The sequence below is a fragment of the Pogona vitticeps genome, chromosome 6, assembly GCF_051106095.1.
Source record: "Pogona vitticeps strain Pit_001003342236 chromosome 6, PviZW2.1, whole genome shotgun sequence".
NCBI lineage: Eukaryota > Metazoa > Chordata > Lepidosauria > Squamata > Agamidae > Pogona > Pogona vitticeps.
The window spans coordinates 102,680,710-102,824,888 of record NC_135788.1 but is presented as its reverse complement, the minus strand read 5'-3'; the positions used below and the strand labels follow the sequence as shown (position 1 = coordinate 102,824,888).

Below are 144,179 nucleotides of genomic sequence, written 5' to 3'. Positions count from 1 at the left end.
TGTCTCTTCATAGTCAACAGGAACAGGAGGAAGGGCTGTCACTAGAGACATTTTGCCACTATAGCTTATTCCTCTACACTGGTAGTAGTCAAGCCAGGAAAGGGGTAAGGAGACAATAACTTATTACGCCCTTACAAATGCTGTTGTTTGTCTTTAGCTTGCTGCATAGCATAACATTATAACTAGATCTACTTATCTGCTGTATACTGTATGCTCCTTTTGCAGTGTTGGACTCTTTTATTCCCAGACCATACAGAAGGCCACATATGAAGAGCTAACAAAAATCACACATGGAGTCACAGACCTTGCACAGAAATGTGCTGTTGATAAAGAAGCAGATTCAGAATGTGCAAAGCCTTTGGTAAGTCTTTAGAGCAAAATGTTGTGAAACCTCTTGGGATTGATAATATAATGTATTGTTTGGTGTCTAGGTTCACCACACACTTGAGGTCCATCACTTGATGTTTTGCTGATTTGATATGCTCCATGCTTAGAATCATCATCATTGTGTGCTGTCAAGTCAATTCCAACTTATGGCAACCCAATACAGAGTTTTCTAAGTAAAATGGTTAATTGGTTGTTGTGGGTTTTTCGGGCTCTTTGGCCGTGTTCTGAAGGTTGTTCTTCCTAATGTTTCGGCAGTCTCTGTGGCCAGCATCTTCAGAGGACAGCACTCTGTGCTCTGGTGTAGTTGGCTTGGGAACAACCTTCAGAAGATGGCCAAAGAGCCTGAACAACCCACAACCACCATTAGATCCCGGGCATGAAAGCCTTCATGAATAAAATGGTTTATCATTCCCTTCTACCAAGGGTGCTCTGGGACTGTGCAGCTTGCCCAAGACCAAATAGGCTGGCTCATCTCCCAAGAGACACAGTGGAGAATCAAACTCTCAACCTCTGGCTCCACTGCCAGATACCTAAATCATTGAGCTACCCAGCCATAGAATAGCATCAGGCAAAATGTAAGGAGAAGGCAAACCATTGATATTATTTTTTTATTTTGAGCAAAATGGAAAGCTTCTGCACAAAGGCACTGCTAGAACTTAAAAGAAAAAAAATCCTGTATTATTTTTGTGCAGATGTCCTCCATTTTGCACTAAGTACAAAACAGTGGTTCCTTTAGATCCTCTAAAAGCCTTTTCTTGCACACAATATAAGCTTTTAAAACAAAATATGAGACTTTTGCAGAATTTTCCACTTTAATACTGCTGCTGATGGAAAACAACCAGTGGACTTTAAGCTACTGTACAGGAGCAGAGAATCTTGCAGTGATTGACTGCATTCTCAACAGGGTGTTTTATTGTGTCAATACACTCTTCTCCATGAAGGTTAAGACTACGTATGAGTGTTCGTTGCATCCCTTTTAAAATCTGCCTTTCTAGATCATACCAAGGTCAAGGAGAAGCATGAGATTGCAAACATAGAAATTTTAGCATATGAATTTTACAGGTCATGGGGAAATATGCACAATGAGGTAAGCTTTGAAATGTCTTTTATTTGACAATACCAGGAATGTCATTCCAGAGATATCAGCACAGTCTACAGCTCCCAGATTATAGGGAAAGTCAGCCAAGAAAAGTCGTTTCCAGGCAGTGCATGATTCAATTGAGAAACCTAACCTCTACTATTGACCTCGAAACTGGACAGATTAGATTGAGGTTGGTGTTCTCCGTTGAGCTGAGGGCCATTTTCCAGATGTGCTGACAATCACTAGTTGCACTCCCAGGGGGTGGGGCTAAAAGTGGAGGGGTACGGACAAAGAAGCTGATTTGCATTTCATTCAGAAGCAAAAGCCTGTGTGAACAAACTATGCTAACACATCATTACACTGCTTCGCCCGCCCCCAATTTGGAAAATGATCTGTGGAGACTCCATTCTGTAGAAGCATCAGCACCAAAGTGCAAGTAAAACAAAAAACATGCATTCTAAAGAAGATAAGTTTTCTTGCCTTTGGTTTGAGGGGTCCTAAGTTCCGCAAGATAATGAATGCTGTTGGCTATTCTTCAGGAGAATAAATTACAAACGACAAGTAAACTTCACCCTGTTTAGCGCTTCCTCCACTGTCAGTGACACCATCCTAGTTATATTGAACAGCGGCAGTTGGGTTGTGATTGTAACTCCTCTTCCCTCATTTTGTTCATTGGAAAACCTGATTCTTTTCAGGATGTGTTGTCAAACCCTGGATGCTCTTTCCAATTTGTATGAACATCCTGGTGATTCCTAGTGCATTCTTATATATGACCGCCTTGTGTAGCCCTTGAGATGTTGGGATTATCAACGTTAAAGCAATATTAAAGCACTTTTTCTCTCTTCTCCATTAGGAAACTCTTCTCTTTGATCAGTGTTGTCGTGAAGAAGGGCTAGCTGAGAAATACGGGTTTACAGAGTGCTGTGGTAAAGCCAATGTGGAAAGAAAGGAATGTTTCCTATCCCTTAAAAATACAAGCCAAAATTTCCTTCCACCTTTTGAAGAGTCACCTGTAGAAGAGCGCTGCAAAGCCCTTCATGAAGATGCAGCTGCGACTCTTGGCCTGTACGTAAATACTATATTTTCTCATGTATAAGATGCCCCTATGTATAAAATGACCCCCCCTTTTCTAACCCCAAATTAGAAAATTTGCAGCCCTTTGATCAAAGTGAAGCCCTTTGATCGCTGCTTTTCCCCTCCTTTTGCTAAGCTCCATGGAGGCTTAGCAAGCGGAGGGCGAAAGCAGCAATCAAAGCATGACAAGATCGCTTTGATGCCTTACCCCTCCACTTCTTTTTGTTCTCTCCTCAGCTTACTTCCATGTATAAGACAACTCACAATTTTTAGTCTAAGGATTTTAGACAAAAGTATCATCTTATATACAGAAAAAATATGGTAGATCCAGTGCTCTCTAAGTCCTAAGTGGTATCTCCTCGTGGGGCCACAGAAGGTTCCTATAAATGTGTCATTTTGCCCCTCAACAAAAGATAAAGATGTAAAATGCAGTGATGGGTTTTCACTAGGACCACAGTTCTATTTCACTGTATTTAACAGATTTCCCTTAATGGAGATGGAAGAGTAGAATCTGCCTGACCTCCTCTTCTGTTTGGTAAGGGTCAGGTTCTCACCTCAATGCTTGCTCTACACCAACAGCCCAGCACTGGTCATCCATCATCTGTGAGACATTCCAGATTCCTTTTCCTTCCCAAGCCTCATGTCTTTAACAAAGTTGCTGCTTATGCTGGCCTCAGAGAAGGGTATCCCAGGTCAGTCCCTGGATCCCAACATCTCAAGTGCTACGTGTTGACCCATCTCATGGTAGAATAGTGCCTTTACAGCTCGCCATTGCTCTTCTCACCTTTTCTACATTACCCATACTATTTAAATGACTCACCCTCCCAGTCCACCCCGATTGAAAAAATAGGGGAAGCTCTTTCATGTCTCCCAATTTCTGCCCCTTATGCTGACAGCACAGCAATGCTACTAGTGTCACCAGGCCTCAGCTTGCCTCTTCCTGAGGTAGGGACAAATATGCCCTGCTGTCAACGCTGTAAATTCAATTAGGATGGCAGGAGATCCCCTATTTATGTTTATATCATCTACCGGATCTCAAATAGTAAGTATTGTGGCATGTCAGCTGCCTCCTATTATCAATGCAGAACCTGCAACAAAATATTTCAATACAAAGGGCAGCCAAGGTCAGGGTTCCCGCCAATCATGCCATCCTCCAAGATCTTGGCTGAAACCCAATAGCTTGAATCAATGTAACTTGACTCTCCAAATCCACACTGATTCAGTTGGCCTGCTCTAGTTGCACTTAGTACTGGATTTCAACCATGACTTTCTATTCCCACCCACCCCGGATTTCACTTCTCATTGTTTCTTGCAATTGCAAATTATTATCTGTCTTAGAAACCTTCCTGTCTCATGACCAGTTGCATGACCAGCCTTGCGCCCTTTACAAGAGTGAGCACAAATGTTGCAGTGGAGGATACACTTAACACAGTTTCACAACCATTCCACCTTCCGACCATACAACACACAACCTTGGAATAAACTGCAAGAAAGATTAATGCAAGAAACATATTTTTAATAGTTACATCTATGAAGTCGGCAGAAGATTCCCGGTCTCCCGTATATCCATGCTCCTTGATTTTATCCATATATATGAGAAAGTGATGACAAACTGCTGCCAGAAAGATGACGGGAATGTGTGCTTCGATGAAAAGGTACTGTTAAGTTCTATAAAAGTGTTGCTCAAAAGGCTCTCTTCTTCTTTCTACAATGTGTGTGTTGGGGGTGGGCACTTTCACCGCATTTTGTCTCCCTCAGCTAGTTTAGGAAAAATTATCCTGCATCCAGTAGAGAGTCCCAGGTAGCTTTTTTCTGCTCAACCACACAGGCACACAAACATGAACACATACACTTTTTAAGTCAAATATTTTGGGTCGGGAGGCATAGAAGCCAGTGTAATCCTCCAAAGTTCTGGGATGGGCATATGTGGGCTCTAGAATTCTACTGAGTCTCAATCTACTCTTGTACAGACATATGATGACTGCAAACCCTATACAATATCTTTCTTTTCTAAAGGGCAAAGGAAAAAAAGTCAGTGCCCATTAATATTTGCTGTACTTAGCTTAGCTTTTGCTGTAGACAGCCTCTTCATTCGTTGTACTAATAATAACACATCCTGTCTATGTGCCACATGTTCCCTTCCCCCACTCCCTGGCCGGCTGGCCCACTCACTACCCAGCACACACCACATGGGTCCTTTTTCTCCAGTGGCTGTCCAGTCTAGGCAGGAGTTCAGACTTTCCTTCCCTGCCTCCACCAGCAGCTGACCACTCAATGGCTGCACAGTGCGGATCCCTGCCCTGCCTCCTAATCTGAATGGTCAGCTGCTGGAGAGGGCAGAGAAGGGAAGCTCAGACTCCTGCCTGGACTGGACAGCCACCAGAGAAGGAGGACCCGGATGGTGTGTGCCATATAATGAGTGTGCCAGCCAGCTAGGGGTGGGAATGGGAGGATCTGTGTGGCACCAAAGGTGCCACCCATATGTATTGGAATGAAGAACGATGAAGTGCTTTGTGCCCATGTCTATTAATAAGTAAGATCTATTATAGTAAGTGAGATCTATTATAGTTGCAACTTAAGAGGTGATAGCATTATTCTGCAGTGCAGCAGGAATATTTAGTCACTTCTACAGTTAACTGCATCTCAAAATGATATGTGCAACTCGCAGTGTTTTTAATATGCCTGTTTTTGTTTTTATTTTTCTTAAACAGACACCACCAGTTGCACAGAGTTTCACAGAAGTATATCAAGAGGAGAAGCATATTTGTTCTATCCTAGAGAGCTTTGGAAAAAGAGGCATCCATGCTTTGTAAGTCTCATTGTTTGAGTTTAAGCTATGCAGGTAATCATGAAAGAGTCTCCATTTTCTGTAATATCTGTTCTTTTGTCAATTCCCCCCAAAAAAGAGCCTCTTATACACAAATGATTTATATTTACAAAACAGGAATTTAAAAATATGTTGTGTTTCTTTCATGTTCCCTCCTTCATGGAGTGTTTATTTCACCCTTTCTCATAGTGCCAGAGAAATTTTTCATTGTGTATCTTTCAGCAGCTAATCAGAATGGAGGCATTTTGAATCTATAAAAGAGCCTGGATGCCACGGAAAATCAATGACCCCAGGGTTGTTCCCTTTTGCTTATGTACTATAGGACTGGTACACAAAATGTAGAAAAACTAATCAAAAAGGCACACTTAGAAATAACTTAAAACAGAAGAAATAATGGAGCAAGGAATGTCACCCAGTCATAGGAAGCTGTTATACTTTGGACATATCTTGAAAATACAAGACTAACCAGAAAAAATGTTAATGCTAAGATATGTGAAAGTCAATAATAATAATAATAATAATAATAATAATAATAAGAAGAAGAAGAAGAAGAAGAAGAAGAAGAAGAAGAAGAAGAAGAAGAAGAAGAAGAAGAAGAAGAAGAAGAAGAAGAAGAAGAAGAAGAAGAAGAAGAAGAAGAAGAAGAAGACTGCACATGTGTTGACCTTGGCTTGCAGGACCTAAGCAGGCTGCTAATGATAAGAATTTTTGGATGTTATTACTCCATAGGAAGCAACTTGATTATATGAAAGTGATTTAAGCACATGTAACATCAATTGAGCAGAAAGGAAATACAGAAATATATAATTGTATACAAAGTAGTGCGGTAATTCTGCTGACACCAATCAGTATTATTCTGAACCTGTCTTAAAACAATTCTGATATTCTATTTCTTTCCTTTCCAGAAAATTTGCTGAATTGAGCCAGCAGTTCCCCAAAGCCAATGTTGCTACTATTGACAAGCTTGCTATGGACATTACACAGGCCCAAGAACACTGCTGCAAAGGTCACACCCTTGAATGCTATCTTCAGGAGGTAAGACTTGTTCATATAAACAAACAACATTCTCCAAAACAGAAAGCCCCCCTCCCCCAAATCTGGTCTCCTTTGAGCCTTAAATAACCAATTCTGGACAATCCTCTTTTCTTACAGGTCAACTTGACAACCTATGTCTGTAGCCACCAAGCTGATATATCTTCCAAAATTAAGGCTTGCTGTGGAAAGTCCGTGCTTGAGCAAGCTACATGTTTTCCAGCTGTGGAAAATGATGACAAGCCTGCCAATCTATCTCCAACCCTCAGGGAATTTATGGACAATGAACAGTTATGTCCACGCTATGCTGAAGATCGAAACCCTCTTCTGGCAGAGTATGGCACTATTTTTTTCTTCTTTTTCTTATTACATGTCCTGAACTCTCAGATATTCAAGTGAAATCTGGTTTCCTGTAACTTGAGCTCGTTGTTGAATGTCCTGTACTGAGGGATGACTGATAACAGATCCTGCCCTTCGTCTGTATGACTACCTTTCCAGTGCTATCATATCACCCCTCAGTCTTCTTTTCTCAAGGCTAAACGTGCCCAGTTCTTTCAGTCTTTTCTCATAGGGCTTGGTTTCCAATCCATCCTCATTGTTCTCCTCTGAATTTGCATCCTCCTTAAAATGTGGTGTCTAGAACAGGACATAGTACTCTAGATGAGGCCTAACCAGTGCCAAATAGAAAGGAACTAGTACCTCATCGGATCTGAAGACTATACTTCTGTTAATCCAACCTAAAATGTCATTTGTCGTTTTTGCAGCCACGTCACACAGTTGCCTCATATTCAGCTTGTGATCTACAACAATTTCATGATCCTTTTCACTTTCGTAGTATCCCCCATCTTGTAGCTTTGCATTTGGATTTTTCCCCCTAGGTTTAGAACTTTGCACTCATTGCTAGTTAATTTCATTCTGTTGTTTTCAGCCCAATACTCAAGCCTATCAAAATTTTCTTTGAATTTTATTCCTGTCTTAGAAGATAGTGGAGAAAATTGCAGATTAGGGCTCAAGAGACTGGATTCCAATTCCCTCTAGTTTATGAAAACTCAGTGGGTTAACTTTGTTTATCCCACCCACCTTGAAAAGTCCTCCTAAGGTTGCCTTAACACAAGAGCGACCTGCTGCCACATAACAATAGCGATCTGGTTGCATCTGTTTTTATGCCATGATTAGAAATATCTCAGTCCCAATCAATCTAAATCTAAATAAGTAAAAACTGAAATATGTTTAAACTATTCCACTTCTTTTAAATCAGTATGACTTAAAGCGCAACCACATTGCTTTCAAAATGGCTTGTCTTACTTGGATGAAACCTAAATGTATTTTTTTCAAATGGGATGCAGAGAGGGGAGTTTTAAGCTCACACACCCCCTTTCAAGAAATCTGCTCCCGTAGGATTGTTTAAAAGAATATTGTGATTCAGCTGATGGATGGGGTAGAACTAACAATCTGTACATGATAATTGGGATTTGGATTTTACACCAGCATAACACAAACAGTACAACTTTGGGAAGTGAGTTTGCTCAGGTTAAGAAATCATTATACTGTACACATTATCTGTTGTGTACCAAGTCAGACATCTCAATACAAATAGATTAATGTCTATGATGATTTCTTGAGGCACCTTGCCTCCAAAAGCTACACCAGCTTCATTATGCCTATGTGTATAAATATCAGAATTTTGTATTGAAAGAGCCCTAAATAGTTTCTATGTTTGTTATTGTCATGATTTATTGTTATAGCTATTGCTGATGAACCCTTTCCTCCATTGCAGATTTGTCTATGAGTATGGAAGGCGACATAGTGAGTATTCTCCACAAATGCTTTTGAGACTTGGTGAAGAATATGAGGATTGGCTGGAGAAGTGCTGCAAAGCTGAGAATCGCCAAGAGTGTCTAGTTCAAGCGGTAGGTTCCATGAAACAAGTGGGTGAATGTTGTTGTTTCACCATAATCTTGAACCAGATTGTAAATGATTTGTAGCAGAATTGAATTAAATAAGATGCAAAAGCAAAACATATATAGATGCTCCATATCGGGGAGACCTCTACAGTGGGGTCTTGACTTAAGAACGGCTCGAGTTAAGAACATTTTGACTTAAGAACCACTCTCAAAGGAAAATATTGACTTGACTTAAGTACTTAGATTTGAGTTAAGAACTGAAAAAAACCCACGTGGGAGGCAGGGAACGTGCAAAATTTGAACTTTCAGTTATCTGTTGGCCAGTGAAAAGGGTGCCTGTCTGCTTCCTCACTCCTCCCAGCGTTTAGAGAGCGGATTAGGAGACAGTCTTCAGACTGCTTGGTACTGTACTGCCTGGACTGTATTTTCCCTGCCTTCCCTGAACCTTTCTTGACCTAAGAAAAAAAGAAACAAAATATCCCCTTCTAGTGGTCGAAGGCAGAATAGCAGCTTCCCATTAGTTTCTATGGACGGAAAAGAGCAGATACGGATCAAATGGTTTTCAATGCATTCCTATGGGAAATGCAGATTTGACCTGAGAACTTTTTGACTTGAGAACCGCCTTCCAATACGGATTAAGTTCTCAAGTCAAGACCCCACTGTATAATGTTGTTTTATCTTTCTCTGGGAGGAGGATGTCAAGCTTATCTTGATCAATAAATGTCATGATCACACCATCTGCAAAGTGCTTACATATCCTTTATGTTTTTTATCCTTTATTTTTCTTTCCACCTAGTGACAGCATTGGGTTCCTATTAAGTATTGGCTAAAGTCCTGTTGTTTTATTATGCATATGGAAAGCCAATGGCATAACATCCGATCACTTCTAGCTGGCAATTAATAAGTGCCCACTCAGATTCTTCAGTACACACAAAGCCCGGTGTATGGGCCTCTAAGAATTCCAGCAGTGACTCATTAATTGCTGGCTAACAGTGATTGAAGTTTAACACCATTTGCCTAATAGTTAAGCAACAGAATTTCAGTGCTTCTCTCTTCAGTTAAATCTCAGCAGGCCACATTATTCCCTCGCTCTCAGCAAATTCTTTGTCTTTATGTGATGAATTTTGTCAAGGAATCTTTCTGTTTGCCTCCTGTGTTGCAGAATTACTTAAACCATCTATGTGCCAGTAAGTTGTATAACTACTATGCAAGGGATTACAGGGGTGCTATTTGTCCTCCTCCCCATTCATAAGTGTGTGAGTGTGAGTGTGGGTAAATAGTGTTTCAGTTTGTTCCCCTACTACACATCACCTTTAGCAAAGGCACCCATGGGCCTCCATTCAGAGTTCAAGGACATTTCAGGCCTCTTCCCAAAGTGATAGACATCTCTTCCTGCTGAGTGCATTTCCTGCAGACTTTTGAATGGATTTTCATTTGTTTTTATTTTTCTCTTCCCCCAGGAAGAACATCTTAAAAAGTATATAGCAGACACCTACAATGTGACGAAGGAAAGTTGCAATCTCTATAAGCGCCTAGGAGATGATGCCTTCCAAAATTAGTATGTTTTCCCTTGAAATTCTGACTTACAGATAAAGCCATGTGATAAATGAGCAGGGCCATTTTAGCTGGGTATGTGGCTAGCTCTGTTGATACATTTGGCAGAGGAAACCAAAAGTTACACTAATTTTCTGTTGCTTTGGTCACTCATGGATTGTTGGAAGAATTTCAGTATGTCCCTTCTCAAAGCATTATTCAGCTAAATTTCCTCCCAAATTTCACCATCTTTCAATAGGGTAGATAATTTTCAGTGGAACTGCATATCCAATTTTAAGGTAGCTTAACATTATTAAGATATTTAAATATTATTTGACTCATGTTCCTTCAAAACAAGTGGCCTAATTGCTTCCACTTCTCCTCTCCTAATGTGTTGCTTCCTATAACCACTTTGATGATCTAACCATTGATTTTCATTCATCGCTCGATGAATCAAAATTTTCCCAAAGGCAGTTTTGCGAGAAAAGCTATTGGAAAAATTGACCTCTTCACAAAAGATATTTGTGGAATCATCCTTCCATTTCAACCCTCACCAATATTATGAAGAAGTTTGGATTTTATTCCATTTACATTCAGCTTAATTGTATTAGGACCAACTAAAATGTTATAAAATAGAGAAGATTGTTTTGAGTTGTCCAGGACATTGTCCCCTTACCCTGGAATAAGACACAAGACAACTCTTATAGAATAAAAATGGGCCACACTTTATTGAATATTCAAAGTTATCATGGAAAAAGGGGGGGGGGTCCTGCTGTAGTACAGAATCAGGTTCTGCCGAGGGGTCTCAACGGACCCCTACCAAACTATGGGCAAGTCCCAAGCCCCAAGATCTCACAGTCATGAAGACAGCGAGAACCCAGCTGGCCCAAATTTGACCACCCCCAGACCTCAAGTCCCCTTCTTGTTGACTGTTGGTCTGGGAGCAGCTCCAGTGAATCTTCTTCCTCAAGCACTGTAATCACATGATCCACAGTGCTGGGAGATCAGAGGAGCTATACCTTACCTGCGTTTGTGAGGGGACTCACCAAAACCTGTTATATCCTCACTACCCACCACGGCAAGGGGCAAGCTATGCTTAAGGCCCATGCCCACCATCAAACCTCTTGAGCTCCAAAAGCAGTTCCTCCTTGATGTCAGCCAAAAATATTTCCAAACCTCTATCGGAGAGATGTACTCCATCCTGATGGAAGAGCTCAGGCCTGTCAGCACAGATCTCCTGGTGACCAATCATTGATCCCACGCCATCACATACAGCTCTACACACCTCTGTGTTAACCCGCCTCCTTGTGGTATTAACACACTGAACCTGGAGCCTATCACGCCGAAAAAGTCGAGGAAAGATCGAGGACCAGAGAATACTCATCTTGGAGTTGGTTGCCCTCAGCCATCTGAGGTCTCAAACAATATTCAAAACCAAGGCCTTGCCACCTTGTTCTGCCAGGTCGTTACCTCCCAGATATATAATCAAGACATCTGGGGGTTGCATGCTGAATGCAGACGCTCTGCATAACTGGCTCCATAACAGTCCACGGATCCAAATTATACCAAATGCTGCTATTTATACTATGCTCTATCTCTATACTTGAGACTTGTAGTCCATGTACTTCACCTGCAGTCCCAGTATGAACAAATCCTGCACTGAACCCCCCCTAGTGGCAGAAACCTAACTTAACAATTGCCTGGTGGAAAGCCAGTCAAGTCCAATTGCCCAGTCCAGCTACCCCAGTATAACAGCAGATAATAAATCTAGAACTAATCAACAGCTAGATATTAATTATAATAAAGAACCTACTCTACAATGAATTATCTATATTGAGAATGAATTATCTATAGCTGAATATTAGTCCAGCAAGTCAACTCTACTTGTACCAATCTTGTAAATATATAATTATAATTAAGAGACTACACTATAATGAATTATGTAGATCAGACTATTATTTCAACAAGTCTATACTCAAGCGACTAATATAATGAACTCACCAGTGCATTAATATTAGCAATATATCCAAAACCCCCAACAAACCCTATCAACCAAGTAACGAAGTCTGTCCTGATAATAAAGCCTAATTACTGATCCACTTGAAGTCACTTATCCACTGAATCAAAACTAACCCTAATGTATTAAGAGCTTATGAAAAACCGCAGAACACTCCCTCCCCAAACATCAACAAACCAGAAAGGAATAAATTAAAACCATGATAATATTAACCTCAATAAGCGAATGCTACCTAAGTTAATTAACTCTCAATGTATATTAAAATTGGAAAAGCAGGGGGAGGCGGAGGGGGGAGTTGTACACGGCCCACAAACATCCGCTTTAAAAAAAGAGAAATGCCTCAATGCCTCGCTTCCTATCCCTCTTTTTGTTTCCTCTCAAGTTATTAATTAATTATTGATTAATTCACAATGTTTCAGGCACTCCTTACAAGCTACATTTGACATGCAAGCCCGGCCTAACAGCCATACATACCGCGCCACACTCCATCTTCTGCTCCTTTTGAGTGCTTTTATTCATGTGAATTCCTGTGTGTCTGACCATATTAACTTTGGATTTCCAGGCCTTTTACCTCATTTTTAACACTTGAAGGGCAGGCAGATATACCGTGGACTTCAACACGCTGGAACCAACTGCACATATTTAATCTGGACAGTGAGAATGGAGGAGAATTTTGTATCAAATTGAATTTGTTAAAATGTGACTCTTGGAATTTAAGGAACTTCAAATGTGTGTTTTTAAAAACAGAATTCATAGAAGTAGGTGTCCATAACTGTGGGAAATCAGAACCTTTAAACTGAAGAAACAGGGATCTTGTTTCCAGCTCAGTCCTTGTTTGCGAAGTCCATGCATTTGACGTCTTGCACAATAACTCAAATCTATGCCTGCTGAGTGTCCCATACTCTCTCTGAATTGTATCCTCTGGGCCATTGATCTTTCAGCTTCATTCTGCAATACCTTCCAAAATTACCCCAGATAAGCTTTGAGGAAATGTCCCGATTGGCAAAGACCGTCTCAGCTGCCACTGCAAAATGCTGCAAGATGGATGATGCCCACCTACTAATATGTGCAGAGGAATATGTGAGTATTTTCTCTTCCATATAAACTTTTCCCTCTCTTTCCTCCTTTAGGTAAATGTCATTTTTTTAAACACAGGTTTTAATATTTCATGCAGACTTTCAGGCAGATAATCTTCAAATCAACTGATGCAAAAGGAAGCAAAGAGACTTACAATAAAAGAATGAAATTTAATCAGAAACCAATAACATATGGGGAGGAGGAAGAGCAAGACTTTAAAAATGTTGTAGAAACAGGGATTAGCCTTGTTAATCAGTCTATATGGGGAAAAGTAATACAAAGCCAGCTGAAGAAGTAAGCCTGCTCTTCATAAGATCACTCAGAATGTAAAGAGAAGGTTCTATATAGGCTACTTGAAAGAGAGTTTTTTCCCATGTACAACCCAGCCTGACTTCACATTGGGGAGGTAGACTCTAGCAAGCAGGAAAAATCCATTAGATAGCTTGGGACTCTATCAGTTCACATTTCATGTGCTTTTAGTTGAATTTTGAAACAAAATGAGACCAAATATAGATTGATTAATTCTGGAGCAATACATTCTGTATAATGAGATATCATTGGCCATCCTTTGTAAAGTAGATTGTTGTGGTCTTACCTACATGGAACCAAAGTACAATTGACAGTGGCAAGATCTGTCTTCTTCAAGCCATGACACAAGTCCAACACTACCAGCAGTCATCGTTACAAATACAAGTTGACCAACAATGCTATACCCAGCAGTATTAAGGAAATGTTAATCTATTTATTTCCTTTCCACAAAGGAAGTGCTGCTCCACCCACAACAGGACAGAACTCATTCCTACATAGATGGCCACTTTTCCAATGAAACGGAATTTAAGATGTGCACAGTTCATTCAATTTGGATTTATCGGTGTCCAGTAGAGTTGAATTAGAATTCTTCCAATGTGATTTATCTTAATTTTAGTTTTTAAATATTTATCTTGCTTTGTGTTGTATTCCTCTGCATTTGGCATTACAGTTTTGTACCACAGAAAACATACCTGATCACATTGTGTTATCAGTAGCATCATATAAAAATAACAAAACGTTACATGACTTACATGTATGCTTTTGAAATCACAAATAATATTACCAGTTTGTGTTTTTCATTATTTTGCAACACATAATCCAGCACAATATCTTCTCCTTCTCTTTCTTTCTTTCTTTCTTTCTTTCTTTCTTTCTTTCTTTCTTGCTTGCTTGCTTGCTTGCTTGCTTGCTTGATTGATTGATTGATTGATTGATTGATTGATTGATTGATTGATTGATTGATTGATTGATTGATTGATTGATTGATTTTTTGCTTGCTTGCTTTTTCTTTCTTTCTTTCACTTTAAATAAAACCTAAATTTCAAAATTAAAAATTCACAGAAGCAGGGGATATTGTTCTTTATAATATCCTGTCTTTAATGATTTCCTAAAAGTCAGGAGGGATGGAGCCTGGAGCACTTCAGATTGACATTTATTCCATAAAGTAGGGGCCACAACTGAGAAGGTCTAATTTCTTGTTATCATCTTTTTGGCTTCTTGGTGTGGCCACCCTTAACACTGCAGTTTGGGAGAAGCATGTAAAACAGGCAGCTGTTTTCTTGGGAAGACATTTCTCTTTCTGTTTTCCTATCTCTTTCTCTTTAGGGAGATCTAGTTATTGGAATGATATGTCAACAGCACAAAGGACACCCCATAAACAAACAAGTTGAAAAATGCTGTGAAGATTCCTACGTTTACCGTATTCCATGCTTTGATGGTTTAGGAGTAGATCCAGAATACGTTCCTCTGCCATACGATCCAAAATTGTTCACTTTGCATGCAGATTTCTGCTCAGCTAAACCTGAAGATCAACAAAAACAGAAGCAAAGGTACTACAAACCCAGAAGCCTCCGAACCAAGATTTGACAGGCTATTTGTAGGCAAAGTGTTGTCCACAGGCTCACCTATGGACCTTAGTTGATACAGTGAGCCTCCAAAGCCTTCCCTGATTTTTAAGCCTTACAATCCTGGCAGATGGGTGAGAAGTGATTGTAAGCATAATATGCTTTTGGCCTTACTCAATAAACAAGGCAAAGCAAGCACACAAACCAACAAATCCTGCTGCTGTGAGATGATGAAAGTTCTTTGGCTAAACTCGGAGAGTTGCTCCACATTTTTAGGCCAATTTCTGGCACATGTATGTAAAGTGCATGACACTTAACATTGAAATAACTGTAACGTCATCATGTGGGCTAGCAAAAGCAGTAGCACTGGATGGGTTGCTTCTGTCTTTGTGACACGTCAACTCATCCTTTTCTACTCAAAGTATGTCTCTGTGCTTTAAGGAAGTCATACTACAAAGCAAGAGTCAAGGCTCAAATATACATTTTTCAGACTTGTGTCTTCATTAGAGAAATAATAAGTGTATAGGAGTATAGTTTGTAAAATCTTCACCATACAGACACCATCAAAATGTGGTGTCCTTGATTTCAATCATATTAGAGGGATGTCCAATGATTTAAATTACAGCTACATGTCATTCTTGTTGCAGGTTCTTGTATAACCTAGTTAAGCAGAAGCCCACCATCACATATGGACAACTTACACCTACAATTATGGATCTCACTGATGTGCTGACAAAATGTTGTGGAGCTGATAATCATGAGGAATGCTTTACAATGGAGGTATTGCTTTAAGGGACAAACATCCAGTGCACAATCAAGACCACTGGAATAATCATGACTAAATATTTCACCTCAATGGATTTTGGTGAGAAACTGTTGCCTACTCTTTTCTCAGAGCAAATGTCTTTCTTTTCAGGGTCCAAAACTGACTGAACGGACTCAAGCTGCTCTTGGAGATAACTAACCATCTCGGGTAAGCTGACATAGTCCTGCCAGTCCCCTCTCCTGCAGCATTGTTAGGGCCAAGTCCTCCAGCAATAACTCTATGGCAGGGTTGGGCAAATGCAGCCCTCCAGATGTTGCTGAACTGCAACTCCCATAATTCCTAGCCCACACAGCCAATAGTGTGGGGAGAGTTGGGCCTAGCCCACACAGCCAATAGTGTGAGGAGAGTTGGGCCTAGCCCACACAGTGAGGAATGTTGGGATTTGCAGTTCAGGAACATCTGGACGGCCGCACTTTGCCCAGGTCTGTTCTATGGGCTGCAGCTCAGCTTCTTGGCTCAGAACACCTTTTATTAGTGGTCCAATGTCACTTCCCTCTGTCTCTCTCCCCGCCCCCCAAATCTCCTAGGGCCAAATTATCATCTTTAAAGACTGATGCACTACTTGCCAGCTTGGGGACTCAGCTTCACTGGAGTCCCCCAGAGTACAATTTCTAGAAATCAGGAAGAAGAGTCCAGGAAGCATCCTTTTTAGAGAAGGCTTGTATAGATAAGCAAAAGAGGTCAGGTTCCACAGCTCATCTCTACCTGTCCCCTCCCTCACTTGCCTCTCCAAGGCTGTGGCAGTGTCCAGACTAATGCCCAAGTACATGTCTGATGCCTGTTACAAACAAACTGAGCGAGAGTACACAGCTTCCAGCACATTCTTAATCAGCCAATCAATCTCTTCAGATTTACTTAAGGCCTCCGTTACTATGAGATATGTGACTTAGCAATTAGAGGTGTACGAGTGAGAGATAAACTTTGCTCCTTAATCTTTATACATAGGTTGCTGGCTAACTTGTACGCTTGTCCCTGTTTAATGCTGTAAATAATGCTTGGATCCTATTTTCTTCTAGGCAAGAACACTGGAAACAAAGTCCCAATCAGCCCGAGCATCCTTGGCTGCTCAGTTTCTTCTTACATGTTAGCTATCCCTAAGTGGAAGAAAAGAAGTATTTGACTCATATTTAATGTTAATTGGAGCCTTTAAGCTAAATCAGAGTCCAATAATTCAGTTAATTCATTCTAAATGACTTGATTTATGTTCATCTAAATTTAGGAGGGAGCAACTATTTGTCTTCACTTTCTCAAATTTCCAGAGTTCCATCTCGTTTTGACACCAGTCTTTGAATATCCTTTGTTTAAAACATGAAAATTCATCAGGAAATATGTACACTTCGTGTTTCATTTCTCCTCTTTTACAGGAAGAGGAACTGATTATGTACATAAGAAATTCTGGGAGTGTTGGGCCAAAAATTATACATTTTTCAAATTCTGACTATAGGACTATTAAATCTGATGGAAACAAAGACTGCAAAAGTCTTTAAAATGGAGTTACATGGACCACAGTGGCCTAAAAGTCTAATGATACAGAGGTTTCTTTGCCCTGTTGCTTATAATAAGGTTGTGACCATCACTGCTGCCACCCAAGGTGAGGGTAGCTGGGAGGGTCGTCTCAACATTGGGCTCCATGATCTCCAGACTTATATTGCTGCTAAAACTAGTTTTTATTAGGATAAGGTCAGTGAGGCCCTTTGCCCTTCCCACCTCAATGGCCCACAGGGCAACCTAGTTATCTCTAGCCCCCTGTTGCTCTCAGTGGGGCCCAAGTTCAATTCACTGGGCACCATATTTCTCCCATCTGGGGCTGAGGATTAGTTCATGACACTAGCCCCAGCCATTTAACACTACAGTCGTGCCCCGCTTTACGATTACCCCGTTTAACGACGAATCCGCTTGATGGTGAGTTTTTTGCACTTGCAAAATGATGGTTTGAATGGGGTTTTCCCGCTTTGCAATGATCAGCTCCCTGCTTCGGGAACCGATTTTCGCTTTACGACGATCAAAACAACTGATCGTTGGATTTTCAAAATGGCCGACGGGTGTACAAAATGGCTCCCTGCTGTGTTTAGGAGCCATTTTTCGCTTTACAGGCACCCGAAAATGCTCGCCCCCATGGAGGATCTTCGCAGGACGGTGAGTTTTCAGCCCATTGGAACGCATTGAGGGGTTTTCAATGCATTTCAATGGGTTTTTTAGTTTCGTTTGATGATGTCTTCGCTCTACAGAGATTTCTCTGGAAAGAATTAATGTCATCAAGTGAGGCACCACTGTATTAAGAGAGAACTGGTAATGCTGGGATGATGTCCAGTTTCCAAATCCCATGAGGAGCTAGTTCCCTTCTATTCAGCACTGGTTAGGCTTCAGCTTGAGCATTATGTCCAGTTCTGGACACCACACTTCAAGAAAGATGCTCATAAATTGGACAAAGTTCAAAGGAGGGTGACAAAAGATGACCAGGGGGCTGCAAACCAAGCCCTAAGAGGAGAGACTGAAAGAACTGGGCATGTTTAGCCTTGAGAAAAGAAAACAGAGGGGTGATATGATAACACTTCTCAAATACTTGAAAGGCTGTCCTACAGAGGATGGGCAGGATCTGTTTTTGATCATCCCAGAATGCAGGACATGCAACAATGGGCTGAAGTTACAGGAAGTCAGATTTCAATTGAATATCAGGAAAAAAAACATCCAAACTGTTAAAGCAGCATTGCAATAGAACTAATTACTTCGAGAGGTGGTCGGTGCTCCAATTCTGGAGGCATTCAAGAGAAACTTAGACAACCACCTGGTAGATATCCTTTTATTTGTATTCCTGCATCGAGCAGGGGGTTGGACTTCATAGCCTCGTAGGCCTGTTCCAACTTCACTATTCTGTGATTCTATGGTTCTATGCCCTCCCACAAAACCCCAGCCATTCATCCTGTCTTTGAAGGATCTGCCACAGCCTCTTGTTCCATTGCTTCCTTTACCAGTACATTTTCTGAGTCAGGAGGGGCTGGTGGACTGAGGCTCAGCTGGGTTCCCATGCCTTTCCTGAGAGGGCACCAGTGGAGTGACTACTAGTACTGCTCCCTTATTTCTTTTACTCATAGTGAAGTGGATCCATTTTCTCACCCACGGGTCCTGAAACACCAGCGCCTGGTCCTCACTGAGAGTGAAGAAAATGGAAGGGGGAATCCTCCAAGGTCTCAACCCACTTTTCTATCTCTTAGTCTTTTGGGAATGATGAATCCTCTGAATCTTTATCTTCCTCCATCTTTAAACCTAACTCTCACCATTCTATCCTGGCTCCAACCCCACCCTCCAGGTGCATCTCCTCTGCCTCTTCACTCCCCCACCCTGGGACCCTGCTCCTTGCTTCTGTGCCCTGCCCCTGGGATCCTTGAGAAGTTTCCTCTCAGAAAGGCTTGTTTTCTTTTGCATCTCAGTTTGGGAAAAGTGGAAACTTGAGGAAACTACTGCTATGAAACACCTATCTATACACCTATAACTCAGATACCTATTAAGTTGGAGTCATTCCTACCACCACCACACACAGAGACCGCATTTTCTGAAGTGCTTAGATGTACACTACCACCCACCCCATATCTAATTCCAGTGCAAAATTTTAGACAATGTTGCAAAAAAGCAAATGTTTGCTTACCAATAATCTCAAAAACTGGGGGTCACAAACCTTTACTTTGAATGTGTGCCCTTTCACTGCTGGCCCCATTCCATCAATTCTACTCACCTTTACCCAAAGATTTGAGATCAGAGAGAACTTGTTGAAAACTACAGAGCAATGAGGGAGGCGGACAGTCCTGCTTGGTTTGCACTATGATAAGATAATTTACCAATATCTGTAAGTCTAACTTCAGAAAAGAGAAATGATTTACACAGCGATACAGGAACAAATGAATCTTAACTGTTTGCCATCTATTTTGCCCTTGCGTAGATTTCTCTTCTTTAACATATTAATGGTACCAGAGAGAATGAGAAGGAAGGGGCAACATTATGACATGGAGGATAGGATGTCAACATGTTTAACCCCTCACATTCACAGTCAGTAGCATCTCCATGACATAGTGCTGTGTTCAGTCAGTGGAAGTCACTAGAGCCTTGTTTAGTCATTAAGCCTGGACATGAGTGAAAGAATATGAGCATAGTCGTGAGGTGGGAATGAAGCTAAGTTCTACCTCCATATCCCTAGTAAAGGTAAAGGTTCCCTTTGACTCTAGGGCATGGTGCTCATCCCTGTCTCCAAGCCATAGAGCCAGCATTTGTCCGTAGACAGTTTCTGTGGTCATGTGGCTAGCGCGACTAGACATGGAATGCCTTCCCACCGAGGTGGTACCTATTTATCTACTCGCATTTATATGCTTTCAAACTGCTAGGTTGGCAGGAGCTGGGACAAGCGATGGGAGCTCACTCCATCACATGGATTCAATCTTATGACTGCTTGGTCTTCTGACCTTGCAGCACACAGGCTTCTGCAGTTTAACCTGCAGCGCCACCATATCCCTAACTGGAAGTAAAGTAGATCTTTTAATGTTATTCATGAAGGCCTGCAGAGGCACCTGTAAGTATGTTCAGCAGGACATGCTTAAAACATTTCTACAGTCAAGAGCTCTGTTAAGGCAAGTTTCCTGAATATGGAAACACTGTTAAATAGATCCAGCTTCAGAGTTATGTAAATCTGCCTGCAGAGTTTCCTGGCAAACATGTACACCTGAACACCTAAATGGGGCTTCATTGAGATGGGCAGAGTGGGACAGTATCAAGGAAGCACCCAATCTCCATGTTAAGACAAATGAAGGTTTGGCATCAGAATCGGAGAAGAGTATGAAGGTTACTCAGGAAGTTTTGCCTAAAATGGCAGTCTCTTAGCATTCAGGTGGAGCAACATACTGGCCCCTTCCTAATGAAAGAAGTGTGTGCTCCCTTCCCAAAAAAGGGCAAAGAGACCGATTTGGAATGGACTGGTACTATGTTATGCAACTCTGTCTCCATTTCACCCCATTGCCATGGGAAAGAAGCATCTAACCCACTCACTCATACAGCTGCATAGGATGTCAAGTCACTGTACCCACGGCTAAGCAGGAATCTCTGTTGTATACTTCAGTTAGCCAGGCCTTTCTCATCTACTACTTACTTCAGACAGAAATTTAGGCTGTTTGGTTGTGCTTTTTCTAAGACCAAATATATATACAGTGTAAGAAGGGAGAGGGTTAACAGTAGGTTAAACTGGGGAACATTCAGGATGGAAATGATTTTTGGTGGTTTCAAGAATCTCCTTTAAGCTGCTTTTTCACACCTTCCAAGACTGACTGTGACATGCACAATACTTTACCTCAGAAATCTGCACATTTCTGAGGTGCATGATACATTTTATATAGGCTAAATCATACATACTTTAAGAAAAAAGAAAAGTGTTAAAATGCATAGAGTGGGAAATACACACTGAGCAACCCACTCACATGGATGTACTTTAGACCAGTGGTACCCAACCTTGGGCCTTCAGATGTTCTTGGTCTACAACTCCCAGAAGCCTACACCACCACCTCTTCTGGCCAGGATTTCTGGGAGCTGAAGTCCAAGAACATCTGGAGGCCCAAGGTTGAGGACCACTGCTTTAGACAATGGGTAAAATGTGTACAAAAATCCATGAGGCTGGAGATGTTTGTAAAGGGGAAGTATCCATTGAAAATAAGGGCAAAAGAATTCTATGCAGTAAGAAATCAGACCCCAAAACCTCAGAAACTGATACAAACAAAGGATGAGATGAGGATCTGAGTAGGATTTAGGGCAGCGGTTCCCAGATGTTCTTAGACTACAATTCTCAGAAATCTTGGTCAGCAAAGCCAGAGGAAACACTGATCTAGAGAAATGCAACACAGTTAAAGCACAGAGGTTTGGTTTTTTGTGTGGGAGGGTGGTTTGCATCTCTTGTGACCACTAAAGGACATCTTCTTCATGGAAGAAATCTGACTTTTCTCAAGTGGCAGCCTGAGGGAATATACTGTAGAAGGGCAGCCTTCACCCTCTGGGGACTAGCAGCTGTCCTTGATAGAAACAGGAAGTCCAGCAATCACCTGAAGAAACAGGGGTCTGCACCAGTTGTTATTAGCCAGAAAGCTTATTTTTCTTTCTTGCATGATTTTTTATTGTCATATTGGCATATATGTTCTTATTTGGAGGTCTGTAGGATTTTTAAATTTTAACTTGTAAACTGCCCAAAGTAGTTTATTAATGGGGCAGTATATCATACATACATACATACATACATACATACATACATACATACATACATACATACATACATACATACATACATACATACATACATACATACATACATACATACATACATACATACATACATACATACATACATACATACATACATGTCTGTTATCTGTATCTCTTCCAGAGCCCTTGTAAAGGGAAACAGAAGTTAAAGAAACTTATAGTCCATAGAGCAGCAGGTTTAAACAATATGTAAAATTGTATGTGCAATATGACCAATTAGTGGCATTTTTTGGACAGAAAATATAATCTTCACAAAGCTGAAAGTAAGATCTCTCTCACCAATATTGACAAAAATGCATTAGAAATAGAATTTAGCTTTTAAGTGTCATTTATTTTATTTCAAAAAGATTTAGGAAAGATTAGTTCATTCCACAGCAAGACACTGTATTTTTAGAGTGTAATCCAAAGTCCATACTTTTCTATTAACTTCTTCATGGAGTTCTTAATTTCTTTGTTCCTCATTGTGTAGATAACTGGGTTTAATAAAGGAAAAATTACAGTAAGGAAAACAGCCACCACCTTGTCTATGAATAAGGGCACCAAAGGACGTGTATAGAGGAAGATGGCTGGAGTAAACATCACAAAGATTAAAATAATGTGGGTGACACAGGTGGATGTAGCTTTGCCCCTTCCAAGTGTTGTACTAGTTTTTAGTTTCATCAGAAGGATTCCATATGATATTAGCAAAAGAATGAAGGAGGACAATATTACAAGCCCATTGTTGATGAAAGTCAGAGTTTCCACCCTGTGTGTATCAGCGCAGGCCAGTCTGATCACTTGGTGAACATCACAGAAGAAATTGTCTAAGATGTTTGGTCCGCAAAAATGGAGTTGATGGGTCAACATTACAAGGATGATAGCATGAATAAATCCTCCTATCCAGGATGCCCCCACCAGCATGCAACACACACTTCCATTCACAAGATGAAAATACTGCAGTGGTTTACATATAGCTACGTACCTATCATAGGCCATGGCGATCAACAGAAATATCTCAGCTGCTCCCAAAAAATGCAAGAAAAAGAGCTGGCACATGCATCCACCATAGGAAATAATTTTTTGCTGCCTTAAAAAATCACCTAGCATCTTAGGCAATGTGACAGAGCAGTAGCAAATGTCAAGGAAGGATAGATTAGCTAGGAAAAAGTACATTGGGGAAGCCAGATGGTAATCCAGGTAGATGGTAAGGATGATAAAGATGTTGCCCAACAAGATGAAGCAGTAGAAGTGTATAAACAAGATGAAGAGGGCAAGCTGGACTTCTTTAACTGGAAACAGTCCTAGGAGAATAAACTCAGACACTTCTGAAACATTATTCTGATTCATACTTCCAATCTACAAAAAAAAAAAAAAAAAGGATAGGAGTTTAAAGGGACTCATACAAACAACAGAGCTATTTTTCTAAACGCATATACCGCTACACTTTGTATAAAATAGCATTACTTACTCATTGTTAAGCTGGAAATATAAATTTACCTCCCTTCCCTTCGGTCAGAAAGAAGAAAAATTAAGGACACCTGCACAAAGTAAATCAACCCATCAAGAACATATGAAAGATGAGATACAGAGCCCATTCTACAACTAGATTGTTGAGCAATTTCTCATGCTGTTTCTCTATAAGCATGATTTTACCCTAACTTGAACCATTCATCTTAAAAAAAACCCTTTTCAGACAAACCAAATAAAAGTATCTTGGGCAAATACTTGGTTATAGTTTGTGTGTAGAGGAGTGGGAACTACCATATTTTCTGTGTATAAGACACCCCCATATATAAGACACCCCCCAGTTTCCTAACCCAAAATATCTTTCTTAGCAAGAAAGTGGAGGAGGAAGACAAGGATCAAAGTGCTTTGATTCCTCCCCCCCCCCTTACTTCCGTGTATAAAACAACCCTCAATTTTTCCTCTCATTATTTTAGGAAAATTGTCATTTTATACACAGAAAAATACAGTACTCAAATTCTAGTTGAGGCAGAAATATTATATTTCTCAAACTCTAGTTGTAGCGTGAAAAATCAACTTTCCTCCCTGCTTTCAAAAAAGGCAGGCAGAAAGGCAGGCAGGCAAGCAGGGAGGGAGAGAGGGAGGGAGGGAAGCTGGTTTGTTCATTCAGTAGAGCTGGATCCAGAATCTTCATTCTATGGATGGATGTATTCTATGGATGGAAGAAGTACCCACTTAGAGGAGGGATTGCCATCAACAATGAGACATTGAAATCTGCTATTTCAAGCCCTGTTGTATCTGCTTAAACCTGAATCCAACTCTAATCTGAATGTGATCATATCAATAAATGAAGTGACACCCATAAGCACTTGAATGTGTGTATCTGTTGTAGAAATATAATTGCTTTGCTGATATAGCGCAAGACGTTTTGAACACTGATTGAACAAAAACTTACCTTGTCCTCTCTATGATGTCCTTGAAAAATATAATCTGATGGTTCCAGTGATTATGCCTAGACAGCCCACTGAATCTTTATTAACCTGGGGAATCAGCAGCAAGATGGAACAGCAAACAGTTCTGTCTAATGTGGGTTAACTGCTGAGCAAGCCCGGTGCTTCAAAAATATTGTCACAAGCATCGGCAAACAAACACCACTTATATGAATTTAGTTTTCTGAAGCTCTCTTAACAAGTCTTTCTTGCTTTCAGTGACTAAACTTCTTGAACTTCAGTTCATCTCCAAAGAGTAAGCACTCAGGTGGTTCATGTTCTCTGTGGCATTGGCATACCCAATGCTTTATTCCCAAAGCTCTCAGTATTTCAATACAGTGGTGCCTTGCTTAATGAGTGCTCCGGTTAATGATGAATCCGCATAGCTATGTGGATTCTGTGATTGCAAAAGCAATTGCATTGTGATGTTTTGAATGGGAAATAAGCAGGGGTACAATATACAGCCTTGTCGTACTCCTTTCCCAATTTTGAACCAATCACTTATTCCATATCCAGTTCTAACTGTTGTTTCCTGTCCCACGTATAGGTTTCTCAGGAAATAGATAAGGTGGTCAGGCACTCCGATGTCTTTAAGAATTTGCCATAGTTTGTTATGGTCCACACAGTCAAAGGCTTTTGTGTGGTCAATGAAGCAGATGTTTTTCTGGAACTCTCTGGCTTTCTCCATTATCAAGGTCAGCAACCACACTATCTGGGTTGTCCAGAACATCCAGATCTTTCTGTTATAGTTCCTCTGTGTATTCTTGCCACGTCTTCTTGATGACTTCTGCTTCTGTTAGGTCCCTACCATTTTTGCCCTTTATCATGTCCATCTTTGCACAAAAAGTTCCTTTAATATTTCCAATTTTGTGGTGTGTTAGCTCAAGCCTTGACTGATAGAGAGTTCAGGAACCAGATAAAAATTAGAACTGAACAACAAGCATCTTTTGCACATGCGCAGAATTTAGTTCCCTAGTATCAGATATAGCAAAATCTCTATGGAAAATCACAAGGCTTATAAATATATTGTTATCACAGTGAGCTACAGAACTTTATATTTCAAAGTAGTTTACTGTAATATTTGGCAACATTTCTGCTAAGAAGACAGTAGGTGGTCTTTTCCAGTGATACCAAAAGAAATGTCCCATTTCTTCAATCTTCACAATACTGACTTTTTTCTTCACAATCTTGAAGGGTAGATGATTTTTCTCCATTTCTGCACAGGGCTGAAGGAACAGTTGCAACAATGAATGTAGGAGAAATACGCTTGAGTAGACTTCTGCTCTATATTTCCCAGATGGTCTGGAAATAATTTGCACTCACAAATATGCATATTGATGAAAGGCTATCGATGCACCCATAAAGCACATGCATATTTTAAGTGTGCCTAGTATAATCCACACATTTCAAATGTATGCAAAACTTTGTCCAGATGTACTTGAGTCAAAGGATAGAATGCATTCGAAATAACGGTTTAGCTCAGTGAGACAGACCACCTACCTGATGAATCAGAGCAGGGAGTTCCATCTCTATTCTGTCTCCTGGGAAAGGACCCAGCCAAAGTCATCCAGAGTAGGTGTGGCTGGCGACATGTGTCATGTGTCACCACCTGTGTAGATCTGGGTGAGCTACACGGCTTCATAGCACCACAAGACCCTTTCTGTATACTCTATGCCTAGAAAACCCTGATAGGGTCAACAAGTAAGAATCAACTTGAAGACACATGTTTGTTATTTCAAAGCAAAGCAAAAGCAAAGCATGCTGCTTATATACTGCCCCCATAGTGCTTCAAGCACTCTCTGGGCGGTTTACAAGTTAATTATGCAGGCTACACATCCCCCCCCCCAGCAAGCTGGGTACGACGTCCGAAGGACAGAAGGCTGAGTCAACCTTGAGCCAGCTACCTGGGATTGAACCCCAGGTCGTGAGCAGTTTTGGCTGCAGTACAGCAGTTTCACCACTGTGCCACAAGGCTCAGTATATAATTCAAGTATATAAGAACATAAGAATATATCGCATACTGATTCAGACTATTGATTTCTCTAATCCAGTACTACCAACTTTGACTGGCCATGGGTCTCCAAGTTTTCAGGCAAAATTCTTTCTCACCTGCCCTGGAGATCCTTATAATTAAATGGGTATTATCTCTCATATAAGTATTAAGCAAATCAGAGCCTGTTTAATTTTAAAATCAGATGAGATCAGTTGTGTTCAATATAGTACAATGCATACAATTGAGGCATACAGACAAACACGCATGCATGAAGGGGATGGATCCTGACCTTTAAACAGTGAAGCAACAAAAACAGTCATGGACTGGATTTGGAAGTAGGAAAAGAGGAAGTCTACTGATGCAAGCTGTACAAACTGCAACTTATATTGCACATTATTTGAACTTTTAGTAACAGCTGAACATCATCAGAGGCAAACCTGTTAGCCTGAAGCTATGTCCCCCACCTCCCTTTCTTTCTCAGCTGATTTTCCCCCTGAAGGCAAATGGTAGGCATGCCTCCTACCCGAAGGTTTTGTACCTGGAACAGAGAGTTAAGATTAGAGGACTAACATGCAATGTGTACCAAGTATCTGAACTATCCCAGGAACATGGTGAAAACTTTCTTTGGCTTATTCTTCACCAGGCCTATTCTCCACCCACCAGGTGGATAAAACATAGCACATAATCAAAGGGCATATAAATATTGAATCCTCCAGTTAGGATTTTTGCACAAGCATGAAAAGAAACTTTGTATATACACTACTGGAACCAGGGACAGCATCTAGAGTTATCATCCCTGCCTAAGGTAATTCTCCTAGTGGAAGACTTGACAAGTTCTCATTGGTGTTTCAGCTACATTTTAAAAAGCTTGAAATCTGTTCAGTATAAACTGTGTCTACCTTTATGCAATTCAACAACCTGCCCCAATACTCAAAGTAACAGACAAAATATCTGTGGCATGCTAACATCCTTCTACTTCATAATTTTAAGACAGCAAATATTAGATTCTCTGAGTTACATTTTGGATGAGAGCCTAAGAGTATAGTCCTAAGGACATTTACCTGGGAATAACTGAACTAAGCTGTTTAAATTTCCAGTACAGTGGACCCTTGACTTACAGATGGCTTGACTTACAGACTTTTTGAGTTACAGACTTCTCTGGCCGCAAAATTTAGATTTGATTTGCAGACTGAGATTTGACTTACAGACCAGAAAAAAACCAAAATGGAACAAAAACGGCCTGTTACGGGATTAATCGGTTTTCAATGCACTGTAGGTCAATGGAGACTTGACTTACAGACTTTTTGACTTGAGAACCGCCTTCCAATACGGATTAAGTTCTCAAGTCAAGACCCCACTGTACTCCCATACAGGAGTGTGCTGCTATTTTGCACATTCTCAAAATAACTTGGCAATTGTATATATTACTTGCTGAAGAACCAGGAGTCATTAAAGACACCCAGAGGTCTCCTTTTCATATTATTTCCCTACAAACCTCTAAATTAATTTTTTTAATGCTATTAATTTTTATATGTTCTTATCAAATGTTAAAAAAGAAATAAACAAAGGTATTTCTTTTTTAACATTTGATAAGAACATGTTCAGGACTTGTTCCAAATTTACTAAGATCTATGCTTTAACCAAGGAGCTAGTATTGTTCAACAAGATTTGGTGTGCCACAGCTTATCTATCTTTGATCTTAATTTGTTGGGTGACACCTAACCCATCTTGGAAAGTTGGGTCCTGAATATGGTAGGTCAAACTAGAATGGTCTTAACCGACCAGATAGGCGGGATATAAATAAAATAAATAAATAAATAAAATAAATAAATACAATTTTTGCTTGTAGACCAGGGATGGAAACCTCAGTTGGTTTCACTTTCTCTTGCATTCAGAGATGAACTGAAATAAACATCTTCTCCCTTTTTACCAGGAAAATTCAATTGCTGCAGCTGTTCCCAGTGTGGGCAGTATTATGTTGTACCCGCCCGCCATATAGACACAAAAATTTAAAAAGGAATATGATAAGAAATATCTAATCAGCACCACTGATATAAACCATTATTTAATTACCTAAACACATAAACCTGGCACCCACTTCTTAACCTTGAAGACAGGAGACAAGATCCAGACTTGATCATGATCTGAAGATCAGATGGATTTATAGTACTTCACAGGCTCTACTCTGGATTCAACCATATTTTATAGCAAATTTGAAAACTAATGATTTGTTGCTGATTTGCTGAGAACCAGCTCTCTGATACAACCACCTCACTATGCCTAACAGTAGAGCTAGAGCTGATACTAAATCTCCTTGTTAGAGTTCTTACAGTGCTTAAAACAATCATTGCTTTATAGGAGCCAGAATCCTCTTAGTTTGTCACACCAGCATTAAATACAATGGCACAAAACAGTTAGTCAATAAGTTGCTGCTTGTATCCCGCATCATGCACCAATATATTTACTGACACATGACAGGGAATTCATACAATGACTCATTAACTAGCAGCTATTACTTATGCATTGCACTTAGGCTAGCACAACTAACTCATAGAATTCTTTCCAGTGAATTCCTAAAGAGAAGGATAAACTTACTGGCTACACAGACAAATTGTCAGGCCTTTTTTGCTGTTGCTGTAACACAGTTTTCAGAACATCTTACCCAGAGTAGTTTCCCTCAAATCTCTCCAAATGCCAATTTTTTTAAAAAATCCAGAATTTTTCTCACTGCTCTTTGTTTGCTTGCTTTATATGATTTTTATTGGGTATGGATTTTTATGCTATGGCTGTAATTTGCTCCAGAAGACACAACTGCCAATTAGTGTGTTTTTTTAAGGCAGTAAAATAAAATCAAATACATGAGTCTGGGAATCCTTTGTGTCTTTGTTTTCAATCCACAGGAGGAAGTGAAGAAATAACATATTCCAGTTAAACAACCATGAGGACAGATGTTGTGTTGCTGTATCTCACCCTCATACACTTTGGGGCTAGTATTCCAAAAGATCCTCCTGCAATAAATGTTGTATCTCTTAACTGTAAGTATGAACTGCAGGGAAGCATCAGTAAGATTTCTTCAATACACCCACCCCAAACCCAAATTCAAGTCACAAGCCCTGTGAAAACGAAAGGAACTAGGCACTCATTTTTGTGGGAAGCTAGGAAATCTTCCTGGTACAGGGAGAAGTCTCATTGAATCTTGGCATGAAGAGACTTAGAAGACTGACAAGAACCAAAATTTTTCCAGTTATTCTCCATACTCTTATTCTGAAGATGCCTAGATCCATGCCACCCTCTGTTGTTTCTTCGATGTTTTCAGCATGCACTGGCTCTTCAGGGGAGGAAAGTCTGATTTTCTAGGATTCTTGCTCACATAGAGAACCTACACACATAAGTAACACTGGAAGTGTAAAAATGGCCATGGTGGAAGGAGAGAAGGGTTAAGTGTTCCCACTAAGTGTTCTTAGAATGCTAGATTCTATAATGCCTAACTGTTCAATAAAGCTACAGTTTCCTGATCAGCAAAACACATACCAGACCCACTGTAATGTCAGTATATGTATTGAACTACCTGTTTGATCTATTCTTTTTCTAAAAAATACTACCAAATAAGAGACATTCATTAATGTTTTCTGCAGGAATAGTGATCATTAAAAAATCTGATGAGCAAAAAGGCCTTAATAAGAACAAATACCACAATCCTGTGGAGAGTGCACCACCCAGCACTGAAATTGTTAACAAAAATTGTTGTAGCTTTAATATGACCCTGCTGGCTTGATAGCTCAGTGATTTATGTATCTGGCTGCAGAGCCAGAGGTTGGAAGTTCAATTCCCCTCTGTGCCTCCAGGGAGAAAAGCCAGCCTGTGTAGCCTTGGGCAAGCTGTATAGTCTGAGAGTGCCCCCAGAAGACTGGAATAGTAAACCACTTCTGAGTATTCTCTATGTAGAAAACCTTGAATAGGGTCACCATAACTGACTTGATAGCATATGACTGTTATAATTATTACTATGGCCACTTCTCACTATTTAATTTCTTTCAACTTTACATTGGCAGGAAAACCCAAAGCAAATGAGATTAGAGATGTGTGGAAAAGCTATTCTGTCCGTATATGTGTGCATGTCGATTGCTTGAGCCATACCTAGGAACAGCTGTGGGTCAGTTGTTCAAACACTTCCACACTCCTACTCCTACTCCTGAGCATGTGCAGAGTGCCCTTTCTTACCAGATAAGAAGACAGTGGAAATAGGGCTCCCAGTGCCCACAGATGGGGCAGGTCCTTATGAGCGGTAGGACCAGAGGCTGGCGTGGCCGGAGGCAGTCCTGCAGGTGGGGCCAGCAGACCATTGGGGGTGGTGAGGGCTCATCGGTCGCTGAGGCCACCACGGAGAGGGCCATGCCGCACGGCCCCAGCCCGGCCACCACGGCCGAGAGTAGGAGTGTCCCAGCCAAGCTCCTTCTCTGTGACGAAAGGCAGAAGCCTTTAGTATAATCTGCACACCTGGAAATGATGCAAAGAAAAACATGTCCCTTTCAAAAATGAAAAGATGTTTTAACCAATAGACCTGTGCATGAAATTAGTATATGGTTTGGGGTGAGAGTGAGGACATAAAATGAACATATTTTACAAAAAAAATGAACAATGTTTTCTATTTTTAAAAATTCAAATGGAGGCACCACCATGAACTGACGTGGAGGAAACAATAGCAGGAACTCTGTTGAAAGAGACTTGACAGTTCCACTTACCGACTAAAATTTCATTATATTAAGAGGCTTTCATGAAAACTCTCTACTTATTTTCTTGGAATGTCTTCTCTTTCCTCAGATACAAGAAATTATCCAGCATTTATGGGCAATAAGGCTGACCATGGTCACCTAAAAAAAAACAAGATGGACATTCAACTGCTCTTGATATCGGACAGAACCCTGTATATTGGTGCCAGGTCAGATGTTTATTCTTTGACTCTGTTCTCATTCTTCTTAACAAAACCAGTCTCTCTAAGTTGGCTTTGACAGATTATTTTCTGTATCCTTTTGTTACTTTTCATACTTCAAAGCAAGACTGCCACTTAGGAGGAGCAGAAGGGCCATAGACCTCATAGAACTAAGCATTTTTGTTGTTTAGTCATTAAGTTGTGTTCAACTCTTCATGACCCCATGGACCAGAGCACGCCAGGCCTTCCTATCTTCCACTGCCTCTCAGAGTTGGGTCAAATTCATGTTGGTTGCTTCGATGACACTGTCCAACCATCTCATCCTCTGTCGTCCCCTTGTCCTCTTGTCTTCACTCTTTCCCAACATCAGGGTCTTTTCCAGGGAGATTTCTCTTCTCATGAGATGGCCAGAGTATTGAAGCCTCAGCTTCAAGATCTGTCCTTCCAGGGAGCACTGAGGGTTGATTTCTTTCAGCCTGGATAGGTTTGATTTCCTTGCAGTCCAGGGGACTCTCAAAAGTCTCCTCCAGCAACACAATTCAAAAGCATCCATTCTTCAGCGGTCAGCCTTCTTTATGGTCCAGCTCTCACTTCCATACATCGCTATTAGAAAAACCATAGCTTTGACTACTCGGACCTTTGTCAGCAAGGTGATGTCTCTGCTTTTTAAGATGCTGTCTACATTTGTCATCGCTTTCCTCCCAAGAAGCAGGCGTCTTTTGATTTTGTGGCTGCTGTCACCATCTGCAGTGATCATGGAGCCCAAGAAAGTAAAATCTGTCACTGCCTCCATATCTTCCCCTTCTATTTCCCAGGAGGTGACGGGACCAGTGGCCATGATTTTAGTTTTTTTGATCTTGAGATTCATATCATTTTTTTTTTTTTTTGCATTCTCCTCTTTCACCCTCATTAAGAGGTTCTTTAATTCTTCCTCACTTTCTGCCATCAGAGTGGTATCATCTGCATATAGGAAGTTGTTGATATTTCTTCTGGCAAACTTAATTCCGGTTTGGGATTCCTCCAGTCCAGCCTTTCACATGATGTATTCTGCGTATAACTTAAATAAGCAGGGGGACAATATACAGCCCTGTCGTACTCCTTTCCCAATTTTGAACCAATCAGTTATTCCATATCCAGTTCTAACTATTGCTTTCTGACCCACATACAGATTTCTCAGGAGATAGATAAAGTGGTCAGACACTCCTATTTATTTAAGAACTTGCCATAGTTTGCTGTGGTCTGCACAGTCAAAGGCTTTGTATTATCCCTTCTTAAATGCCATATGTCAAATATGGAAGCTTATCCTTATCCCAGGATAGGTAAACATACATTGCCTTCACATTTCAGCTGTTTTACCAGTTTATATTCCCCCAACTTCACTCAAGACTATGACATGTGTCATTGCTTCCCAAATGGAATTCACTGCATCTCATATTACTGGATTCATCCATTCTTATCAATGATTTTAAACAGTAGTTCCCAACCTTGGGTGACTCAAGTGTTCTCGGACTGCAATTCCCAGAAGCCTTCACCACCAGCTGTGCTGGCCCAGATTTCTGGGAGTTGCAGTCCATAAATACCAGGATTATCCAAGTTTGAGAACCTCTGACGTAGAGGAATCAACACCAGATATCCCTTCACAGTAGCACTGTTTGCTTGGGTGCTTTATCCCACTCAAAACTGATAGATTTGTCATCTTCAGTTCTCATATAACCCATTTCATATGATTTCGGAAAGACATGAGTTTCACCTAGTACTTGGATGGGAGAACAGGAGAATTCTCCATGTATGACTAGAAAAGTATTCAGCAACCCTCACGAGCTGCTGCCAATCACTATAGAATATACCACACTAGAGGATCCAGTGATCTAAGTCTCTATAAGGGATTTCCTACATTTCTTTGTTTCCTATTTTACTCATTTTCCCAGAGCCTTGGTTTTGTATTAGCATGTGATTTTTAAAAAATCAAAACCCCTGTTATAGGGGATGTCCACCCACTAAGTAAGAGATAATTTATTTGATCACAGAGAACTTTCTAATAATAATTAAAAAAACAGCTGGTCTAACTCTGTTGTACATTGGAACATATTTTTACTTTCTTTATAGAAACCATGTCTATTCTTTGAATCTGGATGAATCACATACGGATGAAATTTATTATAGTGGTGTGAGTATTATTCTGCCAATTTTAACGAAGAACAGGAAGGAAATAAAAAGAAGAAGCCATATTCAATCCACTTAGTTATCCAACATTCCTGTATCTGCTACAATATTATAGCTTTTACATTATTATTATTATTATTATTATTATTATTATTATTATTATTATTATTATTATTAGTAGTAGTAGTAGTAGTAGTAGTAGTAGTAGTAGTAGTAGTAGTAGTAGTAGTAGTAGTAGTATTTAGACACATAGATGAATAGTAATTGTACAAATGGCCAGAATACTTTTAGCTACACTTACTGGCATACCACTAGCAGTGTGAGTTTCACCTACAAATTTCCACAAGAAATCAATTTAGGCATATCTAAATACCCACTGTACTTACTGTGATTTCTTAACTTGTGGCAATATGCCATTGAAGTTTTACACTGCTAGGATTACACTGGAAGAAATCTAATTTAAGATTCTGGACCAGTCATTATTTTATAATTATTATAATAACATTTTACTAATTTTACTAAGGTCAAGGCTCTCTAGATTTTTTTTAATCCTCCAGAAATCAACAACATGATCTACAGCTGAAAATTGCCTTCACATTGACAACATCATGCTCAGCTTACCTTTATAAGGCTATGATGCCTTGATGGCTAAATGGTCCTTAGCCACTGAAACACATAAAAAGGAATAACCAACAGTCATTAATGAACATGGAAAGAAGTGCTATTCCAAGAAGTAAATATAATGATTGAAAACCTCCTCAAATATCTAAGACATTTAATACGCATAAGAAAAAGCAATATTAAATTTTTTTAAAAATGAGTAATGCTTATTTACAGAATAAAGTAAGATCAACTGAGCACTACACTGCTAATGTGAAAGCAGGAAAGAATTGGGAAACTGAAGTGGATCAGGCTGCCAATTTGAGGGATGCTTTAGCTTAGTCAGTTGGGTATTTAGTTATGGAGTGAGAGTTTGAGAGTTCCTCAGTGCACCTCTGAGATGCACAGCCCCAAAGCAGCTTCCAAAGAAAGCAACAGCAAACTACTTCTGAGTAATCTATACTGAGTAAACCCTGGAATGGGTCATCATAAGGCAGAATAAGCTTGACAACACATTATTAATGGTATTATTAAATAAATATTTCTTCACAGTTGGGGCAGAAGAAAGTCTTCTGGGGGTCTAAGGCAATGTTGCCCAACCCCTCTTAGAACCTGACACATCCAGGAAGTTCTGTCCTATAGGGGCAGTCGATCTTGCAGGGTTAGTTTTAGACCCAGATATATATTCTCAATGGCAGGTATTCATTACAACAATCATACACTCTATGCCTGGCATTGTATGCCCAGTTTGCCTGTAAGACTAGGCCAGCTCCATAGTATATAGGTGATGGTATAGGGTATGCCATAACTTGTACCAAAATGGGTCCAAGTAATGTTTAGAAATTATGGAAGTTTTATGGACGTTGACTTTGAAAGCTTCTGCCCTCCAACTAGGATTGCTTCCTCACAAAAATGAATCATGAGCTGGGGATGGTGAGGTTTGCCAGAGTATTCAGTAGAACATTTGTCCTACTTGGAAAAGTGCAGTAACTGGTAGGAGAACATATTCAGCATGCTGGTGAAACTTAGGGGGAAGATACCTCTCGTGATATTTTCCCCCCTCAGAATGAGGATGGGTCAGAATTTCAGTTCAATTCATTTTTAGTCAGAATGCATTCAAACTGGAAAATTTAAATGTGGAAGAAAGTGGAACTTGACAAAACTGCACATTCAAATATATACATTTACCTAAGCAGTCTGTTTCTGGATCCTTGTAGAGCTTGGTATGGAATCCAAGTGAGGATGCTGAAGAAAAATGCAGGATTTATGGACAACAAGAGGTGGGGAATTTTCTTTCTTTCTTTTCCTGCAGCTGCCAGTCTTGTTTAGTTTTTTGGCTTTTAATCTCTAAAATATAAAAGAGATCATGGCATTCACTCCATTGCAATTAGCCAGTAATCTATGGGCCTTTACTAGAGAAAGCATTAGTTTTGTGTATGGAGGATGATTTAGTTAGTAATTTAGGAGTTTTCTGCATTAAGATCACTCTCCTAGTAAATGCCATGTTCTCAGTATATAGCAGCCAGGCTAATTCAGTAAAACTAATAGAACGAAACTTGTCTTGCTGTTGTTGTTTCATGTTATTATTCAAAGCACAAAGCAAATTGTTTATAATGGGAAATTTCACTTTAATCCCAGCAGTGAAATCTCCTTGAACATTTGCCATGCAACCATAAATAAGACCATTTTAATGTATTTGCTGAAATTATATTTGTTAGTACTGATGGCTGATGTTGTTTCCCCCCTCCCAGGAGGAATGCAATAATTTTATCAAGGTGCTCCTCAGAAGAAATGAGGATACATTATTTATTTGTGGCACAAACGCTTTCAGTCCCTCCTGTGGACATTATCAGGTAAGAATGACTATCTCTTCCTAAAAACAAATTGCTATAAATTGTCATTATAGACTGAAATCCAAATAGCACTAATCGCAGCAAGGTCTCATTCACTGAACCGAAGAAGACTGAGGGGAGCTATGATAGCACTTTTCAAATACTTCAAAGGTAGTCATTTAGAGGAGGGGCAGGATCTGTATTCGATCATCCCAGAATTCAGGACATGTAATAATGGACTCAAGCTACAGGAAGCCAGATTTAGACTGAATATCAGGAAATAAACTTCTCAACTGTTAGAGCAGTACAACAATGGAACCAATTACCTTGGGCAGTGGTGAGCACTCCAGTGCTGGAGATATTCAAGAGAAAATTGAACCACCATCTGTCAGATCTGCTTTGATTTGGATTCCTGCACTAAGCAGGGGGTTGGATTCATTAGCCTTATTGTCCCCTCCCAACTCCATTATTTTATAATTCTATGAAAATTCCTCCAACACTATTTGTTGTATAGATAAGGGAAGTTGGTTCCCAACAACATCAGTTGCCTGCTTATGCTCTAACACAGTGTTTCCCAACCTTGGGTCCCCAGATGTTCTTGGACTGCAACTTCCAAAAGCCCTTGCCAGCACAGATAGTGGTGAAGGCTTCTGGGAGCTGAAGTCCAGAAATATCTGGTGAACCCAAGATTGGGAATCACTGCTCTAACAAGACCTCGACTTCTACTCAAATCAAAAATGCTTTCTATAGTTGGATTTCAACATGTCCCTTGTTGTTTTAGGTGGATTCTCTGGAGCTTAAAGGAGATTACATCAGTGGAGCTGGCAGGTGCCCACATGATAGAAAAGATGGAAATATTGCTTTGTTTGCAGGTAATAAGAGGCGAGGAGATAGATGATTGGATTTGGCAGGGAGGCAAATAAATAGTACAGAAAAAAATAAATGTTCCACTAACTGTAGTTCAGCTACTTTCACCTTGAGAAAATAGTGTAGCACAGAAAAAGCTGCTGCTGTAAAACTGTTGTGGAACAGTGAAAATATTTCCCAGTGCTCCTCTTTTTTATTATTACTTGAGAGAGAGAGAGAGGCCACTGATGGATGTCCTTCAGAGAGATGCAACAAGTTCCAACACAGACTGTTTTCCTTCCAGTAAGAACACAAGAAACTGCCTCATCATCCAACCACTGTTTCACCTATGCCAGTGTTGTTGACACAGCAATTACCCAGAGTTTGTGGTTACAGCTTTTCCTAGCCCTATCAAGAAATTGAGGGGATTGTGTCATATCAGGAAATATAACCACACTCCTCTCTTTCCCCCTTTCCACCCTCCTGCCGCAAAGATGACAATCTGTATTCTGGGACAGTGACAGATTTCCAAGGGTCAGATCCGATCATTTACCGAAGCCTTGGAGACCTCCCAAACCTTCGGACAGTCAAATATGACTCAAGGTGGTTGAAAGGTGGGTAAATTGAAGGAGATAGAGATGGTCACCACTGCTGATCAGCATCCAGCATTTCTGATGGGCCTTGTGGCATTCATTGGCTTAGTTCTACTACAGTGGTGCCTCGTTTAATGTGTGCCCCGTTTAACGACAAAATCGCATACCGACAAACTTTTTGCGATCGCTTTTGCGATCGCATCGCAATGTTTTAAATGGGGAAAAATCGCTTTGCAATCATTGGTACCCTGTTTCGCTTACCGATTATCGCAAAGCGATGATTTTCTAATAGCTGATTGGCGGTTCCAAAATGGCCACCGGGTAAAAAAAATGGCTGCCTGCTATGTTTTCGCACGGATTCCTCGCTTACCGGGCAGCAAAAATGGCCGCCATATGGAGGATTTTTGCTTTAAGGTGAGTTTTAAGCCCATAGGAACACATTGAAGGGGTTTCAGTGCATTCCTATGGGCTTTTTAAAATCACATAGCGACGAAATCGCTTTGCAGTGATTTTTGCTGCACCAATTAACGTCGCCGTGCGAGGCACCACTGTATTCTGTTTTACAGTCTGGTTCTCTCTAACTTACTTTAGTAATTTACAACAAATATGCAACCATGCATATTTCAGTGCTCCCTTTTGTTTTGCAGACAGGTCTTAATTATCTTCTTTAGTTATACATTTTTGCCATTGTTCTTCAATCAGCTAGATATTAAATAAAGAAGAAAACAAACAATATCCACCAGAACAGAAGAGAAACAGTTGCTTCTGTTAACATTACTAGTGCTAACACAGACTGCTGTGTCTGTAGCCAAAATGAGACGTTTGTTTGAGCATCAGGCTAAAACTGGGAATGGAGACATGAATCTACATTTAAGCTGTGCCTCCAAATGCAACAGAGTACCTCAGAATTCGTTCGTCGTTTAGTCGTTTAGTTGTGTCCGACTCTTCATGACCCCATGGACCAGAGCATGCCAGGCCCTCCTATCTTCTACTGCCTCCCGGAGTTGTGTCAAATTCATGTTGGTTGCTTTGCAGACACTGTCCAGCCATCTCATCCTCGGTTGTCCCCTTCTCCTCTTGCCATCACACTTTCCCAACATCAGGGTCTTTTCCAGGGAGTCTTTTCTTCTCATTAGATGGTCAAAGTACTGGAGCCTCAGCTTCAGGATCTGTCCTTCCAGTGAGCACTCAGGATTGATTTCCTTTAGAATTGATAGGTTTGTTCTCCTTGCAGTCCAGGGGATTCTCAAGAGTCTCCTCCAGCACCACAATTCAAAGGCATCAATTCTTTGGCGGTCTGCTTTCTTTATGGTCCAGCTCTCACTTCCATACATCACGACAGGAAAAACCATAGTTTCCGCGTCAGCCTCAAAGGTAGCCCCACGTAGAGTGCGTTACAATGATCTAATCTTGAGATTACGAGCGCGTGGACTACAGTAGCGAGAGCCCCCCCCATCAAGATAGGGTCACAGCTGGGCAATCCGCCATAGATGAAAATAGATGAAAATAAGCGGAGCGGACCACGGACACCGCCTGGGTTTCCATGGTAAGCGCCAGGTCCAGATGTACCCCCAAGCTGGGGACCTCACTCTTTGTGGCAACGGTTATCCCCCCAAAAGAAACTGAGTTACCCATACCGCTGATGGAAGGACCACCCACCCTCAAGACCTCCATAAGGATGGAGGCAGCAGGAAAAGAAGATCTAATACTAGATGAATTGGCTCTCTAAAAGAATCCACAGGTTTGAGTTAGCAAGAGCTGGGGACTGTTGAGGACAGGACATTGGAGACTGCTCATTTATAGGTTCACCAAAAATTGGAGGCGACTTGATGCCACATAACAAAATATTGTATCATACTCAGCTGTACTGCTTTACTTACTTTTCATGCTTATTTGTTCATGATCAAAATATTTAAACTTGCTTCCAGAGCCTCACTTTGTCCATGCAGTGGATTATGGTGACTATATATACTTCTTCTTTGGAGAAATATCGGTAGAATACTATGGCGTGGAAAAGGTAAAGAATTTTTTTTCATAAACCAATGAAAGTTAAGAATAAACATGAAATGAGAGTCATACATGATAACTGTATACTCATTAGAAGTGGTGTTCCTGATGCTCACTGCAAAAATTGTTTAGAATGTAACACAAGTACTCCTGCCTTAGTTGTGGAATTCTACTCCTTCCTCATTAATTTGGAAAGCAAATTATAAACTGATTTAATGTACCATTCAAATATCCATTAGATGTCTTATGTGCCAGTGGGGAAGTACAGAGACAAGTAGGAAAACAATCTTAGCTAGCCAAGACAGCTGACTGAAACAAGGCCAGCTGTAGCTATGCTGAATTGATTCAAAATCTCTCCCAGGCTAGGACTTCAGACTTGATTCTGGTTTAATTTTCCACTAGCATAGTGGTTGTGCATCTGAGCAGAGCGGGGACTGAATTTGCCATACATTAGGCCAGGGCCAGGATAGTCCTAAGTAATTTCTAACATTCTGATCTTGGAAGAGGTTTGGATTCAGCACAGTTGTGCTGAATTTTACTTTGCAAGCATGTTCTCTCCTGCTAGGTTATTTTACCCAGAGTAGCTCGAATTTGCAAGGATGACAGGGGTGGAAACCAAGAATTCCTGGAAAAAGAGTGGACTTCCTTCCTCAAGGCCCGCCTGGTGTGTGCATTTCCTGCAGACCCACCCCTTTTCTTTAACCACCTGGAATCAGTTACAGATGTTGTTAATGTCAATGGCCAGGACATGGTCTTTGCCGTCTTCACTACTCCTAAACACAGGTAATTCGCACAAGAGGTCTTCCTCTCATAGTTTACCAAGAGAAATATGGGTGGCATTTTCTTTGCTCTCCTTTCATATGATAAAAGTTCAGTAAGCGAAAGAAAAACTACAATTAATTGGTCTTAATCTGGAAGAGATGGACAAGTACAGTGGTGCCCCGCATAGCAACAATAATCCATTCCAGAAAAATTGTTGCTATGTGGTTTCGTCACTATGCGAAACAAAGAAGCCCATAGGAATGCATTAAAACACATTTGCGATCGCAAAAACTTAATCGCTATGCAGATTCGTCGTTAAACAGGGCGCCCGTTAAGAGAGGCACCACTGTATTGTACAATTTATGAATGGGAAAATAATGAGTAATCTCTTAGTCATGTCTACAATTTCTGATTTGTTTTCCTTTCCCATTTCTGAAGAAATCCGTGCATTTTGGTACTTTCTTATCAAAAACAAAAAGCACAACATTCTCCTTACTCCCTATTTTTTTTCCTTCTAAAATGTCATTGTGTAGCATTCCTACCTCTGCTTGTTGTGCTTTTGCCCTTGATGACATTGACAAGGTCTTTACTGGGAGGTTTAAACAACAGAGGACTCCGGTTTCACTGTGGACACCAGTTCCTGACAATGAAGTGCCCACACCCAGGTATGTTCATGTCCTAAATATGTTCCATTATGGAAACATTTTGCCACACTAGACTTTTTAGTACACAACATAAAAGCAACTAAGATAATTAAAGGCCTAGTCACACAGTCAAAAAAAACCCTCTGATTTGACCTGTGTTAAAAACTGTGCTGGGTTTCACATTCACACAATGAATTCCAAAGTGTGTATTTATTTTCCCCTGACTTATTTCATTTTCTTAGGAAGCAAATGAAAATAAATGGCCACCAGAGGGTCATTTATTTTAGGACACTTTTCTTATTGTGAACCTTATAGCCAGTTTCAAAGTGAGCCTCTCTATGTGTAGCCGGTATAAGAACACGAGCTGAAAATACATAGCTTCTCAAATCGGTACATTAGCGGAAGAAGATTACACATTTCCATTACTCAGTAGAAATGCAGGAAATGACAAAAACCATGTGACTTGAGTTGGCTAAAATTAAAATGCCACATATTGTGTGTTGTTTTTTTTTGTTTGAGAAGTGTAGACAAGTCCTAAAACAATGAGGCAGATACATAACCTATGGAAGAGCTTCTATAGCTGTTCTAGTTCCATCCATACACCTGAGATCCCCAGTAAACCACAGTATGTGAATTTGAGGGTTGAAGCTATGGAGTCACCTGATTTGTCATATTTGGACAGATGTTTGTGCCTTTTTGGTTGGCTTAATAAAGATATTACCACAATATAGATTTTGGACCATGCCATTTTAAAATGGTTGGTGTTTGTTTGTGTGGTGTTTTTTGTTTTTTGTTTGTTTGTTTGTTTGTTTTTGCTTTATTCAGATCGGAGATAAAAATTACATTAGACATTGTTCAACAATTCTATTATGTGGTGGTAAAGGAGAGGCAGAAGCAGACATAAACAATGAAGTAAATGGAAGGGGAAGAAATCGTTTATCAAATGTGGTCCTCAGCTTCAGCTGACAGCAATCTACATAATTCAGTTTTCCCACATGGCCTCCGGCATATTTTTACTTATTACTGGGTAATTTTTAGAATGTTTTGAGTATATTTACATAAAAGTACTAAACAATTTCGTTGTCTCCATTTTGTTCGCTATCTAGGCCAGGTTCCTGTGCTGGTTCAGGATCACTTGAAGGATACGCATCATCCACTAGTATTCCAAGTGAGACTCTAGCATTTTCCAGAACACATACTCTCATGGATGAATCAGTAAAAGCAGTTTCTCGCCATCCCTTGTTTTTACGCACACCTTTCATGGCTGAGTATGCATGTTTTCTTTTTCTTACCCACTCATCCCAAATTTGTTTGCATTTCTAGATGAACACGTCTTCATCAGCAGTCACAAATCTAGCCCTGACATGGATGGTAAAATCAGTAGGAAAGCTGGGAAAGGAAATCATGAGACAATTAGAAAATTGCTTTAAGGGGGAGAGTTTCTTGGGTTTGTCATGATCTGTGTTACAGAAGTGGACAAACACTTGAATATAACTTACTGGCAGATCATGAGATTGTTTGCAATAGATTAGCAAGGGTCTTTCAGTAGATTACCCAACTGTCTAACAATAGGTTGGCCATTTATCTAACAATGAGAATAACAAAAACCTCCTTCCCATGAGAGACCAAAACTATTCCCACTCTTTTTTCAGAAATGCCTCTGAACAAAGCAAATATCTAGATATGAATAGCTGCAGGATTCTACTTGAGGTTGCACAACCAAGACTATTGACTGATCTGTCTGAATGTCTTTCTCTTACACAGTGGCTCCCAATCTTGGGAACCCATGTGCTCTTGGTCTGCAACTCCTGGAAACAATTGGTGGTGAAGACTTCTGGGAACTGCAGTACAGTGGTGCCTTGCTTAACGAGTGCCTCGCAGAGCGATGAAATCGCTTAACGAGGTGCTCTGGGCCATCGCTGGAGCATTCGCTCAGCGATGGCCCCTATGGCGATTTTTCACTTTGCGATATTCGCTAAGCGATTCGCTTAGCGAATATCGCATAACGAAGCAGGGGAGAACAGCTGATCGGCTGTTCCAAAATGGCCACCGGAAGGTCCGCGCCGCATTTTCGCGTCCTGCCCTCGCTTACCGAGGGCGCGAAAATGGCGGCGCTATGGAGGAACATCGCTTAACGGTGAGTTTTAAAGCCATATGGCTTTTTAAATTCCATTTAGCGATGTTTCGCTATAGCGAAGGTTAATCCGGAATGGATTAACCTTGCTATGCGAGGCACCACTGTACAAGAATAACTGGATTACCCAAGGTTACAAACTATTGTCTTGGAGCATCTTGCTTGTGCAAGAAACTTCCTTTCTAATGCTGTGGTTAAAACTCTGTTACTTAGCTTAGTAAATCACACTAGAGTAGGCCCGTTGAATGGGAATTTGGTGAGTCACCTCTGTAGATTCCATTGGTTCATATGGGCCTAATCTAACTAAAAAAAATTATGCTAAAGTTAGTGTAGTTGGAGTAGGCCCATTTTAATAAATGGAACTTACAGGAGTCAACTCACTGAATCCCCATTGATTCAGTGGGCCTACGCTAGTGCATTTTACTAAGCTAAGTAACACGATGTTGGGAATGTCCCTTCCCCAGCAAGGATGTTTTCTGTTATCAGAGATTTTAATATATGTTATATATTTAATATATGTTATATATTTAATACATATATGTTATTTCAAGAGAGATTTGTATACTTTCAAGGAGTTAGAGTGTGCCATTACATTTTAATGATTGGTATTGTCACTGCTTTATTGATTGCAGTCCAGGGCTGATTTGATGCATATAAGCAGATCCTTGCATTCAACCTTATCCCAGACAAGAGATTATCTTCCCATAGGGATTAAGGAGTAGAGCAGTGATCCACAACCTTGGGCCTCCAGATGTTCTTGGACTTCAACTCCCAGAAATCCTAGCCAGTAGAGATGGTGGTGAAGGCTTCTGGGAGTTGTAGTCCAAGAACATCTGGAGGCCCAAGATTGGGGACCACTGGAGCAGAGGACTGATGGGTGTGCCTGGCTCCAGGGAGCCACTATATTTCCTTACAGCTGGCTCCAGTGGGTCTTCCCCTTGCACTAGGGAGTTCAGATCCACCTCTGGTTGCTAGTCCTTGGCTGCCCAGCAACAGGCTAGAAAGGTGGATAGTGGATGGGTGAATGGCCTGATGCAGAGATCTGCTCCTTCTGCAATGCTGATATTTTTCTGCGGCAACCAATTTGAGCTGTGGCCTTTTTACGGCCATCAAATTCAAATTATCCTTCAAAAACAGTCAAGCTATGGACAGCGATGTGTTTTCTTAGTGGGCAGAGTAGTGTTCTGGGTCTTCTTGCCTGGATTCACAAGGGTGTTGTGACTCCTTGTCCTCACCTGGAGGAAAAATTGAGTTTTACCTCCATAGTTTGTTTATATGTAGATGCAAAGCACTAATGAGGTTATAAAATGCTTGTGTGCCAAGTAGAAGAACTGATAAAAGACAAGCTGAAATAGTGGAGAAGTGAATGGAAATGTGATGTTATCATTCCAGGGAAGCCGTGGTCAAAATTGCTGTCGATACTGCTGCTGGGCCAAATGAAGATCACACTGTTCTTTTTATTGGATCAGAACGTGGACGACTTTCAAAGGTCTTGCTCAGGAAAGAAGGCAGTGTGTTGCTGGAGGAGATGTACATTTACAATTACCAAACGTGTGTATCATTATTCCCGATTCTATACTTATTAAATCAATAAGTGATGTGAATTCTGAATTCTCAAGCATACTGCTTCCATACGGAAATCTGTTTAGTTAATCTGCTAAAATTTAATTCTAAATATATTTATTTGTAAGATGTGTTGGATCCAAACTGTGCAATCATATACCATATTTGCCGGTGTATAAGGTGACTGGGCGTATAAGACGACCCCCCAACATTTTCACTCAAAATGTAGAGTTTGTTATATACTTGCTGTATAAGACTACCCCCTCTTCCGCATGCGTGATTCTGCTTTGGCTGCATCATGGGGAGAGTTCATTTTGCTGCTTTTGGTTCCTTTCGCTGGGAGAGAGTGAGGGTTTGCTGGAAGAAGGACAGCATCGGCGCTGAACAGCTGACTGTCGGGAAGCAGCAGAGAGGCGGCAGCCATTTTGAGAGGCAGCACCCATCTGGTTGCATTTCAAAATGGCTGCCTCCTCTCTGCTGCTTCCCAACAGTCAGCTGTTCGGTACTAGAGTCAGGCTGTTCCCATGCTACCAAGGAGGAGCAGGGCTCTACTCGGTCTTACTACCAGGTAAGTGACTTCGCTGGGAGAGAGGGAGGGTTTGCTGGCTGTGCACCCAGTGTACAAGACGATCCCCCCACTTAGAGGCATGTTTTTCAGGTCAAAAAAGTCATCTTGTACACTGGCAAATACGATACATGTCTATTCAGAAACAAGCTCCAGTGAATTCAATGGGCTTACTGTGCTTCTGTGAAAGACACTTATATGGGTTGCACTTAGGCTGCATTGAAATCACTCATTTGTTTTGTTCATCGCTGGATGGCTCAGTGAGTTGGAAAGTCAGGAGTTTGATTCTCCACTATGCCTCCTAGGAAAAGAGCCAGTTTGTTGGATCCAACACGTGGTATTTGTGTTCCTATCACCAAATAAAGAATTAACTGCCTCAATTGCTTTTACCACAGACTGCAATTATGTATCGCTGAAAGTTGATAACACACCAAAGTATTTGAACGAAACATATCAAGGTGGTCAAAAATCAGAAGACGACACCAAAAGACCTAAAAGATAACAATATCACAGTATGGATTTTAGGAGTTGTTTGAGGCTAGAATGGCAACCCCTCTTTATGTTCATGGCACATAAGATGACTGGAATAGATTGAGTTGTAGAAGGGATAGCTGTGTTGGCCTGTGCAAACATTATAGCTAAAGGAAAATAGAAGTTTAAAAAAGACAAAACATGGTGGCATCTTGAATACTAACTTTTATGTTTTTTTAATGTGAGCTTTCATGGACAAGTCCACTTCACCAGACATAAGACCTAAACTAGTTTGAGGAAGAGTCTGACTTCAGTCTGAGGTCTTCCTTATGGGCTGACCTGGGTCTATATTTCCTGGATTGCCTGTTTGCCAAAGGCAGTTTATATCCTGGAATCCTCAAAAGGGCAGAAGCATCTAGAAGGAAAAATAAACTAATAGAAGAATAAAAGGATTTTGTTTCATGGTCCATGCAAAAAGTAATTATTGATTTTTCTCCTCCTTCAAATCAGGTGTCCACATAGTGAAGCAACAAGAAACAGAATAATAGACATGAAGGTGGACAAGCCAAATAAAGTTCTTTATGTTGCCTTCGCACACTGTGTAATAAAAGTTCCATTGGGAGGCTGCGAGCGTCATGGTCCATGCAAAAAGTAAGCATTCTTGCCATCTTTTCTCATTAGTTTTTTTTCCAAGGCTATATCAAGTATTAAGACTATTAGTAAGCAATTTTCAACTCATCCGTGTTTGTCTCCCCTGTGCAGGGCTTGTATACGCTCCAGAGACCCCTACTGTGGATGGGCAAATGAAGCATGCATGCATCTCATTCCTGGAACTCCGTAAGTCATAATCAATTTTGGTAGATCCTGTGTTTGATTGACAGAGTTGCTCTCGTAGCCTTTCTGATGACACTCTAGTGAAAACCGACAGGCAGTAAAGGGCTTATTGAAGGTGACAGATGATAAATGTGTTTTCATGGTTGTTTGCTCTGCTAGCACAGTATTGTTTTACTTCCTTTCTTTCTGGATGCAACTTTAGGTGCAACGTACAATTAGTTAAAATAACATACCTCTTCTAGCTCTGTTTTTCTGCCCTGTAAGAGAATTTACCACACCAGGGATACTTTATCTCTTGGTATAATCCACTCTTCTTCTTTTTTCTACAACTGATCAACATCACTGGCAGCAGCAAGAAAGAAACACAGAAAATAATGACATCCAACCTAAGCAAGGCAACTAAGCCTAGATATTCAAGCCACACAGGGGTCTCCAATTTCATCAGGAGGCCAGTTCATGGCTTCCAAATACAGTGGTGCCTCGCTTAACAGGCGCCCTGTTTAACAACGAAATCACATAGCGATGAAGTTTTGCGATCACAAAAGCGATCGCATTGCGATGTTCCCTATGGGAAAAAATTGCTTTGCGATGATCGGTACCCTGTTTCGCTTACCGATCATCACAAAGCAATGATTTTCTAACAGCTGATCGACGGTTCCAAAATGGCCACCGGATAAACAAAATGGCTGCCCGCTGTGTTTTCGCGCCGATTCCTCGCTTACCAGGCAGTGAAAATGGCGGCCATATGAAGGATTTTCGCTTAAATGTGAGTTTTCAGCTCATAGGAACGCATTGAAGGGGTTTCAATGCATTCCTATGGGCGTTTTAAAATCGCATAGCGACGAAATCGCTTTGCAGCCATTTTTGCTGCACGGATTATCGTCGCTATGCGAGGCACCACTGTAGATCCTAATTCTGTCTGGAGTGATTGATACTCTGTATTAGGGAGGGGCATGAACAGAACCTCGAACAACACACTTAGCTGGCTCTCAGAGCCAGAATATTACCATAATCTCCAGTTTTATTTTTTGTTAATTATCATCATTAGAGATGGATATGAACTGCTAAATCTGTGGTAGTTCATTTTTCAGTCGAACTACCCCAGATTTAGTAGTTCAGCACTTCCCAGCTGCACCTCCTCTGGCGGGTGCTCACTCAGAGAAAGTGAAGTGGGGGCATCATCATCATCTTAGAACTTCTGAGGTGGAAGGCCGGATTGACTTCTGCTTTTTCATACAACCAAAATAACATGCCAATGGGAAAGGCCTGAAATATGTAGTGAAAATTCCAGGTGACTTTCAAATTTTCGTCATAGAGCCAAGTGGCTCTGATCACTTCTGTATGTAAAGATGATTTTGGGTAGAGCTAGTGGCTTTCCCCAAAGAAATCTAAAAACAATATGACATGTTTTCTTATATTTACACCATCTGAGTGATGTAAGAAAAGCATCACATGGAGAGAGCTGTATGCACAGTTATTCATTTCACACCATTACACTTGTCTTGTTTAGGGTCGACTATGAGCAGGACATTGAGCATGGCAACACTGATGGTCTGGATGATTGCTGAAGCGAGCAACAGCGGACGTTTTTCTTTCATTCACTCTAACATGGAAAGATCCTCTGTCAATGCTTGAATTCTGTGAGCTCAAGAGCACGGTATCCACAAAAGATGTACAATTCTTGATCAGCTTTTGTTCAAAACTGTTTCCAATGTCTGAACCGAAACAGAAACAGAACCGTGTTTGGAAAACAATGGGGCACAGATCTTTATTGGAATAGATGACAGTGAAAGCATTTTTAAAGAACTTAATTGTTTGATGGATTTAATTGGCTGGATTAAACTGAAGTACTTCATTGTATTAATAGATTTTTGGGTCCTTGATTTCTTTTTTCACTGCTCTAGACCTTTGAAAGGCAGACATGGCACCAAAATGACTATAGTGTGAATTGGAGTGTGGAATAAAGTTATGAAATACAGCAATTTAGATTAAACTAGTGCAGTGGTTCCCAACTCAAAGTGCTGGTTCTAATCTATAAAGCCCTAAATGGCTTGGGTCCAAGCTGTCTCAAAGACGACATCTCCCTTTCTGAGCCTACTCAGATCATCAGGAGAGGCCTTTCTTTTGGTCCCACCACCATCACAGGTAGGTTTGATGGGGATATGGGAGAGGATGTTGCTCCTCCCAGACTCTGGAACTCCCTCCCACTAGAGGCCAGGTAGGCCTCATCTTTGTTGTGCTTCCACAAGCAGACAAAGATCTTTCTCTTCAAGCAAGCTTTCCCTCAGTGACTTTCTGCCCGAGTGGGGTGTTAAGTGGATTGTTGTGCCTTACTGCTTTTGAATGTGTTTTTAGTGTTGTTCTTGGTCACTATGTTGTAGTGTGATATTTGACCCTTTCTGTGACTGTTTTTAACTTTAACTTTGTCTTTCAATGACATAAGCTGCTTTGGACCCTTTTAAAGGCAGGGTAAAAGTATGTTAAATAAATCAATGAACCTTGTGTCCCCGTATGTTCTTGGACTACAACTCACAGAAATTCCGGCCAGCACAGCTAAAGGGGAAGGGCGTCCAAGAAAACCTGACCTAGCTAACCTGGTGTCAGGTCAAAAATTCTTCTCACTGCTGAAGTGACCAGCAGAGTGCCTTCTGACACCTAGGGAGCATTGGTGATGATCCATGAGGAGAAAGTGGGAAAGGCAAAACTTGGACAGGTATCATCACACCAAGACCCACACATCTCAACATAGCATGCAGATAGAGCATAAGGGTCCTGTGTTTTCCATGATCCTTGCAACCTCATTGGCACTCTCGATAGAGTCAGAGATCCATGTACCAATTACACAATCATGAGGAAGGTATTCCCAAAGCTGGGCACTCAACAGAGAATGTTCTTCCTCTTGTTTCTTATGAGCAACTAAAGAAATCTGGAAAAGACCCTTCCTGAGGATGAAACAAGGACAAGGTGGTACAAGCAGAGGTGATTCTTTTTGCTGGTCAATGACCGTAATAGAACATTTATTTATTTATAGAGGTGATCCTTGATGTTCCATTTTTTCTTTACATGTTTACAATGGAATAGATGGTATTTCCGAATAATGTCCCATCTAATCATTGTCCTGACTTAGACCTGTCTAGCTACTGAGAGAAAACCATATTAGGTCTTTTGCAGTACCTTGAAAAGAAAAATTCAGTGCACTCAGAGGAAGATTGCACATTTGTTGATTGCTCTCCTCAGGGCTTCCTTCACCTCTTTGTTCCTTAGGCTGTATATAAGGGGATTGAGCAAAGGCATTACAATAGTATAAAAGACAGAGAAGGCTCTTTTCAGTTCTCCTAGCTGATTGCTGTCTTGCAAAAGATAAACAGTGATAAGGCTGCCATAAAAATGGTCACCACAATGAGGTGAGAAGAGCAGGTTGAGAAAGCTTTTTTCTTCCCTGTGATGGATGGGATCCCAACTATGGCAGTAATGATGTATGCATATGAGGAGAGGGTTAAAAAAAATGGTGGAAAGGTGGAAATGGACGTTAGAATGGCTGATACAAGCTTCACCAGATGTACATCACTGCAGGCCAGATTCATCATTGGCATGAAATCGCAGAAAAAATGTTCAATGACATTATGGCCACAGAAGGTTAATTGCAATATAAATATTAACAATATTGTATCTATCGCAAAGCTGCCAATCCAAGACCCTGACACCAGCTGAATGCAAAGCCTGGAATTCATGAGTGTAGAGTAATGCAGTGGTCTACATATTGCTACATAACGATCGTAAGACATTGCTGCCAGGAGATAGCACTCCGCTACAGCTAAGAAAACAAACGCCCAGAGCTGAGCAGTACAGCCGTGAACAGAAACACTTTGGTTTTCATTTAATAAACCAGCGAGTATTCTAGGGAGGATAGTGGAACTGTAGCAGGTCTCCAAGCAAGACAAATTCCCAGGGAAGAAATTCATGGGGCAGTTGCAACTAAAATAACAATGAGAAATAACAAAGATCAGTTGCAACTAAAATAACAATGAGAAGGTTCCCAGCCATAGTCATGAGGTAGATCATGAGAAACACCACAAACAGAAGAAGCTGGAGGTGCTGGAGGTCTCCAAAACCATGTAGAACGAATTCACTAATAATTGTTTCATTTCTCATCTCCAGCTTCTGTATGATGTTTGTCTAGTGGGAAAAATAATGGTATTGTATAATTAGTATATGACAATTTTGTACTAAGAACAACGAATAGAATTTAATACTGTATTTACGGTGCCAAGATTTCTCAGAATGGAATTTCCTGAATTTTCTGGAAATATTGTTCTTGGAGCTATTTGAGAAATATTTTCCTCCCAGAAAATATTTGGAACAATACACACACACACACACACACACACACACACACACACACACACACACACACACACACACACACACGCACACGCACACGCACACGCACACACACGCGCACACACACACACACACACACACACACACACACACACACACACACATTCTTTACATTATGCTGGACGTAGAGTAAATAAATAACCATTTAGACTTCTTGTCATTTTTATAAACTTAGAGAATTACACAATACAATAAAGAGGAAGGTCCCTTTAAGGAATTTGCGTTGCCACCAAGGAGTATAAATGACCTTGATTTTTGGGAATGATTTACAGCAGAGAACTAACAAACAGATAAGAGGATGCTAGCCCGTTGAATTGAAATATATTATAAGTAAAGAGACTTTCAGTATTACCTAATAGTGGGGCAAACACAATTAACAAAATGAGGTATTTTATTATTTGATAACTATTCTAGGTTCATGAATGTTCCTGTTCAAGGGCTATCTTCTGAAGAAGTGAAGTTAAATTACCATGAAACAAGCTTAGTGGACAATATTTCATGCTCAGAGCCCCTCAACATTACCCCAAGGATCCAAGACCTTGACTACACCATTGAAGGGACTTTTTACTCAACATTTCCAGACACTAAATTTTGATTTTCTGTGACTAGATACCTGCACTGCATACATTTGCATTGGATAATTTTATCATATTATTTACTTGCTTGGCATAAGACAGAACATCATTTGCAAGTATTGTTTGATATCAGTTGGTGATACATTTTTATTGACACTTTTGTATATAATATACTAATGTTCTAATTTTTGTCCAGCTACAATATGGAGTTTTCATGTGTTTGTTTATCTTTTATTCCATACTCCCTAGATTTTGATAAGGAAGTGGAGTTGTGGAAATAGGACTTCTTTCTTTTTGGTTGAAAGATTTCGCTACTCAAGTAGCTTCGTAAATCTGAGGAGAGCTGCACATACCCATGCACTTCAAACCTACAAAAACACTAAGGCAGAGACTTATCCATCAAAAAGATTGGATTGCAAAACACAACAGGAGCAATATACAGTGGTACCTCGACTTACGAGCTTAATCCATATTAGAACGTATGTCGAAAAGTTCATAAGCTGAGGCAAGATTTCCCATAGGAATGCATTGAAAACCATTTAATCCATTCTGGCTGTTTTTCGTTCGTATGTCGAGGTGCTGTTTGTAAGTAGAGGCATTAGTTCCCATAGGTTAATCCATACTCTACCACTAGGGGGAGATTTTTTCTTCTTCTTTTGACCTAAGATGAACTTAGGTCAAAAGGGCAGGAAAGGTTTTTTCCATTCGTAAGTCAAAGCTCTGTTCGCAAGTCGAAGCAACATTTTGCGAATGGAACTGTTCATAACTCAAAACGTTTGCAAGTAGAGACGTTCGTAAGTCAAGGTACCACTGTAGTACGTGTGCTCCAATACACATAGGAGTGTTCGGAGCTCTACATTGGAGAAACCAAAGAGGCACTAAACAGGAGATCAGACCAGCACATGAGGGACAATGGCTCAGACCCATAATCCACAGTGTTCCTTCATTTTTAACTGATTTTTTAAATAAACAAATACAACTACAACAAAATATATACTGTAGAATTTAGTGTTCCTTCATTTGAATGACAAAGGACACTCATTTGATGACCAAGATGTATTCATTTTAGACCGAGAAGATAGGTGGTTTGAGAGAGGGGTAAGGGAAGCCATACATGTGCATATAGAAAATTCCTCACTTAACAGGGGTGGAGGCCTCAGATACAATCTATCCCATCATGTTTCCCTTTTCTCCATCCCCAGAAAGATTAGGACCACACACACCAGAAAGACCACTGTTAACTACAGTCAACGACCCATGACAATGGGTGAAGAAGGACTGTAGTAGTGAGACCATCCCTCAACTCCAGTCCGTTGTCCTTCTAATGAGCCTATTCAGGAGCAAGTGAAACCAAAGTGGAGGATATATAAAGGATTTCCCATAATCTCTCCTCAATCTGAAGAAGCTGTTTGGATGAGTAGCAAAATGTTTCAGCCTACCAAGAAAGAAGTCCAGTTGCCATGACTCTACTTCCAGATAGACTCACCTGGATGACTGAGAAGCTTCACAGGTATGTTTACATTATATTGATCTCAAATAAGGTGGAGAGAATTTGGGGGGGGGGGGCTATAATTCATTATGAATATTGAATTGTAAAAAGTCCATTTTTTCCCATCCTGCTGAGTGAAGACATGCAGAGAGACTGAAAAGGTGAAAGTAATGGGTGCATCATCCCAGGCTTCTTATACCAAATGGCAATGTCTAACTTTTCCCAGGATAGCTACACTAGCAAAGAACCCATCACCCCAAATGGGACTCAGATGTGAAAGAACATTTAAAGGAGGTCCCCTGAAGATTCCTTTCCAGGCTGTCCTCCCAAATCCTGGAGCCTATCCAGCACTGTCCTGCTTAGGAGTCAAATATCTCCTCAGCAAGACTGAAGTGGCCATAAGGTGATTGCCCAAAAACAGACCTGGGCAAAGTGCGGCCTGAGGGCCACATACAGCCCTCGAGCCACTCCTGTCCGGCTCGCAGACAGTTTTGAACATCAAAACCATTTATAGCTTTTTGTCTAAAGTTAATCAGTTGCTTATCTTTAGCATACCACAAAAAACCTCTTTAGTATTTGTGAAGATTAACAAATTTAAAATAAAAACAATCATAACATCACTGTGTCATTTTATTTGTAAGTAAAGTTGGTTCGGCCCCGAACACAGTTCAGATTTTTCATGTGGCCCCCCCATAGAAATTAATTGCCCACCACTGCCCAAAAAGAGTATAACAGCACACTTTTAGCATTGCGAAAATAAGTACATCTGACTCTCCATGAAGACAGGTATGCACTCCCAACAGTGTAATCATAACTAGCAGGGGGTGGGAGTCGCTGAGTCATTATTATTGAAGCTTTGTTCAGGAACATTACTCTTAAATAGTTGCATTTTTTTTCATGTTCCAGGCATTGTCTAGTTGATTTTTTAAAACCCCATAAAGCACCTAGTAAACTCTTCCAAGAAGAGGTGCAGGGAGAAAATCCAGAAATAACTATTGCTCTGATCATGATCCAACCCTTTTCTTTTCCCAGCAAGCACTTTATTTGTACATTTTAACTAATAAAGACAAATTCTTATGTTGAGTACAATCTTCATTAATGCTAAGAAAAATTGGAGGTAACAGGCAGAGAAAGATCTAACACAAGATGAATTAATTACATAAACGGAAGCCAGAAGCTTTGATTTTCAAGAGTTCAGCAACACTGTTAATGGTTGTTGTGGGTTTTTCAGGCTCTTTGGCCGTGTTCTGAAGGTTGTTCTTCCTAACGTTTCGCCAGTCTCTGTGGCCGACATCTTCAGAGGACAGCACTCTGTGCTCTGGTGTAGTTGGCTTGGGAGTGCAGTATTTATGGCTGTGAAACAGGCTTTTGTCTTTTTCTGTAGATGGGTGATTAGTGTGTCTTGTTGTGGGTGTATTGTTGTGCTAAGGAGAAGGGATTATCTGTCACTGTGGTTGATGGGTGTCATTAGCTGGTCTTTTGTGTGTAGTGATCCCCTGTCCTTGTAGGGGTTGTGAAGAACAACCTTCAGAACACAGCCAAAGAGCCCAAAAAACCCACAACAACCACTAGATCCTGGCCGTGAAAGCCTTCACAAAAACACTGTTAATGCCCGGGCCTTTTGGAGGTCATTGGATGAATGGTCTATTAAGTTGTGAGCCGATGAATTATTTCAGAATTCATACAGGAATAGACAGCACATAATAACAACTATAATTCTCCTTTCTCAATGACCCTGTATTATTAGTAGGATGTAGGGGCTAGCCTTGATCCTTTGCTTGCTCATTTGTACTACCTGCTCACTTTTGTGGCCTGAAAGGAGCCATACATTGTTGAATCCTTCTCTATTCCAACACCTGAAAAAGTGCAACTTTCCACAAGATACAGAAAGAAGTTAATCTCTCCACTAATAGGTATCTCTCTGCATGAAAACTCCTATATGGAATATAAGAATATATAATATTTTGCTGGTCTGTGACCATAATAAAGAATGATGATGAACTTTCCACAAGGTGCCATCAAAGTGCCATCACTTCGTTGGTTTTAGCAGATTATTTCTAGCTGCTTCAGAATGAAAGCTCATTAATTTATTAGTGAAAGAGACATTTCAAAGTAATCTGTAGATTTCAGACTGAGCAAAAAGGCCAAAAATTCATTACTTGGAACTGAATTCAGCTCCAGATCTCATATCCACATCAACATTCAGTTATACTTTCCTCCTGTTCTCATTAATCAGGAGATGCGCACTGCAGAAACAACTCTGAAACATGCAGTGATAAACCATGACATTTTAGAAGTTCTTAAAGTAGTCTTGAATTTTAAAACCTTACACTGAGAATTTATTTCCCCAAATAGTATCAACAAAACCAACAGCATTCTTACTCACCTTCCGGAGATAGAGTAAATGTTTTACCCTGTATCCATATTTTTAAAAAGAAAACCATAAAATAAAAGCCAAGAAACAACTTCTTACTATCCTCAAAATACGTAGCTAAGAAAAAAAGAATACATTTCTTGTACCTTTGATGTTCTATACATCATATATATATGAAATAAATTGTACCATATGTATTAGAATAATATATAAAAATTAGAAAGGAAAGAAACCCTGTCTACATTTGAATCTAGTCACTGCAGTCCACAGCAATAGCAAAGTAAGGCAAATCACTGTGCACAGGTAATTCTCACCTAGAATTGAAGCAAGTAGAAAACTTGGGATGGCTGCATCTGGTTTCCAGCCAACTCAGGAACCTTCTAGGATTACAAACTAATAGTTTGACAGTCACTTTCAAGAGTTAGCTGTCTTGGCAGTGGCTGGTTTTCTGGTTTGTGCTTAGAGCTTCTGCTTTTGGCTTTAACTAGTTGAGAAGGTTGTGGGAAGCAGAAGGTATTTACATTCTAATTAACCTTCTGGGAATTGTTTAAGGGTAGTTAAAAGACAACAACAGAATTTATTTATTTTTAATGAAATCTGTAAGGAACTAGAAGGTCTAATATCACAAGTTTCAGAAAGCTAAGCAGATTGGCGACTGTTGATCTGTGTCTGCCGAAAATTAGGAACTGTCTTCAGCTACCCTAAGAAAATTAAGATTAAATGAAATTCAGCATTTTAAACTTTACACACTTGGACAAGACATTTTAGTTTAGTGTAAACAGTCTGAGCTACTCACCGTACTACTCTTTTAAGCAACCAAATAAAATATGTCAAAGACAAAACACAACAAGCCTCAAAATTATGGGAGATATGTTGGAAATCTGGTTCCAAAGTTGCAGGCATATTTTTCCAGCATTTACTTGGGTAATTAAATAAGACAGTAGGTGCAAAGCCAATGCCTATCATTCAGAGTATCTGCACCCTTAATCCGATGTCCAGGAAACAAAAATCAGCCAATGGGTGATTGCAGGGGATTCAAGATAACTGTGTCACAATGCCAAGGGTTACATGGACTCTGAGGTCAGAAGTTGCTCCAGGAGTCAGTTGGGTTCAGGGTCAGAGAGGATTCTCTAGCCTCAACCGATTCAGTGAAAGTAAGAAGCTGGGAGTATTGTGAGGAGATGGGAAGAGATAAATGAAAAGTATGAGGAAGTAATGATAGGGAAGGGTCTAAATGGTTATTCTATGAAAAGAAGACCCCATCCCACCCCTAAGTATCTGCAGAATCCAGTTTAGGGAGACAGAACTTCTCACTAATCAACTAAGATCATATGAAAAATATTTCTCTGCCTTCCCTCCTTCACGCACACCCTGCCCCAGCATTTTATCTACATCTAGGATAGTAAAGCAAAACTATGGGGGAGAGGAGTCTGACCAAGCTTGCGGGAACTGCCCTGTTACATAACAGCACTGATGTTACCTGTCTGTCATGGGTTTGGAGGGAAAGTTCCATCCTATGGGGAGTGGAAGGCGGGACATCAGGAGGAGGGGCTGTACTGTATAAATATGTGATGCGTGTGTGGAGATGCTGAGACAGACTGTGAGACACTGGGTTGGGACGAAGCAGCAGCTGGGGAAGAAGAAGCTGTTGTGGGAGTCTGGGTGTCTGACAGGGTACTACTGTGTGTCAGAGTACCAACCTGAAAGGTTCAGGGGTCTGTGGGTTAGCCAGAACTGATGGGTTCAGGGTCTGTGCTTTAAGTTAAAGGTTCTAGGTGAACCAAACTGTATGCTTGTGTGTGTGAGAATAAGCCACGTTACTTTATTTTATTCACCTGATTGTTTTATTTACCCTGTTTGTATTTAAAATAAACCTTATTCTTTTATTGTTTAAAAAATCCATCCCTGGTCTGTGTGACTTATTATAGGGAATGGTTGGTGGCAGCTTAGTAACTGTGTGATAGATCCCAGTAGGTCTGGGTTTGTCACATTGATTGGTGTCCAGCGTGTGGGATACGACTGGTCCAGTTGTCCAGCGGTCCAGCAAAGCCTTGGCAAGTGTGCCCAGAGCAAGGGGGGTCTAGTCAGGGACAGTCTGAGGCGCGTAGGTAATCTTCTAGGTGTACCTCACGGGGAGGTGCACTAGTAGAAGAACGTGCCAACTGGGGAGACTTAGATTAAGGTGCTCTGAGGCAGCCTGATTTTGGCGGGAAAACGCTGAGGCAAAACTGCGTAGCAACAGTGAGCTAGCTTGCCAGCTGAGAGGCCCAGCAGAGGGGGGTAGGCTCTGACTCGATACTGTTGCAAGTTTAGTGCTGAAGAACAGCAGCAATCTCTAGGGAGAGCTGGTTCTGAGGCAAAAAGGAAAAAAGTGGTCGTTTTATTCTGAGGCTTGACTTTTTAAAGCAGCCTGTTCTGAGGGGGGGGTATGCCCTTGACTCGAAGCCAAGTAGCAGACATGAGTGAAGTGAAAGACCCCCAGATTGACCAAGGTTCTGAGGATGAATTTGGCTCAGTGCAAGGTGACAGCACAGGAGAGCAAGACCCAGAACTCAGAAAAATACTCATAGCCCAACAGCATGAACTGAGGGTGAGGGAAATGGAGGAAAGGGAAAGAGAGAAACAGCGGCAATTTGAATTAGAGAGAGAGAGAGAAAGAATGGAAATGGAGAGGGAGAGAGAGAGAATTGCTCTGGAAAAAGAAAGAATGGCGTTTGAATTAAGAAAACTGGAAATGATGAACCAGAACAATAATAATAATAGGGATTCTGAGGGAGGCCAACTGTCTAAGGCTGACCTGAAGAAATTCCCTGTGTACCACAAGGGAGATTGTCCTGAGGTGTTCTTTTCCTTAGTGGAAAGAGCGTTTGTGGACTTCTCAGTGAGGGAAACTGAGAAGATGACCATCATGCGATCTTTAATCAGTGGTAGCCTGGCTGAGGTTTATGCCGAGATGCCTGAGGAACGGATGAAAGATTTCGCAGAGTTTAAAAAACTGGTGTTTGCAAGACATGGGATAAATGCAGAGCAGCTGAGACAAAGGTTCAGGTCCCTCACCAAGAAGCCAGAACAGACTTTTACCCAAGTGGGGGCCCAATTGGTGAGGCTGCTTGAGAAATGGCTATCGCAGGAGGGGACAGAGACCTATGAACAGCTTAAAGACTTGATAGCCCTGGAACAGTTCTATTCAGTTCTGCATGGGGAATTGAAATTCCAGGTGAGGGAAAGGAAACCGAAATCTGTGGCAGCAGCCGCAGAAATCGCGGATTTTATCTCCCAAATAAGAAAGCCCTTGGGTGAGGGGAAATCTGTAGGTAAACCCAAAGAAACCTACAGCAAGTACTCTCAGGGACCAGGGAAAAGCCAGCAAGGGGGAGGGGCCCATGGTGAAGGGAAGCCCTCAGGCATGAAACCAAGCCCTCAGAATTTGGAGGGAAAACCGAAACAAGAGGAGAGAGAATCCAAATACACTAGAAAATGCTATTTCTGTCAGGGAAAGGGTCATCTGATCTCAGAGTGTGAGAAATTAAAGCAGCTAAAAGGAATGGTGCCTCAGAATTCTAGTGGGACCAAGCCAAAAGCTGTGTTCTGTGTCCAGAAAGAGCAAGGCTCAGTGTCACAGAGGGAGCCTGTTGCCATGGCTACTCAGTCTGGGACAGCTGCCTCTGCTGATCAGGCTGAGGAAAATGGTCCTCTTCTGGAGGTAAAGCGCTGCTTGCTGGTAAAAACAGATTCTCAGTTGTTTGAGACAGCCGGGGTGGACGTAGGAATACTTGACCGTCAGTATAGGGGGCTGCGGGACACTTGTTCCCAGGTAACCCTGTGCCATCCAGATATTATTCCTAGGGAGTTTATAATCCCAAATGAGAGCATGAAGGTGGCAGGGATTGAGGGGCAGATAATCTCTCTGCCAGTAGCAGAGGTACCTGTCAACTTTCAAGGCTGGAGGGGAGATTGGCGGATAGCGATTTCATCGACTCTGCCAGCAGCCGTGCTCGTGGGAAATGACCTGGCTGAACATGTGAAACGGGTGCTAGTGATTACACGCTCACAAGCCACCACGGAGACAGTTCAGGGGGGTAATGATGAGCCAGAGACGGAAGCAGAGGGGAGTTCAGAAGCTGTGGTGGAAACCTTAACCACAGACAGCAGATTTGGACAGGAGCAAAAGGCAGACGCCACTCTCCAAAAGTGTTTTGAACAGGTGACTGACGCCCAGCTAACACCTGAAACCCCAGTGAGATTTCTGGAGGAAAAGGGGATTTTATATAGAGAAACCCTGAGGAATATCTCAAAAGGGGGAGATGGGATCAGAAGTCAGCAGGTGGTACCTGAAAAGTATCGCCCCATGATCTTACAAAGGGGTCACTCTGACATGTCTGCTGCACACTTAGGGGTGAAAGGGCCCCTTGATTTGATCAAACAAAATTGGGAGCAGATCACCCAGGATGACCCACAAGACGTTGTGACATACATAGACACCTTGATGAATGACCTAAGGAGAAATCTAGAGCTGGCAGCAGAAAACCTGCAAGCTCAGAAGGTCAGACAGAAAACATGGTATGACCACAAAGCTAGAGAAAGGCACTTTGACCCAGGGGAGGAAGTGCTTTGGCTTAGGCCCTGCAGAGAGAATAAACTGCAGCTCAAATGGGCAGGACCATATAGGGTCATTTCCAAGATGTCAGACCTGAACTACCTAATAGAGCAGGAGGAGAACCAAGCAAGGAGGGTGGTTCATGTGAATGCCCTAAAACCCTACTACAGAGGGGAACAGAGGGTTTTATTCGCGATAAAAGCAGCTGAGAGCGAGGAAGCTGAATTACCCTTCTGGGAGGGTAGAGGGGAAGTAAAATACAACCCAGAGGAGATAAAGATCAGTCCTGCACTCACCCAAGACCAGCAGCAAGAACTAAAAATGCTGCTTAGTAAATATCAACAGGTGTTTTCCAACAAGCCGGGGATAGTGAAGGGAGTGATGCATCGGATCCACACAGGGGATGCAGGCAGTATCCCCATACCGAGTAACGGGACCCTATAGGGACAAGGTGCGGAAGGAGCTGGACGAAATGCTGAGGGAGAACATAATCGTCCCCTCTTCTAGTCCTTGGTCCTCTCCGATAGTCCTTGTGGACAAGCCTGATGGGAGCATTAGGTTTTGTGTTGATTACAGGAAATTAAACCGTGTAACCACTCCTGATGCCTACCCAATGCCCAGGCTAGACAACCTGATTGAAACCATAGGGGGTTGTCGGTTCATCTCATCATTGGACCTGGTAAAGGGATATTGGCAATTAAGAATTGATCCCAGGGATCAAGAAAAGACTGCCTTTTGCAGCCCTTTTGGTCTCTATGAGTTTCAAGTCCTGAGCTTTGGTCTCAGAAATGCACCAGCCACATTCCAAAGGCTGATGGACCAGACCTTGGCAGGGCTCAGTGACTTTACAGTGGCCTACATTGACGACATAGGGATCTTCAGTAATACCTGGGAAGATCACCTGATACACCTGGAGTTAGTGCTGCAGAGGTTAAGTGCAGCAGGGCTAACAGTAAAGGCCAGCAAGTGTCAGCGGGGTAGCCCAGAAATAAAATACTTGGGTCACATGGTAGGGGGAGGAGTGATAAAACCCCTGGAGGCCAAAATAGAAGCTGTTCGTGATTGGCCTAGACCCAACACCAAGAAAAAAGTCAAATCATTTCTTGGGTTGGTGGGCTACTACAGGAAGTTCATCCCGAGGTTTAGCGAGATTGCGGCTCCGCTGACCGATCTGACGAGGAAGACGGCTGATGACCGCATCCCGTGGACCAGCGACTGTGAGGCGGCGTTCCAGAGGTTGAAGGAGGCGTTAATCAACTATCCAGTCCTGCGTGCTCCAGACTTCGACCGGGAGTTCATCATCTACACCGATGCGTCTAACAGCGGGGTAGGAGCAGTTCTGTGCCAGGAGGATGAGAATGGTGACCAACATCCGGTGTCCTACCTGAGTAGGAAACTTCAAAAAGGTGAGAGACATTTGGCAACCGTGGAGAAGGAGTGTTTGGCCATAGTCTACGCGATCCAGAAGGCCAAGCCTTACATCTGGGGAAGACATTTTATTCTGTGTACTGACCATTCACCATTGCAATGGTTAAAGACGATGAAAACCCACAATAGCAAACTTATGAGGTGGGCTTTGAACTTACAGGACTATGACTTTGAAGTGAAGGTGGTCAGAGGGTCAGTGAACTGTGTTGCTGACGCCTTATCAAGAAGACCTGAAGACTGAAGACGGCGAAAGAACATGGACTATATGTATATAATGAAAACAAAAAGTTAAAATGTACCTGGTTTTGAATTTGGTTGGTATTAATAAAGGTAAATTGATGTACTGTATATGGTAAAATGTTTAAATGCATATTTGCTATGGTTAACTTGGAGTGTAAGTATATGTAAGTATTATAGGGTATGTATAACTGTTGTTGTATGTTTTATACAGGTTGTTTTTTTGGTGAAAAGCACCTTAGCTTTCCCCCTACAAAACAACTTATAAAGAGGGGAGGTGTTACATAACAGCACTGATGTTACCTGTCTGTCATGGGTTTGGAGGGAAAGTTCCATCCTATGGGGAGTGGAAGGCGGGACATCAGGAGGAGGGGCTGTACTGTATAAATATGTGATGCGTGTGTGGAGATGCTGAGACAGACTGTGAGACACTGGGTTGGGACGAAGCAGCAGCTGGGGAAGAAGAAGCTGTTGTGGGAGTCTGGGTGTCTGACAGGGTACTACTGTGTGTCAGAGTACCAACCTGAAAGGTTCAGGGGTCTGTGGGTTAGCCAGAACTGATGGGTTCAGGGTCTGTGCTTTAAGTTAAAGGTTCTAGGTGAACCAAACTGTATGCTTGTGTGTGTGAGAATAAGCCACGTTACTTTATTTTATTCACCTGATTGTTTTATTTACCCTGTTTGTATTTAAAATAAACCTTATTCTTTTATTGTTTAAAAAATCCATCCCTGGTCTGTGTGACTTATTATAGGGAATGGTTGGTGGCAGCTTAGTAACTGTGTGATAGATCCCAGTAGGTCTGGGTTTGTCACATGCCCCTCTCTCACACACAAAGGAGGTGATACCAAAGCAGAGATCCTTCACATGCTCCCTTTAAGCATCTTACAAGTTATGTAACTGAAGGCCAAGCAGAGATTTAAACTCACCCTGAGCCCTTATCTGACATCATTATCTGCTACATCATAATAGGTCTAGCGGTATTTGGGGAGATTTTAAAAAGGTGAAGAGTTAGGAGATTTTGAAATATGAAGGAATATGAAATCCCTTGGCATCAGTGATAGTGTTAAGGGTATATCCAAAGAAATCCAAGGATAAGTATGTGACTGTATCATTCACCCTTATTATGTTAAGTTGTCATGAATATTCATGTTGCAGGCTAATATTGCTGAGAGGTGGAGCCAAGAGATATGTAATAAAGAGGCTGAGTCAGAAAGTGAAACAATCAGTCAGAGTCAGAGTAAAGGGTACCTTTTCTTGAGTCAAAGGTACCTTTTAGACAGAGGTCTGTGGCAAAGAGGTTTAGTTGCTCACTAGAGCTTTTGGGAAAAGCTTAGTGGTGGGGGCTTCTGAACCCAGATCTGGGGGGGGGGGGTCTAAGATAAGAAATGACTCTCTAATTCCTGTATTTTTACCTTAAGATTTGAAGACCCGGTGGGCTAGCTAAAGTTCAAGGCTCTAAGAGTTTGGGGAGCGCTTGTGGGAAAAGTGGAACCAGGAGTCAGAGCAGATCTGAGGGAAGAGGGGAAAAAAAGCTTTTGCTTGAAATAGAAATCATTTCAGTGACTGGAAATAAAAGAAGAAAGACAGGTCCATTATAAAATCAGTAGAAACACACTCTAGAATAAATAACTCAGATAAATATGCCTCCCAAAGAAACTAAAAGACCAGTAACAGTGGAAATTTAGTCTCAAGAGGCACAAAGTTTAGTACCTCAGGAAATGGAAGAAAATGGAAACCCTTTAACTCGAGGAGAACAGTTAGAGACTGAGGAAAATACCTCAGAAAGACTAGGTGTCCTAAGCTCTCAAGAGTTTCAAAAATGGAAATTACAACAGGAATTTAAATTGAAAGAATTGGAGATCAGAAAGTGAACCAGGGAATTAGAAATTAGAGAAAAAGCCAGATCTGAGGCTCAAGGCTGAGCAAGAGGCCAGACAAAGGGCATTTGAGCAAGAGGCCAGACAAATGGAATTAAGACAAAAAGAGATGGATTTTCAAATACAAATGAGACAATTAGAAGTAACCTCTCAAAATAACAATGAGAACAGCTCCAATGAAGGAATTCTGGCTAAAATTGATTTTAAGAAATTTCCCCAATATAAGAATGGGGACTGTCCTGAATCTTTTCTTATTGCTTTTGAGTGTGTGTGCTGGGACTTTAATATTCGTGATAGTGAAAGGATGATTGTTTTGAGGTCACAAATCAGCGGAGAATTGCTTGAAGTTTATTCTCACATTCCCCTAGAATAGGCTAGAGATTTTGAAGCCTATAGAAAAAGGTATTTTCCAGATATTGCATAAATGCAGAACATCTCAGGTGAAAATTTCATGCCCTTACTAAAAGACCTGAAGAATCATATGTTCAGTTGGTGTCTAAGTTACACCAGTATCTGGACAAATGGATGGCACGTGAAAAAGAAACTTCTCTAGAAGAGATGAAAATTGTGATAGGCTTAGAACAATTTTACTCTATTTTACCTGGGGAATTTATTTATTTATTTATTTATTTATTTATTTATTTATTTATTTATTTATTTATTTATTTATTTAATTTTATTTTATTTTATTTTATTTTATTTTATTTTATTTAACTTACATGCCGCCCACTCTACCCAAAGGTCTCTGGGCGGCTGACAACAATTAAAATTCAATTAAAATACAATAAAAGATAAAATGATTAATATACAATTAAAATTGCCATCAGGACCCACAGTTGATGTTATTTCAATTAAAAGCCTTCTGGAACAAGAAGGTTTTGACCTGGCGCAAAAATGTCATCAATGTCGGCGCCAGACGAATTTCAGTTGGAAGGGCATTCCATAGTCTGGGGGCAGCTGCCGAAATGCCCTTTGTCTTCAAGCCTAGTTAGGGACAAAAATCCTAAAACTCTAATAGAAGCTGGTGAACAGGCAGATCATATTAGAGAGTACAAAGACCACAGATTTCTGACATAAAAGTTACAAGCCAACCTGGGATAACCATAAGAAATCCTTCAACCAACCTTTTAACAAACAGTACCATAGTAAAACAAAAGGGAATGAAGGCCAGAGTGGTGCCTCAGCTAAATTAGTATAGCCTAGTCCTCAGAACCCTACAGGCAAATAGCTACTCCAAAAATGAAATCAAAAGAGCCATCAAACCAAGAAAACAACACCAAACTGAAGAGGAAAAACAGCCACCCACAAATAAAGTATTTCTGCTATACATCAAAGGGGTCACGGACCACATGGGGAAACTTTTGAAAAAACACAGCATGTTTCAGGGCATGTTCAGCTACTGCAGATTTTTCTGGTTGTTTTAGTCTGCAGTGTCTCTCATGTTCTTTGATTCTGGTGTGGATGCTTCGTTTCGTATATTTGGGTGCTTTGAAAAACTTGCCCTGGCTTCGGCACCCCTAGCATCCACAGTCTGGTTCTGATATGTGAAGAAAAATTGGAAGAATTTCTCAACCTTCTCAACAGCATCCACCCAAATATACAATTCGCCATGGAAAAAGAAATAGAGGGCCAACTCCCATTCTTAGATGTCATGGTCCTATGCAAAACTGACCTCCGACTGTGACACAAGGTCTACAGAAAACCCACACACATAGACTGGTACCTACACAAAAACCCCAACCACCACCCACAGCAAAAAAGAGGCATAATCAAAACACTGGTAGACCGTGCAAATCAGAACTGTGAAGCTCAGTTTCTCAGCACTGAACTTAACCATCTGAATTGGGCCCTACAGGCAAATGGCTACTCCAAAAATGAAATCACAAGAGCCATCAAACGAAGAAAACAACACCGAACTGAAGAAAAAAACAGCCACCCACAAATAAAATATTTCTGCCATACATCAAAGGGGTCACGGACCGCATGGGGAAACTATAGGAGCCTCGTGGCGCAGTGGTTAAACCGCTGTACTGAAGCTGAAACTGTGCTCACGACCTGGGGTTCAAATCCCATGTAGCCGGCTCAAGGTTGACTCAGCCTTCTATCCTTCCGAGGTCGGTAAAATGAGTACCCAGCTCACTGGGGGGGGCAATGTGTAGCCTGCATAATTAAATTGTAAACCACCCAGAGAGTGCTTGAAGCACTATGGGGCAGTATATAAGCAGCACACTTTGCTTTGCTTTGCTTTTGAAAAAACACAACCTACAAACAGTATTTACACCCACCACAAAAATCCAACAAATGTTACAGTCAGCAAAGGACAAAAGGGACCCCCTCACCACTTCAGGAGTATACCGGAGACCTTGCAGTTGTGCCCAGGTATACATTGGGACCACAAAACAAAGCATCCACACCAGAATCAAAGAACATGAGAGACACTGCAGAATAAAACAACCAGAAAAATCGGCAGTAGCTGAACATGCCCTAAAACAAACTGGACATGAAATTCTATTTCAAAATACTGAAATACTGGACAACACCAGCAATCATTACGTCAGACTGCACAGGGAAGCCATTGAAATCCACAAGCACCAGCAGAACTTCAACAAAAAAGAGAAAAGTGTGAAGCTCAACAAAACCTGGCTCCCAGCTCTCAAAAATAGAGTGTGCAAAAGGTCAACGAACTCTATCCAGCCACAAGGGCAGGGGATCACTACACACAAAAGACCAGCTAATGACACCCACCAACCACAGTGACAGATAATCTCTTCTCCTTAGCACAACAATACACCCACAACAAGACACACTAATCACCCATCTACAGAAAAAGACAAAAGCCTATCTCACAGCCATAAATACTGCACTCCCAAGCCAACTACACCAGAGCACAGAGTGCTGTCCTCTGAAGATGCCAGCCACAGAGACTGGCGAAATGTTAGGAAGAACAACCTTCAGAACATGGCCAAAGAGCCCGAGAAACCCACAACAACCATTAAATCAAATATTATTTAATACTACAGACAAGTGATGGTTTCACTTTGGTTTTTAGCAAACTTTTCAAAATTCACAAAATCTAAATACAAGAGCAAAATTTGCCTTTTTCTGTTTGTGGCCAGGGCAGACTGAGACCTTTTGCTACCTGAGATGAAAGAAAGGAGGGCCTTCCCCACTCCATGTACAAAAAGGATACTAAACTTTGACATCAGTGAAGAGCCAGTAGCCTTTGCTAAACCTAAGCCCCATGGGGCTGCTAAAGGGGTGCAAAACAGGCCACCTAGCACATGAAACTTTGTCTTAGTATATTTCACTGACTCTTCCTTCCTTCCCATTATGTACTGCCTGATGTCAGGTGAAGCCCTGACTGGCATCAACAGTGTTTTTTCCCACTTCACCTCATAACTTTTGCCCTTCTGCTTAGCCATTTTCCCTCAGATTTGGGCTTTATTTATTCTTCTCACGAACAACCAGAATAGAATTAATGGGGTGGGGGATTTCGACATTGGGGAGAGGACTGTCATTCAAGCTATTATTAAATTAGTCAAGCTAATACTGTATTCAATTAATACATCACTCTCATCTGTGCCAATCTTCTAGCACTGACATCTTGTGGTTAATCTTGGATTTGCATCTCAAAACCACGCAGGACCTGTGCCTCAGGAACTGTAATTGTTCATAATTTTCTTACACAGCAATACAAAAACTACAGCAGGACTCAAAGTTCTGACATTTTTCAGTTCTCTTGTCTAAGCCAAGCATACTAGAACACTATCATTTCTGAAATACAGTATCTTCTCATGCTAAACTGTGAAATCATTTCAGTTCAACCTCTTCCCCCATACAAACATTGGCTGTACTAAAACTATATTTATATAAAGGTGTAGAAAAGGGTTTAATCATCAAGGTGATTTCCATACAGAGTCAGATTCAGTCTCTAACATCTTCAGTTAAGGGTGAAAAATGCTCCTGAAACTCAAATGAACAGTTGCTAGTTGAGTTGGTCATGGCCATAGAAGCAACTTTTGCATTTGGAAAATTATTATTGCAGTTAACACCTACCTGAAGAATTTGTAGATGATTGATCTATTGCTGTTTATTGGATTCAACACATCACAATAAAGTACACATTTTCAGCAAGACCAAGCGGATCATGTGAATTTCAGTTTGTATCCCTGTACTACTATGATGGTGCAAGTGTAGTTATTACTCTTAATTAGTGCATTTATTTAATACTGCGTTAATAGTATAATTGATTTGGATTTTTTAAGCTCTATTGCTTTTTAAATGTACATTCCAAGCCACCGTGAGACACACAGGGGAAAAAGGCTAGATGCAGTATATATAAACAACCAAAATAAAGGAGCAGCAGACACAGTTTTGCTATGAAATGGTTTATTGATTAAAAACAGTAGAAAATTAACACTTGTTATGCACTGAAGAAACTATCAGGTAGCATCAGGCACAGAAGTAAAGGTAAAATTGTTGATACGGCATAAATGTAACACTGACAAAGCAACTAAAGCTTTATAAATTCAAGCAAGCTGTGGGAGCCGCAGTAAAAAAGAAAGTATTTAATTACTTAAAATCTCCACCACCACTACTGGCAGGCACAGATTTTCATTAAACATGCATTTTCTCCTTCCATGTTGGGATCGTGTGGCTTGCATGCAAAGAAACTGATTATACATAAGTTGGGCAGGCCAATGGCCAAAGAATGAAGTATTATTCAAAATATCCCCCATCATCTCCCCTGAGCACCATCATCCTTCTATAGGTGTAACTTACACAGCAAGATTTTTTTTAAACTACATCTGTTACCGATATCTGGGGATGAATTAATATTTACATTAAAACTGAGTTAACATGTGTCTATAATTAATTGATATCTAGATAATAGCTACATATTATCTAAATATCAACTGACACCTAGATAATGAAATGTAGTCAATCAATTCTGTTAAAGATCTAGTGAACGTTTTGTATAGGTTGAATATGATATAATCAAAATGTTTAAAATCAGATTTGAGAATGTGTACCGCACAATGCTTATGTATACTTCGCTCAACAACATTGCATGTCGTGTACTTGGGAGCTGGGGGGGGACTACTTTAAATTGCAGGAGCTTTTTGGTATAAATGTAATCATATCAGGCACTCATAGCTACCTCTCATGCATAGCTACATTTTACATACAGTCATATCTAACCAATATAAAGGAACAAAACTGACAAGCTGGAGAGAGAAAGAGAAGAATTAGTAAGTAAAATAGGCTAATGGGATGAACTGAAGCCCCTCTAGATGTGATCCTCAATACTCTTTTATAATGAACATAGATACAATTTTTAAAATAAGCTAACTATAAGAATAGCTTTATATTCTGGCATAAGCGGAGGGGAAGATGGAACCACTATCCCCAAAAAATATTAAAATAGAGAGTATTTTCCTAAGCTTTCTCTGAAGAAGAACCCACAATACGCTTGATCTCCTCCAGAATTTTTTGCTGAACATCTGCTACATTCTTCTTTGCTGCAATGAGCAGCTTCCCAATTTCTTCATCTGTGTACTTAAGCTTAAAGGTACTAAATGTGTCTCTGTATTCAGCAATTTTATCTGAAAAAGAGGCACATTGATGGGTTAACACAGAACATATGCAATCATTACTGTTACTAGAATGCACAAGTTTCTTATATATAGCCACATGCTTGCTCAGAAATATTTTGGAATGTGGTGGGCGGATTTGTTGAAATTAGGAAAAGAGCCCTCTGGCAGTAGCTATTCAATACAAAACTGGATTTCAAATATGTCTCTGTTATCATATGTTTGGTATGCAGCACATCATGATCAAACAAGGTTTAATGAAGATTCAAGTGGCCACAGGTTATTCAGGTCTGAATAGCAAAAATAAGGCATATTGAAGGAACCGTTTCCCATTCTGGAAACATATAGTCAGAAAGAGGGTATGTGCTCATGAGTGTAAAGTACAGAGAGCCTAATTAAAGTTAAATCTGAAGATGAAAGTCAGATTAGAAGTCTGCAGTGGTCACAGCAAGATGATCCTCTATATTCCTCCAACCTAATCATTCTGGTTCTAATACCCCATCAACTGGAAAATGCCCAAATGAACCCTATTCCTTTCTTACCTTGACAGTTGACTTTGTTAAACAACGGGAAATGCATGACCGTTATGTTGTCTCCTCTGAAGACATAGCAGTTGGATGGGTTGTCTTTGTCCTGCAGTTCACTCTCATTTATAACAGGAAATTTAATTCCACGGACTTTACAGTACTCAGCAGCCTTTTTGACAGTCTTTGTGAAAAAGAAAGAGACCTCAATGTAGTGATTATCAAATTATCACACTTTGAAAAATAATGGCCCTCTCATTGGTTACTTGGTTGGCGGAGAAGAGCATTTGTTTTCTGTATTGCCTTCAGGGACTTTTCAACTACATGAGTAGCTTGCGATGTGATATAAAGTGGTTCTCTTCCAGTCTTGTATATGACTTACAAATCTTGAAGTCATATGTGATTTTTTTTTTATCATAAGAACATAAGAAGAACCCTGCTGGATCAGGGCAAGGGCCTATCCAGCTTCCTGTATTTCACAGTGGCCCCACCAGATGCCTCTGAGAGCACATGAGACAACTAGATACCTGTCTCCTGATACCCCTCCCCTGTATCTGGCATTTTGAGGTACCTTGCTTTTAAGTCTGGTGATTTTACATCTACATCATGTAACCTGTGATGGTCCAATCCCCTTTTAAACACGTCCAACCCCCTTTTAAAGGGATCTAGGGCTGATGCCATCACCACATCCTCTGGCAAGGAGTTCCACAGATTAACAACACGCTGCATAAAGAAATATTTTCTTTTGTCTGTTTTCACTCTCAATTTGAGTGGATGTCCCCTGGTTCTGGTATTGCATGAGAGGGAAAAGAGCTTCCCTCTATCTACTTTATCTATCCGCTGTATAATTTTATACATCCCAGTCATGTCACCCCTCAGGATCCTTTCCTCTAGACTAAAGAGCTGTAGCCTTTCCTCATCAGGGAGGTGCCCTAGCCCAGTCATCATTTAGTCACAGTCTTCTGCACCTTATCCACTATGTCTTTTTTTTTAGGTGTGGCGACCAAAACTGTACACAATACTCCAGGTGTGGCCTTACCAGCATTTTGTACAATGGCATTATAATGTTGGCTGAAGAATACTAATATCTGAAGATATTCCTCACACAGCCTGATGTTTCTTCCTTGAGTAGGTAAATGAGCAAAAGAGTTTATACACAGCTGCTATTGCTCCCACTACCACTTCTAAATTCCTGTTGCAAGATAGGCCACGAAGGTCATAAGATCTAATTTTTTAGACCTACACCTTTAAATTCAATGAATTACCTCAAAAGGGTCCCCAGCACTGTAGTCAAAGGACAGGATCAGCTTCACATTTCTCTCAGGATCAAGAACAAGAGGGTAACCACTGTTTATGGCCAGCCCAGCATCAATCAGAGAAACAACTTCTTTCCTTTTCAAATTAGGGACTTTGACATCCGCTAGCAATATGAAATGAAACAGAACTTTAATGGATGATGAAAATTTTATAGGGTTTTGTGGCAAATTGCCATTTATTAACCGGTTGTAGTTGTGCTCCCAGACACATGCTTAATTGTGCAAACAGCGCATATCACAACCAGCACTTCTTCGGTGAGAACGATATCCTTCCAAGTCTTTCATGATTTTCCATATGCACCCTGAACTCATCAACAGAAGTCTGGACATTTTTTAAAAAATGTGCACATTTGTATGGAGTTATTTTCTCCTCAGTTGAGAGGATAAGCAAGCATCTGGTGAAGGGCTGGAACTCTAAGCCGCCACCATCTTGTTTGTGTTCATGTCTAATGAAGTACAGATAGAAAGCACAGACAAATAACTGAGAATCCCTTCTTTTGATTCTCATCCTGTCCCTGTTTTGCAGTGTCTTCATGGCATAAGAATGGGTAATTCCAGCCCACAGCAGATTACACTATTGAAAAAGTAGTGTAATTCCATTACAGTGGTGCCTCGCATAGCGATCGCTCCGTATAGCGACAAAATCGATTTGTGACGGACTTTTTGCCATCGCAAAAGCAATCGCTTTGTGATGGTCCCTATGGGTGAATTTCGCTTTGCGATGATTGCAGGGCAGCAATCGCAAAGCCCCCATTTTTGGCCAGCTGATCGGCAGTTTCAAAATGGCTGCCGGGTGAACAAAATGGCCACCCGCTGTGTTTCCTCACTTAAGAGACACCAGAAATGGCCACCCCTATGGAGGATCTTCGCTTAAAGGTGAGTTTTTAGCCCATAGGAACACATTAATTGCGTTTTAATGCATTTCTATAGGCTTTTTAATATCGCTTAGCATGGATTAACATCACTAAGCAAGGCACCACTGTATATACTTACGCATGTTGTATACGAAATTACTAGTAGTTCCCCATGTCCATGTCAGAATGCATGAATTAGTCTTGTGGATGTGTCTGATCCAGTCTAAAATATATAAGATTGAGAAAGAAAAATCTGAAAATCATAACCTGAAATTCTACAGAAGCCCTCTCAGATTCAACTGATTTTCTCCTTCTGAAAATCTCAGATTTTATAAGAATTCTGGATAGTTCCGTGGGTTAGGTCTCTAGCTGTGGTGCCAGAGATTGGGAGTATGATTCCTCACTGTGACTCCTCCACAGGGGCTGCAGTTCTAAGATTATTATTAATCTGAAAGGATTTTCAGGAGCTTTAAAATACCTAAAATTAACTCCCATTTGTTCTTTGACAAAGTTTTTCCATTTACTTTGCACCTGTCTACTTTGTGTCATCAACATGCAAATGAAAACACACAAAATCATAGGAAAAAAATCAGACAGTGTCAAGATTCTTTTCTGCATTTTTCTACCACTATGTATATAGACACACACAGTAGCACACAGTAAATTTATTTACCATATGCTACTGATGTTGGGAAAGTGTGAGGGCAAGAGGAGAAGGTGACGACAGAGGATGAGATGGTTAGACAGTGTCACCGAAGCTACCAACATGAATTTGACCGAACTCTGGGAGGCAGTGGAAGAAAGGAGGGCCTGGTGTGCTCTGGTCCATGGGGTCATGAAGAGTCGGACATGACTTAATGACTAAACAACAAGAGCTGTGTGCATAGATATGTATACTGGTCCTAAATGGATCAGTATGCATATACATACTGTCCTAAGTGGGATCTATTCAAATTTGCTTTTCTGTATGTTTACTTTATTTTTACTTATTTATTTACTGAAGAGACTATTACATCAATAATAAAGGTCCTCAGGGCAACTCACAATGATTTTTTAAATATCAAAGGAAAAATAATGCAGTAAAGGGCAACACATAAAAACAATAGATTGACATTCAAAACAGAAAAGAGAAGGGAAGACCCTCAGCATTAAATCAATGCAAACCAGTAAATGATGCAGTAAATTTTGGCATATATGCTGAAGTTGGAATAACATTCCACCAGCCATTTCCAGAAAAGTAGCTGCATTAGTCAGTCTTAGTATTTTGACTGAATTATAAGGTGAAAAGAAAATTGGAGGTGGCAAAATATAAGCTGAAATCCTGTTGCTTAGTATATTAAGTCATAACTGGGGTGGCCCATTGAATCAGAGGGATTTGATGAACCAACTTGTCTGTAAATTCCATTGATTTAATGGGCCGAGTCTAGTTGCAGCTTTATTTTGAAGAACAAAATCCACTTCTTCAGACACAAGAATGGCAAATATACCATATTTTTCGCTCCATAAGACACACCTCATTTTTAGGGGAGGAAAACAGGAAAAAATATTCTGGCAATTTTGGCCTGATGGGCCCATGGGGGTGGAGGTGGGGGGAGCCTCGGAAGGGTCTCAGAGTGCCTTCCAGGACCCTTCAGAGGCTCTCCCCCCCCCCTCCGTGGGGCCAGCAGGAGCAAAATCGCCAGCTTCCAGGACCCTTCCAGGACCCTTTCCAAGCCTCAGAAGGGTCCTGGAAGGTCACAATTTCGGGGTGGGTGGGTGGAGGGAGCCTCTGAAAGGTCCTGGAAGGCACTATCAGACCCTTCTGAGGCTCTCCCACCATCCCCCCGCTGGGCCCTGGGGAGCACTGTTTTACAGTATTCGCTCCATAAGATGCAGACACTTCCCCCCCCCAGCTTTTTTGGGGGGAAGTGTGTCTTATAGAGCGAAAAATACGGTATGTAGTGCATATTTATATATGAGTGATGAGAGACTGTAGACAAAATTACCATGGTCCATTAATCCAGGACGATGATGATCAAACTCTTAATTGCTTGACGTAGATGACCCTAGAAAGGCTGTTCCTGGACAGAGTCTGACCTCTGCCCCTGAAACAATTCTTATGATTTCTGTGACAACCAAATATTCCCAGCAGATACCATATCAACACACTCTCTTCATTGCATTTGCCTGTATAGAATTGTGGGTGCAGAGAAGGGAGTCCAGAGAGGACAGGTGAGCAATGTTAGAGTAAAACTTAGTTATAAGCCTATAATTCCTTGACAAGGTTTGGCTCTGCTGGCAGGACATTCTGCACTGGTGGGGGCTTTTGGCCCGCACTTCTTGGTGAGAGACAAGCTGGTGGGATTGCCTATTGGCATTACCCACACGGTTTGGCTAGGGGTGGGTGGGACAAGTATGCCTTTAAAAGGCTGCCCTGCCCCCAGCCAGCCTTCTTTGTGTATCTGCATTTTCTGTGACAACCAAATGTTCTTGACACATATATGATCAACACATTCCCCTCACTGCATTTGTACTTATGGATTCATGGGTGAGGAAAAGAGGGACCAGAAAAAGAGAGACAGAAAAGCCGAGCAGTGTCAGAGTAAAACTCAGTTACATGCCTTTAATTCCTTGCAAAGGACCCGCTGGCACCAGATTCTCTACTGGCTCTAAGAGAAAGAAGAAATAGCAATGAAAAATGGGCAAAGGATCAAAGAATTCAAGCAACTTCTGAATGAAGGAAAGTTACAACTTTTGAACCTTTTTAGCTTAGGGGAAAGAGGTGAATAAGAGGGAACATGATAGAGCTGTATGAAATTATGCACGCTATGGATAAAATACTGGATTTAACACCTGCCAAATTTGAAAGAAGGGAAATTCAAGGTAGAGGAAGAGTATTTTTCTTCACACTATGTATATTTAATCTGTGGAATTCACTGTCACAAGATATAGTGACATTTTTAACTTAAAATATTGGATATTAGAAGGGGGAGAAAAAACATTTATTTATTTATTTATTTATTTATTTATTTATTTATTTATTTATTTATTTATTTATTTATTTATTAGATTTTTATCCCGCCCATTTAGACAACATCTGCTCTGGGCGGCTTACAGTAAAATATCATAAAAGCAATTAAAACAACAATTTAAATCAATAATATTAGTATTATTCAAGGTGGGAACGTATAAACAGAAAATTAAAATAAAAAGTAAAGTAAGGTATTAACAGGAGGGAAGACCTGCCTAAAGAGCCAGGTTTTTAATCGGCTCTTAAAACACCCAGCATACGGATGGCACGAAGCCCCACACCACCTGATGACCCCACCCAGTGACCTCATGTAGATATTAAAGAGCATTGGGGAGATGATCCTACGGAACCCCACAGCTGAGACCCCACATTTAATTACTTACTTGTAATTCTTTGTAGAGGGTTGAAAGAGAGAGGTATGAGCTTTTCTACTGGTCCTGGGCAGGGGAGAACACAATGAAAAAGACACAGTTCATAGATGCCAGAGGGAAACAAGGCTTGTAATAGCAAGCAAGCATTTGCTTTTTTCATGCTTTGCAATTTGCACAAAAATGTCCATAACTTTGTCCCCCCTCTTTGTGTGTGTGCGTGTGCGTGTGAGTGAAGCATTATTTCAACTTAGTATATTTTGGTGCAGAGTAAGGAATCGCAAAGTGTGTTTTTTTTCTCAGACTGAAATTAGGAAGAAAAACTCTATTTTCTCTCTCTTCTTCAAATTTGTCTATGAGAGATGCTCTCCCCCCAAAGAAAACATAGGGCCCTTGTGGAATTTCTCACAGGCTTCATGATCATTTACCCCATCCACCCCAGAGAAGAAATACAGTGGTGCCTCGCTTAACGAGCGCACCGTTTAACGACGAATCGGCATAGCGATCTATTTTTTTTTAGATCGCTAATGCAATCGCATTGCGATGTTTTCATGGGCAAAACATCGCATTGCGATGATCGGTAAGCGTTTCGCTTACCGATCTTCACATTGCGATGTTTCTAAAACAGCTGATCAGCGGTTCCAACATGGCCGTGGGGTGCCCAAAATGGCCGCCGCAAGTGTTTTTGCGCCGATTCCTCGCTTACCAAGGCGGCGAAAATGGCGGCGCAATGGAGGATCTCCGCATAGCGGTGAGTTTGGGCCCCATAGGAATGCATTAAACGAAGTTTAATGCGTTCCTATGGGTTTTTTAATTCCGTTTAGCGATGCTTCCGGATAGCGACGATTAATCCGGAATGGATTATCATTGCTATCCGGGGCACCACAGTACCAATGCTGTAGAATTATTACACTTTCTCAGCATAATGATGTCTTTCCTGTTCAAAATTGCTAGAAAGGATATTGATCTGCATAGAACTTGGTAGTTTCTTGTGCTGGGCATTTACCTCCAAAATCCTTATTCAGAGCTTCCCACAGTTTCATGCATGCCTTCTCTCTTGTGTCTGAATCTGAAGTTGACCAGTTCTGACGCATCTCACGGAGCAATTGATAGCTTTTGCAGGTTTTGTTGACTTAAAAAAAACATAAAGTGATGGCAGATTAAGGCAAGGTGCAAGCAAGGCAATGACGATAAAGTGGTCAAAGGCAAAATTAAATAGAAAGGAAGAGGACAATAAACACATTTCTCTCTTGGAAGTGAAATTAGTTTTGGTTTTTCTGTTTCAGTAGTCAGCAGAAAAATACTGGAAGAGAAGCAATTCTGCTGGACAGCCTTAACCGCCTTAAATAGATTAATTTTTCACAGACCTTTTATCCGATTTACTGGTAGAAACAAAATTTAGGATCTTAGCAGAGCCTTAATAAATGTTGCCAAAAGGGATACAAATGGAGTGCAGCAAAAATGAGACAGAATGTTATGCCTTACAAATGTTTTCTGTACATTTGCTGATGTAAAACTTTGGCCACTTTCTCATGTTTTTCACATAACAGTTTCTCAAATCAGCCATATTTCTTTGGTTTTGCTGAAGGCAACTTTGCATAAGTGGCCTGGAAAAAAAACAAGGCAGGTGGTAATCACGGATCAATAAGATTTCTTTAATTGGGTGGCATCCCTTGGTTGCTTCATAATTGCTGAGCAAAATGTCAGATTACTGATGAGCAGAATCAGTCCAAGGCATGATTAGGAAAGACGCAGAATTCTCCATCTCATTATTTCCAGTGAGTGAAATATTCCAAAATCAGACATGGGAAAGCTATCACATGGCGACAGCCTTGGTATTCTATAAAGCCTACAAAAAGGATTTATAGAAAGAAAGAAATCTGTTTCCTAAAAGTCACTTACATTTCAATATGTTTTCCAGGAGATCAAAAAATTCTTCTGCTCTTGATGATCCGACATCTGACACACATAGCTGCAACTCCAGAATATGCTGGTATGCCTTGCTGAGTATGTTAAGGTTCTGGAAATCTTGAGAATGAATCACAGTGGAAGGGTTTACATATTCTGGTGTATTTGTATCTTATTCTAAATCTATTGTGGCTACTTTGTTCTAGTTCTTAGACATTGTACCTTATACACACATACACAAGGAAATCTTGGGGTGGATGAAAGACCTCATTTCATTCTTTGCAGTGTAAATTCTACTAACATAGTTTACTGTTAAGACTAGAAGCCCCTGAATATGCCACTGCTGAGCCACGGCTTCAGCAGCGTGGCGTACCTTTGCCCAGCTTCCCCGGAGGACACGAGACCACGAGGCTGTCTCATGAGATCAGCCTCGGAGGAGGGGGAAACGGTATGGGTATATAAGGGATGTTTCCCCCTCATTGTTTCCTCTTTCTTGCTGGCATTCCACCTGCCCACCCTATATTTTAGTCTGAGTTTAGCTGGTTGCCTTCGGGGCTGGATAGGAATTTTTGACCCATCTCCTGATTGGCTCTTGGAGGCGGGGATTTTTTGCCTATCCCACACTGGATTAGGAGCATTGGCCATTTGAAGGGTGGAAATTTGGTCACATTGCAGTTAGTGCACATTAAACAGATATTTGAAGAGGGAAGCTAAATTGTAATAGCAGGTAATTATAGCTCATCTGAACTCACAGCATTGCGGATCGTGCGATTACAGTGCTTGGGGGGGGATGCACTGGGGGGACACCCGGACCATCAGCCAGCATAGAGAGAGTGGCACGAGGTCCAGGGTGGTCAAATTGGGGCTGGATGTTTTCCCATTGTCTTCAAGAATGGGAGAACTAAGGCCAGGGCTTAGCACGTTGGTTGTTTAGAAGGGTCATTTTAGACCCAAGTTGGAAACCTGAATCCGCGCTATGGCAGAACCCCCCTTTGCCAAACAATTGGCAACAGTGATGATATTTGAATCAGCATCATTCTCTGCCTCCCCCACAGCTCCTGCACCTGTGATGGCTTCACACCAAGCAGAAATCCATCCATGCTCCCCACCTGTGCTAGCAAATCTTTACCTGCTGAATTTCTGCCAGACACATGACTGACCAAAGTGTACAAACTGGCTATAAACATCACAACCAGTTACCACATGCTCAACCGTGTCTCTGCAGACTGAACATGGAAGACGTAGTGTCTTGTTTGGAAATTGTAAACACATGGAATGGCTTCCCCTCTCTTCGGAAACTAGTAGTTTTAAGAGGGACTGTCAGGTGCAGTGTAAAGAAAACATATTTCATGGTTAGAATGGACACCTCCCTGCACACTTGTGGTGCTGTCAGTTAATACTGGTGTGTCAGCAGAGAACCGCGAGGGATAATTACCAGGTCTGAGGATAAGTGCCTATAAAACAGCAAAATCCACCCTTCCTCTTTCAAACTACCATGTCTGGGTGGTGGAACCTGCTCTATACCATGAGACTCTCTGCATCTCTGATCATCATCCTCCAGGCTATTCTGCCTCTTATAGCGGAACAAGAAAGAAGGCTGCGCTTCGTTATACTGGTACATGGAAGGGGGTGATGCTGATGGCCCATGTTTAACCCACATACTTGGTGTCTCGTATTTATTCCGGGGTAAGAGGGCAATGTGTTTGTATGCCTTTCTTTCTTAAGCACAACCAAATTAGAAAAGAATCATGATGATCTGTTACATAAGCAAGACATTGAACATGCGTTAGGTTTTAACTATAATTCCTGAAGGGGAAAACATGTAGCCTTGGACATTAGTTGTTGCTCTTCTGAAGTGGTAATATACATGGGTTACCCTAAAATCACTATTTTTACTACTGGGATGGGAAGCGATGCCTACTAGCTAACAAGAGGCAAATTCCCAAATTATTGGGAATAGAAGAGTTACATGGTAGAAAAGCAAGACCTCTCTTGGCCATTTCCTCAACTTTGTCTCATGCAATATGCAGTGCCCACCCAAAGCATATAAAGAAGCATGGATGATAATGGTACATCTTAACAGCTTCCTCACTGATCTTCCCCAAATGGAGAACATTTTATAGACAATTCTGTCATAACACCAATCTTGAGATTCACACCATGCACAAACACCATGCAGTTGTAGCTTATGAAGAAAGGGGAAAAGAGTCTGTAACTCATACAACATCTATGTGCATTCGGTTACTGAAGTCTAGGGAGTTTCTAGAGATATAAAATATCTGTAGGTACTGTTTGTCAGGATAACCAGTGTACATAGCAAAAATGACAGAAAATAGGAGGAGAGAAGGGATATGTTAAAATATCATATTCCTATGATTTACCTGAATCCTTTGAAGAAGAGGGAAAGTATGCATCTCGGTCTTGTTTTAGAAAATCCAATAAAGCCTCTTTAAAGAAAAATGCTTACAATTATTATGCGGTTAATGCAAAACAGATTAGAAGATGTGAAATCTTTTAATGAATGGTAACAATGTCATTCCCAGGATGATACAGTACCAGAAAGAAGTATCATTACTCTGTAATGTGGCAGCAAAGCACTTATTGTTTTAAAATAAAAATAAAGGAAAAACATTGGTCAGCTCATATTTAAGGTAAGGCATATTTTTTTTTCTTTAAGTACCTGCAGTATCACCTAATTATCAGAGGAAATAAATATTTCTACAAATGTGGGGGAAGGATTCTATATATTTTTATTCTATCTGCATTAACACTGATGGTGGAGGGATGTTGAGGCAAAAAAAGTAAGTTAAGGGCCCAGTAAGTGCAGGGTGAAGCAACTGGCACTAAGAGTTTCCCAGTTTCTGGCTCATTCTCTTAATCATGACAGCAACCTGTCTTTCGTAAGATACAAATGTCATTCAGTTTCATCAACAAAAGATAGTGCTCCCTGAAAGATCTCTGGAACCAAGAGCCGCAGGTAAAGTTACAAAGGCCAATGGAGCAATTCTTTGTGATGTGCATTTCATGCGCATATGGGTAAGGTGCCTTGAGAGATAAGCTCTGAGGATTCCTTCTGCTCCACATTTCCTTCTTTGTTGTGAACTGCCCAGAGTATTGGCTTGCCACTAGATGGGTAGTAAACAAACAGACTCATACCAATTATAGCCTTCTTGATTTCTTTTTCACTTGCAAGGGCACTTCCCCATAAGCCTGAAAATAAGGAAGAAATTACATTAATAGTTTTCTGCTTCATTTTGTGACAATAAAATCAAACATTGACATTTTGTTTTTGTGTCCCATCATTCCACAATAGTTCAGATGGTCTTCAACATCAAGGAAGGAAGTATAAAAATAATCATATACACCTTTATTTTGTCATATCTCTCTCTCTCTCTCTCTCTCTCTCTCAGCCTTGGAAATCTATGTTATGCAAAGTTTGGGATGTGATTCCAAGGGGAAAATGCTTGCGTACATTTGGTTAAAATACACAACTAAAAAGGCATACATTTTCAGAAGGAACATGGAGATGCTTAACTAATAGGGGATATATAAAAATGTGCATTCCATTTTGAAAGAATATATACAAAATATGCAAATGTTTGTCTGCAGCAAAAAAAAAAAAAATCTTGTAATCCAGTGTGGAAGCAGGACTTAAATAAAACATCAGTGCAAAGTTGAGAAACATGATGAGAATGAAGTGCATTCACACCCCTAATCTGATTTTTTGTAAGGCTGCTTCCCCAGAACACATAAATTCTACCTATCTTGTTCTGCTGACATTTGGCATTTAAACACGCAAAATTTGTAGGGCATACCTTGAAGATAGCAAATCGTTTTCTCTGTTCTCTTTTCATTCAGTTGTCCTTCTCTAAACACGCTTCCAAGTTCTTGCATGTCTACATATGCTCCTGTGCTATGACTGCCATCTATTCCAGGAACTCCTGTGTTATGGGGTGTAAATTCAAACCAACTGCCTGAAGGGGGAAAAACAGGGCAGGGGAATGATATGGAATGAAAGACTGAAATGCTCAAGAAGTACAAATTTGTGTCCTGGATTAAAATGAGCAAGTGGGCATTCAAAGAGCATAGAATAGCTCTGATGTGGTTGTCCTGCACAGGAAAAAAACTCATAAGGTACCCACCTGCCTCATGACGACTGTATGTGTGCTTGTCTACAGCAGCGTAAATGGGATAAGGATTTTTTCCATTTTCACAAGACTTCCTTTGATCAGACAATTTGCTTTCATCAAGCTGAAAAATCACAGAATGCTTTCATGTGGTTTAATCACATACTCTCTTTTCAGGAATCTAATAGGGCATGAATGGCTGAGCCATAAGCCAAAGCATTTCTCCTTAATCCCAGCAGTTTTACTTCATTTTAATTATTTGTTTATTTACTTACTGACTTATTTTTATACTGTACTTCCCTTAGTGGCCAAAGGCTGAGAGACCTGTCAGAAAAACCCTGCTGGAGTAGATCAAGAACCCAACCTCTTCAGGATGTGAAAACACCTGCCCAGGGGTCAGCAATCTCCTCCAGATGGACCCGTGGGCTTGCGGTGGACGGTACCTCATTGCCAAGATGCAACAGACTCTATACATTCCTTTCTTGGCCACTTCTTGCCCAATCCATCAAGATGGCCCTTCGCTCACAGGCCTCATTGATAAAAAATAAGCTCTTTCTGATGAATTGAGAAAGCAATTAGATAAATACTTGCACCCTGCACAGAAATTCCAGTGTTTTCTGGACAAATGAGGGACTACATTTGCAGTGGTCTTCCTCTTGCTTTCTGCAGTACAATTGTTGGCCCGGCATAACCTGAGGAGGTTGTTGCTGTTCCATTCATTTCCCATAAAAAAACACTCCAAAATCTATGTTTCGTTTCAACTCTTCCAGACCACTAGTGATGTACTATATAGGAAGGGGAGTTGGCAAAGGGAATTACAGTGGTGCCCCGCATAGCGAGTGCCCCGTTTAATGACGAATCCACATAGCGATGTGGATTTTGCAATCACAAAAGCGATCGCATTGCGATGGTTTTAATGGCTAAAAATCACATTGCGATGATCGGTAAACATTTCGATTACTGATTATTGCATTGCAATGTTTAGAAAACAGCTGATCGGTGGTTCCAAAATGGCCCGCAGCGTTTTCACATGGTTTCCTCACATACCGGGCGGCGAAAATGGCGGATGGAGGATTTCCGCATAGCGGTGAGTTTCCCCCTCATAGGAATGCATTAAATGGGGTTTAATGCGTTCCTATGGGGTTTTTCATTCCGTATAGCGACGATTCCAAATAGTGACGATTTTCCTGGAACAGATTATTGTCGCTATGTGGGACACCACTGTATGTAGTTAATTTAACTTCAGGTAGAAGTTAAGATGGAAGAGATGTACATTAATCTGCTCAACCTTTGAGGAAGAAGGGATGTGCTTTTTGTCCGTGATCTGAATTTGCTTGCTTTTTAAACTGTAGCTTTTCTCTTAACTTTTTACTTTAAACTGAAAGAGATTTCGGTGTTCAGAATACACAGTATCACAGAAGTTAAATCAGACAGTAATTCTCGACTCTGCACCTACCTCCTTCAGCATTTTATATACAATAAAATAGGCCCAGAAATCAGTCAGAGAGTAATGGTCGTCCCTTGCCGCCACCAGCAGAGTCTTTTTTGCCTTTATAAAGTCCCATTTGCCTTTGACAAGTTTTTCACGCTGAAGCTTTTCCAATGTCTCCATTTTTTCTGACCAGTCTTCATTTTTGTAGAGGGACGACATACACCTTTATTGAAACAGGAGAAATATGACTGATTTTTAGAAAAGAATAATGGTTTTTAGCTGTGATCCTAAATTTGTATTTTTTTTTTCCAAAGTGCTCTTGACTAGGAAATAAGAACTCCCAAAGCTGGTGAAAAGGCCTCATGCTTCTTTCCTTTTTAATCTCTGGACTATGGAGACCAGATTTTTCAACAAGAAGTTACCCAACCATGGCGGAACAGCTTACTGTATTTTTCTGTATATAAGATGACCCCCACTTTTCTAACCCCAAATTAGAAATTTTGATCCCTTTTTTTCCCTCCACTTCCTAAGCCCGAGGCTTAGCAAAAGGAGGGGGGAAGCAGGGATCAAAGGGCTGCAGGATCCCTTTGATTGTTGCTTTTCCCACCACTTCCTAAGCCCCATGGAGCTTAGCAAAAGGAGGGGGGAAGCAGGGATCAAAGGGCTGCAGGATCCCTTTGATTGTTGCTTTTCCCACCACTTCCTAAGCCCCATGGAGCTTAGCAAAAGGAGGGGGAAAGCAGCGATCAAAGCGCTTTGATTCTTGCTTTCCCCCTCCACTTTCTTTGGAGAAGAAAGTGGAGCGGGAAAGCACTTTCCTTACGAGAAAGTGGAGGGGGAAAGCAGGAATCAAAGTGCTTTGATCCCACCCCCTTGCTTCCATGTATAAGACGGACCTCAATTTTTAGTCTAAATATTGTAGAGACAAGTATTGTCTTATACACGGAACAAGATAGTAAATTCTTTCTCACACACACACACACACTCACTCTCCCTTTCACACTCACACATATGGTATGACTAACAATGTTAGCTAAGAAAGACCAAGACCTCTGTAGGTCTTGCCAATATGGTGGGCATTTGGTGCCATTGCTTGTGGAAAAGGAGTGAAGAACCTAGAGCAAAACAGGACTCAATATATATCAATGAAGCAGAAATCCTTTTCAAAACACATCCCAGAATGTGGTGTTGGTGGCAAAACTGCAGTTTCTCTCCAGTGGAGGGCGCTGTAGGGTAAAATAGGTTCCTAAAATAAAAAGACAAGTTCTCTCAAAAGAAGACATCTGGTAACACTCACCTTGATTTTTTTTTTTTTTTTTAGGGAAAGAGACATTGGAGGGACATTGTAAATGGTCATTTGTGATTGTGAAACTACAGTTCAATAAGATGACAATGAGAAAAGCTAACTGAACTCACCTGGAGAACATTTGGCCGATGAGGTTACCTACCCCACCACCTCTACAGCCTTAGGCAAGCTCCATGGCCTCATAGCGACAGGAGAAGGAGGAACTTATAATAAACCACTTTTGCGCACTTTATACTAGAAAATTCTAGGAGGGTTGTCTTAAGTCAGAAATCACTTAGTGCATAATAATTGGCATGGCCATTCAAATTAACAGTTCATAGCCACTTACCAGGTAGAACCTGACACTCCACACAAGTACATGACACAGTCCAAGAGCTTAGATTTCTTCAGCTCTGTTAGAGTGCCGTAAAGGGCAATCATGGCCCGCAGACCTCCTCCTGATCCCAAGACAGCTATGTTGGGGATTTTGTCCTAAGAGAAGAGAAAGAGGACATACCGAGAAATCTCTATTCTGAAGTGCATCATCATCTCAGTATTAACGATAAACATACAAAGGTGTTATGTTTTGGATGACAGAGTCATCCTTAGATGAAGAAGGCCAGGATAACATGACTCATCTGGAGCGATCAGCATCAGACAAGGGACATGAGACCCAGCTGGCGGCCCCTCCCCAGAGTCTCTAAAGGCAAAGTGAGGCCTTTCCACAGAAGACCCCCTCCAGTCTAGATGAAGTGGAAACCACCAAAATAAGAAGTTCCCAAAGTGCCAGAGAATGACAAGGTATTTCAGGGACAAGCCTGGATCAAGCAGGCAAATAGCTATAGCTGTGGAACAGAATCACTTATGCTGCAGCTAAATAAAAACATAGCGGGAGCAAGTGAAAAAAGCAAGCCCACTTGTCTCCATTGCTTCTTGTTCCCTGTTCGATACTCAGTGGCTGAAATCCTGTTGCTTAGCATGGCATGCCACAACTAGAGCAAGCTCAGCTTCTGGAGGAGTACACTCGTCAAATCCCTCCCCCCTTATTCAATAGGCCTACTCTAGTTATTATTTATGACACAAAGCAACGGGATTTCAGCTGACTTCTTGCTGGATTAATCTTCCACTGACCTGATCCTGACTGTTCCCTTCTTAGATTGGCAGCCTGGTACAAGTGCGATAAATGAGATATTCTCTTGCCTGTACCCTGAACTCTTGTTATGCCTCTTCTGTGTAGTGATTCAGCCAGCCTTTGAGCTCCCCTTATCAAGCCTATTTCTCACCTTATGAAGTACTTGCAGCCTCAATCTAGGTCAAGAACAATTGGGTTCCAAATAAAATGTATACGAATTTCCGGTGTAGATGAGATCGCTAACATCTCTCAAGATGGGACACAGGCAACAGATATGGCAACACACACACATGGGAAAGTAACTAAGTGGTGGGACACAAGTTCAACTCCAGGCATCTCCAGATAGATATTGGGGAAAATTCTTGGCTGAATTGCTGAAGTCAGTGTACATAATATGTTCCAACAGTAGGAACACTTCTGTTACTATGAATATCTTTACAGGATAAATCACTTCCCAGAAAGAATTAAAGCAAGTTTATGTTATCATTTGTAGCAGAACTGAACAAAGAAACTCATGCAAACGTTATGCATTGAAACATCTGCTAAAGCTTTGTTAATTGCTGTTTTTGTTGGTGGTGTGTTATGTTGTTATTGTTGTTGTTGGAAGTAATGCTCTAAATGGATAAATGAAATCTTACCAGACTGCATTCAATGCCGAACTTGGCAAGACCATTTTTCACCACTTCCTTTCGAGTGGCAATAGCTGATTGTTCACCCTTTGTGAGAGTTTTAGAGACCTCGACTTCAGATTTTGCCTGGAAATAAAACATTCAGCTTCAATAAAGGAAAAAAAATCCATTCTCTTAGGGACACAGTTGAGAGCAGGGCATGTGACACAAAGCTGTGGCCAAATCACCACTTGGGGAAGTTGCTTCATTGGCACCTGTTTCCCAAGGATGTTTAGTAGCAACCTAATTGAATTACTTCACCTGTCTAGTAGTAATTTGTAAGTCTCAGTCTTGCAAACCACTCCCCTCATTTCCACAATAAACCACTGTCTATTGTTCCACCTGAATTGAGAAAAATATGGGTTGCATCAGCCATAGTCTATATTTGACAGAGAACTAGAGCTTGTTCTGAAAGTGGGAAAGAATTAGAGAATTCCAGACTATGTCTTAGTATTATGTACATGGTCACTGGCTATGTAGTAAGAAATCCAATAATAAGTTGCAACTGGGGTAAGTCCATTTAATCAATGAAATTTACATGGGAGATAACTCAACAAATCCCCACTGATTCAATGAGCCAATTCCAGTTGTAGATTGCTACCAGATTTCAGCCAATGTTTCCAACTTTGGAGCTAAGAGGTGCCTTTATCATTACCACTACTTGGGCCAAATACACCACTCCTCCTTTACAAAAAATCAGTTCTCTGTTCAATTTGTAACTTCTGAAATACTCATGGGAACAAAACTCCATCACATGCTGGGAAGCCTTCAAAGAAATTCATGAAGCTTTGAGTGGATGGAAGTTTCCAACAATATGAAAGAAAGGAAGGTGTGAGAAAATGAAGGTGCAAATGTAGGAAACCCTCATAAATGTAAGTCAAGTAAGCCGGCAGTTAACCTGTATGTCTCCTCACCAGGCAGCAAATTCTCCCTGAATATCTCTCTCTTCTCCCTCCCCATTTTTAGAGGTGGATAAATGAGCCAATGAAAGTTTGGGAAGGCAGCTCTCTGAATAGTGGTCTGAATTTGGGCTAAGTATTTGATGAAGGGGCCAGCAAGAGCCATAAGACCACAGGTAGTTGAAGCAAAGCTGTCAGTAATCAAGCTGTGCTGGGTCCCAGAAATCTGCCTTAATGAGTCCAGAAAAAGGGATGGTAATATGGTCCAGGAATATTTTTCAGTGGAACCTGTGTCCCCTGTCCCCTCAGAGCTTGCAGTGTTAATATTCACCTTATCAAATACCCAAACCCAATGTCACTTTATCAATGTTAACAATGATCCCATGGAAACCTCTCAAAAAGTAGGTGTGATAGCTGTTGAAGCTCTCTTTGAAAGGCTTTCTTCCCTCAAGGAAGTTAACAGAAGCTAACAGTTAACAGCATTGAGAGCTGCGACCTAGAACTAGAGAAATTTAGACCTTCAGTCTCTTGGGACTTTGCCAAAGGAAACAATGACTTTGCTCACCATCAACTCCCTTGGGCGCTGCCTTGCCCTGTGGCAGGGCTAAGCCCTCTGAGTGTTTGAGGGCTCAGATTCCCAGCAGGCCTAGCCAATAGAGTGAATGGTGAGGGATCAAGAGAGCTACAGCCAAAAACATCTCAACTTCCGTAGTTGACTATCCCTACCCTAAAGTCTCCTCATAACATGGATACAGAATAGAAGCAGGTCAGGAATAGATCCAGCTTTAGTCACAATTCCATGTTGAGGAACAATTTTTATTGATTATTACTAAACTTGATTGACTGAAAGAGAATAACGTTACCTTCCGAGCTCCAAATAGGTCCATATCGTCTTCCTGTTTCTTCACAAACAGTTCAGTGAATTCACACTCAGAATAAATGAATTAGTATTCCAGAATTCTTGAGATACTGGGAATCGATTCTTTTCTTTAGCAGTGGATTTCCTGTGGTCTCGTTTACAGCTGGAAAAGGAATACTAACTATAAGACAAGCAAATACATTCAATTAATTCCGCTCCTGAAAGCACAGAATGCCACAAGCAGGAAGGAACCACTGGATGTAAGACCTGCGGTTTGTTTCTGTTGTTTATAGCTTTTAAAGCTGGATGGCTCAATCCACTTTTCAAAAGCTTCCGATGGTGCAGAACTCCTAGGTGTCCTTGTGGTGCAACATTATAAGGTAAGACAAATCTTCTAAGATGAAATATAAGATGAATCCACATAAGTGGAGGAATGAATTGGAGCAAAGTTTAATATGCACAATTCTTATCCCAGACATTATCTCATTGTCGTTACGGTCCTGCCCTAGACTTTGTAAGACCATTCAAAGTCTCAGTGCACATGTCTCTCAGTGAGACACATTTCTTGCATCAAACTGGTGGAGGTGGATTTAAGACCTACACAACAGACTGCAAGCTTAGGGAGATAAGAACATAAAACATCTTCTTTTAAACATAATGCACTGCATTGCAGAGATGTGGAAAAGTGGAAGAGAAATGGGAAAAGCAATTATAGGATAGTTAATACTGACTGATGGTATATAACATAAATATAAGAAAACATCATAAGGGTAATCTATCTTACCACTTTATACTGTTTTAATTGTCTTGAAATTTTTTAACTGCCTCCACTTATTTTAAATATTACGTGTATGTATTTTAATGGGTCAGAGACCGCAAATAAAGATTGTATTGTATTGATAGTTAATACTGGGATGAGATGAAGAATGTAACTAATCCATTCAGTGACCAGCCACAGTCATCTTCTGCAGCCCACACAAAATGGCGTTGCTAGCATAGCCTGGAGCAGTTAAAATCAGGAATCTTTCAGATAGGGTAGAGAACCAGCAGTGGGCAAGGTAAAGGTCCTAACCATTGTCAGCCACAAGATATTTCATAGACTAAGTGCCACAGTATGTTGATCAGAATCCTGTTGGCATGGCTCTGCATTTGTAAGGTTGCTAATGTCATCAACTGCAACCTATAATCTCTAATGAAAATATTCTTATTTCCACCTCCCCTGCTTCCAGGTTCTGATGCTCCATAGGGATCACTTTTGACCTAGAAGTTGTGCGGGCCTTGGAACATGAGGGGGATTCTTTAATGTCTGGAAATTACCACTGCCACAGGACCAGCACAGACAGGATTCCAGTCATAGAGTTAGGGTATCTGCTGTTGAGATAAGCCTGTACATGCATATATTTGTTCCAAGAAAGAATATGTTACAGTCTGATTTGCTTCAAATGCACCAACAAAATTTCTCCCCAAAATAAAACCATTCTTCCTGCTTGGTATGAAATCAACCTTTCCAGCAACTGGACCAGAGGGGGCATCTGTAAGGATACAGAATGTTTCTGTTTGAGCTGCAATTTTTTTCACACATAAGTGAGACCTTCAATGTGTATATTTTAAAGATATAAACAATTAACAATGAATAGAACTAAAAACATACACAAAATTATCTTAATTGAGGAAAGGCAACTTTAGCTGGCCAAGAAGCCAATGTGATACCTACAGGTATAACATTGTTCTCTCATGAGATGCATTCTCCCTCCAATGCAGCCAAACCTTGGCATTGCTGCAGCCATCAGAAGTAGGAAAACCCCACTTCCTTTTAATTAAAATGCATTTTTGCACTACAGCAAGGCACTCTGAGAGCAAGGCTGTTGTTTAGAAAAGACTCTTGACTCCGGAGTCCTCTTAAACAACTCTGGAGTCTTCTTGTTCAAGTTCTTGCTCCTAAACAACTTGTTTTAGTGAGGAAGCATGCTGCTCTGATCCAGTTTGCTTTGCTTTGCTTTGGTAAAACATCTTCAGTCTTGTGGAAAAACAACAACTTCCAGGACAGGAGCCACAAAAAAAGTGTGGAGGTATCTGGTGGCCAGCAGGCTATGGCTTGCCCAACCCTTCTTTAGTCAAAGAGGAATGTGTATACAGAAACAAATGAGCTGGAATATATGCACATGAAAAATCTTTATGAATTTCATCTGGGAAGGAAAACTGAAATAAATTTCAAATTGATGGAACCAGAAGAAAGGCCACAAAATTAAGACTGAGGCCAAAATCCAGTCGATGTTTTCCATACATGTAAAGTCAATCATACATTGGTTTTTCCAACCCAGCAAGGTGCTGGTGGTATATTAATTGCCTGAAGCCCAACTTTGCAACTAGATTTGACCATGAAAGGGAAGCTTATGGAGGCACAGAGAACACTTACATTATTGCCTTATATGCTTATTTAATGGATATAAGTCATCTCATCCTCAGGTATTTTGTGGATGATTTTGTTTTGGGATGGATTATCACTTAATAAACCAATAGCAAAAGAGCCCATTTTGTGGATGACACCAATTGATTCAGGGTGACAAAAAAAGAACAATTTTGGAATGGATGGGGAAAAAAGCAGCAAGTGAGGGTCAATGTAAACAAGTAAAAACCACTTGGAGTACATAGTCTACATACGTAGTGAGTGAGGGTATTTTAACTGTCGTTTATAAAACCAGACTGGCCAATTTTTTTAAAAAAAGCTTTCACAAAGCATCTCCTGGGATTTTTTCTGATCTGAGCGGAATCTGAACGAATTGAAGATGAGGGAAAGGGGAGGGAACATTCAGCAGGCATTTTAATATTTTGTTTTTTGTGTGGTTTTTTAGCATTTTCTCCCATTATGAACGGTTGAAATTCCCCCTCCTGAAGCCTACTTATTGGCAGGAGTAGTTTTCATCTCAAGTCCACTGACATTTTTTTTATTCTTAGCTGTGTAGTTCAGGCCTCACCCACCACTGGACTTTTTCTGAAACTGAAGATCTCTTAAATCGAATTTGGCTGCCAGAGGTTCCCTGTGCTTGGTTTAAAGTGAGGATGGTTTGTTTACAGAGCTTGCAGAATAGATAACCTTTGCTAACTCTCTGGCTTTGTTGATTAATTGACCTTAATTGCTGTACAATGTAACTCTGCATAAACTTAGAGCTGGAAGGGGCCCTCTGGAGTCTGGATCTTTGAGGCCAACGCCCATCAAGGAAGCACAATGGTGAATTGAACTCCCAACCTCTGGTTCCACAGCCAGATACCTAAACTATTGAGCCCTCTAGCGGTTCAATTCTTTAATTTGGCTTCTTCTCCTTGTTAGCAGTTTGCCAAAGTATTAAAAAAAAAAAAAAAGGAAAGTTAATTTGTTTTTAAATACTGATCTGTAAGCGGATGGTGAAAAATTATGTTGCCTCAAGGAGGTCTTGACAAACTCTGTCACATGCTGAATGTATGACTTACTGGATGATGAATGGTATATTTGTTTGCAGTCTTTAACCTTAGTGTTAAGGGCAGCCTGACTTGATGGTTCAGGAAACTGTTGGCCAGTTGTTAAGCAAAGTAATGTTATCTTTCACAGAGAACATTCAAGCCCAGACACAGTTCAGTCTTATTTGTCAGTCACACCCATCTGAACCCTGTACAAGAAGCTTTCTTGATCTTGATATCCATTCTATGTGTGTGTAATACAATCTTTTTTCTAGGCACATCAGGAATCAAAGCACACATTTCAACAATGTTTAATGCCGTATCTTGATGGAAATGCAATATGGAAGATTCCCTTCTAAATATATCACCCCAACTATTATCTGCTGCACATGGAGAAAAAGGAGAGAAAGTGGAATTATGTTAGACAGACAAGTGATATAATTTATGGTGCTATTCTTACAAGAAATTAGTCTCTCTCACAGAGAGAGAGAGAGAGAGAGAGAGAGAGAGAGAGAGAGAGAGAGACTGTCCATATCTCTATCACCATCATCACGGACAAAGAAAAAAGATGAGGAAACTAACATTGTTCCAATGTATGCTCATGTGAAAAATCACTCATCATAACCTGGATTACTAGAAGCAAGTTTGTAAGAATATGCAACATGTAGACAATATTGTATGGCTTGGACAAATGAAAGAATGAAAGATGATTCCAGGATAACCTCCATACTGAAAAATAGCCCTCAGAGCCAAATTATAATCTTTGTAATCCTTGACATATTTTCTAGCTCCATCCTTTTCCTCAGGAGGGCTACTTCATCGTAGAGCAGAGCTTCAAAAGTAATTTTACTTTTTCAAAGTAATTTCTTATTCTATGTTGATATAAGCTCCCCCCCCAAGTAACTCTTTACCATAAAAATTACACTTTTCTTTGGGTTACATTTTTCATTATTCATTAATTCTGGTTCATGACAAGAAACAAAATAATTAATTCCTTAATTAAAACATGCACACACAGAGAGAGAATTTATACCATTTAGCTTATGATAGCATACAGAATTTATAAGATTTGGGCCACTATATATTTTTGTTACATTTTAATTCCTTTTGGGGAAGAAATCTATAAAATGTCCTAAAGCTTGGGAAGGGGTTTTGAAGGAATTCCTTCAAAACATCCCCATAAGTATATTTGTTTTCCTTCAGACAACAAGAAAAAGTAATGAGTAAATGTTATACATTGCATGGAGAAAATAACAATATTACCTGTAATTACATCTTACTAAAGGAACTTCATTATGCCTCAATTATTCCCAAAGTTATGTTACAAGTTAGGTAATTGATTGACATATGTGATGATCAACTTCTATACAGAGGTCAAAACTTTTATTTGGAACTGCCTGTAACTTTAAATATTTTAACCCAAAATTTCTTAATTCCATGAATCCCACCAAGAAGCAAGACTTGCCTTGATCTTCCTTCCTCTCCCCAGCAGGGCCTGCCAGCTTGTATTCTTCCCTGCTCCTTCTTGTTTATCTTTCCAGTGCAGTTTATATGTCATTCCCCACAGCCTGGTTCAATACCCAGCCCTGGTTCAATACTCACACCCATTTCAGGAATGCCATAATTGCCTTCCCATGAAGCAATTTCAATAGCAAACCCAGCAGATTCTCCACCCACATACAATCTCTCACAGATAACAATCTAGGATCTCTGATAAGAGATCCTGCTGATAGGTAACCATCTCTTTATCTCACCTCACTGAATTGTATCTTTTGTGCTAGCAGATGCCCACATCCCTCTGCTTAGTCCATTCCCAATTGAGTGCTGACTTCCATAGCAATAGAAGGGGAAATCATTTCTTTTTTTTCACTTCTCCATTCTCTGTTGCACTGATAGTTCTTTCTTGAAATCTAGTATTTCTCCCTCTCTCCTTTTTGTAATTCTATCTGCAGAGAGAAGCATATCTAGTTCTGTCCACACAGGAACACACAGGCAGAAAGTGAGGCTGAGTTTCAGTTCTCAGCATTGCACACATACAATCTGGCATAGCAAAAGCAATAGCTCCAGTGGCATGTTATCACTAAAGATTTCACGGATAATCACATAATGTTCCGATGATTGATCATATGCTTTACTTCTCTGGGCCACTTCCAAACACAAACAGGGATAGCAAATAGTAATCCTTTTTAGAAACCTTGCATTCCTCCAGCCACTGGTTGAATCTGAGCACCGAGAAGCACCATGAACTCAAGATTATGACTGAGTTGACGAAAAGGCTTTATTGAGAGGAGAAATTTGATACTGATCTATATTGTAGGAATACAGAGATACAGAAATTAAAATATAGTATAAAAGAAATGATGGTGAAACACGCACACCCACGAGCACAACATGCCCACCCACAAACGCAGCACGCCAACCCATCCAGAGAACAAGACAGTACTCTGAACATCCCAACCTGATCTACTGAACAATTAAAGGGATTCAGATCCTGATGGATTATTTCAATCTTTTGTCTAAAATGAAGTTGATTATTGTGGCGTTTACCCCGTGGCCCTTGCTTGTTTCACCAAACAAAGAGCTCACGCGAGTATTTCAATATGCCCTCTTCCTTGCTGCCACCGGTTGATCTCTTTATCAACCTATATTTCCTATGAAAGACTGAGGTCCATTCAGTACTGAACTTTCAAACAGAAACAGGTTTATTGATTACAAGTTGTTTAAGGAATAGTTCTTAAGCACATTCTTAAAGTTACACAAAGCTCTTGTATTTTACTTTAACCTCTTCTATCTTAATTAATACACTTCACACTCTGACTAATCACTCCTTAAACACACTCTCTCTACCTCAAACCCCTAAACTCCTTCTCCAAAACTCTGTCTCTCTGAACACCCTAGACTCTGATTCACCCCTCCCTTCTAGTTTCTCTGGCTCCGCCTCCCAACAGCTCTCATTGGTACACGCCAATAATCTTCTACCTGAGCCAAAGCAGGGTGATCGTTACAATTATGATATACTCGAAGAGTTTAAAACTGGATTTAAGTATGTGCATTGCACGATAGTTCATATACTTGGTTCAGCTGCATTACATGCTGTGTACTTCTGGAAGGAGGAGAAGGAAAAAGAAGTAGAAGAGAACTATTTTATATTGCTTAAACATTTTAGTATAAATGTAATCACACTTGTAGCTACCTGTCGTCAACAGCTACATTTTCCTTGCCGTCATCTCTAAGCAAAATGAAGGAACAAAAATGGGGGAGGTTGGAGAAAGGAAAAAGAATAAGGAGAGAAAATAGGCAAATAGAATGAGTTGAAGTATGAAGTCTCTTTAGACATGATCCTGAGAAATATAAGATGGAGAATATCTGACTAAGCTTTATTTGAAGAAGAACCCACAATACGCTTGATCTCCTCCTGAAGCTGTTGCTGAACATCTTCTACATTCTTCTTTGCTGCAGTGAGCAGCTGCCAGATTTCTTCCTTGGTGTAACTCCACTTGAATGTAGAAAATGTATTTCTGTATTCATCAATTTTATCTGAAAACAAAGTACATTTTGTGGGATGAACAGAACATATACCACTATTACTTTTTAATAGAATGCACACAGGTCATGCTTACTCAGAAATATTTCTCACCTAAGGGTCATTTTCCCCCCTTGTAATTAAAAAAAAGAATCATAGAAGATCACAGCCTGAATGTTACACTGCAGTGTCAGAACTGTGAACAATTAAATATAAATGATCCCCTGGCTGTATTGTTGCAACCAATTACCAACATGGGGCCACCTCGTATGTTCATGTGACTGTTGTGTTCGTATAGACGAGACTCAGTGCTTGTCTAGAATATGGCTTGTACCCCTTTCAATCTAAAGAACTAACCAAAGCATACCAAAAACCTATTACAATCCACCAAATGATTGACAGGCAAACTTCTTCCATTTTATGGTCCCACGTCCATTATTTAGTATACCAATGTCTTTCCTTTCTTCCTTCATGAAATTTGGTGAAGGTTTCTGGGTTCCCCATCCATGCACTGTCCAAATCCAGGCCTGCTTCATTTCAACAAACCTATCCACCACATTCTGTGGCATGCTCCCCAACTACAGCCTGGAATCATGCTTAGAACACAATGAAGCAACGAAGTTGTCAGGGCAAAAATCTAGACTTAGGCTGAAATAAGTCTAGCAGAAACTGTTGGACAGTTCCTTCAGAAGCTGTTGGACAGCAGTTCCCATTGTGCCATATCACTTGGTATGTTAAGGGAAGTTTAACAAACTGTGGTGGTCCAAAGCACCCCATTCCAGGTATACAGAAATGGGCAAAGCAGGAGAGAGGAAAAGAGGCCTCTGGAAGTTATCATGCAGTATAGAACTGGATAGCAACTGTATGTTGCTCTCATCATATGTTGAGTATGCAGCACATTGTGATCAAATGAATTTTAATGGAAGTCCTGTCAGATGGTATTTGTTTGGGTGACCACAGACTATGCAGGTCTGAATAGCAAAAATAAGGCATAATGAAGGAATTGTTCCCCATTCTGGAAATGCATAGTCAGAAAGAAGGTATGTGCTCATGAGTGCAAAGTACAGGGAGTCTAACTGAAGTTAAATTTGAGGATGAAAGTGAGATGAGCAAGTTTCCAGTGGTCACAGCAAGATGATCCTTTATATTCTTCCAACCTAATCATTCTGGCTCTAATACCCCATCAACTGGAAAATGCCCAAATGAAACCCATTCCTTTCTTACCTTGACAGTTGACTTTGTTAAACAGCGGGAAATGCATGACGGTTAGGTCGTCTCCTCTGAAGACATAGCAGTTGGATGGGTTGTCTTTGTCCTGCAGTTCACTGTCATCTATAACAGGAAATTTTATTCCACAGACTTTACAGTACTCAGCAGCCTTTTTGACAGTCTTCGTGAAAAAGAAAGAGACTTCAATGTATTTGATTATCAAATTACCACACTTCCTTTGAAAAATAATGGCCCTCTCATTGGTTGGTTAATTGGCTGAAAAGAGCATTTGTTTTTCTTTATTGCCTTCAGGGACTTTTCGAACTACCTCACTAGCTAGCTTGGGATGTGATATAAAATGGTTCCTTCTACCAGCATTGTATATGACTTATGAAGCTTAAAGCCATATGTGAAAGTTTTATCATACTACTCTGACTCACACATATATACTCACACATGCACACACATACCCCCCAGCAAATAATAGGAACAATACTAATACCTGAGGATATTCTTCATCGAGTCTGAAGTTTCTTACTTGAGTGTCAATGTGCATATACATGGCTGGTATTGTTCCCACTACTACATCTATATCCCTATTTCTAGGTAGGACATGAAGGACATAAGAACTATTCTAGTTTTAAATTCAATTAATTACCTCAAAAGGATCCCCAGCTTTAAAGTCAATGAATTACTTCAAAAGGGTCCCCAGCACTGTAGTCAAAGAACAGGATCAGCTTGACCTTTCTCTCACAGTGGAGAACAAGAGGGTAAGCACTGTTTATGGCTACCCCAGCATCCATCCGAGAGACCACCTCTTTCCCTTTCAAACCAGGGTCTTTGACATTTGCTAGCAATAGGGAGTGAAACAGAATTTTAATTTAACTGAGATTGGCAACCAAGGTGCAAGAACACAGTGCAATGGAAAAGCATATTTACCTGGAGCCAAGGCCAAGCTGCAGCCCTGTCACCATGAGGGAGAAAAAGGAGGTCCAGTTGAAGATTATGCATGACAAAATGAGGCCTACTTGAATATCATGCATGGCAACAAGAACAGAGTGTGTTCTTGTGGAGTTCAATCAGGAGTGGGCAGATTTTTTAGGGACAATTTTCTGTTCCCCGGAGATTCCAGGGACTTCATAGGTCACCAAAAAAGCATACATAAATAAATAATACAGAAAAATAGAATAGCATGGTAAATAGGGGGGGAAATAGAAAAATATTTCCACTTGCCTCACCAGAACTGGTCACTAGAGGGCACCGGAGACCATGCTGCATATTCTTCACTAACAAATATTCATAGCATAGTGTCAAGCTCCCTCTAGTGGCCAGTTCTGATAAAACATGTGAAAAAGGGTTTTTTCTGGATTTTTTCTTTTAATATTTTTAATATTTTAGACTGTGGCTAAGTGAATCAATGGACACTGGTCCTGTAGATAATGGGTTCCTACTGTATTGTATTAAACAAGGGGACTTTGTGGCCTGTTTAAAAGGTGAACACCCACTCCTTGAATGTCCAGGGATTACAGGCCATGAAAAAAGGTTCACTGGGAGGGGGAGGGGAGACACAAAGACACGAATGGGTTCCCGGGAATATCCATTGTCCACCTCCATGTTAAGTTAAAACTTGTAGTTAAAATGTAAGATATCAATCTGCTTTTTAGGATTTGGTCTCTGAAAAACTAAGTGTCCTTTGTGTGCTGAGGCAAGCAGAAAAGAAAGTTCAGATTATGAGCCTGGTCCCTTCACAGAAATGATTATGTATCAGTCGTAAACCTTGCATATGGAAAATTATATATGTTTTTGTGAAATTGCCATTTATGAACAGGTTCTGGTTGTGCTCCTGGGCACATTCCTAGTTGTGCAATCAGCACACATCCAGAAAAACAACCTACCTCGCTTTGGTGAAAACAATTTGCTGCCAAGTCTTCCATGTTTACCCACGTGCAAGCAGAGCTACATTTGTGTGGAGTTATTTTCTCATCATTTGAGAGGATGAGGAAACAGCTGGTGAAAGGCTGGGACTCTGAAACTGCCACCAGTTTGTTTCTGTTCATGTCTGTTCAAGCAAAGATAGACAAGAAAGCACCCCTTCTTTTCATTCTCAGCCCGCCCCTATTTTGCAATGTCTTCATGGCATAAGAATGCACAATTACCGCCCACAATGAATTCCATTACTGAACAAGTAGTATTAGTAATGTAACTGCATTATATACTTACACATGTTGTATAAGAAATTGCTAGTGGTTCCCCACGTCCATGTCAGAAGGCATGAATTGATCCTGTAGATGTAGTTGATCTAGTCAAAAACACCTGAGATTAAGAAAGAAAAAACTGAAAATCAGAACCTGAAATTTTACAAAAGCCCCCTCAGATTCAACTGATTTTCTGCTTCTGAAATTAAAAAAATTTCATCTCTTATGTTATAATTTGAAAGGATGTTCTGTGTATCTGGAACCCTAATTCATCTATTAGAACATCTAAAATTAACCCACATTTGCTTTTCGCCAAAGTTATTTCACTTCGAATTTTTGCATTCTGTGTCACCAATGCGAACATTAAAAAATACAAAATCATATCGAAAAAAATTATACAATGTCAAGGTTCTTTTCTGCATTTTTCTACCAATACACATAAACAGGAACACATTGCAACACAGAGAAAATGTATTGTTTTTCTCCTGAATTTCTACTCAAATTTGCTTTTCTATATGTTTATTTTATTTTTATTTATTTACTGAAGAGATTGTTACACAAATAATACAGGTCCCCAGGGCAACTTCCAATTGTGATTTTTTTTAAAAAATCACAGGAAAAAATATAGTAAAGGACAACACATAAAAACAATAGCTCAAAATGCAAAACAGAAAAGATAAGAGAAAATGAACAGCATTAAATTAATTTAAAACAGAAGTGAAGTAATACATTTCACCATGCATGATGAAAGTTTTTTTAACTATAATAAAATATAACAAAAACATAAATGACAAATAAAATCACAACTCAAATATGCAGTGTAACCCACCACCACTGCGAATATAAATTTGCATGTATATACCATGTTTCCACAAAAATAAGACAGGGTTTCCTATTAATTTTTGCTCCAAAAATCTCATTATAGCTTATTTTCAGGGGATGTTTTATTGTACAGTCATGTTATCATCTTCTGGTTACTATACAAGGTTGCACAATGGTGGAGGATGGGGTTTCACTTAACTGGGGCTTATTTTTGGAGTACAGCGGTACCTCGACTTACAAACTTAATCCATTTTGGAAAGGCGATCGTACGTCAAAAAGTTTGTAAGTTGAAGTACCATTTTTCATTGAAATGCATGAGAACGGAATTAATCCGTTCCAGCATTTCAAAAAATTACCTTCAGGGGTTTCAAAGGGCTTTCCCCCCCCAACATCAGAGGAAGCCTTTTGAGAAATTTGAATTTCCCGCCCTTTCTCCTTGCATTTTTGCCTTCGAAGCTCTCAAAGGCCTTCCTCAGATGTTGGGGAGAAAGCCCTTTGAGACGTCTGAAGGTGCCGATTGTGGTGGCAGGGACCCCAGGGAGGCCTCCCAGGGCTTGCCCACCTACCATCTCTAAACTCTGTTTCTTCAGCTTTTCCTGCCATTTTTGATTGCTCCAGACATTGTAGGTGTGCTGTATTTCTATTAGATGGTCTCTCTCTTGAATGCTTCTCCTCCTCTCTTCTCGAAGCCAAATGCTTACTCTGTCCTCTCTCTAGACATATAATTATTTTTTATCTTTCTAGTCTTTATTTGGGGGTTACCCAGGTTCTAGGCCCATGGCCCTGTTGTATTCCAACAAAGGCTACTTTCAGCAGCGTTGAACTTGCCAAAATTCCCCATGTTATATACATTATAATGTATTAAATCAATTATGATGTATTTTAACAGATTCGCCACCAGATGGAACTCAAGTTTCTCTCATAAAATCCACTTTAGGCACACCATTTACTTCTTCCAGGATACTTAGCTGACAAAACTAAGTCAGAGGGAATGCTACTATCCTTTTCCAAACACTTTTATCAGTTTAATCTGTGTTAAAAACCTGAAATCTTGCTTTAAGCCCAGTTGATTGAACATACCATTTATTTCTCCCTCCTGATTTAACACCTGTGGAAGAGGAAAACTTACTTCTGAAGCCTCAAATAATCCTCACAGCTTATCTCCTTCAGTTCATTTCTTCTCCTTGTTGAACTAATGGGGGGGGGGGGGGTTTGCTGGCCTGATTGTATTTCAAAACTCAGAAGCCAGATTCAAATAGCTTTCTACTTTAAGCAGATTAATTTTTAGCCACCCCTCGTACTTCAAGGAGGTTATGTAGAAGTTGAGTCATGGCTACTGGACTTCTTTTTTATTAGGTTGAAATGTTTTACTACTCATCCAAGTAGCTTCTTCAGTCTGAGGAGAGTTGGTAGGAGACCTCTGATATCTATTACTCAGCTTCCAGATAATCTCACCTGGATGACTGAGACTCATCACAGATATATTCAATGAGGTTACTTTCATTTTCTCTAAGCAGCTGCCAAAGTCGAACTCATTACTCAGTTCTTATCAGCCGTACTGTATATTTTATTGCTCTTTTATTCTCTCTCTCTTTCATCCCTTAATGATCTAGGGAATGGAATTACTGTTTAATTCAACGGTACGCTTCATCATTAGCCAACATCCCTCCCTCCTCTGACAGAAGTTTTTCAGTAGAAGTTTACTTCTCTCTCTCTCTCTCTCTCTTCACTTTCTTCCCCCAATAAGTACAATGGTGCCTCGCATTGTGATGTTAATTCGTTCCAGCGAAATCGCTGTAGAATGAAAACGTCATAATGCGAAAATAAAAAGCCCATTGAAACGCATTGAAACCCCTTCAATGCGTTCCAATAGGCTGGAAACTCACCGTCCATCGAAGAACCTCCATAGGGCAGCCATTTTTGGTGGCTGTCTTGCGAGGAATCTGTCCCAGAAAACAGCAGGGAGCCATTTTATTTACCCAGTGGCCATTTTGAAACTGCTGATCATCTGGAGGAAAATCATCGTTTTGCGAAGAATCGGTTCCCGAAGCAGGGAAACGATCATCACAAACCGAAAAAACCCCATTCAGACCATCGTTTTGCGATTGCAATTGTGATTAGAAAAAGATCCTCGTAATGCAGTTTCGTCATAATGTGGGCCAATCGTAAAGTGAGGCACCAGTGTACGTAAAATGTCACTCACTGAAATCTTCTTTTCAGGAGTCCAATCATAGTTCTGGATAGTTCTGGACTGGATATTTATTTTCCACAGGCTGGACAAAGTGATAAAAGATAGCCTTCCACCATTATCATCACTACACACACACACACACACACACACACACACACACACACACACACACACACACACACACACACACACACACACACACACACACACACACACACACACACACACACACACACACACACACACACACACACACACACCATGATGAAATTAAAATAACATTCCACCAGCCATTTCCCGAAAAGTAGCTGCATTAGTCAGCATTAGTATTTTGACTGAATTGTAAGGTGAAAAGAAAGTGGGAGGAGGCAAAATATAAGCTGAAATCCTGTTGCTTAGTATATTAAGTCACAAGTAGAGTAGGCCCATTGAATCAGTGAAGATTTAATGAATCAACTTCTCTGTAAATTCAGTTGATTCAATGGGCCTAGTCTAGTTTCAACTTACTACACGAAGCAACAGGATTTCAGCCATTATCTTTTACTTCAGTGTGAGCTTTTGCAGAACAATTTCCACTTCCTCAAACACAGGAAGTGCAAATATATGTACTGTTTATTTATATATGTGAGAGATTGCTGACAAAGTGACTGTGGTTCATTAACCCAGGATGGGAATGATAAAACTCTTAATCATTTGAGGTAGGAAACCCTACAAAGGCTGTTCCTGGACAGACTCTGACCTCTGTCCCTCAAACAATTCTTAGTGACACCAAATATCCTTGGCAGATATTTATCAACATATTCCCCTTAATGTATTTGTTCATATAGAATTGTGGGTAGTGAGAAGGGAGGCCAGAAAGACAGAGAGAAGCAGAGTAATGTTAGAGTAAAACTCAGTTACATGCCTTGAATAAGATTTGCTGTCCTCCGTTCCTTTGTTGGCTCTAAGAAGAAGAAGAAATAGCAAAGTGAGAAATGGGTAAGATGTTAAATAGGGAATCTATAAATGCCATAGGCATAGGGGGATAAGGCATGTATTTTAAGCTGCAGAATAGGGCAAGCAAAGGGATCAAGGGACTCTAGCAGCTTCTGCATGACAAAAAGTTACAATATTTGACCTTTTTTTGTTTGCGGGGTATGATAAAGGTATATAAAATTATGCATGCTATGGATAAAATACTGGAATTCGGGGCCACCCACTGAAGTTGAAAGAAAGGAAATGCAAGTCAGAGAAACAGAAGTATTTCTTCAAACAGTGCATATTTAATCTGTGGAACTCACTGCCACAAGATATAGCTGTGGGAATTTTATTTTATTTTATAATGCTATCTGTAGTTTGAGTGACCAAGAGGGCCTTTATTTAGGCTGGAGTGCTTGTCTGTCTTCTAACACTAACCAGTCATTCATTCCAGCTTTTGAATTCAAAGAGAGCCGTGCCCCTCTGCTGAGTATTCTCTCTCTCTCTCTCTCTTTCATTATTTTTGGGGGGCGGATTATGCTGTTGATCTGTTTGGTTGGTTCCTCCTATGTGTGTAGTATGAGGGTTCTGGAGATCCCAACTTTGCCCCGCCAAAAATGCAACAACAAAATGGAGATGAGAGAAATGTCCATCTCACTAGGGATAAGCACTAGGGATAAAGCCACTGTTGCCTGTACTATGCTGTCAAGTTGCATCTCACCCTTAACAACTATGTGAGATACTTAAGGAGTGGTTTACCTGTGGTTCACACACACAGTGAATTTCCAAGGCTGAATGGAAATTTGAAACCAGGTCTCCTGAGTCGCAGTCTGTAACTCTATAGATTCCTCCGCACTGGTTCGAGCAAAGTCATAGTGGACATTTGAAGCTAAGAAGCGTCTTTTGCTCACAGACAAACGAAATGAGGAAGCCAGAACCAGTGATAGCAGATTGAGAATTCTGTAGATGTTTGTGAGCAAGTTACAGTTCTCAGGTAGGCATCCTTGTGCCGATGGAGTACACGTAATTTTTTTTATCCTCTTCACAGGACTGCAAACCCACCTACAGCCACAGATATCTGGGCTTAATAATAACAGATGCTCTTCCACATTTCTGGCCAAACAGAACGAAGAGAGTGGACTAAGGCAGTAGTGGGGTGAAAAGTGAACGAAAGTATATAAATAAAAGTATCCTGGTGTTGAAGGTAGCAACCATGTCCATGAAAAGATAATTTGGCTGTCCCTCATACCACACTAACAAGCCAGAGAGTAAGATACCTAATATAATAGCTTACAGCCTTTGGCTGAGGGAATGGAATTGTAATTTGAAGCCCTTGATAAAGTAAATGAGGGGGTTCCCCCACCCCAGGCCTGTACAGTAAGAACATAATCACTGCATTATTTTATTTCACATTGGGTTGGTTCAAATATGTAGACAAAGGCCACAAGGGGGCACCTTTGTATGTTGTATATTGGGCTGCAGCAAACTACATATAAGTGAAACATTAGATACTGATCCCATGAATCTGGGTATCCTGCTGTAGTGATAGTCATTACCAGTCACTGCATTGCTTTTGAAATGTAACTCACTGTGCCCTTGTTGCCAAAGAAAAGGAACTGCTTACATGTAACTTCATCATGAGCCTCGTGGTGCAATGGTGATAATTCTGGGCTTAGGTAGCTGGCTCCAGGTTGAGTCAACTTTCCATCCTTCATGAGTGCATGGTTTGTGGGGGCCAGCATCCCAGTACATGTTTTTGAGCTAGGGTGTAGAGAAATGCCAATAAGGACTCCGGAGGTAACAAAAAGGCGACCGAGGAGGGGGTTCCCTTAGCAAAGGGCCCCAGCCATATCTGCTGATCCAAGGCAGAGCAGAGGGGTAAGGGAGCCGATCTGACCTTGAGCACTTGTTCAGTGGTAAACCTTTGCCCAGTAAAAGCGATAGGTCCTTATTTAAGTGTCAGAGGACAGGATCAAGATTATTTTTTTCATACATAAGGATGGAACCCCTTTAACAAAATATCAGATCTGGAAAATGACAAGGTAGGAGTTCAAGGATTGAGGTTTGGAACTCACTCATTTAGAATTGGGGCAGCTTCAATAGCAGCTGTGCTAGGTTATCATCCTGATGATATCAAGCGCTTGGGGCGATTGTCATCCACCGCCTATCAGAGATACAGTATGTCCGAACACTCCCCAATGGCTAATGGTTGGATTCCAAAAGATCTCCTGTATGGAGAATTCATGCCGGGAAAGCACCCCAGAGGAAGACCACAGCTGCGATACAAGAATATCCGCAAGCAGGATCTGAAGGCCTTTGGAATGGACCTCAATAAATGGGAAACTTTGACATCTGAGTGTTCAGCCTGGAGGCAAGCAGTGCAGCATGGCCTCTCCCAATTTGAAGAGACCCTTGCCCAGCAGGCCGAGGCAAAGAGGAAGTCACAAAAGCAGCAAAACCAGGGAGCTGGACAGGGGACAGATTGTATTAGTCTTCAGTGTGGAAGGACTGTCACTCTCGAATTGGCCTTCTCAGCCACAGTAGACATTGTTCCAAGACCTATATTCAGAGCATTTTACTATAGTCTCTCAAGACTGAAGAATGCCTATTATTCAACTCAGTTTATTGGCTGGAAAGGAAAAATTTTCAGTTTCTCGGGTGGGTTTCACCTACAATTTTGTTGTTACTGTTGCCACAAAAGCAAATACATAGACAACCTGGCTATTGTTTTCCAACCTCCACAATGCCCTACATATAAAGATACACCACACCATTAGGGTTAAATCACATATTAAGAGAAATGTGTATTTCCTGCTATTACAATGTTTTCCCTCCAAGTGTACAGTTCTGCAGGTGAAGCTCATGCTTACCTCTGAATGACCAATCACAAAGCAACGAGCAAGCTAATTTATAATATCAAAGGAAGCAATGATGGGATAAAAAGAGGTCCTTTACCACTAAAAAGAGCTCTGTTTTAATGATAGGCTAATTCAGTGGTTCCCAAACATCCTTAGCCTGCAACTTCCAGAAGCCTTCACCACTAGCTGTGCTGGCAAGGACATCAGGAGTTGCAGTCCAAGAACATCTGGGGATCCAAGGTGGGTAATTGTAACTGCTGGTAATTGTATCATCTAATTTGAACTTGATTTTTAAAAGAGAAAGAACCCAGCAATTTTTTTCTTAAAGACAAGCCAGAGAGGGGCTGGGAGAGCTCACACACCTGATGCCATTATGATTTGGCAAGTTAACCACTTAGCACTGTATTTGTCCTCTGAATTTGGATTGCATCTCTTGCTTTTTAGAACACAGGAAAACATCATGAAAAAATAATAACAGGGCTTACAATAATGAGGAGCCCTCTCACATAGAGAAAATAAGACTCAATGACCTAAATCTGGCTAGTTACACCTCTGAGCGCAACAGAAAGAGTGTAGAATTGCCATAAGAAGGAAGCGTAGGTTACTATCCATTGCATATACAATTCTGCAACTCCATACATAAAAGAGAATATCTATACCGACTTCTTAATTGGTGATAATTCACCACCAAAAGCTACACAGCATGCATTACACCAGCATAAAATGACATTAGGATTTTTGCCATTATCTTAACCATTTTGTCCTTAGAACAGAAAATGTATTTTTAAGCTTCATGTGAAGGCGAGCCCACAATGCACTCAATCTCCTTGAGAATCTTTTGCTGAACATTTGCTACATTTGTCTTTGCTGCAGTCAGCAATTTATCAATCTCCTCCTCTGAGTAGTTCATCTTGAAGGTAGAAAACTGCTCTCTGTATTCAGCAATTTTGCCTGGAAAGAAGAAATTGTGAATGAATGAACTACATAGGCATTTCATTTGAGTGATGCACAAAGTAGTACACGTTCTATGAACTCCAGACAGAGATGACATAAATGTGCAGACTCAGGGACCTGCATGGCTCACCGAACGAGAAGTTCCAAGGCCACTCCTAGTTTCACGGAACCTTCTACAACGTATGTTTCCCCTTCCCTTCCAAAAGCTGTGCTTGCTTTAAAGCAGTGGTTCTCAACCTTGGGACCCCAGATGTTCTTGGCCCATAACTCCCAGAAGCCTTCACCACTAGATGTGCTAGCCAAGATTTCTGGGCATTACAGTCCAAAAACATCTGGGGATCCAAGACTGGGAACCACTGCTTTAAAAGCAGAAAATCAAACAGAAAGCTGGTTTGCAGTAGAGACAAAGCTCATGAGGAACCAGGCCTGAATTTGGAGGCACCAGAAAACAGAATATTTACTTTTCTACTGTACTTCTCCCTTGATTTGTATGCGTATGAGCAGCACAGTTTTTGTTAATACACTGACTTTCTTTTCAATAAATATTCAATAAATACTGTGCTGCTGTTCATCTCCAAGAAGTGGCCTGACTTATCCAGGCCCTCGTTGTTATCAGTAGCAGCCCCCAGTCTGATGGGGGAGGAACATGTGGTCCCCTCTCATGGCATGGTGGCTCCATGTGGCAACCTGGGAGGAGGCTGATGGGAGTTGAGGGAGGTCTGTATGACTGTGTGTGTTTGTGTTTATCAGCTGTTTGTGCTTTGTAGTTACATTTTTGGGTGCATAAGAGTTATACATGGATTTTGAACTACATGGGTGGTCTGGCACCCCTAACTCCAGCATTGTTGAAGGAAGAAGTGCACTACAACACCTCTAAGGTATTCTTGGCATAAGGTATTCCAGGAAACATAATATAAGGCATTCTGGAAGACATCATCATCATCATCATAAAAAAATGAAATTTCCCCTTTCTGATACTGGTATATAGATTTCTGAACTATTTTTTTAATTTATACCCCACCCATCTAGACTGAAGTCTACTCTGGGTGACTAACTATAAAAAATGGAATAAAAACAATATAATAACATAAAAAACAACAATAGTAATATAGTTCAAGATGGGGAAAAGAGAAAGAAAAAAGAAAAACAATTCAAGTGATGGCAGGAGCCAGGTCTTAAGTCTGCTCTTAAAAACACTTAGCGAGGGAGCCAGACAGATCTCTGGGGGCAGACTGTTCCAAAGGTGAGGGGCCACTGCCGAGAAGGCCCAGTTTCTTGTTATTTCTCTCCGGGCCTCCCTCAGCGTTAGGCCCCTCAGCCACCCTTCCTGGCTAGAATGATTGTTTCTGGTAGATCTAGGTGGGAGGAGGCGTTCCACTAGATATCAAGGTCCTAAACCATTTAGGGCTTTATATGTCATCATTAACACTTTGAAATCAATGTGAACACGAATGGGCAGCCAATGCAAGGCAGACAGATTGAGGGAGATATGCTGATATTTTCTCGTCCCACTGAGAAGTCTGGCCACCACATTCTGCACCATTTGAAGCTTCTGCATCAATCTCAAAAGTAGCCCCATGTAGAGTGCATTACAGTAGTCTAATCTTGAGATTACAAGTGCATGGACCAGAGTGGTAAGCACCCCAACATCAAGATAGGGATTCAGCTGGGAAATCTGCCACAGATGGAAATAGGCGGAGCAGACACGACCTGGGTTTCCATGGTGAGCGTTGGATCTAGATGAACCCCCAAGCTGTGAACCTCACTCTTCGCTGTGAGAGTCAACCCCCCCCAAAAAAAGAGGGAGTTTCCCAAACCACCAATGGAGGGACCACCCACCCTCAGGACCTCCATTTTGTCCGGGTTCAGAACTAGAGGTGTTTGTATTATGAATTGCTCCAATTCCCTCCATCACTAGTAAGAACAAGGGTCTTATTGAAACGCAATAGCAATAGTTTCTTTCTAATGGGTCAAAAGTTGTATAAGCCTCATCTGAAAACAGGAAGATAAAGAAGGAGACAGTCCACCATTATGGAAATATGGGGTAGGGTGAGGGAGATGCAGATGAACAAAGAAAGCTAGACATTTCCTGAATGAATCCCATTTCTGAGTTACCTGGACAGTTGACATTATTAAATAGTGGACAATGTATGACCGTTGGGGCATTTTCTCCTCTGAAGATGTAGCAATCTGATGGGTTATCAATGTCCTGCAGGTCTCTCTCATCTATCCTGGGAAATGGAATTCCATACGCTTTGCAGTATTCAACAGTATTTTTAATGGTCTGGACCAAAGACAAAAATCTGTCATTCAGTTGCCAAACTCACATAGAAAAACAGCTGGTTGTTGTCTAGTTAGATGGTTAGTGATGAAGAAAATTAATGATGGCTACCTCCTCTGCAGTATTTAGGGAGAGTTCTAACGTTAGTGGGGCCTGAGCAGGATGGGAAGTGATGATCAGAGACTAATGTGAAGAGAAATAATGCTTCAGCAGCTACAGTATAGCTACAGGAATGTCAGAATGAGCTGTTGAGAGAATAGTCAGGGCTTGTCTACATTTCTTTTTTAAAAACCACAATATGTAACATTTTAAATTTAGCCGACTCAAGTCAGGTGGTTTTTGAGTCATTCCCTGCATTCCTACTGAGTAACTGAAATGTGTATCTTCTGTTAATGTACCAATTTGGGAAGCTACATGTTTTCAGCTTGTGTTCTTAAATCTGGTACACATGAAAAGGCTCCCTTTTAATACCAGCTGTAAGGTTCACAATGGGCTCGATTAAGAAAATAGTGTGTTAAAAAAAACCCTGATCTCTGGTGGTCATTTATTTTCACTCACTTCCTAAGAAAATAAAACATGTCAGGGGAAAATAAATATGCACTTTGGAACTCATTGTGTGCATGTGAAACTCAGCACTATTTTTAAAATAGGTTAAATCCCAAGTTCTTTGGCTGTTTGGCAAGGCCTTCAATTCCTCTAATCCTTTCTGTATGCAATATTTTTCAAACATAACACAAGAAGGCTAATGAGATATGTGAGATAAGATTTGTGGTTGTTTTAACAAATCCTGGCAGGGTTATCATTTGATGAGCATTCTCAATCTGACCTGTGAGGCAAAAAGCAAACCAATTACCAGAAAAGGATCCCCAGCACTGTAGTCGAAAGAGATGATCAGCTTCACCTGCCTTTCAGGGAAAAGAACTGATGGGTAACCAGCATTGATAGTCAAACCAGCATCAATCAGTGAAACAATCGGTTTACTTGTCAGCTCCGGGAATTCAACACCAGCTAAGAACATGACAGGAAACAGAGTTACTATACAAAGGCCAGAATCAATACAGACATAACAGTTAACTCTACCTCTGTACTCATCTGCTACTGCTGATAGCAAGACTTCCATCCCAAGTATAAGGTAAGCATAACAAATAACGAAATTCAAATTATCTTGGCACAAAGACTATGTACAATTGGCCTTGCCCCACAGAAATGGGCTGTTGAGATAGGAGTTAGTTCCTAGCCCAACACAACTTTTAATCTACGAACGTGAATGTAGTCCACGAAACTAGATCAGTTAACCAGAGTTACAACAATGAATAATTTGGTTTGGACTGAGGTTCAAAAAAAAGAAAGAATGAAGAGGTTAATTTAGGTTTTCTTCTGAATTTCTGAACACTTTATTCTCAAAGGTACAACTCTGTTTCACTAGAAACTTACGGCAGCGGTACAGGAAATTATGGGTGGTGCCCCATGTCCAGTTCAAAAGGCATGAAAAAGTCTTTCTCAACAGAGTACGGAAAACTTGTTGGGTGTGATCTGGAAAATCTGCAAGAAATGACATAGTAGAGCTAAGAATGGAAAAGAAGAATTCAATAGTAATAATAATCTTGGAACTGCAGAGCTGGGAGGGACCCTATGGATCGAGTCAAGCCCTTGCCACAAAGGCACACTGGGGAATCAAACTCACAAAAGATAGCCTGAGGGTCACCTCCCCCAAATTGTTTCTCCCTGAAAATGCTCTGGATCATGGCATTCCCAATGTAACCAACATGAAACAATAGGAATACATCTGCTAATTGAGGCAAAAGGCCTTTGTAGTCAAGAATAGCATTCTGTTTTCACAATGGTCAGCTACCACTAATCAGAACCACGGGCTTCCCTATTTCATTTTTTACTCTTCTTCAGATCCTATTGATTCCATAAAATAGGTGTCTAGAAAACACCTCTATATAATTGGAAGGAAACTATCCTTTTAAAAGCCTATCCCTTTATATGGATACCTGCTACATAGGCTTTCTATGCAATAGATTACTCCTAGCCGTACATTCCCTCCACTAAAAAAAACTTACCTAGTTGTTACCACTCATTAGTGGATAAAGTAGATTTTTAGGGTTCAAGGACTTGCATAATCCTTTTTCAAGGATTATGAAATTGATCCCCCTGATGTTTAAAGTTAGAAGAAATGGAAGGAAAATGCTAAGATCTGAGCAAAATCAGAGAAGGAGAATCCCATCCCAATTATATTACACTCCCAATCCTTTATTTTTCAAGAGGACTGGGGGTTTTGTTGGAAGATTTGCATTTTAATGGCAAAATATGGCCACTGTAATACTTACCTCCAAAATATGTGTCTATCGCTTGGCACAGTCTCATATAGTTTTCCTTTCTTGTTTCTGCATCTGCAGAAGACCAGGTTTGACGGATCTGCCTGATCAGTTCAGAGCTTTGGCTAGAATCTTTGTTTTAAGAAGTAGGGGAAGCATGGTAGATAAAGATAGAATGTGGGGAAAAGATTTGTTAATACCAAAAAGCAAAGAAGTAAGGCATATTAAAGAGAATAGAATGGCTGATTCCTGTGCCGTGACCTTTAGGAATTATGTCTCATTAAGTTCAATGAGGCTTACTCATGAGTAAGTGGGTACAGGACTGCAGCCCAATTTAGCTTCTTCAGTCAACCTCGAGTTGGCTACCTGAGCCCATTGGGATTAAACTCAGGTTGTGAGCAGAGTCTTCACTCTGAACTGCAGTTTAACCACTGTGCCAGAAGGTTTGTGGACTTCCAGGTTCATTAAAAAAAACTTTAATGAAACTTTAATGCCTTATGTGGCTCAGGAACCCATGACTCCCATCATAAACCTGTCATAAATAAAGGTGAACACTTCATACCTCTGAGTACCTCCTCCAGATCAACAGACGAAATTTGATTGGGAAGAACAAAAAACAGAATTTTTGGTTTTACCCTACCTCTATCTTTTGAAACCTTATCCCAATGAGCCTTTCCTAGCCCCTCCGTTATTATCTTCACAGCAGCAGCTTCACAATTGGTGTGTGTGTGTGTGTGTGTGTGTGTGCGTTCCATTGCATATGGCGTTCCTCTACCATATCAAGTATCATCTTTCCAGGATATAATTGATACAAATATGTTTAGCCATTCTTTTATGATCTATGGTGTTTGAATTGGTATTTTCCCCAGATTATATTTTAAATTATGCCTTGAGTCCTTTCTCTAAGACAAAGTTTTCTAAATACTCTGATACACCTGTAATGAAAAACAGCTTTCCTCCTAAGAATAGATAATTGTTTTGACTTATACTGGACAAAATTATCTGGCACAGCTACAGATAGGGCATAACCGTTGGAGGCAAATTGCCCAAAGTTAAGAAATCAGTGCAAACTTTGTCAGTTGCATGCCGAGCCATACGACACAGTATGTGATTGATAATGCCTGCAGTGATTTCCTGGGGCAATTTACCTACCAAAGTTTCATCGTTTGTGCTCCACCAGTATAAGTAAGAAGATCTGGGTCATTATAAGCCTAGTGTTAATTAGAGCTTGGCAACATTACATTTTTTTTATCCAGAATTGCCAGTAAGCATGTTCTTAGGTATCTGTGGTCATGCTGACTGTGTACTGTATTCTAGGAATTGTACTGTCCAAAATTTCCAAGGTCTAGCTTTAATTTATCACAAATTAAATTACTGTAATATCAGTAGGTCATCTCAGCAGGCATATAAAAATGAAACCTCACTTCCTTATAAAGACCTGCCCATTCTCTAAAGCAGAGCTTCCCAACATTGGATCCCCAGATGTTCTTGGATTGCAGCTCCTAGAAATCCTGGCCATCACAGCTAGTAATGAAGGCTTCTGGGAGTTTTAGCCCAAAAACATCTGGAGACCCAAGTTTGGGAGCCAATGCTCTAAAGTATCCATCAAAGGTCCTGTTCTCCATCTTCCCATGCACATAATTCAGGTGGTTGGTCACCAGGAGCAGAGATTGTTCATGACAGAAGTACCCCAACTGTACAATGCCATATCTCATTCTGCACCCACTTTATTATCTTTCAAATGCCAGTGTTTTACTAGTAACCTACTCTGTGGACAATATTTTGATGCCGTTTTAGCTCTTTTAGAGCTTACATTGTTGCTGACTGATTGCTGGTCTCCTTTTGGCATGTGGTTTGCGATGCATGTTTTGATGACTCCCATTCTCCTTGTTGACATGTTGGATGGGGGTGAGGAAAAATAGCTTTTAGCATGATACTACATTGAGAAAAAAGGAAAATTTTGCCAATGAAATACATATACCTTCTAAAATGCTCTCCAAATGGTCAAATTGTTCATCTGCCCCTTTTCCATCCAATGACTCAGAGAGCTTCAGATCCAGAACAGATTGATAGCCCCCAAGGAGAGATTTGAATTTCTGGTCTTCTTGTTCTTGGCAATGAAATCAAGCAGAGAACAGAGTAATAAATACTGCCTAATGTCATATTTAGACATGAAAATATGAATACGAATCACAGCACCACATTCCCTCTCCCCAGCCAACCACTCCAGCAATGAGCCAGGATGGGGAGTCTCCCCACTCAGCTGATGAGTGGTTGGCTGTCTGGAGAGGTGGGGAAGCACTGACTGGGCTCCCTCCCAGATTGACATGACAACGACAATGAAAAACCCAAGCACTGCACAGTGACTAGTGAGTGAACCAGTTGGGTGGAGAGAATGGGCTTGCTCAGGGATACAAATACAAATAGGCCATGTTTAGTTAGATTCTAATCATCTTTAAAATGAACTGCCTATGGTAAATGTGCTATTTAAATAATCATGAATAGGTCTTCTCCATATCCCTGAGATGAAGAATGATTTCTTTTTCACTCTCCCCCTTTGGTAGCCTCCTCAAATCCCTATATGTTAAAAAGCCTCCATCGCCATCATCATCATCATCATCATCATCATCATCATCATCATCATCATCATCATCATCATCATCATCATCATCTTCTTCTTCTTCTTCTTCTTCTTCTTCTTCTTCTTCTTCTTCTTATTCTTATTCTTATTATTATTATTATTATTATTATTATTATTACTACTACTACTACTACTACTACTACTGCTACTACTACTATATGCCATCAACTCAATTCTAACTTATGATAATCCTTTCCAGGGCTTTCTAGGTAGAGAATTTACAGAAGTGACATGCCATTTCCATCTTCTGAAGGTGCCATGGGACTGTACAGCTTGTTCAAGACTACACAGGGTTGCTTTTCTCCTTGGAGGCACAGTACGGAATTGAACTCCCAACCTCTGGCTCCACAACCAGATACCTAAACCACTGAACTACCCAGCCTAGAAAGACCTACACATTCATATCTTCAGAGTCTGAGGTGTAAGTTCTATTACTTACTTAACCTATGGGTCTTGAAGGAATCTCAAAAGCATGCATGCATGTGATAGAGAAGATTTTTTTTCATTTCTACTGTTGCTCTAATACTATGCCAGTAGTATTTGGCACATTCTCTATTGTCTTTGCTCTACAGCAAGATGAGCAACATACTGTAGTTCAGGTCCTGTAAGCTAAAAGCCTCATAAAACTCAAAAACATACCTAGATAAGCATACTCTACATATTTGAAAACAGTTAGATTAGTATTAAGAAACTGCGCTTATTAGTGATACAAAGTACAAAAGTGTTTGCTACGCCATAAGGGTATACTTCCTCAGTTCCCTTGATGGTTCCTTTTGTCTCCGTATTGCAGGATACTGTAAACCTCTTCACTAATTAATAAAATATGGTGTTTAAACAAAGCACTCTGCCCTTCGTTGTTTATCAGATCTTTACCAAGGAAAGAAACTCTGGGTTAGATTCTCCACAACAGCATGCACATAGACACACACATGAAATCCTAGTGGAATGAACCATTCAAAATAGTCCAGTGAGGACTGAGCATTCTCAATAGACACAGAGGATGGAGTTGTCGGGATAGTGGTCAGATTATACTCTGCAATGCAGTCTTGTGCTGCAATACATTAGCAATAACTTTTCCTTCCTTCCTTCCTTCCTTCCTTCCTTCCTTCCTTCCTTCCTTCCTTCCCTCCCTCCCTCCCTCCCTCCTTCCTTCCTTCCTTCCTTCCTTCCTTCCTTCCTTCCTTCCTTCCTTCCTTCCTTCCTTCCTTCCTTCCTTCCTTCCACACTCTTTATAAAGTTTTATGTAAAGTTATGCACTTCAGTTCTAACAAGCCAATGAAAGACCTTTGAAATAAATACAGTGGTGCCTCGCATTACGATCGCTTTGTTTAACGACGAAATCGCATTACGATGAACTTTTTGCGATCGCTTTTGCGATCACAAAACGATGTTTCCTATGGGGGAATTTCACTTTGTGATTATCGGTTCCCTGCTTCAGGAACCGATTCTTCACAAAACAATGATTTTCCAACAGCTGGTCAGCAGTTTCAAAGTGGCCACCGGGTAAATAAAATGGCTCCCTACTGTGTTTAGGGATGGATTCCTCGCAAGACAGGCAGCAAAAATGGCCACCCTATGGAGGATCTTCACTGGACGTTGAGTTTTAAGCCCATCGGAACGCATTAAACAGGTTTTAATGCATTTCTATGGGCTTTTAAATTTCGCTTTACGATGTTTTTGTTCTACAGCAATTTTGCTGGAACAAATTAACATCGCAATGTGAAGCACCACAGGAATTTCTGCACAGATTCTTCTTTCCTCCTTCTGAAATCATCAATAAAAGATGTGAAACACTATCCCTTATACTGCCAATTCCAAATGATAAGGCTTTCAAGATTGAACTAAGGAGACTGAAGGAGACGGTGGCTGGAGAAGGAAAGACATCCATACCTTTGTGCTATAAAGTGCTTCTAACCAGTGGTGGGTATGTTTTGAGGCCTTGGGGCTCAATTTGAAGCCTCCAGCAGCCATGCAAGCCGCTTTGTTGTTGTTATGTGTCATCAAGTCACCTCCGACTTATGGCAACCCTATAAATAAGTGCTCTCCAGAATGTCCTTTCCTCAGCAGACCTACTCAGCTCAACCTTGTAGCTTGCTTTAGGGAGTCAATCCATCTTGTATTTCTTTTTGCTTTTCCTCTTTTCCTGCTGTCTTCCACCTTCCCCAGCTTTATTGCCTTTTCCAGAGAATCCTGCCAAGGCTCTGGAAATGGCTGAAAATGACAATTTTTTTCAAAAAGAAAAAAGTGAAAAAGGAAGTGTCTGGATGAGCACTTCCTGTTTGGATTTTCAGAGATTTTGGGCAGGGGAGAAACTTGAGGAGCCCCTTCCTGAGGCCCAGGAAGAGAACAACACTGTCCCAAGAGGCTTTAAAAAATAGATAACAACAACCACAATCACAGGGACGTCTTTTGGGGTGTCCCTGCAAAAATGTCCATGGATCACACTTTCCTCATCCCTGCAACGTGACTTCTTTTTTTTCCCTCGTGACAAGGCCAAATAGAAGACTATTAATCCTTTTCCTAGCAATGCTTGGTAAACTGTTAGCTATTTTGGATGATGTCATTTTGTGGTTCAAAACCACTAGAATCATGTTGTAGGGAGAGACTGGGAAACTTAAGGAGGGTTGAAATTTGCCCATCCCAATATACAGTGACTCTTCAAGGCTCCCCTTTTATGGAAGGGTAGGATCTTATTAAAAAAATAAATACTATATATGTAAATAAAGTAAAATATTGATTGGATGTGGGGTATTTCTGGTGTACACTGAAGTCGAAGGATCTGACTGGCCCAGAGAAGTCTCCCATAACACCTGTAGTAGGTCACCATATAAATGTGAGAAGAAACTTGTAAGAAAGGAATAAATGTTGGAGAAAAATTGCTGTAACATCTTACCTAGGTCTGTTAAAGAAGGTTCTTCTGGTCTGCCACGTTTTAAAAAGTTCTGCAAAGCACCTTCAAAGATAAGTGCATATATTTATGCATAAGAGTCTACTTTTCCAACATAACATAGCAACAATGCTCCCAGCAACACCCAGATTACCAAAACAAAGAGCTAGTGCACATTGTTAAGAATGCTAACTTCTTTCTTCTTTTGCAAAAATGCAGCATCTCATTACTAAAACCTTATAACCTTTGCTCAGAATTGCCTATATGGGTCCCCCAAACACCTCGTTACGCAGTGGTTCTCAACCTTGGGTCTCCAGATGTTCTTCAAGTACATCTGGAGACTGGCCAGAAATCCTGGCCAGTACAGCGAATGGTAAGGTTTCTGGGAATTTTAGTCCAAGAACATCTGGGGACTCAAGGTTGGGATTCACTTTTTCAAAAACATACCTGGTTTAATTTACAGGTTTTTTTGCCATTCTCGTTTTCCTCCATCACTACCTTCAATGCCTGGTGGGGATGAAACTGACTCACGGGAATTGCCTAAACTTAGTGTCTCATCTGGAAAGCAGGAATAGTTGATTCTATATACATGTGAGAACCACCAGTTCTGCCTTGCCTATACAGTACTATCTTATGGATTCTGATCCTGACTTCTCCCACAGAAAGAATTGTACCTGTTACATTATTTAAAAGTTCTTCCTCACTTCCAACGGCACTTCCCCATAAACCTGAAAATAAGGAAGAAAGAATATTAATAGGCTTGAGCTTTTCCTTATGGCAGGAAAAGGCAGGAATTAATATTTCATATTAATACAGCATCCACTCCAATGTTCAAAATGTAAACCACACCCACCATATCTCCAAACAAGGGTTCAAATTCGCCCCTTTCTGTTTTGGTTGCCCTGGAACACACAGCTCTAGCTGTTTTACATTGCTTGTGAAGTAAGATTGATTCATACCTAATTTGTTTGCTTTTCACTTTTCAAAAATTAAATACTTCTTGGAGGTTAGTACATTTCCACTCTACATTCCTGTCAGTAGGCCATGCAAACAAAGTCAGTTATGAACAACACAAGGTATTTTACTTTGCTTCAAGTTTGGCATTCTGAGAATAACAGTGCTAACATGAAAATTCATACAGCATACCTTGCAGATAGCAGATATTTTTCTCCTTCCTCTTTTCAACCAGTTGTCCATTTTCAAATACACTCCCAAAATGTCTGGTGTCTATGTATGCTCCTAGGCCAGGAATCCCAATTTCATGTGGGGTAAATTCAAACCAGGTACCTTGAAAAACAAACATAAAGAGGAAAAATAAGGCTTTGAAGACGAAGAACAAAGGAGTTAATTTTTTAAAAATCAGAAGGCCCAGAAAAACTGTTACCAAATTCTCTTTTGTTCCAAATTATTTTTCTGATTCCATTATCGAAATGGTTTAGGATGGGTGGAGACATCTCATATTTGTTTGCTCAGTCATAAGACAGCATTTGGGTGCTGTCCCTTTAACATTACAGGCTGAAATTCTGTTATACACTTACACAAATGGCATAACTTTTGAAAGCAAAGTTAACGAAATCTCCATATGTATTACAGTGGTGCCTCCCTTTACGATCGCTCCATTTAACAACAAAACTGCATTATGATGAACTTTTTGTAATCGCTTTTGTGATCACTTTACGATGTTTCTTATGGGGGAATTTTGCTTTGTGATGATCGGTTCCCTGCTTCAGGAACGGATTCTTCGCAAAACGATGATTTTAGAACAGCTGATCGGCGGTTTCAAAATGGCCCCCCGCTGTTTTCAGGGACAAATTCCTCACTGCACAGGCAGCGAAAATGGCCGCCCTATGGAGGATCTTCGCTGGACTGTGAGTTTCCAGCCCATCGGAATGCATTAAACGGGTTTTAATATGCTTCTATGGGCTTTTTAATTTCGCTTTACGACATTTTCGTTCTACAGCAATTTCGCTGGAATAAATTAACGTTGTAATGCAAGGCACCACTGTATATACTGCACCCACATTGTGTGATTCAGTGTGCAACAGAGAATGTCTAAGGAGATTCCTGCTTATTTACTTCAACTGTATTTTACACATGACTAAGTATGCACACACAGACAAATGTTGTTACCTTCATGATGTTTCAGGTATGATTCTTTGTCCACAGCTGCATAGATGGGATAAGGATTTCTTCCATTCTGACAAGATTCCCCATGGGCGGACAATTCAGTCTGATCCAACTGAAATAAAGGGATTTTTAATTTAATACATTATTCAGTCTTTTTCCAGCTCAACCACATCTTATATTAAGGAGCACTCTCATAGTGGGCTCTCTCTATAGCTCAAAGGTGGAGAAACTGAGGCCTTCAAGCTTTCAGCCGTTTTGGATTATAAATCTCATAATTCCTTAGCTGAGCTGGCTGGATAGCTCAGTAGTTTAGGTATCTGGCTATGGAGCCAGAGGTTATGAGAGTGATTCTCCACTGAGCCAGCCTATATGGCCTTGGGCAAGCTGCAAAGTCCTGCGGTGCCCCCAGAAGAAGGGAATAGTAAAGCATTATGAATAGTCTCTACTTGGAGAACCCTGAAAAGCTTGCCATAAATCAGAATTGATTTGACAACATATGATTATTATTAATATAAGTAGTTCCCAACCTTGGGTAACCCAGGTATTCTTGGACTGCCATTACCAGAAGCCTTCACCACCAGCTATGATGGCTGGGGTTTTTGGGAACTGCAGTCTAAGAACACCAGGCTTACCCTAAATTGGGAACCACTGATTTATATTATTAATTATTTAGCACAGGCCAAGTTTCTAGGAACTAGCCCTAAACGGTTTAGGACCTCGATACATGGTGGAACACCTTCTTCCACCAAGATCTACCTGAGTCACCCCTTCTAGCCTGGAAAGACGGCTGAGGAGCCTAACGCCAAAAGAGGCCTGGAAAGAAAGAACAAGAAACTGGGCCTTCTCGGCAGTGGCCCCTCATCTATGGAACACCTTGCCATCGGAAATCACCCTGGCACTCTCGCTGGGTGTTTTTAAGAGTCATTTAAAGACTTGGCTCTTTAGGCAGGCCTTCCCTCCAGTCAACACTTGATTTTTTTTTTCTTCCTTAGTTTTCCTTTTTCTCCATCTTGAACTTCTAAATTTGTTGATTTAATTATATGATTGGTTTATGATGATTATTTTTATGATGTTTTATGACTGTTTGTAAGCCGCCCCAAGTAGACTCTGTCTAGTGGGTCGGGGTAGAAATCAAATAATAAATAAAATAAAATAAACTCTAAAATGTCTGGAGAGCTAAAAGTTCCTCCCTGATGCTATAGTTAGATCATGAAGATTACCTTTTGACCAGCAAATCACTTCTCCCTACATCTAAGCAATGCTATCACACTTATTGAAAGTACAGAAGTACAACTCAGAAAGTACAGAAGAATATTTCAAGAGCTGTAGAATGGAGAATAGTAGATACTGAATAAGCAATTGTGGAAAGTTCAGGTTAGTTTTCGACCCACCTGGTTTAGCAATTTATGCACCAGAAAATAAGACCAGAAGTCAGTCAATGAGTAACAGTTGTCTTCTGTAGCTTCCAAAACAGCTTCCGTTGCCTTCTTAACTTCCCACTGGCCATGAACGATGTTTGCACAATGCTGTTTTTCTAAGATTTCAATTTTTTCTGCCCAATCATTATCTTTGTAAAGGGCTGACAGACACCTTTTAAAGAGAAGGGCAGATACATTTCAAACAAGGGCACAATGGATTTCATCTGCAATCTTACTTTCTACTGATTTTGACCTTACTTGTAGAACTAGATTAAAAAAAAAAAAAAAGCCAAATCTGGAAAAAAATTCTCAATCTCATTTCCATTTTGATTTCAGCACAGTGTTTCCACGAAGGCAACAGACACCATGAATTAACATTAACGAGCAGTATGAAATGATGCCCCTTGTATAAGTATACTCATCTGAGGACAAAACACAAGCATAATTAATAGTCAAGAAATAATAGGGTTGCAATGAAGCCTCTGCATGCAGAAACAGCTCACCTCTACACCAGATATTTGAGCAAAACACGTAAGACAATCCTCTCTTTTAATTTTGCTAGAATATTTCAAAAGCTCCTGCTTTTGAATCCAACTTAGCCCTGTTGAGGCATTCAACTGTCATTTAAGTAAGTGACACCTTCTTTTATCTCTGCCATCATGTACTTACCAGGTAGATCCTGACACTGCACCCAAGTACATCACAGAGTCCAAAAGGTTGTATTTTTTCAGCTCCACTAGTGTACCATATAGGGCAATCATGGCCCTCGAACCCCCGCCTGATGCAAGGACAGCAATATTGGGGACTTTGTCCTGGTGGAAATAAAGGAGACTTTTTCATTAGGTAACCCCCAACCCCCCAAAAAAGATCCAGACTTTATCTGATATCTGTATCTACATGACCTTAGCATTTGACAGTTTGTCACTCAGTTGCATTTGATGACTCACATGCATTGGCATTTAGTAGAGATGAACAGAAGCCACAAATGTGTTCCATGCCAAGATAAAGGTGACACAGAGATGGGTCAATCTACCCTGTGCCCTTTTGGAAAATGTCTGGCGAGATCCTTGTCTTGGTCCATTACAGTATTTGTGCATTTCGAGTGGCTTCTGATGAAGGCCATAGCAGTTGCTACTATTTTTATTTTTACTTTCCCCTTTATTTTTTTCCCACTTGCCAAGACTGCTCAAGAAAGCTGCCCCCAGCAGCTTCCTACAGCAGTCACCAGAGAGGGAGGGAGGAACTTTAAGATGGCAATGGGCCCACTCTTCTTTGATTCCTTGATAAAAAGGCAATGCAGGAAACCACCTTTTCTCTAGACTATCTCCATCCATTCTCTCTGCCCCCATCCTTCCTAGTCTCTGGATCTGAAATTAGTCATGCTAGAGCTACAAGGCTTTGTCGGTACCTACGCAGTAGATAGGAAAAGGAAGGTAGGTCTATTTCAAAGAAAGGATACTCTGTCTACCTGGGGTCTTCCTTTCTCTTCCCCCATGTCTAATTTTGATGTCTGACTGCTGGATTGAACATGGATGCTCCACTAATTCCTCTGAGCTCTTTGCTGTGACCAGTAGTGGCTTCAGAAATGCACAAATGTCTTGCTTTGATTCTCTTTTGTGCCTCGTCCAGAGGCAGCGACCAAGCCTAGTATTTAGTATTTTCATGGTTGATGTTAATAAATTTACAACTTAAATAAAATCTTACATTTGAACACTGGAGGAAGGTGAACATTAAACTAAGCAGTCACATTTCATTTATTTATTTTAACTATTATTTAATTGTGGACTCAGAGGTAGAGGTGAGCTCAGACATAGAAATCTTACCACATCACACGGAATCCCAAGCTTGTCAAGGCCTTTCTTCACCACTTCTTTTCTAGAAGCAATAGCTGCGTTTTCACCCACTGAGAGAACTTTTGAAATCCGGACCTCGGCTTTCTGCTGCTGATACATAAATACCACAGAAATGGAAGAAAGGTGTTGTTAAATGCCAGCAAGCTAGTGATCAAAAGGTTTAGTAACATATGGTCATCTTCAGCCAAGGAGATCTGAAGATGACCAAGGAGATCTGAAGAAGCGACTGACACATGTATCTTAACATGTATCAGTCATTTCAATCTTTATGTTCATCAGTCTGCACACTGGCAACATATTCAAGTACTTTCACAATAAAAAGCTCACAAAATCCCTTGTGTGCTGCAGAGAAGCACTGTTTTTATTCAGAAGTGAGAACGTTAGTAGAAAAGAATTAATAGTTTAATTAACTGTCAGTTCATACCAGTTTTTGAAGTTTTGCATTCAGTTTTGTCCTATACATGGCTTGATGCCATAACAATAAATTATGTATGTATGTCAGTTCAGTATCTGCCTCATTAAGACTTCACTGTTAACTAGCCGTTAACTTTTCTCTACTAAGTTTTCTATCTCTTTTAGTATGATTTTTGGAGGTAAAATGTTCAGATTCTCTCTCCGCAAGCATAGACAAAGTCCACACTGGATCAGCAAATTGGAAGATGTTGATTCAAAATGTAACATTTGTAGTTCTTAGATGGAACTACACAAAAATGCATTGGGGACTGTCAAAGGTAGAACTTACTTGCTCTGTCTGATTGGATTCCATTTCTTCCTTCCAGTTTCTTTATGATCAATTGGTTTAGGGAAAACACACTCAGATGAAGGCAAATGGGAACAATTTAAGCGTTTATAAATCTACAGACAGCAGCAACCTTTCCCAGTAGCAAAGATGTCCTGCAAGAAATGGTATGTTCTATTAGTCTCTCATTGATATCAGGCATCATTCCTAAATGCTTCAGGAAGGAAACTCCTCTTGTGACACGTAAGCCCTAAAACATGTGTTTTGCCAGTTCCACTTGGATTCTTCCAAACAAAATACTTCATTCTGCAAAACACCGTTCAAAAGTCTTTGTTGTGGCTTTATTGTTCATGGATACAGTGGAACAGTAAAGCCTGCCGATAAGCTTTACTGGGATATTTGCCCAGTCACATTATGAAAACTTGTTGCCATGACCCATCAAGTCATCTCCAACACATGGCAACTGTGATAGGATTATCCAGGTAAGTGTTCAATTTTCAAGGAGCAGTTTACCTATTCCCATCCTTAAGTGAGTTCCCAAGGCTGACAAGAAAGTTAAATCCATGTCTTCTGAGTCCTAACCCAACACTGTCCTAAACTATTGAGTGGGTTCAAAAAAATAAGCTGGCTCTCCAAAATTCTTTCTCTTGATATCCAGTTCACTTCCTGGGAAACTTAAAGGAGGGAAATATCAGTTACTATTGAGGACAGGAGAAATCAGAGAACTTTCCAAAAAAAAAAAAGATCTTTCTATAGATTGGCATACCTTAAAGAGAAGATACACAAGATTTGTTTCCTTTCATTAGAAAGAAAAGATGATTTGCCATTGCTTAGCATAATTTGGAGGAGGAGGAGGAGTGCATGGCTAGCCTTATTGGCCATATTAGTTTGGAAGAAGAGTGAAGTTGGATGACGTTGGAAGTTGGACTCAGTGGCCTTCCAGCTTCATTATTCTAGGATTCTATGGATTGCTGCTCAAACTGCCAGGTACAGAAGGTCCACCCAGTGTCTGATCTTAGTCAGAGAAGCTTCACCCACTATTTAATAATACCAGTGGCCTTGGTCATACTGTCTCTAATCATCTGATTGACAGAGACTGTGGGCAGGAATACAGCCCTCCATCCACATATGGTTCCTTGCCATTCCTTACCAATCTTCCATTCATACTTGGAAGATCTTCAGTTCCCCATGCCTCAAATGTTGATCCTGCACCAGAGGTGGTTTCCATCCCCACTCTTCAAAAAATGTTTGTGCTATGAACTCTGGTCCAGCATTGGAATACGCAATAAAAGCAAACTGGTCTCTTCGATCCCAACTGGTGACAGAAAATGAGTCTAACCATACCACATTCCTGCCCATCCCCAACTTTACAAGAGTGCAGATACTACTGATTTACAACCACAAATATTGTGAAATTTTGGTGGAAAGGCGGAAAGGGGCCATGTGGTATGCAAGGTGATAGCAGACTTCCATCTGGGACTCCATTTCAGATAGGTTTGTGTCCGGAATGGGTTCCAATCCAGACCCATTCTGTAACTGGCTTATGACCTCTAGCAGAGCATATCACCATTTCTGGGACATGCTGTATCTCCTTCACATGCTTCCATTCTGAATAGCAAAAGACTCACTTTATCCCTGTAGCCACTTCATATAAGATACATGGGGACTTTTTCAGGCCCTGTGCTGTTTCTGGGACATATAGAAGGCCTACACAGTCCCACTGGCTGGATTGTTTTTTCCAGGCCTTGCATCACTGCTTGGCCCCCTCCAAAGGGCACAACATTCAAGCACATGCACCGGGTTCAGACTAAATTCCTTAGAGCAATTCTTGAAATTCCAAGATGCGTACTGAATGCACAAATTCATTTAGAGACAGGCTCACTAACAATGGTAGCCAAAATTACACTAGCCTCCCTTCAGTACTGGCTTAAAATAAATTACCTATCAATTATAGGGATTAACCATCTACTTCTAGAGGACAATTTTCAATCAAAGTGTCTGAAAGGAGTCCTAAACAAATTGCAAGTTATAGGCTTCTCTCCACAAGCAGTATTGAGTATGCAAAGGGATGAAGCGAAATCAGCCCTTAAACAGAGAATAATGGATATGGAAAGACAGGTAGATTTTAGTAGATGCCCCAACTTGCTTGCTCCCCATGGCCTATTTATCACAGCTTGAGATAAGTTAAGGAAAACCTTTACTCTGGCTAGATGTGAGGCCTTTCCCTCAGCGATGTTGGAAGGCAGATTTAAGAAGATCCCAAAGGAACAAAGACTCTGCCCTTGTGGATCTGGTGAGATAGAATCCATTGAGTATATGATGCTCAGATGTAACAGGCATAATAAAATTCGAGGAAAATATATTACACCTCTCTTAAAAGACATGACGAGCTAGACTCAGACTACTGTAACCAATTGTTAATTGATCACAATCGGACTACTACAGAAATGGTAGCGAATTTTTGGGCGGCATGCCATAGTAGCCATAATAGATAGCCAAACTTAGACATTGGTCTTATATTGTAGTTTTGTTGCTTTTTGTTTATTTGATTTGGCTTTTTGCAGTATATGTCAGTACCTGAAGCTCTGCATTTAATTTTGTTCTATGTATGGCTTGATGCTGTAACAATAAAGTACCGTATGTATGTATACAGTATATGTAAGCACATGCACCCACCAGTTTTCTTTCCCTTCCCTCCCAACTTATTTATTTATTTATTTTATTTTATTTATTTAATTTATATGCCGCCCACTCTACCCAAAGGTCTCTTGCTATTATCTGTTCACTGTAAATAAATGGAACCTTTTATTCTTTCTCCTAATGTCTCAGAATGGGTTACTGAGACTGTAAGTGTCAGTTGATGAGGAAAAAGAGGTGGACTTCTCTGGGGAGCCTGAAGCTAATTTTGCTCTACCTGCACTTCTGCTGAGCAGCCAGAGGAATATGACCAAAATTCAAAACTCTGCAACACTATGTGTATCCACCATTGCAGAAACACAACAGACTTATAGACATCTTGATGCTGAGCCACTGAGCCTATTGCTGGATGGGAATAGGTGGAGATGGGTGGTCAGGCTTTAGGAATGGGTGAGCCAAAAATCGAATTTTCTCCTTTTTCCAGTGCCTTTCTGTCAAACGTTTGCATCTCTGCCTAGAAACTCACTAGACTTCACCCACCACCTAGAGATCTAGCAACTCCACCTGTGATTTTTTTTTTCAGAACTTAGCTCCCTATTTTGGAACTGGCTTAAATTGAAAAAGTCTCACCTACAATATCTTCCCAAATCTGGAGTTTCACTGCACACCAATTCAGTTGCTACACCATCCAGCCTGACCATAGATTTCTAAATAATGAAAAAGATATTACTTATCTTGTTTGGTCAAATAAATGTACTGCAAGTGTCCTGAGTTGGCTTTTGGTTTTCTCCTGTTTGCATATGAGTTTGCTTTTGAGACTTTCTCTTTGCTTGCTTGCCTCTTATCCTATTGTATATAATATACCAACCCCAGCTGAATATATTGCGTAACTGGTTTCTGATAGTTTTGGTCTGTTGAAAGTTTTTAATCTTTATCAATGTTTAATTGTTTTTCAAATATATAGTTTCATATAATATTTTAACCTGTTATTATTGTACAGTTTTAATTGTCATCAGCCACCTTGGCTCCCCTATGAGGAGAAAGATGGCATAAAAATAAAATAAACCACAGGGCAGGCATACATACATACATACATACATACATACATACATACATACATACATACATACATACATACATACATACATACATACATACATACATACATGATTATTTGATTAATTGATTAATTGATTGATTGATTGATTGATTGATTGATTGATTAATTGATTAATTAATTAATGCAGCCTCTGGCTCCCATTTGCTCACCCACCAACCAAAGCTGGTTATTGATCCCAGTTCTGAGGGAGCTGTGAATCCAGTCCAGGTTGTAGCCTGTACAGGATTTCTCAAAAGTCCTAAACCTATTTTGGGGATAGGGTTTAACACTTTAGATAGTTTCTGAAAAATGCAAAGTAACATCTGGAGTAGATTCACGAACCCCATAACTGGAGTGACAAGCAATCACTGCCTCCCAGACTAGTTGTTCTAGTTACATACCTGCTGAAAGACAACTCCACGCAGTTGCCCACTGAAATGAAGCTCAACCAAAATGAAGCAAAGAAATCCAGCCAGGAATAAAAGTTTGTGTTTCTTCTTCACTTTTCCATGCCTGTTTAATTTTATATTTCTCTATTGCCCTGGCAGCTATCTTTCACATTACAGCCTTAAGAGTATGTTGCTGTGTCTTCTATGCACCCGCTGTATTTTCTTCCCCTTTTCTTCTTAATGTTTGCTTTCCCACTGCTTGCAAACCCTTTTTAAAACCCTGTGTTTCTCATTCCTGCCACAACCTCTTCCTTGTCTTTAAAGCTGGCTAGTACACATTGTAATTGAAAAACAACCCCTTCTGAATTCAGTAGAAGTTCCTTTCCTAGGTTTTCCGACTAACTTTAAACTTCTTACACCCTTTTTCCAAACACTCTCTACATTTTTGTTTGCTCCACTTTTCTAGAGCTTCTCTTCCAGAGCCAAATTAAACATGGCATTGGAAATATGTGAATGAAGCCAACGATATTTTGCTGGCTGAGGCAGAGCAGCAAATCCATCCCCAATATCCCTGCCAAGTCAAGGCACAAAGTAGTCTAGGAGTCAAGTCATTTTGACACTGAGTAGGAAAATCTAATGAGTAATTCTGCCTCTTCCTAGAAGTAAATATGTGATCATAGGTCAGCATCCCATATGGAAGGTAAGGAAAATCAAATAAGCAATCCCCTGCTGAAGCAGCCTCCCGTTGTGCAAACTGCCACACATCTAGTTGCACACCCAGTCTCACAATCACTGGAAAACTGAGCATGCAAAGCAGAGCTTATCAGAGCAAGGGATGCTTGCATTATCACCATTTTGGAATCATGGAATATATCTCAGTACTGGCCATTATTATCTACACAACTATTAGCTTCACATTCACAAGCTGCAATATCTACTATGCAAAGCAGGCACCTTATCAGACCTAATAGTAAGCATGGCCCTGGACACAGCTCTGCCAATTTTTGGAAATCCTAGTGAAAGCAGACTATAATTTTGATCACAGTTGGAAGTCAGAAAGTTAACCCTCCTTATCCCTCTCTCCACGATGTAGTCCTGATCTAAATTTAATACGTCAGATATTAGATTTCTGAGATAGAAGCTATGCAGAGGAGGTGCCAGACATCTGGGTCAAGAATTCCCAAATTGTTGACCCAGGGCACCAGATTTAGACGGTGCCACAGCTGCCTCTTTATTATTTGCACGGTGAAACACACACCTTGCAAATGATGCAAGCAATGTTGCTTTGGGTTCAAAGCAGCATTGCTTGTAAAAAGTCACTGCTCCCTTTTCCTGCTGGATGTACTCAAACACTAATTGGAGCACTTTGCAAAAGAAAAAGAAAGTCTCTATCTCTCTCCCACACCTCCCCATTCATTGCAATGGCAATTTATGTTCCACAGCATCCAGTCCCAGATCTATGTTTTGTTAGAGACTAATACTTTGATCACATGGGGAAATAGACTTTATTTTGGACCACTTCTGGAGCCATCCAGGGCAAACTGTTTCTCGATGGTCACACAACATACAGGGAAATATGCTCCAGCCTGATGCCAATCTGTGCCCAAGCTGAAACCTTTTGCAGGGACCTTTAAGGGTCCTTGCAAAGCAACCTTTTCCAGTGTGATCAGATCCATGCATTTCCAGCCTAAGTTGCACATAATTCCCACCATCCCCAGTAGTGTCCTCTAAGACTGCAGCCTGACCCCAAAACTCACCTTACTTTCCAATCTTGCAACTCCCTTCTTGTCTGAGAATCCCCTACAGACAATGGCAATTTGCACTTGCTGGATTCCAGGATCCTTGGATTCAATGCATATATACCACTTCTTTTCTCCTTTGTCATTTCCCTCCATTCTGCAAGGCGAGAGTTCCCACTGAATTTTGCAGTCATCGGTGGTCTTAGAAAAGAGGCAAGGTTGCTGATTTTCAAATACACAGGGAAATCCCAGTTAATCTTCTTTGCTTTGCTAGGGAGCCACACACTTCTTGCCTGCTGTGAGCAGCCCTCACATCTCCTCCATCATGACAGCAAATATTTACAGAAATGGGCACTTTTATTAGAGCAATACAACTTAGAAGAGGCCAATGTGGCTCAAAAATTAAACTTAAAAACCTTTAGGGCTCCAGGGAGTTGACTGCATTCCCATACGGTCCAAACAAACAGAAGAAATCCACAACAGTCCTTTACTGGGAGGAGTGGAACTCTGCCACCTCAACCAGCTCCAAAACCCTTCACAGATGGTGAGGGGGAAGAAAGAATGTGGAAGTATCCATAATTGGACATCAGAACTCTAGAATGTTTGTATTCACTGATTCAGGTCAAACAGGCATTATAAATATAATAGATAAAAAATTCCTGATCGCATAATCTGTAACAGAGAAAGCTGTCTGTGTTGTAGCTGAGTTTCAGTATTTGTTTTTATTCCTGCACAAACTCAGTTGTTACTTTGGAACTTTTCACCTGGGGCTATAAAAGAGTAACTGTTTGATTAGTCAGTGAGACCCACTCTACACACACACATGTACATACTTTGTGTTGGTGATTCTCCTGCTTTCAAAAGCAATAAAGTTTTATTGTGAATTAGGTTGTTTCCTTTTAACCTGGCCTTGTGCAGCTCTGATCTGAAGTAAATCAGATGGAGCATTTTACTTCATCTGTGGCATTGTCTTCTGCAACTGGTTCTAGCTCCCATTTTGCAGCTGCTTTCAGTTGCTGGCTCCAGGGTGAAAGACAGAAAAGCCTTCAGAAATGGCTCCAGAGTAAAAGAGAAAAAAGCCTTCAGAGATTAAGTTTCTCAGTTGATTTGTCACAGATATAGATTGGCATGAATCAGAATCATTTTGATTTCATAATTCATCAAAAGCAAAGCAAAGCAAAGCGTGCTGCTTACATACCGCCCCATAGCGCTTCAAGCACTCTCTGGGTGGTTTACAATTTAATTATGCAGGCTACACATTGCCCCGCCCCCAGCAAGCTTTTTACTTTTTACTCATTTTACCGACCTCGGAAGGATAGAAGGCTGAGTCAACCTTGAACCGGCTACCTGGGATTTGAACCCCAGGTCATGAGCACAGTTTTAGCTGCAGTACAGCGGTTTAACCACTGCCCAACGAGGCTCCTCATAAAGGTTGAGGTTATGATTTTTTTTCTGATAAATTGTTGAATCAATTTGTCAATCCGTTTTTTAATTTTAAAAACTTATAAAGTGCCCCTCTCAAGCATCAAAATCACAAGGAAGATTTCAGAGGTAGGAGCAACAAACTGGAACATCATGGAGTTGACTTCAAAGTGGGGAAATTAGAAGTCTGTGGAAACAGACACAACAGATTTGCCCATTCCTACACTGAACCCTTTTTTCAAGGACAGTTTCAAACAATATTACTTTTTAGGAAGTAACTATTACCATCATAGGTGCAATGTCTTAGGTACACACATGTAAAGCAAAACTTCCTCGTATCTAATGAGTGACTTCATCAGTAGTGACTTAAGCAGTTAATCAACAGTTATCGTCATTCGATGGGATTAAAGCCACTGACATAAAACACCCTCCTCCAACTGTTACTTCAGAACACAACAGGAGCCAATGCTTGGGCCATGTGATTCTGTCATCATCTAGTGAGGCCATGCCCATGTAAATATAAAAAATAATATATAAGATGCAATAACTCTGCAAAAAGCAATATGTTTCTGTCATTAAGTTAATAATAGTAATACAGCTTAGTTATATCTTTATCATAGAAAAAAGAAATTAATTACAAGTAACTACTTAATTTGCCATTGTTTAGAACTAGTTGGTTCTTGTATGTAAAACTCTGGACTATAAGTGCCTTTTTCAACAATTAGAGATGCTTTTAAAAAAAAACTGCAAATGGATGAAAAACACACATGCAAGAAAGGACTATTTTTTGCCTTAGGGTATAGTATTCTCAGCACATGGTAGCTTATTTAAGTAAGGAAAATCATACTGTTGGAAGCCTGCACAAGGACAATCAGAAATCAGCATGCATTTCTCTTTACATTGCTTCCATTTTTACCTAAGAGACAGAGATAGAATAATCTATTCATCTCAAACTGTATGACCACATTTCGGTTAGAGCAGCTAAAACAAATTGCTAAACTGCTTTTATAAGTATTTTGAAGATGGTGTTTAGGGTCAAATTAGATGAGGCAATTAAAATATGTCATTAGAAGAGCTTCCATTTGTTTAATTATTGGTAAAGAGCAGCCATGAGGTCAATCTAATATGAACCTATCTATATTCATGGGGCAGGGAGGCTTACCTATTTGCTAGGGAATCACACCTTTCTTGCCAGCTGGGAGCACCCCTCCTGCCCCCTCCATTGTGATGCAGCAAGTAGTTGCAGAAACAGGTTCTTTTATTAGAGCAACATAACTTAGAATAGGCCAATGTGGCTCAGCATTAAAACTTACGACCCTTTAGGGTGCTAGGGCATTGACTGCACTTCCTAGCAGTCCAAACAAATTGAAGTCCACAACAGTCCTTTACTGAGAGGACTCCACTGCATATCTTGCTTTAGTAGCTCTTAGTCATACTGCTTCTACTGTCTTGTGTCTTTCATTTGCCCCAGATGTGGTACCAAGAATACATCTCATTGCAGTGAGATCCATACGCATCACACCTGGGATCAAGAATATATACATCTCATTACATTGAGAGAGAAATATACTATCCTAGGGCCACTGAGTTCCACTTATCCACGTGCATCAGGATTTCACTGATGTTACAAAGTCCCAATGTTATGCTGAGATTGTGACATTGAACTCCTTACCCAAGATCCAGTTGCCAGTCTTAGCTAGAGTAGCCCCACTGAAGCAACTGCTGAATGTTGAGCCATTTTATGGAAATCTCATTGATTCAATGGGTCAGCTCTTGCTGGGACTACCAATGTGACTTGACATATTTTCTTACTAGATGAAACATACACAAAAGCCAACTAAACTGTATCAAAGCTAAGGAAATTGAGCCACCAGGACTGCTTTTTTGGCAGTTCTAGATAAGGCCAATTGGACTTCTCTGTTTCTCAGGCTATATATCAAAGGATTGACTGTGGGCGTTAAGACTGTATAAAAAAGAGAGAAGACCTGATGGAGCCCCTTCGGTGTGTTGGTTTTAGGACTCATATAGACAATGATCAAAGAACTGAAGAAAAGTATCACGACAATCAGGTGGGAGGAGCAAGTGGAGAAAGCCTTTTGTCTCATGGCTTTGGACTGGAGCTGGAGGATATTGATGATGATACAGGTGTAGCAGATCAGGGTAAGGAGAAAGGTTGGTATGGTGTCCATGGAGGCCAGGATGAAAGTTGCAGTCTCCACTGGGTGGGAGTTGCTGCAAGAAAGCTTCAGCACTGGGGCTAGATCACAAAAGAAGTGTTCAATTTCAGGGGGTCCACAAAATGAAAGCTGCAACTCTAGACATGTTATGATGGTGTTACTTACTAAGCCACTAATCCAAGAGCCAGCAATAAGCCAGAAGCAGAACTTCCCGTTCATGAGGAATGTATAGTGCAGAGGTTTGCATATGGCCAAATAACGATCGTATGACATGACAGCAAGGAGGTAGCATTCTGTTGATAATAAGACACCAAAGAAATAGTACTGCACAAGACAGCCATTCACTGAAATAGACCTGTCTCTGGTCCAAAGACTGAAAAGCAGACGGGGCAGAAGAGTCGATGTGTAGCACATCTCCAGGCACGAGAGATTTGCAAGAAAGAAGTACATGGGAGTGTGGAGGTGCGGATCAGCAATGACTAACAGAACAAGGATGAGATTCCCAACCATGGTAATCATGTAAATTGTTAAGAAAGCCAGGAAGAGAAGTGTCTGCAGCTCTGGATGATCACCAAATCCAAGAAGAAGGAAGTTTGCGATAGTTGTTTTGTTTGTCCTGTTTTGAATTTGCTGTAGGAGACAACAGATGGTTCATGCATGTATATTTATACATCACAGATAATATACACAGAGAGACATAAATCTAATGCAGAATCAAACATGCGTAACCTCAGTGGCCTAAACTCAATTGCTAGTCCCAGATAACATAGAATTGTTGAATCAATTGCTGAATAGTAAGTCAACACTTTATTTATTTATTTATTTATTTATTTATTTATTTATTTATTTATTTATTTATTTATTTATTTATTTATTTATTTATTTATTTATTTATTTATTTATTTATTTATTCATTCATTCATTCATTCATTCATTCATTCATTCATTCATTCATTCATTCATTCATTTATCTATTGCATTTATATGCCGCCCATCTAGACATAGTCTACTCTGGGCGGCTCATTTTTGTAAATTCCCTTAGTTTAAGGGGTCTATTTTAGGGATTAGCAATCGCATTTAGGCTATCGACTTCAATTGTTTTAAACATGCAAAAAAGTGCTGCTTAAATGCCTCCCCAAAGTGCTTTAAGCACTTTCTGGGTGGTTTACAATTTAATTATGCAGGCTATAGACTGTCCCTGCCCTCAGTGAGTTGGGTACTCAGTTTACTGATTTCGGAAGGATGGAAGATTGTGTGAACCTCAAGCTGTCTGTCTGGGATTGAACCTGGGTTGTGAGCAGAGATTTGGCTGCAGTAGTGCAGTTTAACCACTACACTACAAGTGTCCATGCCCCCTTGCTCTGAATTTAGGCCAGCACCCATAACTGTTTAGCCACCTCAGATCTAGCATTAGTCTGAAGCATGTGAGTAGAAGATGACTGTTGCCTGAAATTTTAAAAATAACATAAAATAAATATTAATTAGTATTCTGGGACATAAATCTCCATAAGGGCTTCCCCTCCTCAAGAGAAGTTGAGAAAAAAGAAAAATCTCATGTTTTCCTGGAAAATATTTTCCAAACTATTTTAGAATGTATTACCTTGTTGCTTTTAAATAGATGCACATATCTTAGAAACATTGACATGGTATTGAAACTGCAGTAATGCACACAGACTGCCTAAAATTCCCTGATTAAGTAAGCCTCATGTGCAGAATCATGCAGCCTGAGGCCTGCGGAAGAACAATGCTAAAGAGTATGTAGTGCGACAACATTACATTCTTTTATTTGAGCTACTGCCAGTAATTAACTGAGGTCAATGTGCTTTCACAGTGATTCCAGGAACAGGAAGAGGATTATGTTTCCAATGCGTTTGATCAGACTTTGCGCAAATTATCAGTATTCATATATGGAACAAAACACCTCTAAGAGATTGACCAATTCCTATAACTGGGTGAAGAAAGCAGGACAGGGTGATGTTTTATTGCCTCTGTTGCAATGGTTCAAGAGACGCTTCAACATACTCTTTAAGTATGTTATTTGGAACCCAGTCTCCTAAGACATAAAGATCGGAGATCATTATCACTACTCAAAACTCTGGTCGACATCTTACGATCTGTTTTAAACCCCGTTGACCTGAACAGATTGTAAGCGGTCTCTATACAAATTTATAAGCTCCCTCTCAAGTTTCATGGTTCACACAAATGTATCATAACAAAGAATGTGTATTACTAATAAGCCTTTCATTTGGCTATATTCATTATGTTATGCTATATATTTCCTATGTAGTGAACTCAGAGACAGAGTTTAGAAAAGTAACTTGGTGGGCTATAGCTGAGATAATGCCTCACCCAGCAGTGATGCTTGCTGGAGATCCTGGGAGTTTAGTTACAAAAATAATGTTTCCAAAGCTGTGCTCAGAAGTGTGTTGTGACATGACCCAATCAGTTCCATGAGTGGTCAAGCTCAATAATAAAATATAAACAGCTTTATGAGCTGTCAATTAATCAATCCTGTGTCTAAGAAATAAGCGGAGGAATAAGGCAATTTATAATGCATACAGTCTGTTTTTCTTTCCTGCTGGATTTTTTTTTCTTTTAGTATTAAGAAGAGTTGTACATGATTGTTGTGGGTTTTTCGGGCTCTTTGACCATGTTCTGAAGAACACGGCCAAAGAGTCCGAAAAAAAAAGCACAACAACCATCAGATCCTGGCCGTGAAAGCCTTCGAGAATACATTAAAACAGTTGTATAATTCAAAAGTAGATTTCAGAAACAATGAATTTGATTTAACACATTATTGCCAAGCTGCACTCAAAACATATTTGGAAACAATTTCCACAACAAAGAATGTTTTGATAATCACCTTGCTAGGACAACATTGTTGCCTTACAAATGTATAGAAACAGAAGTGCTGATATGAAGATAGTTATATTACATATATTTTATTTACCTCTATGTTGCCTTCTAGAAGATTAATATTGGATATACTCCCTTCATTCCCCATTTATGGATTTGAAGATCACCAGGAAAAAAGAGCCTCCTCTTCTGTGTCGGCTCTATACTCCTAGTTCTCAGCTGTCTGCCAGCTCTCTCTAAAATGTTACTACTACTTTTTCCCCTGTTGATTTTATCCCTCTGTATTTAAAAGGTAAGCACTATCTTTAAGGTCAGAAGACAAAAGCAGTGTATTGACTTGAGGTTAAGCCTCTCAAAGACCTGCAAACGATTTTCCTCAAGGGAGAAGAGGAGCCAAGAGAGTTGCTATCTAAGAGGAAAATTGTCACGGACACAAATGTAATGACTTAATGTGTTAGCTTATGCGAAAGACAGATAGGGAGCCAGTTTATCTGGCTGTTATCCCTAGTTGACAAAAGTGATAGGGAGGGGGCATTGCATCTTGTTGGTCCTTTGGCAAATGATTTGTTTGAGGAAGATGCATCAGACTTGAACAAAGGCCAAATTGACTCATACAAGGCCTTTCCAGTTGATTCTAGTAGTCTCTGAAGTGAAATAGGATCCCTTCCCCAAAGCTTCCAGAATGGAAGTTGTAGTTTTGTTCAGTATCCCTGCTGAAAGCTGAACAAAGCTACAACGTATTAAGGACACTGGGTTTAGAATAAGAGGGATGTGTACAGTGTGGTACAACAAACCACAACAATTCATTTAAGAAATCCATGCCCATCACAAAACAAAGGATAATATCAACATCTTCTTCATCTTTGTCTTCCTCCGTCTGGCATTTAAGGACAAAGCAAATCCAGGAAGGTCTATTATTGCCACCTACTGACGGCCAAAAAACTTTTCACAGCCTGCACATTTAAAGCTGTCTTAACAAGCCTGGTTGGTTATTATCTGTGAGTTATCTGCAGAGGTGGAATTTGGGGATTTTCTGGATTATAAATACCATAATTCTTTATTCTGGGATTAAATTTATCTTGAAGGCACCTGAGAAACAACTCCAGTGTGATGCCACTGAGAGAAAGGACTAAATTGGAAAGCTTTAAGGCTTCGCTAGGCCAAACTCTCCCCAAGTGCCCTGTCCCTGTTCTGGTTCTAGCTGGAAGCTTTCATTCTGGGTTGGACACTTGGGTAAAATTAGGTCTACCTAATTTCAAAGTCTTCCAGTTTAGGCCTTTCTCCCAGGTGTATCACCTTGAGATGTGTATTTCTCAGGTACCTACAAAGTAAGTTGAACTCCCAGAATGGAAAATTATGACCCAGAAAGTCCCAAAATTCCATCCCTAATCATCACCAGCAACATCACTGACTACCCTTCTGACAACTGGTAATGCAAAAGACAAGTCATCTCACATAACAGAAGAGCCAAATCTACTGCTCTGCTATTATGAGAGGTGGGTTACGCATATTTGTAGCTGCAAATGCTTGAACAGGGAGTTAAGGGGAAAATGTCAAGAAGAGTGAGAGAGCTTGATCTTTAAGTGGTATGGCTCAGATTGCACTTCCCTTTGATTTGAAATTTTCTTCTACTTCATACTCCCCAGATGTTTTCAGACTAGCATGACACCATTCAACAGAGCATGCTGCCTAGAACTAATGGGAGCTGTGGTGTATGCTAAGTTAAGGAAGGCTGATGGATCCTCTCCTTTTCAAAGCATATACATATACCTCAACTCTGTGAAACCCCTTGCTTCTCCACTTACCTTCCCTATTTTGCTTCTTTGAAAAGATAAAATTTAGGTAGTCTTTAGGAACCCAGGAGAATTAGGGCCCCTGTATTTAACCTACGCAGTGTACCGAGAAAGAAAAGCATTACTGACACATTATGTAGAAATTTTACTGTTTATTTTCCTTATATTAAATTAATGTTTTATTTTCATTAGGTTAAACATACATGTACAGAGCAGAGTATAAGTGAAATCTCTGTCAGCCATCCATTCATCTAGTTCAGTGCCCCCCCCAACTTTGGGTCACCAGATGTTCTTGGACGAAAAATCCCAGAACCCCTTCACCACTGGCTTTGTTGGGCAGGATTTCTGGAAGTTGTAGTCCAAGAACATCTGGGGACCCAAGGTTGAGACCCACTAACCTAGATAAGTATGGTGTTTTCCAAAGTCCTCTCAAGTTGAGGAGTGTGTTGTTATAGATTTATTTCTCTCAAAATATATGTTGTGATAGTTTAAATAGCTGTGAGCCATGTGGCAACACTTGAAAGTATGGCTATCTAGTGAGAGGTGTTCCGTTTGCATCTTAATCTGGGAGGTGTGAATTTGGTCATTTCATTCTGGAATTTGGAAAAATGGACTTGGTCCAGGGTTCTTAGCTAATGTCAAGCCATCTTTTACACTTCACCAATTCCATCAAGAGATTGTGAAGCTACGAAACTCGATTGCCGTGTTTCCTGGCCAACCTGAAAAAAGCCTCCTTCACCTCTCGGTTTCTCAAACTGTATATGAGAGGGTTGAGCATGGGCGTCAGGACAGTGTAGAAGAGAGAAAAGGTTTTGTGTAATTCCTTCAGGGCTTCTATTTCAGGCACAATATACACAAGGATTATTGATCCATAGAAAAATGTCACAACAATGAGGTGGGAGGAGCAAGTGGAGAAGACTTTCTGATGAGCAATTTTGGACTTAAATTGCAAGACTGTGAGAAGGATACAGACATAAGAGGACAATGTTAATAGGAATGGGGGACATGTTCCCATAAGACCTAGAATAAAGGTTGCACGTTTTACTAGATGAGTATTGCTACAAGAGAGGTTTGCCACAGGATATACATCACAAAAGAAGTGATCAATTTCATTGGGTCCACAGAATGTGAGCTTGAGCATAAAAGAGGTTATTATTGTGTTGGTCAACAAACCACACATCCAAGAGGTGAACACCAACTGGAGACAGAGTCTTCCATTCATAAGAAATGTGTAACGAAGAGGTTTACATATGGCCAAATACCGATCATAAGACATAATGGCTAGAAGGTAGCACTCAGTAGCTGCATAGAAACCAAAGAAATAGTATTGTGTGATGCATCCCTTGATTGATATGGATCTGTCCCCAGTTAAGAAGCTAGCCAGCATTCTGGGTAAGATGGTTGAAATATAGCAGGTCTCCAAGCAGGACAAGTTGAAGAGGAAGAAATACATTGGGGTATGCAGATGTCGATCAACCACAACTAGTGAAACAATGAGGAGGTTCCCAGAAACAGCCAATGCATAGATGACTAGAAACAATATGAACAGGAAAATCCTCAATTCAATGAGATTGCCAAATCCCAGAAGTATGAATATTGTTGTGTTTGACTCATTCCTTTCCATTTCTATTTGCTGATAAAACTTGAGGTCATTCTGAAATAAAAATTGAAGAAAATTAGTGAACTAGATGACTTCAGACTACCTGTCATTGAAAGGTTAATATCGACAAGCTTATAGGATATCCAGTATGGCACCATTTGATGCGCTTTTTTGTAACGGAAGTGTGGCATTGTTTCTTTGAATGGTATACCACAAAGTCCAGTTGCCATGACTCAGCTTCCAAATAGCCTCACCTGGATGACTGAGAATCTTCACAGAAGTAGACCACATTGTTACTTTTAAGTCACAGACTCCCTATATATCAAGGATAGAAGCCGCCTAGAGTGGTCCTGATCTGACCAGATAGGCGGGATAGAAATAAAATAAATAAATAAATAAATAAATAAGAAGTTCTGTGACCCTCTTAGTGTTATACTGCAAGTCCTATCAAGCCTAGGCAAAGTTGTGGGATGGTGGAGTTTGTGATTCCACTACTTTCCTTCCTACTGTGCACCATAATCTGCTTCTATCCCCTCCAACTCAATTTTTGGATTGCAGCTCCCAAAATGTCTATTTTATTGACAATGCTGAGCAGAAATTATAGTAGCTACAAACTGTAATAGCCCACTCTCCTGCTTTACACATAGAGACACCCCAGGACAAGGCCAACTTCTTTCTCCTGAATATCTACATTCTACCCGCAAGGTAAAGGTAAAGGTTCTCCTTGACATTTAGTCCAGTCATGTCTGACTCTAAGGTGCAGTGCTCATCCCTGTTTCCAACCCATAGAGCCAGCATTTGTCTGAAGACAGTTTCTGTGGTCACGTGGCCAGTGCGACTAGATACGAAATGCTGTTACCTTCCCACAGAGGTGGTACCTATTTATCTACTCACATTTACATGCTTTCGAACTGCTAGGTCAGCAGCTGGGACAAGTGACGGGAGCTCACTCCGTCCCGTGGATTCGATCTTATGACTGCTTGGTCTTCATACTTTGCAGCACAGAGGTTTAACCCGCAGCACCACCACGTCTCTTCTACCCGCAAACAGTACTTTTAAAATTGGGTGAAAGTGCTTACAAATGTACCAGAACAAATAACCTGCATGTGTTTGCATATTATGTTGCATAAATCCTGTCTACTCCTTTTGCCCTGAAAACAGGATTCCCATTCAATGATTTGCGGAGTTAGAGACAAGTGTAGGTCCTTTACCCTTTTCTACTAGGTGCTTTCCCCATGGCACTTCAGCCAGCATCTCTCCAGCTGTGTAGTTCAAAAGCAAGATGGGCTCCTTCCAGATCTCTGAAAGACACACCTGTCCTCCTGAGCTTAGAGGGCCAAACTGTTCCTACCCCCAGCCCACCCCAGCCCCCCAAAAAGGCCCAAAGCCTCTTGCCCGGTTATGGTACCAAAACCAACAAAATTACTTTTAGAGGCAAATTGCCTCAAGTTAAGAAATCACCATAGACATTATCTGTTGCTCATTGAGACATGTGATTCAGTACACAGCCAATAATGTCTATGGTGAATTCTTAACTGGAAGAAATTCACCTCCAAAAGTCACATCACTATTCTTATGACAGCATAACTTTTTTTCCTTTTAAAAAGGCAAGTATCCAGCTGGACCAAAAAAATAAATTAAAATAAAATCTTGTTCCAAAAAAAGAGTTATGCAGTCTAGAGAACAAGGGCTTGGGGGAAAAAAACAAGCTAAAATTTATTTAATTAATATTGTTTCTTTTAATAGTGCAAGTCATCTTGGATCCCTTAGGAGAAAGGTGGCAGATAACTAAATGTATGAATAAATTGCCTGCCATGTCTCCAGATGGCACAAGGGAAATTTGTAGTGGGGGGGAGATATAATACAATAAAATAAATATTTTGAGGTGGAGGTTCTGGAGACACCCAAGGATCCTGATGAGGGGGCAAATTTAGACTCGTGCTTCCTCTTCTGTTATATAATACTGTCTTGACAATGGCAGCCATCCATCTTACTCAGATTTCACACCAGATTTCACAGATCTGTCCTTCTGGAATGATTCCCAGAACTGAAAATGCCAGGGGAGCCAGCCGTTAGATTCCAGAGGGGTGGGTAGAAATTTGTCTGGGATGGAATGGAATTGCAAACATTTTGACAGAATAATTTGTGTTACTTGTATAACAACATTTTTATGTTTGTGAGGTTATGGAATGGTGAGAAATACCTGGTTTCATAACGGCACTGTTATAAAAGGCTGCAATGAAAAAGATGGCAAGAAGTGGTTAAAATTAATTCACTTCTAAATTCTGTTAAGACAGTGCGAAAAGCCAAGTCATCCAGATTGAGTCTGCCCACAGCAAATATGTTTTTAGATAAATGATGCAGGAAAAGGATGCATTAGTCAGCATATTCTGCATGTCAAGAAATGGTTAGCTATTAAATTCATTATTGTTGCCTTTTCATTGCTACAGATGATGAGGAGAGATACCTGAGGGATGTTCTGCCTCCAGTGCCAAAAGGACTTGGCTGGCTATTACATACCTGGAGAAGGGGAAAGATTGCCTTTTGCTGCTCTGCCTCAGGGAGAAAAATGCTGTGGGACAGCCCTTTCTGCGGTGAATTGTGCTGTCTACAAGCTAGAAACTGAATGACTGGCTGGAATTAAAGTGATTCCTGGAACAATGACAGAACCAAACCTCTCCATTTTGAACATCTGTGCTTCTCATAGACATTATATGTCACCACGTTCTTACTGAAGCTTTCTAGTGTTGCCCCTTCCTTCGGTTTCATGTCTGCAATTCCATTTCCCCCATTAGGCTTTGTGCTCGTCATCACCATCAGTAAAATCATCTACTCCAATATTACTCTTGCTGTACTAATTTATTTAATGTTCACAGTGTGCTCTGTTGTATAAACAGATGACAAAGTATTTCCCTCATTCCACATCAGAAAACTAGCAGTCATGGCAATTATGCAAATTTATTCTTTTAAAAAATGTAATGAAGATGTGAGGGGCTTGTTTTGGAGTCGCATTATAGTTGAAGGGTGGGAGGCTTTAACCCTGTGGGTTCCAGTTCAGCTTACCCACCTTCCACCAGAGTTCCATTAGGAAAGAACACTCCCATTTATCATTCCCTGTTTGAGACAAATAATTACTGTATGAGATGGCTGCCAATCTGGATGGAGACCGTAGAAGGAGTCAAAGTTCTATAATGGTAGCCTAAGACAAAGTAAAGCCAATGAAGCAATGAAAACTAGGTAAGTCAACACTTAGAGAAGTTACATTGATTCAGTGGATCTAATCTATCTGGGACTAATAGTTTAAACTAAATATTTACAAACCCAATCTCCTTGTCAGGTCCCAATACACTTTGACCATCATCTGGGATTCATATATTTGCTTGTTTTATTCTCATGAATGGGAAGGAAAAATGTAATAAGATTTCTTACAAGTGTGGGTGATTACAGGAATTTGTGCACTTATTTTGGATCTTTTTTGGCAAATATTTGCTGTTTCTTTTCTTTTCTTTTTCTGTCCACAGAAACCTCGTATTTTGCATTTTTAAAACTGCATTTTGCTTTAGAAACTTTGTATTCTTTGTAGAAATAACTTGGATTTTTTGCAAAATGCAAGTTTTTAAAACAAAAAAATGCTTTTATAGTTGGATTAACGCTGCTAATGATAGGAAAAATCTGTGCAAAGGCAAAAAAACAACTTCAAACAGCTGACAGTTTTCTCAGTGGAGTGTCTCAAAACACTTTTTTTTGTTGCAGATGAGAAAACAATGTGAATGTTCATTTTATCCAACACCATCTGCCTGCCATTTACTCTAGGAAAAAAATTCACTCACTGTTAATTACTTGAACAGTGTTCTGTCTGGTTGTGAGATAAAATGAAGCAGCAGTAGAACTAGGTCAGAACTGCAACTGAAAACACACAACCTTTTCAGACTCAAGGCCTGTGTGGAATTAAATGTGAATCCTGACACCAGCACAGGTGTTAAGGGCTGCACACAGACACACACATAGACAGTTCTCCTTCCTCTCTGGGTGAGAATCGACAAGCTTTCTCTCCATCCCCTCCTCAGTGATCCTAATAAACTGTGCTCACAACCTGGGGTTCAATCCCAGGTAGCCGGCTCAAGGTTGACTCAGCCTTCCATCCTTCCGAGGTCGGTAAAATGAGTACCCAGCTTGCTGGGGGGGGGGGGGCAATGTGTAGCCTGCATAATTAACTTGTAAACCACCCAGAGAGTGCTTGAAGTGCTATGGGGCAGTATATAAGCAGCACACTTTCCTTTTTTCTTTTTTAATACAGATAGTTGTTTCTCCACTATTAATCTAGGAAGCATTTATATATATCAGATCAATAGGAGATCACTGGTGGGGTGGCAGTAGAGGGGACTTCAGCAGAGCCCTTGAACCACAAGTTATATAGTCATATATTCAATAGATAAATAAGGACTGAAAAGATGTAAAAGTGATGTGAAACGGCATCATGCAGGGCTAAACAAAAAAAAGAGTAATAGCATTGGTGATGGGAATTGATTTTGCCTCAACTCCTTGTCTGCAAAGAACAGGCTGCGGTTATATCTTTTCCAAGTTCTGGTTACTTTCTATAAGATCAAAAATAAACATCCGCCCCCCAAAAAAGATATATTCCAGTTTATAGTAAATTTTATCCATATTGTCTATGCTGGACATGACTCTGATAACAAGCAATCGGTAATGCAACTGGGATTCTTAACAGCAACATTCTACAGTCATGGGATAAGGTTCTTCTATGCACTTTTCATTCAGAACAATCAAGTGAGTCAAGTATAGGCAAATGATTACAGTTTGTTCAATTACTTCTGCTGTTTGCTAATAAAAAATGGGCAGAATTGACCTAAAATGCCCTTTCCTCTGTCTGTCACACTGAGCAGAACAGCCCAATAGCCCAGAATATCCTGTATCCAAAATACCAGTGATGATATCCAATGAACGGAGCCTTGGAATGAAAATCCATAACAATACTTAGCCAACACTTAGTAGCATTACAGATTGTAAATTTCCAAATGAACTTCAAAAGAGCTTAATACTGGGAGATACAAACCCAGTTAAGTATTTGGACCCAAACTCTAGTGCTGATATCAATGTATAACTTTACCTATACTTGGCTTTAAATGATTTTTTAAAAACCATGCAAACTAGTCTCTTTTGAAATAAGTCTTAAATGTTCCATTTGTCAAAGTAGTGTGATTTCATTAAAACAGCTCCACTGAGTAGCAAATAAAAATCTTGAATTTTGAGAAATCTCCTTGATATTATTGACAAACAGACAGCAATATTATATCTCCTTTGAGCATCTAACCTTAGGAAAGGATTCTATAAAACCCGAGGTTTCACTCACAATTCTAGTGATAGTAAAATAAAGTAACTCAGTAAATGTAAGATTTCATGTGGCCTATGCATGCTTGCCAGATCTAACATTTTTCTTAAATTTTGGGAATACTCTGAAGAAAGGAAAATATTGAGTCTATAATTTGATTTTTCCAGTCAATCCAAACAAAAATATAATTTCAGTTCAGGCTGACAATACAAGCCATGCCCCACTAGCCATCAGTTCAGCCCATTGCTTATTAGCAAATAGCAGAAGTAATTGAATGAAATATAATCATTTGCCATAAATCAAATGAAATACTTGGTCCCAAATGCAACAGAAATGGAATATGAAATGTATATCTTAAACTCCCTGTCTTAAATAAAATATATAGGTACAAAAAGATAGGGTGCATAAATATTTACCTCTAAGATGAAGTGGTCTCTCCCATTTGCACCCATTCCATTACTGGGACCTTTTCTTTTACTTCCATGCTCTCTCTATGCTCCAGTCTAAATCCTTTACTTTAGACTGTACTTCTGGAACCTTGTTTAATCTACCCTCCATTCAGTAGGAAAATGTAGATGTGCAAATGTTCAAAGATACCAAAGAATCAAAATCAACTGCTAGATGCATGTTTGCAATGACTGGTGAAAAGAATTGAGAAGTCTGCCTACTTTGTCTTTCCAGCAACACTAATAAAATCTTCTCTCTCTCTCTCTCTCTCTCTCTCTCTCTCATTATGCTCCAATCTTCTAACAAATTATTTGTGTGCCAAATGTAAGCAGGAAAGGAATATGCCAAGAATTTTGGGAGTTATGCCAAATAGTTTAATGAGTTTTAGTAGAGGAAGAACCACCTAGTGAAACATCAGAGATATTGCACACAAAATGAAATAACAGTTTTCAGTCACACTAGTATAAGTTCACTAAACCCCCCCTCCCATCAAGCTAGTTAATTAAAGTCTCTATGCAGATATTAAATAATCACACTGTCTCCTTAAGAGCATGAACTGGGAATGCCATCTAACTTTGGTGAGGATTTAATTTTTACAGACATGAAAGGGAAAAAATTAGTAAAGCACCCAACAATTGGAAAAGATAACACAACAGTATGAGTTCAATGTCATCAACCTATGAGAACAGAAAACCTCTGGGCGCAACAGCACAACAGGAAAAAAAAAAGGAAACAGATAGATAGACAGACACTGGTTGCTCAGCTTACAGAGACAACCACTCGCCAAAGCATCCAACCACTACACAACAAAAAGAGAGAGATGCTCCAAAGTGTGCCCAAGTGACAAGAACAATAACCCCCACGACTCACTGGAACAGTCACAAAGTCTACCACCCTGGCCCACACCTTCAAAGAAGAAAATAAAACAGTTCCCCCAAAATCCACCCAAATATGCACCTTTAACAGAATATATGCACAATCAATTCATGAAATATTAATGTTTAAAATGTGGTCAA

At 40.5% G+C, this 144,179-nt stretch overlaps 7 protein-coding genes, 2 long non-coding RNA genes and 1 pseudogene across 12 annotated transcripts in view; 2 read left to right on the top strand and 8 right to left on the bottom strand.

Annotated features, from left to right (window-relative positions):
- LOC110089944 (alpha-fetoprotein) overlaps positions 1–17,070 on the top strand; it is a 29,902-nt gene extending 12,832 nt beyond the window's left edge. The window contains exons 5-17 of the mRNA XM_020813341.3: positions 226–361; positions 2,322–2,533; positions 4,065–4,197; positions 5,254–5,351; positions 6,275–6,404; positions 6,522–6,736; positions 8,179–8,311; positions 9,766–9,863; positions 12,797–12,935; positions 14,568–14,791; positions 15,454–15,586; positions 15,723–15,779; positions 16,649–17,070. Coding sequence (XP_020669000.3) covers positions 226–361; positions 2,322–2,533; positions 4,065–4,197; positions 5,254–5,351; positions 6,275–6,404; positions 6,522–6,736; positions 8,179–8,311; positions 9,766–9,863; positions 12,797–12,935; positions 14,568–14,791; positions 15,454–15,586; positions 15,723–15,770 — 1,699 coding nt within the window. The 3' untranslated portion in view covers positions 15,771–15,779; positions 16,649–17,070. The remainder of the gene's footprint in view (positions 1–225; positions 362–2,321; positions 2,534–4,064; positions 4,198–5,253; positions 5,352–6,274; positions 6,405–6,521; positions 6,737–8,178; positions 8,312–9,765; positions 9,864–12,796; positions 12,936–14,567; positions 14,792–15,453; positions 15,587–15,722; positions 15,780–16,648) is intronic.
- A 4,171-nt stretch (positions 17,071–21,241) lies between these two features.
- Positions 21,242–24,682, bottom strand: LOC110089943 (olfactory receptor 4M1-like). The gene has a single exon (XM_020813340.3). The coding sequence runs from the start codon at positions 23,244–23,246 to the stop codon at positions 22,311–22,313; it is 936 nt and encodes a 311-aa protein (XP_020668999.3). The 5' UTR covers positions 23,247–24,682; the 3' UTR covers positions 21,242–22,310.
- Positions 24,683–29,251: 4,569 nt separating this feature from the next.
- On the top strand, positions 29,252–49,406 carry LOC110089942 (semaphorin-6A). The gene is made up of 15 exons (XM_078378042.1): positions 29,252–29,380; positions 31,167–31,284; positions 33,382–33,442; positions 35,256–35,318; positions 35,790–35,891; positions 36,652–36,742; positions 37,211–37,330; positions 39,238–39,326; positions 39,882–40,099; positions 40,612–40,743; positions 41,829–41,990; positions 44,249–44,407; positions 45,966–46,106; positions 46,218–46,292; positions 47,800–49,406. Exons 1-15 carry the CDS (start codon positions 29,284–29,286, stop codon positions 47,855–47,857), a joined length of 1,686 nt encoding a protein of 561 aa, XP_078234168.1. The 5' UTR covers positions 29,252–29,283; the 3' UTR covers positions 47,858–49,406.
- An 81-nt stretch (positions 49,407–49,487) lies between these two features.
- Positions 49,488–50,441, bottom strand: LOC144583836 (olfactory receptor 8U3-like; annotated as a pseudogene).
- A 15,396-nt stretch (positions 50,442–65,837) lies between these two features.
- Positions 65,838–82,878, bottom strand: LOC110089922 (cytosolic phospholipase A2 gamma). Its single transcript, XM_078378734.1, has 10 exons — positions 82,425–82,878; positions 80,984–81,092; positions 80,657–80,815; positions 79,998–80,051; positions 79,223–79,288; positions 78,366–78,560; positions 71,695–71,808; positions 70,651–70,805; positions 69,404–69,569; positions 65,838–68,873 (listed from the first exon to the last, which is right to left on the bottom strand). The coding sequence occupies exons 1-10, from the start codon at positions 82,617–82,619 to the stop codon at positions 68,707–68,709; spliced, it is 1,380 nt and encodes a 459-aa protein (XP_078234860.1). The 5' UTR covers positions 82,620–82,878; the 3' UTR covers positions 65,838–68,706.
- LOC140708474 (uncharacterized) lies at positions 74,156–76,957 on the bottom strand. Its single transcript, XR_012088683.2, has 4 exons — positions 76,836–76,957; positions 75,940–76,065; positions 74,949–75,002; positions 74,156–74,203 (listed from the first exon to the last, which is right to left on the bottom strand). It is a non-coding gene; the product is annotated as an uncharacterized LOC140708474 (long non-coding RNA).
- A 1,471-nt stretch (positions 82,879–84,349) lies between the features above and the next one.
- Positions 84,350–99,738, bottom strand: LOC144583682 (uncharacterized). The gene is made up of 3 exons (XR_013537611.1): positions 95,426–99,738; positions 87,248–94,215; positions 84,350–85,572 (listed from the first exon to the last, which is right to left on the bottom strand). It is a non-coding gene; the product is annotated as an uncharacterized LOC144583682 (long non-coding RNA).
- A 4,439-nt stretch (positions 99,739–104,177) lies between these two features.
- On the bottom strand, positions 104,178–143,378 carry LOC110089916 (cytosolic phospholipase A2 gamma). 4 transcript variants are annotated; one of them, XM_078378036.1, is made up of 15 exons: positions 143,133–143,378; positions 121,658–121,809; positions 120,886–121,005; positions 119,732–119,874; positions 119,036–119,234; positions 117,648–117,756; positions 116,664–116,804; positions 116,192–116,245; positions 115,524–115,583; positions 111,971–112,099; positions 110,002–110,121; positions 109,103–109,210; positions 108,522–108,676; positions 107,503–107,671; positions 104,178–105,384 (listed from the first exon to the last, which is right to left on the bottom strand). In XM_078378036.1, exons 2-15 carry the CDS (start codon positions 121,679–121,681, stop codon positions 105,218–105,220), a joined length of 1,698 nt encoding a protein of 565 aa, XP_078234162.1. In that variant the 5' UTR covers positions 121,682–121,809; positions 143,133–143,378; the 3' UTR covers positions 104,178–105,217. The 4 variants fall into 4 exon arrangements, with proteins under 4 accessions (XP_078234162.1, XP_078234163.1, XP_020668973.3 ...); XM_078378037.1 differs by having other exon boundaries at positions 120,886–121,002; XM_020813314.3 differs by lacking the exon at positions 143,133–143,378 and adding an exon at positions 125,792–126,200.
- On the bottom strand, positions 130,055–131,920 carry LOC144583681 (olfactory receptor 5AN6-like). Its single transcript, XM_078378039.1, has one exon. It carries the CDS (start codon positions 131,634–131,636, stop codon positions 130,794–130,796), a length of 843 nt encoding a protein of 280 aa, XP_078234165.1. The 5' UTR covers positions 131,637–131,920; the 3' UTR covers positions 130,055–130,793.
- Positions 135,944–139,054, bottom strand: LOC110089919 (olfactory receptor 11L1-like). Its single transcript, XM_073002937.2, has one exon. The coding sequence runs from the start codon at positions 137,388–137,390 to the stop codon at positions 136,452–136,454; it is 939 nt and encodes a 312-aa protein (XP_072859038.2). The 5' UTR covers positions 137,391–139,054; the 3' UTR covers positions 135,944–136,451.
- Positions 143,379–144,179: the final 801 nt, after the last annotated feature.

Bases quoted from the DNA above. Each gene is read 5' to 3' on its own strand.
- LOC110089943 (XM_020813340.3), bottom strand. From the start codon at position 23,246: ATGAATCAGAATAATGTTTCAGAAGTGTCTGAGTTTATTCTCCTAGGA.
- LOC110089942 (XM_078378042.1), top strand. From the start codon at position 29,284: ATGAGGACAGATGTTGTGTTGCTGTATCTCACCCTCATACACTTTGGG. The intron at 40,100-40,611 runs GTAATTCGCACA...GTCATTGTGTAG, and splicing joins TTCACTACTCCTAAACACAG to CATTCCTACCTCTGCTTGTT. The intron at 44,408-45,965 runs GTGTGTATCATT...CCTTCAAATCAG, and splicing joins TACATTTACAATTACCAAAC to GTGTCCACATAGTGAAGCAA.
- LOC110089922 (XM_078378734.1), bottom strand. From the start codon at position 82,619: ATGTCGTCCCTCTACAAAAATGAAGACTGGTCAGAAAAAATGGAGACA. The intron at 80,816-80,983 runs GTGGGTACCTTA...TTCCCCCTTCAG, and splicing joins ATACAGTCGTCATGAGGCAG to GCAGTTGGTTTGAATTTACA. The intron at 71,809-78,365 runs GTATAGAGCAGG...TATGATTTTCAG, and splicing joins GAGATGCAGAGAGTCTCATG to ATTTTTCTTTCTCAATCTTA.
- LOC110089916 (XM_078378036.1), bottom strand. From the start codon at position 121,681: ATGGAATCCAATCAGACAGAGCAA. The intron at 117,757-119,035 runs GTGGGTCGAAAA...CCTTTATTTCAG, and splicing joins TGCATAAATTGCTAAACCAG to TTGGATCAGACTGAATTGTC. The intron at 116,805-117,647 runs GTAACAACATTT...TTGTTTTTCAAG, and splicing joins ATACCTGAAACATCATGAAG to GTACCTGGTTTGAATTTACC.
- LOC144583681 (XM_078378039.1), bottom strand. From the start codon at position 131,636: ATGATTACCATGGTTGGGAATCTCATCCTTGTTCTGTTAGTCATTGCT.
- LOC110089919 (XM_073002937.2), bottom strand. From the start codon at position 137,390: ATGGAAAGGAATGAGTCAAACACAACAATATTCATACTTCTGGGATTT.